The following is a 121,896-nucleotide window of genomic DNA, read 5'->3' on the forward strand; positions in this document are numbered from 1 at the left end:
GAGCGATGTAAAATGAATGTCATGATTCATGAAATACTATATAGTTGTACAAGTACTTTAAGTAACATGTATTTGTGACTAATAGGTAACCTGCCAATGCCAACAATCGCTGCAATTGATGGAGCTGCATTAGGAGGAGGTTTGGAAATGGCCCTGGCTTGTGACATCAGAGTTGCGTGTAAGACTCATCAATCATCGATGTTCCTCATCAATCACTCTGTCAAATGTGCACCAATAAATGTGGGATCTTTTGTGAGGGCTCTTAAAAGCTATTGTTGTGGGATCACTGTGTTCCTTTTTGTACATTTGTTAGGCATGCAAATGCATCATTTGTGGTGGCAATGACGCAATGCTAAAATTTTTTCACTTGAATGTAAACATAAAGGTAGTCTTGAACCCATTTAGTTAAAGTAGCATGGTTCCCAACATGGCTCATAATTGTACTCTAAGAACCTGAAGTGTGACCAGGACAACTGATTGTGATACTCTCTTATCTCTCCAGCCGATTCTGCCAAAATGGGACTCGTCGAGACCAAACTTGCTATTATTCCTGGAGCAGGTAAGATTTGTGCTAAAGTCTTCTACACACACCTGAGAACCTCAGTGTTTACAAAGCTGACCTCCCAAGTAGAGACCACTAGAAGCAGGCAATTGACTAACTGAGTGGTTCTCAAATAGGGCTAGTACTCCGAGGGTACTTAAAGGCACTCCAGGATCCTCTTGAGCCAAACATTGTACAGTAAAAACTGGAGTTAATAGAATCTAGAAGAACAATAGGCCCTACCTCCCAATAGTAAAAAAAAAAAGTTCTGAACCTAGACGGTAATCCGGATCAGGCCAAAAATATAATAACTTGTTTCTTACCCATTTCTGACATTTCCTGAAAGTTGAATCGAATTCTGCTCATAACCATACTTGCCAACCTTGAGACCTCCGAATTCGGGAGATTGGGGGTGAGGGAGGGTAGGTGGGGCCGGGGTTTGGTGGTAGCGGGTGTTTATATTGTAGCCCGGAAGAGTTAGGGCTGCAAAGGATTCTGGGTATTTGTTCTGTTGTGTTTATGTTGTGTTACGGTGCGGATGTTCTCCCGAAATGTGTTTGTCATACTTGTTTGGTGTGGGTCCACAGTGTGGCGCATATTTGTAATAGTGTTAAAGTTGTTTTATACGGTCACCCTTAGTGTGACCTGTATGACTGTTGATCAAGTACGTCTTGCAGTCACTTACTTGTGTCTGCTGAAGCCGCATACAACATGTGACTGGGCCGGCTAGCTGTTTGTATGGAGAAAAAGCGGACGCGACGACAGGTTGTAGGACGTTAAAGGCAGTGCCATCACGGCACGCCTTTAATATTGTTGTCCGGGTGAAAATCGGGAGAAATTCGGGAGAATGGTTGCCCCGGGAGATTTTCGGGAGGGGCACTGAAATTCGGGAGTCTCCCGGAAAAATCGGGAGGGTTGGCAAGTATGCTCATAACTTTTTGAGCTATCTATAGCGGATTCAAAGAATCTGATTGAAGCCTTTTGTTAGACTACGTTTACACTGCAGGCCAAAGTGGCCCAAATCAAATTTTTTTAGATTAGATTTTTTCCAGCTGACTGTTAACACTGCAAGTAAAATGTGATTTTTATCAGACTCCAGTGTAAACGCTCACAGGCCCCAATGTGACCTCGACGCCACTTGCATGAGCACTTCAATAAGGAAAAACAAAGGAAGTTGACCGGGAGGAAGTTGCTACTACTGCAAAATAAAATATATGTTGCAAAACCTTAAAAATTAGTGTTTTTTTACATGAAAGTAAACTAAAGTAATATAATGGAAGAATGGATGTATATAGTGTAATATATGTGGGAGGGTTGTAATCTTTTTATGGCTGTTAAGTAGAGGAGACACAGACATCAGCGTGGATCTACGGGAGCTTTATTTTTCAACTCACATGTAAGCGAATGCGCCTCAGCGTCAATTCTGGTCTTTCAACAATCGCTATTTTTTCGGCATCTAAACATATGTTTATATATTACATATAGCCTATTATTTGCGCTATATTGACGAATAAAGCACCAAAAATTTGGTCGTTCTAAATAGAAACTGAAACCTGATGTTGTGATGAAATATCCATTTCCGCTGCCGACTGTGTCTTTCTGGCGCACATGAATGACGTGGCTTGCCTAAAGCAGACAAAAAAGTCATATTTGGGTCACATTCAGGTCCCATTGCGTTTAGACTGAAATCACATTTGAAATCGGTTTCAGGACTACCTCCTGATGTGGCCTGAATCTGATGCCAAAAAATTAGATGTGAAGCATTTTGGAGCGTTTAGACCGGTAAAAAAAAATCAGATCCGTGTCACTTGAGGGCAAAAAGATCAGATTTGGTTTGCATTGTAAACGGGTCTTTTTCTCTGTGGGTGGAGGTGAGCTGCAAGCATACATACACACACAGAAGTTGAAGCTTGTAAGGTAACGTAGTAAAAATGATCTGCATCAGCCCCGATATATATTCAGTTGTTCCTTGTCCCATTTCTGACATTTCCTGAAAATTAGATTAAAAAAATTCCTGTGTAACCTTTTTCGATATCTATAAAGGAATTAAATAAACAAAGTGAACCCACTTTTCACTAATCCACTGTCTTTGTCCTGTTGGGTCGGCAGCATACACACACAAAGAAGCGTAAACGTAAGGTACATAGTAGAAATGATCCGGATCAGGCCCAAAATCTAATCACTTGTTCCCTTTTCCGTTTTAAACATTTTCTGAAAGTTTTATAAAAATCCACCTAAAACCTTTTGAGTTGTGTTGTTAACTAACTGACGAACCAACAGCAACAATATCATAACATCCTGGTGGAGGTACTTTCTAATTTATTTGTTTTTACATTTAAGAACACATCTTTTTTATAATCACAAAAGAGGGCACTCAATATTCATAGTTATTTTGTGTTTTATTCGTATTTAAATCCATTAGTTCTTTGGGGGTGTCCATTTGCGGGTCACAGCTCGAGTTTTGCTGGCCCACAGGCACAGCACATTGTCAAAATAAAATCTAACAAAAAATCCACAATGAAAATGTAGGAAAGAATACATTACTAATGTAATGAGAAAAAGCTTAAATGTTGGTAGTAATAACGAATAATAACAATATGCTTTATAACCCACAAAACTGAACTTACACAAATGATTTTGCTCATATGTTGATCAATATGCATTGTCCTAATAAAATAAAGTTATTCAATTTAATTAAAACTTAAATAGCAAAATGGCCACATAAAACTTTTCTTGGTGGGAAAAGTTTGGACACTGTAGTTTACGATGAAAGGTATATTATATGTTTTTATCTGTCAAATGTTTCCAACTAGAACACTACAGATGAGCACTGTTAAGAGGACCGTATTGAATCAGATAGTGATACTACAGTGCTGTTTTACAGGTTTTTCCCCCCCCCCAACAGCACAGCCTTTCCCTGTTTAGAAGGTATTTCGCTGAAAAAATATTTCTCAGGTTGTACATCAAAAAAAAGATGACAAGTCTGAGTTCTATAAATGTGCTATTGATTGTTGTGGTCCATTTTAATATAAAGAAAAAACGTTTTCCTGTTTTGTCCTGCGCAGGTGGTACTCAGCGCCTCCCTAGGGTGATTGGCGTGTCTCTTGCTAAGGAGCTCATCTACACAGCCCGGGTGGTAGATGGAGTTGAGGCCTGTCGCCTTGGTCTCGTCAGTCACTCTGTGGAGCAAAATAAAGTTGGAGATGCTGCTTATCTGCGAGCTTTGGCGCTTGCTCGTGAGATTAACCCTCAGGTGAGATGATCTAGCTGGTTAAGAGCAAACAAAACATGTTTGTAAAAGCAAGCGCCTTCAGAAGAGTTGGAAGGGTGATAGTTTAGTATACTTGGATCATGCCTAACAAAGTGGCACTAAAGTAACATAATTCAACATGTCCCAAAAGCAGTATGTAGAATAAGTGCTTATTTTATCTTAATCCTTCATGTCTGATCGTTAAACTTCCTGTGTTTAACATGTACAAACCCCGTTTCCATTTGAGTTGGGAAATTGTGTTAGATGTAAATATAAACGGAATACAATGATTTGCAAATCCTTTTCAACCCATATTCAATTGAATGCACTACAAAGACAAGATATTTGATGTTCAAACTCATACACTTTATTTTTTTTTGCAAATAATAATTAACTTGGAATTTCATGGCTGCAACATGTGCCAAAGTAGTTGGGAAAGGGCATGTTCACCACTGTGTCACATGGCCTTTCCTTTTAACAACACTCAGTAAACGTTTGGGAACTGAGGAGACACATTTTTTAAGCTTCTCAGGTGGAATTCTTTCCCATTCTTGCTTGATGTACAGCTTAAGTTGTTCAACAGTCCGGGGGTCTCCGTTGTGGTATTTTAGGCTTCATAATGCACCACACATTTTCAATGGGAGACCGGTCTGGACTACAGGCAGGCCAGTCTAGTACCCCCACTCTTTTACTATGAAGCCACGTTGATGTAACACGTGGCTTGGCATTGTCTTGCTGAAATAAGCAGGGGCGTCCATGGTAACGTTGCTTGGATGGCAACATATGTTGCTCCAAAACCTGTATGTACCTTTCAGCATTAATGGCGCCTTCACAGATGTGTAAGTTACCCATGTCTTGGGCACTAATACACCCCCATACCATAACAGATGCTGGCTTTTCAACTTTGCGCCTATAACAATCCGGATGGTTCTTTTCCTCTTTGGTCCGGAGGACACGACGTCCACAGTTTCCAAAAACAATTTGAAATGTGGACTCGTCAGACCACAGAACACCTTTCCACCTTGTATCAGTCCATCTTAGATGAGCTCAGGCCCAGCGAAGCCGACGGCGTTTCTGGGTGTTGTTGATAAACGGTTTTCGCCTTGCATAGGAGAGTTTTAACTTCAATCAATCAATCAATGTTTATTTATATAGCCCTAAATCACAAGTGTCTCAAAGGGCTGTACAAGCCACAACGACATCCTCGGTACAGAGCCCACATACTTGCACTTACAGATGTAGCGACCAACTGTAGTTACTGACAGTGGGTTTCTGACGTGTTCCTGAGCCCATGTGGTGATATCCTTTACACACTGATGTCGCTTGTTGATGCAGTACAGCCTGAGGGATCAAAGGTCACGGGCTTAGCTGCTTACGTGCAGCGATTTCTCCAGATTCTCTGAACCCTTTGATGATATTACGGACCGTAGATGGTGAAATCCCTAAATTCCTTGCAATAGCTGGTCGAGAAAGGTTTTTCTTAAACTGTTCAACAATTTGCTCACGCATTTGTTGACAAAGTGGTGACCCTCGCCCCATCCTTGTTTGTGAATGACTGAGCATTTCATGGAATCTACTTTTATACCCAATCATGGCACCCACCTGTTCCCAATTTGCCTGTTCACCTGTTTGATGAGCATTCCTCAACTTTATCAGTATTTATTGCCACTTTTCCCAACTTCTTTGTCACGTGTTGTTGGCATCGAATTCTAAAGTTAATGATTATTTGCAAAAAAAAAAATGTTTATCAGTTTGAACATCAAATATGTTGTCTTTGTAGCATATTCAACTGAATATGGGTTGAAAATGATTTGCAAATCATTGTATTCCGTTTATATTTACATCTAACACAATTTCCCAACTCATATGGAAACGGGGTTTGTACTCAGTTACCATTTCCTTATTAAGGGAAAAAGGACGCAAATGTGTGGTGGTAGTCAAGTTAACAGAGTTTGTAGATAGCTTATTCATTCATAAAGAATAAATACATGAAGGACTAAAAGTTGACTAAAACACTATGTTAATAAATAAGTTCAGGATATATGGTAAACAATCTCCTAATCAAAACATTTAAAGAATTACACCAGGGTGAACTGACATTATGTGATGAATACAGTATAATGTAGAAGTCTTGAAGTATAGCGTATGCATTATGGAGTGATTTTTGGTCTAGCACGTGTTTATATTAAGTAGCCATATGTTGTTTATTTTGATTTGAGATTTACAGCTCTTGTACAACTATTTATGTATCTTATTTATCCATCAGCTTTAAATTCAGCTTGAGACATTATTAGGCATGTTCAAACTAACAATAAAGATGGCTATTTAATTTATGAATATTTATTTATGAACTGTGCTGCTCATCAGGTTGCTAGTATCTGAACTTAAAAGATTAATTGATTTTGTGACAGCGCTCTTATCTCAAAACACTTCTTTCTCAAATCGTTTCCTATTGAAATAAACTGAAATCAATAAAAAAAATCTAATAATAATAATTAATGAAATCAAATAAAAAACAATTTTAACATGTAACATGCCTCCTTGTGGTTAGTGTCCGCCCTGAGATCGGTAGGTTGTGAGTTCAAGCCCCGACCGAGTCATACCAAAATACTATAAAAATGGGACCCATTACCTCTCTGCTTGGCACTCAACATCAAGGGTTGGAAATGGGGGTTAAATCACCAAAAATTATTCCCGGGTGTGGCCACCGCTGCTGCTCACTGCTCCCCTCACGTCCCAGGGGGTGATCAAGGGTCATGGGTCAAATGCAGAGAATAATTTCACTACACCTAGTGTGTGTGTGTGTGTGTGTGTGACAATCATTGGTACTTTTAAAAAGAAAAACTTAACTTTTAGATAATAAATATTAAAAATACACTACAGTCTAGTTCAAACAACTACAGTAATTTTTATAAGTTATGTAATAATTATGTAGACCATAATTGGTCAGTGTTGGACTTCTACTGTATCTCATTTCAACTGCCTCTCCATCAAACACAATCAGCATATTTTCCATATTTTTAAAGATAAATGTCCATCGTTTAGATATTTTATTATTCTTGGCTGGCGTTAGACTGATTTAGCTTCAGTATGGTGAAGACTAGCGGTGCTACACTCGAATTGCTTCACTAAGTTGGTGAAACTCTCTGTTATGTTTTGGATGATTCCGTTCTTTAAATCAATTATTACAATCCACTTTTTCTCAGCACTGTCGGTTGGGAAACAACGTTATGTTGTTCTGTAGTTATAAGCTAAATCTAGCAAGTAATACCAGATGTTTTGGGCGGATCTTACGGTGTTCATTGTGACATTGGCGGGATGCTTGTAACTAAAATGTTTGTTTGCAAAAATCACTTATGTACATGTGATTTTTTTTTTAATTAAAAAAAAAAAAAAAAAACTTTTTTCATTGTCGTTAGGGGGTGTTGTCTGTAGAATTCTGAACAATGTGGAATAAAAATATTCCACAATGTGGCCGCAGCTGTTTCCCGCTTTCTGTTGCTTGCTGGCCACTCATCGGTTGTGCTGGATTGAGCATGTTTGTTTACATCTGGAAAGACAGGAGCGATGATGACATCACGACTATTAACAACTAAAGAATTGGCGGCGACAGATTTTATCGATTTTTGACAACATCAACTAATTGTGGCACCCCTACTTGGGTTTAAAATAAATCTTTTTTTTAATTTAATTTTTTATAATAAATCCTTTCTTCCAGTAGTCTTGTCTCAAACGCACCATTGACGGTGGACTTTTTTAATAGAAATGAATAGAGATGTCCGATAATGGCTTTTTTGCCAATATTCCGATATTGTCCAACTTTTAATTACCGATTCCGATATCAACCGATACCGATATATATAGTCGTGGAATTAACACATTATTATGCCTAATTTTGTTGTGATGCCCCGCTGGATGCATTAAACAATGTAACAAGGTTTTCCAAAAATAAATCAACTAAAGTTATGGAAAAAAAATGCCAACATGGCACTGCCATATTTATTATTGAAGTCACAAAGTGCATTATTTTTTTTAACATGCCTCAAAACAGCAGCTTGGAATTTGGGACATGCTCTCCCTGAGAGAGCATGAGGAGGTCGGGGTTTAGGTGAGGGGGTAAGGGGTTGCGGGGGGTGTATATAGTAGCGTCCCGGAAGAATTAGTGCTGCAAGGGGTTCTGGGTATTTGTTCTGTTGTGTTTATGTTGTGTTACGGTGCGGATGTTCTCCCGAAATGTGTTTGTCATTCTTGTTTGGTGTGGGTTCACAGTGTGGCGCATATTTGTAACAGTGTTAAAGTTGTTTATACGGGCACCCTCAGTGTGACCTGTATGGCTGTTGACCAAGTATGCCTTGCATTGTGAAAAGCCGTAGATGTAATGTGACTTGGCCGGCACGCAAAGGCAGTACCTTCGAGGTTTATTGGCGCTCTGTACTTCTTCCTACGTCCGTGTACACAGCGGCGTTTTAAAAAGTCATAAATATTACTTTTTGAAACCGATACCGATAATTTTGAAACAGATAATTTCCGATATCACATTTTAAAGCATTTATCGGCCGATAATATCGGCAGTCCGATATTATTGGACATCTCTAGAAATGAATAGAAAGACAACAAATTATCAATCTTAAAAAACATGGCAAGCTTGCTCACACTACAGTACATTATATGTACGTAATAAAAAAAGTGAATTAATGCTATCGCTTCTCCCGCAAAGTGATGAATGATATAGCCTTGCTGATGGCATCGGCCGTCTGCAGGTAAAACCCAGGCAGTAGAACCAACTCGTCTTGGCCTGCCAGGCTTACTGGAGGACAGGAAGCATGAGCAGGAAGTGCCAGCCATCATGCCAAGTAGTGCAGGCCGAGTCCTTGAGTAAAATGGCAGCTTTTCAATCAAAGAAATAGTTGGCATTTAGGCACATGAATGGATCTAAATGTAAATCAAGATCACTATAACAAAAATATTGCGCAGCTGTATAAAGGATGTAGTTTATGCTTCTTTCTGACCTTGGATTTTTGTTTTCACAGGGTCCAATTGCAGTCCGGATGGCAAAACTAGCCATCAATCAGGGTATAGAGGTAAGACCACAGTGAAGAAGTGCTTTATTTCCATTAGAATTTTACTGTACATAAAACTATTTGTTCTGTCAATTGATGTAAGTCGGGGATGTCCAAACTTTTTGCACAAAGGCCGTGTACTGAAAAATCAAACACTGGGCCCATTTTGATATTTTTCACTTTCAAAACCAGTACAATATATAAAGATTATCTTTAAAGAAAAAAACAGACAGTAATGTTGTTTTGTTAGCGTCAAAGTTTCAACTTTTTTTTGTTACATTACACCTGTTTGCTCTTTTATTCCACTTTTTATGTTTTTTTTACTAATCATTTTTTGAAAGTGTGCCACAGGCCATCAAAAAATGTGTCCCGGGACGCACTTTGGACATCCCTGGTAGGGTTGCGCGACGTGGTCGATTTACGATATACCTGTAAATTATATACATTTGGACGGCAATACAGCTTTCATAACTATTGTCATATTGTGATGACACATTCTAGCTGTGTCCTGGGTCCTCGCTAGCAAGCAGGAGCCAAAGTCCCTTCACAGTGTGAAGATGCCTCTACTGTACTACTGTACTTGGTACCCAAATTTGCAGTACACCCAAAACGAATGTAAATTATCCAAACAGAAGAATGAGTACGTATTATGTTTGAACAGAAGTGTAGCTAGAACCAAGTTACAACATAAAGTAACTACCGGTAGTAGTATAATAGAGTTGAGAAAATAATACAACTGGAAAAGACGCAAAATAGGTGTTAAATTAGGAGCCTTGGTAACCCATTTTAAAATGTTTCTACTAGTATTATTTATATGCCAAATAATATGTGTATATCATTATCGCAGGAGGCTGTAACATATGTATATCGAGATATAGATTTTAGGCCTTATTGTCCTATCCTTGTGTGTGTGTAGACTGTTCAAAAAGAAGGGGAACACATAATCACATTCTCCTGTCCTGGTCTGTCTTTGGTACTGTTACAGTCAGACTAATGTGTTTACATGCATCACAAAAGTCTGTCTTCAGTTGGACTAAATCAATTACATTTGATCTAACACCATGCGCTGTAAATGTATTGTGAATAAACTTAGCGGCTCACAAAAAGTATAAACCTTTTTAGCTGCGTAGGTCTCATGATTTTTCCCCATAATGTCATTTTCAGGTGGATCTGTCTACTGGCTTGGCAATTGAAGAGGCTTGTTATGCCCAGGTTAGTACGTCATAATCATTGCATTTGCATTCATTAACCCATCAGCACCAAGGTCATATTTATTTAGGATTTTTAATGATTGATATTAACAGGTTCTCTTTCCAGGGTGGCATTGTTACAAAACATTTATCTTCAATTCAATTTTCAAATTCATTGATTGGCCACACTTGTTTGAATGTATTATTTTCTTTATTCCACAAAGCTCATAATTTAACGAGAACTGTGGGAAAAAAAATATTTTGTAAGTTTACCCTTTCGAACATATAAACAGTACGTCATTTTTATGGTATTTATTTTAACACAGACAAAGAATGTTAAATAAAAAGCATGAAATAAAGTTTATAAATTAATTTGTTGTAAATGAGTTTGATGACCTGAATTTGATTACAATACAAAAGGTGATTTAGTATTTCATGTAGAAAGGACTGAGATTACATTGTTCTTGTGGTGGTAGTAGTAGTACTTGTAGTTGTTTATTTATAGTTTTTGTATTTGTAGTATTTGTAGTAGTGTATTTGTTGTTTCTTGTACATGTAGATGTACATCAGGGGTCCCCAAACTACGGCCCGCGGGCCGGATCCGGACCCCCAGTATCCAAAATCCGGCCCACAGGAAGTCCCAAGTTAAAAAAAAAAGTTTATTTTTATTTTATTTTTAATTTATTTTTTTAAATCTTTCCTTTCTAATCCATTTTCTACCGCTTGTTACTCTTGGTGTCTCCTAGCTGCTCAGGCAAATCATATTGTCTAAAAATGAATTTTCCCATCGATAACGTGACAATGTTAAATGTTGATGAACATAAATGTTAATTGATGTTAAATGACAAAACGGATTATAAAGACAATGTATATATGTATATATATATACATATACACTACCGTTCAAAAGTTTGGGGTCACATTGAAATGTCCTTATTTTTGAAGGAAAAGCACTGTACTTTTCAATGAAGATAACTTTAAACTAGTCTTGACTTTAAAGAAATACACTCTATACGTTGCTAATGTGGTAAATGACTATTCTAGCTGCAAATGTCCGGTTTTTGGTGCAATATCTACATAGGTGTATAGAGGCCCATTTCCAGCAACTATCACTCTAATGGTACAATGTGTTTGCTCATTGGCTCAGAAGGCTAATTGACGATTAGAAAACCCTTGTGCAATCATGTTCACACATCTGAAAACAGTTTAGCTTGTTACAGAAGCTACAAAACTGACCTTCCTTTGAGCAGATTGAGTTTCTGGAGCATCACATTTGTGGGGTCAATTAAACGCTCAAAATGGCCAGAAAAAGAGAACTTTCATCTGAAACTCGATAGTCTATTCTTGTTCTTAGAAATGAAGGCTATTCCACAAAATTGTTTGGGTGACCCCAAACTTTTGAACGGTAGTGTGTGTGCATATATATATATATATATATATATATATATATATATATATATATATATATATATATATATATATATATATATATATATATATATATATATATATATATATATATATATATATATATAGACACAGCCTGGCCCCCGGCCAAATTTTTTTAACCCAATGCGGCCCCCGGGTCAAAAAGTTTGGGGACCGCTGATGTACATGGTTGCAGATATTAACAGTAAATGAACAAGTAGATTAATAATCAATTTTTACCGCTTGTCCCTCAAATTTGACAAAATAATAGAATAGGGAATGACACAATATGTTACTGCATATGTCAGCAGCCAAATTAGGAGCCTTTGTTTGCTTACTTACTAATAAAAGACAAGTTGTGTTGTATGTTCACTCTTTTATTTAAGTACAAAATTGTTCTTCGATTGCAATAAGAAACGTATGTTTATTGTACCGTAAGATTATTTTGTTAAAGTACAGCCAATACTGCCCTTTTTTGGTCCCCTTTATTTAAGAAAGTATTCGTATCGAAATACATTTTGGTACCGATACCAAAATATTGGTATGGGGGACAACCCTTGTACATTCACATGTCACTCCCTGTTAAAATAAAGCTGTCATAAAAATGACGTACTGTTCATACGTAAACTTACAAAATCAGTAGAGAGTAAAATATATATTTTTTACTCTGCCTGGCTAAAAAAAAAAAGAAACTCACACATTGTAGTATTTGGTTGGCACGCCTTTAGTGTTAACACATATTTGCAATGTCATTGTTTCCACCAGCTTGTGCAATGTGACATTTATTTATTTCCTGATTTGCATTACATTTTGGTTAAAGTTGTCTTGTACAAACCCCGTTTCCATATGAGTTGGGAAATTGTGTTAGATGTAAATACAAACGAATACAACAATGATTTGCAAATCCTTATCAACCCATATTCAATTGAATGCACAACAAAGACAAGATATTTGATGTTCAAACTCATAAACTTTTTTTTTTTGTGCAAATATTAATTAACTTAGAATTTCATGGCTGCAACACGTGCCAAAGTAGTTGGGAAAGGGCATGTTCACCACTGTGTTACATGGCCTTTCCTTTTAACAACACTCAGTAAACGTTTGGGAACTGAGGAGACACATTTTTGAAGCTTCTCAGGTGGAATTCTTTGCCATTCTTGCTTGATGTACAGCTTAAGTTGTTCAACAGTCCGGGGGTCTCCGTTGTGGTATTTTAGGCTTCATAATGCGCCACACATTTTCAATGGGAGACAGGTCTGGACTACAGGCAGGCCAGTCTAGTACCCGCACTCTTTTACTATGAAGCCACTTTGATGTAACACGTGGCTTGGCATTGTCTTGCTGAAATAAGCAGGGGCGTCCATTGTAACGTTGCTTGGATGGCAACATATGTTGCTCCAAAACCTATATGTACCTTTCAGCATTAATGGCACCTTCACAGATGTGTAAGTTACCCATGTCTTGGGCACTAATACACCCCCATACCATCACAGATGCTGGCTTTTCAACTTTGCGCCTGTAACAATCCGGATGGTTCTTTTACCCTTTGGTCCGGAGGACACGACGTCCACAGTTTCCAAAAACAATTTGAAATGTGGACTCGTCAGACCACAGAACACTTTTCCACTTTGTATCAGTCCATCTTAGATGAGCTCAGGCCCAGCGAAGCCGACGGCGTTTCTGTGTGTTGTTGATAAACGGTTTTCGCCTTGCATAGGAGAGTTTTAACTTGCACTTACAGATGTAGCGACCAACTGTAGTTACTGACAGTGGGTTTCTGAAGTGTTCCTGAGCCCATGTGGTGATATCCTTTACACACTGATGTCGCTTGTTGATGCAGTACAGCCTGAGGGATCGAAGGTCACGGGCTTAGCTGCTTGCGTGCAGTGATTTCTCCAGATTCTCTGAACCCTTTGATGATATTACGGACCGTAGATGGTGAAATCCCTAAATTCCTTGCAATAGCTGGTTGAGAAAGGTTTTTCTTAACCTGTTCAACAATTTGCTCACGCATTTGTTGACAAAGTGGTGACCCTCGCCCCATCCTTGTTTGTGAATGACTGAGCATTTCATGGAATCTACTTTTATACCCAATCATGGCACCCACCTGTTCCCAATTTGCCTGCTCACCTGTGGGATGTTCCAAATAAGTGTTTGATGAGCATTCCTCAACTTTATCAGTATTTATTGGCACCTTTCCCAACTTCTTTGTCACGTGTTGTTGGAGTCAAATTCAAAAGTCAATGATTATTTGCAAAAAAAAAAAAAGTTGATCAGTTTGAACATCAAATATGTTGTCTATGTAGCATATTCAATTGAATATGGGATGAAAATGATTTGCAAATCATTGTATTCCGTTTATATTTACATCTAACACAATTTCCCAACTCATATGGAAACGGGGTTTGTACTTTATTGTATTGATTTGGACCACTCTGCCAACTTTGACAATACCGCCCTAATATTGTCAGTGGGGTTTAAGTCTGAACATTGGTGGCCAATCAATCTGTGTGTGAAAATGATGTGTCACTGAAAAATTCACTCACTTGAGTGACAGCTGCTGTTAGTCACGAATAGGCGGCTGCCTATAGGGGGCTAGCGTTCCAATGAGATGCAAGCATAACAGAACAGAGCCTTAGTCAGCAACATGCGGCATTCTTGTTCTGACACTCCATTCTTCAGGCAAATTTACAAACTTGTTTCATAAAATGAAAATATGATTCTGTGTCTCCTCAGGTGATCCCAACTAAAGATCGATTGGAGGGTTTGACTGCCTTCAAGGAGAAGAGAATTCCTAACTTCAAAGGAGAGTAAAAAGCTCCTGTAAACTCTCCAGAGTTCTGCCTTAAGATCTTCTGTACGACTGCTTCAACATGTGGAAGTGTACACTTCAGCGCATTAACTTGAACTGGAACTGAAGGGGATCCACTAGCCTGGCGAGTGACAGGTTAGATCCTGGTAGGTCAGAATGCTAATAATGTCCTTAAACACACCACTAACAATTTATCAGTCATATTTACAGTCTGATTCTCAGTACCACACGTCCAAAAGCCATTAAAGTAGTATGAAGTTATTGTTTTCAATTTGTGGAAATATTTCTGTCTACTATTAAAAACACACTGTGATTTCAGTCCACCTTTGCATACCTTATTTTTCAACAAAACCATTTTTTCTCAGGATGATTTGAAGACTTGAATCTCATTTCTTCATCAAAACATATCTTGAAGCTGCCTTTTGTTTTCTTTAATGTGATACAGTAACTAACATATTCTGCACCCCGTGTACATTTTGCATGGTTTTTGTTTTTTGTAAACGGCGTGGCTCGGTTGGGAGAGCGGCCGTGACAGCAACCTGAGGGTTCCTGGTTCGATCCTCAGTCACGTCCGTTGTGTCCTTGCTCCTGATGGGTCGTGGTTAGGGCCTTGCATGGCAGCTCCCGCCATCAATGTGTGAATGTGGCAGCCCTTTGAGACACTAGTGATTTAGGGCTATATAAATAAGCTTTCATTGATTGATTGATTGAAATAGTGTCAAAGCGCTATGAGTACCTTGAAGGTAGAAAAGCATTATACAAGTATAACCCATTTAACCCATCTACATCTATCTTATTTTATTTCATTTTACTTAGTTCTTGCTATCTTGGCCTTATTTCTTATGTTAGCTGTTTTTGCACCAACACACCAAGACAAATTCCTTGTATGTGTGAATATACTTGACAATAAAAGCGATTCTGATTCTTATATCATAAGAGCATACCTGCCAACAACTTAGTTTTCCCGTAATGAGTACAGTTTTTGATAATCCATTCAAGTTTACGGCTGCAGTGGTAACTACGGTTTTCCATTTAAATTGATTAACTTGAAAAACTAAATTTCCCAGTAGCTTTGCTACTTTTTAAATAGTAGCGATTTCCGTAGCTCAGCTATTTTTAGACCCATGTAGTGGTTAGCTATGCTACATGCTACAAAAGAAGGGAGAGGGAGAAGAGAAGGAGAGAAATGGATGAGTGCAACTCCACGGGCAGGGGACAAAGTAAACGGGAATAATCAATGATGAGTGGTTGGTTTACGTATAAGAAAATCCATGATTGGTTGGCTGGTTTACTATGCTGAGTCACGATTGGTTAAGATTAGGGAAAAACTTTAGGGACAGGCCAATCAAATGCAAGATAGGGCGGGTCATTGAACGAGGAAGGGAAATCACAACAGACATCCTAAAAGACCACGAGAGAGTCGTAGAAGAGAAGAGGGAATTTTCAAACGGGCGATTCATATATATTAAAAAACTAGTGGAAGATGGCAGAGGGATTCTCTACCTTAGATTTTTCTTTTAGCAATGCAGACAACGTCCAGGAAACCCACAATGCGTCTACTTGGCCACATTTGCACAAATGTATGCGTCTGGATAAAACGCCTTAGCCTGCAACCTGCGCGGCGCCGGCACTGGACGCTCGGCCGCCTCCACGACCCTCTCCCCCTTCCGCGTCTCGCGGTGCACCGCCAGGTGCTCCTCCGCCAACACCACCGCTGCTGCCAGGTCTGGAGGGCGGTGGTAGCGGACCCAGGCCGATGTCCACGCCGGGATCGTCTCCAGGAACTGCTCGAGGGCCAACAGATCCACCACTCGGCCGTCGGCTGCAGCCAGTGCGTAGCCGCGTCCCGTAGCTGTTGCCCCAGAGCGAATGGCCGATCCTCCGGGCCCAGACGCAGCGCCCGGAATCGGCACCTGTGGTCCTCGCTAAAGCACCCCGTCCGGTCCAGCACCGCCCGCCTCAGGTCCTGGAAGCACACGCGGGAAGCCGGCGGCAGGCTGAGCGCCGCTCGCTGCGCCTCTCCTGCCGGCAGCAGTCGCACTCCGCACTCCTTCTCCGGCCAGGCGCATGCCACCGCCGTGGTCTCGAAAATGTCCAGAAATGCCTGGGGGTCCTCTGTCTCGGTCATCCGGTGGATGGCCACGGCCGCTGATGTTGGCGCCGCTGCTCTGACCCGGTCCACCAGTGACTGCAGGATCTGGGTCTGCTGGGCCAGCTGGAGTCGGAGCGCCTCCCCTTGCTGCTGGCTGGCCGCCGTCAACTCCGCCAGAACCTGCCCCAACGCTGCCAGGGGGTCGGACACTGTCATCTTTGGTGGTCAGGTACGTTGGGCACCAGATGTGGAGGTTTCCCTCTTGTGGATTCTCCTGACCACTATAGATCCTCACGGGAGCCCGGTAGTCTGGTTTCAACAATGTTTTTATTAAGTGCATACGCGCCAGGACAGCACTCTGCTCAGCAACTTTTCAGTCCTTTTCTGCGGTGTCCTACGCTCCGTCTCTCCCTCTCTCTCGTGGCGTGGTCTCGGGCGCGTGTGGAGCATCTGGCTCGAACTCAAACTCCACTCTTGTGTCACGGCCCCGGCTGCTACTGATAAGCATGGCAGGTGATTGGATGATCAACCCCAGCTGGGTAATCCAATCACCTGCCAGCTGTGCTTCGAGGCCGGTCCTTACACACCCCACTCCTGCAGCAGGCGCGCCGACCACGCCCCCCCTCCGCAGACACTTTTTGACAAACTAAGTTCTCTGGTCTGTTAAGACAAAGGTTGAGTCTTCGGTGTGAAAGTCAGCCGTCCTGTTTGGAGGAAACATTCATCACCTGGCCACTAAGCATCCCTACACTGAAGCATCAGGTTTTGAATATGTTCTTCAGCAACAGGAACTGGGAGACTAGTCAGGATAGACGGAAAGATGAATACATGAAAACCTGCTCCAGAACCTTCTTGACCTCTGACTGAGATGACACTTCATCTTTCAGAAGGACAACCAATCTGAACACAACTAAGATCATACATGAGTGTCCATTTAATGTCTTTGGAGAACCGGGGAAATGTACACAATATATACGCATCTCAAAGATTATGTATCATTATTCAAAAAGACTTGAAGATGGAATCGCTGACCGAGGTGCAGTAATTTGGTCGCTGTAACGGACCATTGTGGTGAAAAAACAGCTTAACTTGAAAGCAAAGTTCTCGATTTACTGATCAATCAAAGTTCACTTATGGTCACAAGCTTTTGAGTTCCGAAGACAGAGTAAGATGGCGGGTACAAGCGGCTAAAATGAGTTTTCTTTATAGGATGTCTGGACTCACTTAAGTGAGGATGAGGTAGTCTTGATTTTCACATGGAGAGAGTTGAACTCTCATGTGAGCAACTGTACAAACACATTTTGTTATGAATTAGAAAAAAACATTTTACATTTGGGTAATCAATCACTGCTTGGATTTGTGCATGCGAACACTTAAATACATCTGAATTTTTACTTGCATACGTCGTTTTCTGGATTTGATCATATGTCCATTTTTAGTAGGAAAGCCACGAAACTCTTTACATGAGGCTCCAGACCACGGCCACCAGGATACTGACAGAAAGTACCCCCGCAGCCATGGCCGATAAGTTCCCATATTCAGAGGACCAATGCTGAAAAACGCTGGAAATTAAGAATAGAAAATGCATACAAATAGTAAGCCCAGACTCCCCTCTCCCTTTGTCCAGCTCCTCCCGGGGGATCCCGAGGCGTTCCCAGGCCAGCCGTTAGACATAGTCTTCCCAATGTGTCCTGGGTCTTACCCGTGGTCTCCTACCGGTCGGACGTGCCCTAAACACCTCCCTAGGGAGGCGTTCGGGTGGCATCCTGACCAGATGCCCGAACCACCTCATCTGGCTCCTCTCCATGTGGAGGAGCAGCGGCTTTACTTTGAGCTCCTCCCGGATGGCAGAGCTTCTCACCTCATTTTGGCCGCTTGTACCCGTGATCTTGTCCTTTCGGTCTTAACCCAAAGCTCACGGCCATAGGTTTTGATCGATTGAAGCTTTTATTGGTAGATTGCACAGTACAGTACACATTCCGTACAATTGACCACTAAATGGTGAGGATGGGAGCATAGATCGACCAGTAAATTTAGAGCTTTGCCTTCCAGCTCAGCTCCTTCTTTACAACCGATCCGCCTGTCGATCTCTCGATCCACTCATCCCTCACTCGTGAACAAGACTCAGGTACTTGAACTCCTTCACATGGGGCAAAATCTCCCTAACCCGGACATGGCACTCCACCCTTTTCCGGGTGAGAACCATGGTTTTAGTATTTGACTCCAAAGCTTAAAAACATGATTGTTTTCTGCAGCCCTGAGGCTCTATAAACAGTGGGGGCCATAAAGTTAAGTTAAAGTTAAAGTACCAATGATTGTCACACACACACACTAGCTGTGGTGAAATGTGTCCTCTGCATTTGTTCACCCCCTGGGAGTTGAGGGGAGCAGTGGGCAGCCCGGGAATCATTTTTGGTGATTTAACCCCCAATTCCAACTCTTGATGCTGAGTGCCAAGCAGGGAGGTAATGGGTCCCATTTTTATAGTCTTTGGTATGACTCGGCCGGGGTTTGAACTCACAACCTACCGATCTCAGGGCGGACACTCTAACCACTAGGCCACTGAGTAGTCAAGTCAAGTCAACTTTATTTATATAGCACGTTTACGACAACTTTTAAATTGAACCAAAGTGCTTTACAGGTTAAAAAAAGCATAGAGCAAAAAAAATAAAAAGTAGGTTAATAATGGCAAGATGCCATCCTGTGAGTTTGTGTCCTGACTTTGAGAATAATTAGGAGACGAGTGCCGGAGTATCTAAGGGTCTGCAAGGATTTGTAAGGTAAAAGCAAATCTGAAAGATAAGAAGGCCCAATACCACACAAAAATAATTTATAAACAACTTTCTGCAACACATGGGGAACCAATGCAGTGATTTTAAAACTGGTGTAATGTGGGCCTGCCTTCTGGTCTTCGTCAGGATACATGCAGCATAATTTTGAGGTAGTTCGTGTTTCCCTGAGAGAGAATAGGGCGACCTCTGGCTATATTTTTAAAATGATAAAACACCATTTTTGTTATATTTTTAATGTTTTATAGACTATTCATTTCTGATGAGTCTGATTTGTCTATCTACCTTGCAGTTGATGATAAAACACCATTTTTGTTATATTTTTAATGTTTTATAGACTATTCATTTCTGAGGAGTCTGATTTGTCTATCTACCTTGCAGTTGATGATAAAACACCATTTTTGTTATATTTTTAATGTTTTATATACTATTCATTTCTGAGGAGTCTGATTTGTCTATCTACCTTGCAGTTGAATCATTGGATATTAAACCCTGTGAAAGGGAGGCAGGTTGAGTACCTGGGGTGTGAGGCCACCGGCATACGGTGGGTGTGTTGGGAGGATGCTCCAAGGTGGGGGACGCACAGCCGTCAAATCGCCCCGGTGGGACTCGCCAGAAGTTGGACACGGCGCGTGCCACCTCAGCATGGGGCAGTTCACTCGGGCATGAAGCCTTTCTCACTGCTCCCCTCTGGCAACGGTCATGATTTTCTGCAAGTTCACCTACCTAAGCCTTATTATAACGTTGTTTAAAGGCCTACTGAAACCCACTACTACCGACCCCGCAGTCTGATAGTTTATATATCAATGATGAAATCTTAACATTGCAACACATGCCAATACGGCCGGGTTAGATTAGTAAAGTGCAATTTTGAATTTCCCGCGAAATATTCTGCTGAAAACGTCTCGGTATGATGACACGGATTGTAGCGGACATATTGGGACACCATTGTGGCCAGCTATTAAGTCGTCTGTTTTCATCGCAAAATTCCACAGTATTCTGGACATCTGTGTTGGTGAATCTTTTGCAATTTGTTTAATGAACAATGAAGACAGCAAAGAAGAAAGCTGTAGGTGGGAAGCGGTGTATTAGCGGCCGGCTGCAGCAACACAACCAGGAGGACTTTGAGTTGGATAGCAGACGCGCTACCGTGAGTATGCTGCTTTGGCTTCCAAACATTTGATCGCTTGCCCATACGTGTGTGCCGCTACGTGCATGTCACATACGTAACTTTGGGGAAATATATGTGCTGTATGAACTTTACGGAAGTGAACGGTACTTTGGGCTGTGGGATTGAGTGTGTTGTGCGGGTGTTTGAGTTGTATTGGTGGGTTATATGGACGGGAGGGGGGAGGTGTTTGTTATGCGGATTCATTTGTGGCATATTAAATATAAGCCTGGTTGTGTTGTGGCTAATAAGAGTATATATATGTCTTGTGTTTATTTACTGTTTTAGTCATTCCCAGCTGAATATCAGGTCCCACCCGCCTCTCACAGCATCTTCCCTATCTGAATCGCTTCCACTGCCCTCATCCACAAATCTTTCATCCTCGCTCAAATTAATGGGGTAATCGTCGCTTTCTCGGTCCGAATCGCTCTCGCTGCTGGTGGGAATGATTGTAAACAATGTGCAGATGTGAGGAGCTCCACAACCTGTGACGTCACGCTACTTCCGGTACAGGCAAGGCTTTTTTATCAGCGACCAAAAGTTGCGAACTTTATCGTCGATGTGCTCTACTAAATCCTTTCAGCAAAAATAAGGCAATATCGCGAAATGATCAAGTATGACACATAGAATGGACCTGCTATCCCCGTTTAAATAAGAAAATTTCATTTCAGTAGGCCTTTAAATTCCTTTAGTCCAGGGGTGCCCAAATTTGACCCTTTTGAGTTGTTTTTTTTGACCCACCAAAGAGTGGCTTCCAAAATGAAATACATGTTTACACTGACCTGTTTCAAGCTCACACAATCATTGATGGAATGTCCGGTCACGTTTGTTCGTCTTCTCTGCGCTCTGCTAGAGCTGAAGGGGAGAATGGGAGGACTTCATCACTTCATCCAATCTTTACCGTGTTTGCTTATCTGAGTGTTTTTTCTTTTGAGGTGGACAATGTTGGAAATACAATTAATGTATTTTGTATGTTTCTTGTATTTTTGGAAGAGTCACTTTATCATCGAGTTACTAGTCATCCTTTTGTCTACTTCAGGAGTGTCGAAAGTTTTTCCACTGAGGGCCGCACACAGAAAATATAAAGCATGTAGGGCCCATTTTGATATTTTTCCTTTTTAAACCATAACAAAATATATGGATTTTTAAATTTATTTTACCTTTAGGGCAGTGGTCCCCAACCTTTTTGTAGCTGCGGACCGGTCAACGCTTGAAAATTTGTCCCACGGACCCGGTGGTTGGGGACCACTGCTTTAGGGGTCCCGGGGACCATAAAATGTTAAAAATAAGTCTAATTATTATTTTTTATTTTTTATTTAACGCTTACAGTAAATCTCTATATCAACTTCAAGTTGATATAAAGTAATAAAAAAAAAAAGTTTTATGGCTTTTATGTCAAAAACAACTTTGTTTTTTTATAGTAAAACAGAAATATGCAGTATTTAGTAATTAGAGCCCTAAAAGATCAATAATGCATTGATTTTAATTATTTATTATTTTTGAGTAATCACAGTGAAAAGATAAATAAAATACCACTAAATATATTTGGGATCCAAAAGGTGCCCCACTCATAAAGTGATACGTTTTTATTAGGTTTTTCATTTACTTTCAACACTTAAGTTAGGAGATCAACTTCAGATATATCTGTCGATTTTACGTTTGAACTATTATTTTGTTTGTGTTATGCTCTTTTGTCAAATAAAATGTTGATGTTTTTATATGGCTGCTACACAATATATGCAATATTTACCACATAAAACATTTTAAAGTGAAATATTAGAAGTAATTGGAGCCTTGAAAATAATTCATTATAACATGGATTTTTTGGCATTATTTTTTTTTTGGAGCAATGGCAAAAAAATAAAAATAAAGAAAAAAAACAGCCTGCATGGCAGCTTTTGTGTCAACATTGCAACTTTTTCTCGTTAGATTTCACCTCATTCATTTTTATTTTTGCAATAGCATTTCCAGAATGAGTGGCGGGCCGGTAAACAATTAGCTGGGGGCCGCACTTTGGACACCCCTGGTCTACTTCCTGTAGCAGCTACATCAATGTGTCATCACTGACACCTAGTGGCCAGTATATATTAATTCACATCATCAAAATCTGTTTATTTGTGGGGATTCTCATAAAATGTGCTCTTTAAAAAAAAAACGTCATTGATTTGATTAATCATCAACTACGGCAAAAGTCTAGCCAATCAGGTTCGACTACGGAAATCCTTAGTTGATGACAGCACTACTGCACTGTTTGATTTTTAAGTTAATCAATTTTGATGGAAATGTTCAGTTTATTTTGTTCAACAGCCTCTGAGCATATACAATTTGAGGGAATTTCTAGTGGAATATTATTGAACAGTGATTCTAAAACTGGTACTACTACTACTACTAGTGGTACGCCAAAGAATCACTTAATTAAATATTCAAACACAGTGTTACTGTTCAAACTGTGTATTGTTACAGTGGCCAAACATATTAAATCCATCCATCCATCCACTTTCTACTGCTTGTCCCTTTCGGGGTCGCGGGGGATGCTGGAGCCTACCTCAGCTGCATTCGGGCAGTAAATATACTTGTTAAATAAAACTTCTGCCTTGTTTTTAATGAATACTTGGGCCTACTATGATGCTGTATTTTAATGTTGGTCATTATGGCGGTACTGGAGAGCCAAGTGTTTTCTGAGGTGGTACTTGGTGGAAAAAGTTTGAGAACCACTGCTCTAGAACAATAAAGTATTATCATTAGAGATGTCTGATAATGTTTTTTTAGCCGATATCCGATATTGTCCAACTCTTAATTACCGATTCCGATATCAACCGATACCGATATATACAGTCGTGGAATTAACACATTATTATGCCTAATCTTGTTATGATGCCCCGCTGGATGCATTAAACAATGTAACAAGGTTTTCCAAAATAAATCAACTCAAGTTATGGAAAAAAATGCCAACATGGCACTGCCATATTTATTATTGAAGTCACAAAGTGCATTATTTTTTTTAACATGCCTCAAAACAGCAGCTTGGAATTTGGGACATGCTCTCCCTGAGAGAGCATGAGGACGTTGAGGTGGACGTGTTTGGGGGTGGGGGAGGGTAGCGGGGGGTGTATATTGTAGCGTCCCGGAAGAGTTAGTGCTGCAAGGGGTTCTGGGTATTTGTTCTGTTGTGTTTATGTTGTGTTACGGTGTGGATGTTCTCCCGAAATGTGTTTGTCATTCTTGTTTGGTGTGGGTTCACAGTGTGGCGCATATTTGTAACAGTGTTAAAGTTGTTTATACGGCTACCCTCAGTGCGACCTGTATGGCTGTTGACCAAGTATGCTTGGCATTCAATTGTGTGTGTGAAAAGCCGTAGATATCATGTGACTGGGCCGGCACGCAAAGGCAGTGCCTTTAAGGCACGCCCCCAATATTGTTGTCTAGGTGGAAATCAAGAGAAATTCGAGAGAATGGTTGCCCCGGGAGATTTTCGGGAGGGGCACTGAAATTCGGGAGCCTCCCGGGAAAATCGGGAGGGTTGGCAAGTATGACTGGGAGACACAACTGCTCTGCACTTCTCCCTACGTCCGTGTACCACTCCGTACAGTGGCGTTTTAAAAAGTCATAAATTTTACTTTTTGAAACAGATACCGATAATTTCCGCTATTACATTTTCAAGCTTTTATCGGCCGATAAAAGAGACCCTTCAAGTATTTGCGGTTTTGTTAACAGGAGCAAAAATCAGCTTTTTGTCAATTTTGTTCAATTCGCCACAAAATCTTCAATGTTTTAAAGGGAACATTTTTTATTGCATAAACTTATTAAGTCTGAAAGTGACAATATTCCACCCGAAACCGATCATGTTTTTACTGTGCAATGTCATAATAATATTGTCGCAGTCGTGGCTCAATGACAGCAAAGGCAGGTCGTTTTTCAAAGCTGAAAAACATAAAAAAAAGACACAATTGAGATATGAAGACATGAAGTTATAAGTTTCATTCATTATCTATCTGGATAAATCCACGTGGTGACATGAGCAGAGCTTACTCGTAAATCCAGCAGTTCTTCATGAGGCTGTAGATTTCTTCAGGACATTTTGGTGGCGCGTCCATCCGCAGTCCACTCTCAATCATTTGCAGAACATTGTTGCCTTTCATCCCCTGTTCAAAAATACATCACTGCACATTAAAATAACCTTAGGGCAGATTTTTATCTAAAAGGTAAGAGTGGTTCAAATAGGACCAAAAAAGGTTGCGAGTGCCAGCACTTTGTTAAAGAAGGTGAAAAACACCATTCAATTCAAAGAAGAACTCCTTCTAAAAGAACGGAGGAACCTTTCTCCTCATCGTCATCTCCGCCAAAACTTTTTTAAATAAAGGTAAAAGTGATGTTAAATGTTTATTCATCATGTATATACAAAACTTAAAACCAATGAAGTTGGCACATTGTGTAAATCGTAAATAAAAACAGAATACAATGATTTGCTAATTATTTTCAACTTATATTCAATTGAATAGACTGCAAAGACAAGATATTTAATGTTCAAACTGAGAAACGTAATTTTTTTTTGCAAATAATCATTAACTTAGAATTTAATGGCAGCAACACATTGCAAAAACGTTTGCACAGGGGCATTTTTACCACTGTGTTACATGGCCTTTCCTTTTAACAACACTCAGTAAACATTTGGGAACTGAGGAGACCAATTTTTGAAGCTTTTCAGGTGGAATTCTTTCCCGTTTTTGCTTGATGTACAGCTTAAGTTGTTCAACAGTCCGGGGTCTCCGTTGTGGTATTTTAGGCTTCATAATGTGCCACACATTTTTAATGGAAGACAGGTCTGGACTACAGGCAGGCCAGTCTAGTACCCGCACTCTTTTACTATGATGCCACGCTGTTGTGAAACGTGGCTTGGCATTATCTTGCTGAAATAAGCAGGGGCGTCCATGATAATGTTGCTTGGATGGCTTTGCGCCTAGAACAATCCGGATGGTTATAGACCACTTTCCTCTTTGTTCCGGAGGACACGACGTCCACAGTTTCCAAAAACAATTTGAAATGTGGACTCGTCAGACCACAGAACACTTTTCCACTTTGCATCAGTCCATCTTAGATGAGCTCAGGCCCAGCGAAGCCGGCTGCGTTTCTGGGTGTTGTTGATAAACGGCTTTGGCTTTGCATAGTACAGTTTTAACTTGCACTTCCAGATGTAGCAACCAACTGTAGTTACTGACAGTGGTTTTCTGAAGTATTCCTGAGCCCATGTGGTGATATCCTTTACATACTGATGTTGGTTTTTGATGCAGTACCGCCTGAGGGATCGAAGGTCACGGGCATTCAATGTTACGTGCAGTGATTTCTCCAGATTCTCTGAACCTTTTGATGATATTACGGACCGTAGATGGTGAAATCCCTAAATTCCTTGCAATGGCTCGTTGAGAAATGTTGTTCTTAAACAATTTGCTCACGCATTTGTTCACAAAGTGGTGACCCTCGCCCCATCCTTGTTTGTGAATGATTGAGCATTTCATGGAAGCTGCTTTTATACCCAATCATGGCACCCACCTGTTCCCAATTAGCCTGTTCACCTGTGGGATGTTCCAAATAAGTGTTTGATGAGCATTCCTCAACTTTCTCAGTCTTTTTTGCCACTTGTGCCAGCTTTTTTGAAACATGTTGCAGGCATCAAATTCCAATTGAGGAAATATTTGCAAAAAATAACAAAGCTTTCCAGTTCGAATGTTAAATATCTTGTCTTTGCAGTCTATTCAATTAAATATAGGTTGAAAAGGATTTGCAAATCATTATATTCTGTTTTTATTTACGATTTACACAACGTGCCAACTTCACTGGTTTTGGGTGTGTGGCTGTGCCATATGTACGTTGGCAAACATCACTTCCTCACACCGAGCTTGAGCCGGACATCAAGTTTGACAGTTTGGGCTTTTAGCTCAATGCCTGACATGCTCAATTGGTATTTAGGGGACCAAGGTTCCACATGCAGGTTACACATAGGGACGGAATTATTCTTTACTGTACTTGTTGCCCCGACAGTTTTTGAGAAGAAGTTTCATACCTTGTATGGCTTCTCTCCATACGAGTACGCCTCCCACATAAACACTCCAAAGCTCCACACGTCACTTTTGGTGGAGAATTTGAAGTAATTGATGCACTCGGGCGCGTACCACTTTACTGGCCACTTGCCGTGTCTCTTGGCCTGAACAAAGACATACGTCGTGCATCATCAGGAGGAACAATTATTCCACACAGCCTCCAAAAGGCGAAGTCATCCATCACATTTCAGCAGTACAACACAATATATCTTCTAATTTGGAAAAAGGGTCGTAAAAGTTTTGGTTGAGCAGACTTTGTTTTAATGTTGTTTTGCTTTGTTTTAGATTCCACACACCATTTTGCCACAAATGTCATCAAATGCCATCAAATACAGAATTTCAGTAATTCAACACACCATAATGAACAAACAACACTCTTTCAAGCAGGTCAACTTTGAGTCAGAGAACAATTGTAGGTATGAAAAAAACTAATCTACTTTCTATTAACCATTTGGAGCGACCTTATAGTGTCTTTAAGTTGAAGAGGCGTGGTAATTGTTCTAGAGGCCATAATATTTACGCATATATGTAATACAGTATATGCTATTATTCTGCATTCTGACTTTTATATCTTCTTTCTGACTCAGGTTTATTCTGCATTCTGACTTTTATATCTCAGCTTTATTCTTCATTCTGACTTTTATATCTCAGGTTTCTTCTGCATTCTGACTTTTATGTCTCAGGTTTATTCTGCATTCTGACTTTTATATCTCAGGTTTATTCTGCATTCAGGTTTATTCTGCATTCTGACTTTTATATCTCAGCTTTATTCTGCATTCAGGTTTATTCTGCATTCTGACTTTTATATCTCAGCTTTATTCTTCATTCTGACTTTTATATCTCAGGTTTCTTCTGCATTCTGACTTTTATGTCTCAGGTTTATTCTGCATTCTGACTTTTATATCTCAGGTTTCTTCTGCATTCTGACTTTTATATCTCAGGTTTATTCTGCATTCAGGTTTATTCTGCATTCTGACTTTTATATCTCAGGTTTATTCTGCATTCTGACTTTTATATCTCAGGTTTATTCTGCATTCAGGTTTATTCTGCATTCTGACTTTTATATCTCAGCTTTATTCTTCATTCTGACTTTTATATCTCAGGTTTATTCTGCATTCAGGTTTATTCTGCATTCTGACTTTTATATCTCAGCTTTATTCTTCATTCTGACTTTTATATCTCAGGTTTATTCTGCATTCAGGTTTATTCTGCATTCTGACTTTTATATCTCAGGTTTATTCTTCATTCTGACTTTTATATCTCAGGTTTTTTCTGCTTTCAGGTTTATTCTGCATTCTGACTTTTATATCTCAGGTTTATTCTGAATTCAGATGTATTCTGCATTCTGACTTTTATATCTCAGGTTTATTCTTCATTCAGGTTTATTCTGCATTCTGACTTTTATATCTCAGGTTTATTTTTCATTCAGGTTTATTCTGCATTCTGACTTTTATATCTCAGGTTTTTTCTTCATTCTGACTTTTATATCTCAGGTTTATTCTGAATTCAGGTTTATTCTGCATTCTGACTTTTATATCTCAGGTTTATTCTTCATTCTGACTTTTATATCTCAGGTTTATTCTGCATTCAAGTTTATTCTGCATTCTGACTTTTATATCTCAGGTTTATTCTGAATTCAGATGTATTCTGCATTCTGACTTTTATATCTCAGGTTTATTCTTCATTCAGGTTTATTCTGCATTCTGACTTTTATATCTCAGGTTTATTTTTCATTCAGGTTTATTCTGCATTCTGACTTTTATATCTCAGGTTTTTTCTTCATTCTGACTTTTATATCTCAGGTTTATTCTGAATTCAGGTTTATTCTGCATTCTGACTTTTATATCTCAGGTTTATTCTTCATTCTGACTTTTATATCTCAGGTTTATTCTGCATTCAAGTTTATTCTGCATTCTGACTTTTATACCTCAGGTTTATTCTGCATTCTGACATTTATACCTCAGGTTTATTCTTCATTCTGACTTTTATATCTTCTTTCTGACTCAGGTTTATTCTTCATCTACATTACACTGTGATTTTTATATCTTCTTTCTGGCCCTGCGATGAGGTGGCGACTTGTCCAGGGTGTACCCCGCCTTCCGCCCGAATGCAGCTGAGATAGGCTCCAGCACCCCCCGCGACCCCAAAAGGGACAAGCAGTAGAAAATGGATGGATAGATAGTAATATACAACTATAAATATTAGATACTTGTTTATATGACAAATGTGCTATAGACTGCAGTATTGTTCAATGAAGAACGCTTGTGTGCTATTGTCTGCTTGGCTGTTGTGTAGCTGCCAGCTCATAGCAGCGTATTTCCTACAATGTTTTCCTTTTGTAAATGACTTGACTTGTGCGCTTATTGGAGGACATTCAGATGTTGCACAATTAAACTGACTGTGTTTCATGGATTTTAGATGCAAGCCGATGTTAAAGTTATTTTTTAGATGATATCAGAACTTTATCTGATATCAATATCCAGTAGGGACACCCCTAAAAATTACTAATTGGTTGCACTTAGAAACTTTAAAAAATAGTTGCTTTTAAATAAAAATAAAAAGTCTTGGGAAGGAGTTACCTTGTAGTAGTTCTCGTCATCAGCAACTACTTTGGAGAGACCAAAGTCGCTGATTTTGGCGTAGTGCCGCGTGACCAACAGCACATTCCTGGCAGCAAGATCTCTGTGGACAAAGTTATGCTCCTCAAGGTACTTCATGCCCATGGACACTTGGTGGACCAGCTCAGTGATGTTTATGATGCTTATTTGTCTGCAAAGCATCAATCAACAGTTATGTATCTTTAACTTGCAAAACCCAAAAACAGTGAAGTTGGCACGTTGTGTAAATGGTAAATAAAAACAGAATACAATGATTTGCAAATCCTTTTCAACCTATATTCAACTGAATAGACTGCAAAGACAAGATACTTAATGTTCCAACTGAGAAACTAACTTTTATTTTGCAAATAATCATTAAGTTAGAATTTAATGGCAGCAACACATTGCAAAAAAGTTGGCACAGGGGCATTTTTACCACTGTGTTACATGGCCTTTCCTTTTAACAACACTCAGTAAACCTTTGGGAACTGAGGAGACCAATTTTTTCCCATGCCTTGGGCACTAATACACCCCCAGTTGTTGAACAGTCCGGGTTCACCACCATACCATCACAGATGCTGGCTTTTCAACTTTGCGCCTATAACAATCCAGATGGTTCTTTTCCTCTTTGGTCCGGAGGACACAAAGTCCACAGTTTCCAAAAACAATTTGAAATGTGGACTCGTCAGACCACAGAACACTTTTCCACTTCGCATCAGTCCATCTTAGATGAGCTCAGGCCCAACGAAGCCGGCGGCGTTTCTGGGTGTTGTTGATAAATAACTTTCGCTTTGCATAGTCGAGTTTTAACTTGCACTTACAGATGTAGCGATGAACTGTAGTTACTGACAGTGGTTTTTTGAAGTGTTCCTGAGCCCATGTGGTGATATCCTTTACACACTGATGTCGCTTTTTGATGCAGGACCGCCTAAGGGATCGAAGGTCTGTAATATCATCGCTTACGTGCAGTGATTTCTCCAGATTCTCTGAACCTTTTGATGATATTACGGACCGTAGATGGTGAAATCCCTAAATTCCTTGCAATAGCTCGTTGAGAAATGTTGTTCTTAAACTGTTGGACAATTTGCTCACGCATTTGTTCACAAAGTGGTGACCCTCGCCCCATCCTTGTTTGTGAATGACTGAGCATTTCATGGAAGCTGCTTTTATACCCAATCATGGCACCCACCTGTTCCCAGTTGGCCTGTTCACCTGTGGGACGTTCCAATTAAGTGTTTGATGAGCATTCCTCAACTTTGTCAGTCTTTTTTGCCACTTGTGCCAGCTTTTTTGAAACATGTTGCAGGCATCAAATTCCAAATGAGCTAATATTTGCAAAAAATAACAAAGTTTATCAGTTTGAACGTTAAATATCTTGTCTTTGCAGTCTATTCAATTGAATATAGGTTCACTGGGCCCGAGCTCATCTAAGATGGACTGATGCAAAGTGGAAAAGTGTTCTGTGGTCTGACGAGTCCACATTTCAAATTGTTATTGGAAACTGTGGACGTCGTGTCCTCCGGACCAAAGAGGAAAAGAACCATCCAGATTGTTATAGGTGCAAAGTTCAAAAGCCAGCATCTGTGATGGTATGGTGGTGAACCCGGACTGTTCAACAACTTAAGCTGTACATCAAGCAAGAATGGGAAAGAATTCCACCTGAAAAGCTTCAAAAATGTGTCTCCTCAGTTCCCAAATGTTTACTGAGTGTTGTTAAAAGGAAAGGCCATGTAACACAGTGGTAAAAATGCCCCTGTGCCAACTTTTTTGCAATGTGTTGCTGCCATTAAACTCTTAAGTTCATGATTATTTGCAAAAAAAAAATATGTTTCTCAGTTCGAACATTAAGTATCTTGTCTTTGCAGTCTATTTAATTCAATATAAGTTGAAAAGGATTTGCAAATCACTGTATTCTGTTTTTATTTTCGAATTACACAACGTGCCAACTTCACTGGTTTTGGGTTTTGTAAATGTGTGCTGCTGGTTCAACACATGGCACACAGGTGCCATGTGTTGTTATGATAACATAACTGTGCAGAAAAGGATTGTCTCCGTGGTAAAAGCCCCGTATGCACGAAAAATACTCATTTAAATAAGGCGGTCTGCACCACTTTTCAATTTCACACGCAGTGTTCGTGAAACACACACAACACGCCCACTAATAATACATGCAATTATTTTTTGCACACACTTATTAGCGTGTGGTATTTGGATTTGACTAAATCAGGCCCTTAGTGTTTTAGTTGTATTATAGCGAGTAGAGTAGAAACACATACTTGTTTTTCTGCAGAAACTTGTGAAGTGGACCTAGCTCGGCCAGCTCCATCACCAGCATGAGGTTCTCTGCCTCACAAATACCGATCATCCGCACGATGTACGGATTGTCCAGCTGCTTCATGACGCTTGCTTCACGCAGCATCTCCTCACGGACGAGCGGGCTGTCGTCGTCATTTTTTAGGATTTTGACCGCGACCGGCTGTGCTGTCCTAGCACACAAGGTGGAATAGTGTTAGCGTGATTGTGCTGCAGCTTGTGTTGATGCTATTCCTTTGATGAAGCACAAACGTAAACATGTGTACATATATTTGCTTTATTGTCACGCTCGTTATATCTCGCCAGCAGTGGGTGCTGTCTCTCAAATTGTGGGATGGAAAGTAACACAACCAGGATCAGAGCTCACCTACAGAGTCTTCTCTGGAGTAAGACAGTTGAACTTGAAGTGAGAGGATTTGTTGTGTTTTTCATGTCAAATAGTAAATAGTCAGCCTCTCAATATTTGTATTCTGGGATTTTACAAAAAGGTGTTTAGAACCACGAGGGTTACCCTTAAAGGGGAACTGCACATTTTTGGGAATTTTGCCTATTGTTCACAATCCTGAGAACACATGACTTTTAAAAAAAAAAGCATTGTAACTTGTAAATAAAAGTCTAAAACTGAGCCATTGCATCTATTTAAACCATAAAACCCAATAAATAACCATCCAAAAAGTCTACAATGGAACCATTGCATCTATTTCGACCATAAAACCCAATAAATAACCATCCAAAAAGTCTACAATGGAACCATTGCATCTATTTCGACCATAAAACCCAATAAATAACCATCCAAAAAGTCTACAATGGAACCATTGCATCTATTTTGACCATAAAACCCAATAAATAACCATCCAAAAAGTCTACAATGGAACCATTGCATCTATTTCGACCATAAAACCCAATAAATAACCATCCAAAAAGTCTACAATGGAACCATTGCATCTATTTCGACCATAAAACCCAATAAATAACCTTCCAAAAAGTCTACAATGGAACCATTGCATCTATTTCGACCATAAAACCCAATAAATAACCATTCAAAAAGTCTGCAATGGAACCATTGCATCTATTTCGTCCATAAAACCCAATAAATAACCATCCAAAAAGTCTACAGTGGAACCATTGCATCTATTTCGACCATAAAACCCAATAAATAACCATCCAAAGAGTCTACAATGGAACCATTGCATCTATTTCGACCATAAAACCCAATAAATAACCTTCCAAAAAGTCTACAATGGAACCATTGCATCTATTTCGACCATAAAACCCAATAAATAACCATCCAAAGAGTCTACAATGGAACCATTGCATCTATTTCGACCATAAAACCCAATAAATAACCATCCAAAGAGTCTACAATGGAACCATTGCATCTATTTCGACCATAAAACCCAATAAATAACCATCCAAAGAGTCTACAATGGAACCATTGCATCAATTTCGACCATAAAACCCAATAAATAACCTTCCAAAAAGTCTACAATGGAACCATTGCATCTATTTCGACCATAAAACCCAATAAATAACCATCCAAAAAGTCTACAATGGAACCATTGCATCTATTTCGACCATAAAACCCAATAAATAACCATCCAAAAAGTCTGCAATGGAACCATTGCATCTATTTCGACCATAAAACCCAATAAATAACCATCCAAAAAGTCTACAGTGGAACCATTGCATCTATTTCGACCATAAAACCCAATAAATAACCATCCAAAAAGTCTACAGTGGAACCATTGCATCTATTTCGACCATCCAAAGAGTCTACAATGGAACCATTGCATCTATTTCGACCATAAAACCCAATAAATAACCATCCAAAAAGTCTACAATGGAACCATTGCATCTATTTCGACCATAAAACCCAATAAATAACCATCCAAAAAGTCTACAATGGAACCATTGCATCTATTTCCACCATAAAACCCAATAAATAACCATCCAAAAAGTCTACAATGGAACCATTGCATCTATTTCAACCATAAAACCCAATAAATAACCATCCAAAGAGTCTACAATGGAACCATTGCATCTATTTCGACCATAAAACCCAATAAATAACCATCCAAAGAGTCTACAATGGAACCATTGCATCTATTTCGACCATAAAACCCAATAAATAACCATCCAAAAAGTCTACAATGGAACCATTGCATCTATTTCGACCATAAAACCCAATAAATAACCATCCAAAAAGTCTACAATGGAACCATTGCATCTATTTTGACCATAAAACCCAATAAATAACCATCCAAAAAGTCTACAATGGAACCATTGCATCTATTTCGACCATAAAACCCAATAAATAACCATCCAAAAAGTCTACAATGGAACCATTGCATCTATTTCGACCATAAAACCCAATAAATAACCTTCCAAAAAGTCTACAATGGAACCATTGCATCTATTTCGACCATAAAACCCAATAAATAACCATTCAAAAAGTCTGCAATGGAACCATTGCATCTATTTCGTCCATAAAACCCAATAAATAACCATCCAAAAAGTCTACAGTGGAACCATTGCATCTATTTCGACCATAAAACCCAATAAATAACCATCCAAAGAGTCTACAATGGAACCATTGCATCTATTTCGACCATAAAACCCAATAAATAACCTTCCAAAAAGTCTACAATGGAACCATTGCATCTATTTCGACCATAAAACCCAATAAATAACCATCCAAAGAGTCTACAATGGAACCATTGCATCTATTTCGACCATAAAACCCAATAAATAACCATCCAAAGAGTCTACAATGGAACCATTGCATCTATTTCGACCATAAAACCCAATAAATAACCATCCAAAGAGTCTACAATGGAACCATTGCATCAATTTCGACCATAAAACCCAATAAATAACCTTCCAAAAAGTCTACAATGGAACCATTGCATCTATTTCGACCATAAAACCCAATAAATAACCATCCAAAAAGTCTACAATGGAACCATTGCATCTATTTCGACCATAAAACCCAATAAATAACCATCCAAAAAGTCTGCAATGGAACCATTGCATCTATTTCGACCATAAAACCCAATAAATAACCATCCAAAAAGTCTACAGTGGAACCATTGCATCTATTTCGACCATAAAACCCAATAAATAACCATCCAAAAAGTCTACAGTGGAACCATTGCATCTATTTCGACCATCCAAAGAGTCTACAATGGAACCATTGCATCTATTTCGACCATAAAACCCAATAAATAACCATCCAAAAAGTCTACAATGGAACCATTGCATCTATTTCGACCATAAAACCCAATAAATAACCATCCAAAAAGTCTACAATGGAACCATTGCATCTATTTCCACCATAAAACCCAATAAATAACCATCCAAAAAGTCTACAATGGAACCATTGCATCTATTTCAACCATAAAACCCAATAAATAACCATCCAAAGAGTCTACAATGGAACCATTGCATCTATTTCGACCATAAAACCCAATAAATAACCATCCAAAGAGTCTACAATGGAACCATTGCATCTATTTCGACCATAAAACCCAATAAATAACCATCCAAAAAGTCTACAATGGAACCATTGCATCTATTTCGACCATAAAACCCAATAAATAACCATCCAAAAAGTCTACAATGGAACCATTGCATCTATTTCGACCATAAAACCCAATAAATAACCATCCAAAAAGTCTACAATGGAACCATTGCATCTATTTCGACCATAAAACCCAATAAATAACCATCCAAAGAGTCTACAATGGAACCATTGCATCTATTTCGACCATAAAACCCAATAAATAACCTTCCAAAAAGTCTACAATGGAACCATTGCATCTATTTCGACCATAAAACCCAATAAATAACCATCCAAAAAGTCTACAATGGAACCATTGCATCTATTTCGACCATAAAACCCAATAAATAACCATCCAAAAAGTCTACAATGGAACCATTGCATCTATTTCGACCATAAAACCCAATAAAAAAACATCCAAAAAGTGCTAACAAAACTCCATTTACATTTCGCGACCTGAGTATTAACCAAGTATTAGCAATAATGTTATTTTAAGTGCTAATGTTAAGGATCTACATTTGACAACTTCCTTATTAAGTTAAAGTTAAAGTACCAATGATTGTCACACGCACACTATGTGTGGCGAAGTTATTCTCTGCATTTGACCCATCACCCTTGAGCACCCCCTGGGAGGTGAGGGGAGCAGTGAGCAGTAGCAGTGGCCGCGGCCGGTAATCATTTTTGGTGATTTAACCCCCAATTCCAACCCTTGATGCTGAGTGCCAAGCAGGGAGGTAATGGGTCCCATTTTTATAGTCTTTGGTATGACTCGGCTGGGGTTTGAACTCACAACCTACCGATCTCAGGGCGGACACTCTATGTTGCTGTATTAACATCCTCAGCTGGTGAGCTGCTTTCTCGCCTCTGAGCTCGTGAAAGTTTATTCTGGATTATAAATCATGTCTTTATCCTTTAATAGTGAAATGATGTGGACATAATCTGAGAGGTTGATAAACTTCGACAGCCAATTTAAACCCGGAGATGGCGAAAAGACACACGAAAGACTGGTTTGAACCCACCTTTTTTTTTTTTTTTTTACCTTCCACGAGTATTATGAACAGGAATGGATTAACGTCCTAACAGTTGGCATCCAAGTGAGAGCAGACATTGTACAGTAAGTGATGTTTTTTTATGGTTGATGTTTCTCACGATGTCTGCAGTATGTTGTCGAAAGAAAAAGCGAACATTGTGATGCGTCTGTGAAATTAATGCGCCGCCGTATGCTTAAAATGATCAAGATATGTAAATACTACATCTTATTATTAATGTGTCTGTTACGACATTAGGTATATACTTACAGCATCTTGATGGAAGTGTTTGGATGTTTTATAAATGCTTTATATGCATTGTAAGCAGACTTTTGTTCACATTTATTTACTAGTTAGAATGCATGGTTAGAGCGTCCGCCCTGAGATCGGTAGGTTGTGAGTTCAAACCCCGGCCGAGTCATACCAAAGACTAAAAAAATCGGGCCCATTACCTCCCTGCTTGACACTCAGCATCAAGGGTTGGAATTGGGGGTTAAATCACCAAAATGATTCCCGGGCGCGGCCACCGCTGCTGCTCACTGCTTCCCTCGCCTCCCAGGGGGTGGAACAAGGGGATGGGTCAAATGCAGAGGACAAATTTCACCACACCTAGTGTGTGTGTGTGACTATCATTGGTACTTTATGTCAGAATAATTGTATCTAAGTTATCACAAAACTTTGTGTTGAAATGAGTTCCCGGCGAGCAGACAAAAGCTGTCTTTAATCCTACCAAGCAGAAGGCTTGTAAAACTCCACTGTGTAGGATGGGAAGCAACATGAAGGTGTTCTGTTTCTTTCATGTATTGCAATCAACAGAAAGGTATTGTCTTGACCCAAGAACTACAAAAGCGAAGAGGAAGCAGGACCAGACTCCCCTCCGGGCACCGCTTCTTTGAACTGTTTTACGACCTTTTCTGTGAACTGTTTATGACCTTTTCTTTGAACTGTTCTGTAACCAAAGGTGATGGCTGTTTACGACCCCCTCCCTTAGAAACAGCTGTTGCCATGTAATCAGGGAAAGTCCAAATAAAAGAGGAGACGTACAATCTTATGTCAGAGCGTGTTGAGACACAGTACAAGGGTACAGTGTCTACGCGTTTTTCCTCATTGAGCTAAATTTAATTCTGTCTCTGTTTAATTCCTTGTTTCTTGTCTTGTTTAATAGATGTCATCAGTGTTTGAACCTGACACTGTAACTTGAACTTTAACTTAAAAAAAGACAAACATATGTGTTCTCGTCTTATATAAGGATTGTGACTGATAGGCACAATTCCCGAAAAAAGCGTACTTTAAAATTAGTAATGGTAAAACTATAGTTGACATTGTTATTAGCTTGCAAACTAGTTGTTCCACAGTTATTAGCCTTGATGCTAGCAAGAAATTCCATTTGTGGTTGTGGTGGACGGGTACTTTTCAGAGGCGGTATAGTACCGATTATGATTCATTAGTATCGCGGTACTATACTAATACCGGTATACCGTACAACCCTAGTGTGTAGCATTGGAAGGGCTAAGCTTTATCTTCCAAACGCTGCTAAGTTTGTTACATGAGTGTTTTTTACATATACTGCTCTCTGACTTGTTTTCGACGTTTGTAAGTGTTTGTGCTTTGAAATGTCTACTGTGTTCCTAAAATTTATCCTCGGGGATTAATAAAGTGTAAAGTATTTCTGAGTCTGAAATTGGTTTGGTGGAGCTTTTATCTCATGTTCTTTTGGTTAAGTACATGTATCGCATGAAATTGGTTTGGTGGAGCTTTTATCTCATGTTCTTTTGGTTAAGTACGTGTATCGCATGTCTAAATTGATGCAAGTGTTGTGTAGCAGTTAGCAACACAAATGCAACCTTAGACGTCAACGCTTTTAAAAGTAATAATCACGACACACAATGAGAGATGAATCCAGTCCTATACTTTTGTTTTAGCAACATTGGAGCAGAGTGGATACAGCTACAGCATTTCTTGGTTCAAGACTATAATTCTGCTCTTTGAGTTTGAAAGATTGTATGCAGATTGCGCAGAGAGGTGTGAAAGCAGAAGTCTTACGTTCTGGTCTTGTAAATGCCCTTGCTGACTGTACCGAAATTTCCAGAACCCAATTCTTCGTCCTCCAAAAAGAGCTGTTCCCGGTCCACTGTGGAGTTCCTGATCTCGTCTGGATCTGCATAGGTCCTGTCATATACTGAAGTGTCCATCGGTAGGGACTCTGATGGAAAAATCAGCATGAAATATTACCGTCCAACACTATTAGTCTGGCAAGAGAATATAGTGTACAATACACAGGCACACTGACTTCACACGATACACATTAGAAGTGAGTGACTGGGAGTGTGGACTGCACTGACTAGCAGGAGTCATAGCTAGTAATATTGCTGAGAAGAATCCAGAGCTTTAAGACAGTTTGAATACAACAACTGGTGCTAATTGGACATGTGTCAATGAGGAAGTCAGGGTCAAACTGTGTTTCCAGTCTTCAACCTTCTTAGATCTTGGATCTGAGTCATCTTCTTTCTCACCAAGTTCCGCAGTTGATGAACAATTCACACTAGACCAGTCCTTATCAGATAGTGGGGCGGATCCCCCCTTTATTAAAAGGCCCCTCTAATGCTGACTACATTGGCACTTATTTCATAGTTCTGGACATAAAAACGATGTCTACATGTAAAATTTCCTTCAAAATAGACAAAGTAGTGATTTTAGTCTTGTTTTCTAATGAGTTTCAACAGACTTTGAACTGCCTACTTTTAAGCTCCCAAATGTGGGTCAGAATAATAGCTTTATATTCCTTTATCCACAAAGTCTATGCGGGGAATTTAGCTCCAGTTCTGTAGATCAGTGTTTTTCAACCTTTTCTGAGCCAAGGCACATTTTTTTCATTGAAAAAATCCAGAGGCCCACCACCAGCAGAAAACATAAAAAAATTTAACTCAGCAACCGATATTGACAGTAAAAAGTAGTTCTTGCAATTGTTGGATATGAATTCAAAACATAACCAACCATGGATCGATATAGCTCTTGTCTAAAAGTAGGTGTACTGTCACGGCCTGTCACATCACCCTTGACTTATTTAGATTTTTTGGGTGTTTTCCTGTGTTTACTGTTTTAGTTCTTGTCTTGCGCTCCTATTTTGGTGTTGATTGTCATGGCATGTACGGATGTACTTTGTGAACGCCATCTGCTCCACACGCTGTAAGTCTTTGCTGTCGTCCAGCATTCTGTTTTTGTTTACTTTACAGCCAGTTCATTTTCAGCTTTGTTTTGCTTCAATGCCTTTTCTTACCGGCACTCGCCTTTTGTTTATTTTTGGTTTAAGCGTTAGATACCTTTTTACCTGCAACAAAGACTTGAACTTTCAGCGACTTCGTCAGGGGGGGAAGAAGTGTCAAGATTGTTGCATTTATTGACCTCGGGGCAGACGATTGCTTCATGGACTCGGACTTTGTGGACTTTGCAAAAAATTGCTCAAATTAAATTTGCTCCCCTAAGGAGGTCCGGTCTTTAGATGGTCATTTATTGGCGAGGGTGACGCACCAAACTGATACTTTAGCTTTGCAGTTATCGGGTAATCACCATGAAGCGATACGCTCTTTTATCCTTCCATGTCAGTCGACACCCATTGTATTAGGTCTCCCTTTGCTGAAACTGCATAATCCCAGTATTGATTGGGGTACAACCACCATTTTGAACTAAAGCACCAACCCGGCTCCCGAACACAAAGCCTGATGCTCTCTCCAGAGTTTTCGGACCTACCACTCTGGACACCATCATACCTGTGGCCCGTGTGTGTGGCTCTTCCAATGGGAGGTGGAGAAAAGGGTGTCTGTTGCCGCTTCTAAGACCAAGGTCCCTGACAACGTTCCTGCAAGCAAGCTATTTGTACAGACTGTACTGAGATACTGTCATGATATGCCGCCTGTCTTCTTTTTGTTGCAGTGCCTGGTTTCTGGGCAACCTGCGTGCATACCTGACACGCATTTCCTCCTAACTACTTAAACTCTCCAGTCGCTTCACTCAACGCCAGTAGATTCTTGATGAGTCACCTTTTAAGTAGTGTTCATCTCCTCTGCTTTGGCTCCACTCATGCTTCTTCTTCCCTATGGCTCAGCCGTGTATTGTTAACAGTTACCTTTCCACACATTTTGTGTGCAATTTCTGGTTTCTCCACATCCTATGTGTGCATCTTTAGTTATTTTCCCTCACTCCTTTTGGAGTGCGCTTTTTGTTATTATTCTTATTTATGTTTTGCTCTGTGTTGGGGTTTTACTCCAGCTAAGCCGATTATGACAACTTGGTGGATCTCCTTATCACTCAGCTTGTAAAACTTGCATCTCATCCTCCTTATTTTCCGGTTCAAGAATATAAGGTTCTGGATCATTATTTGTCCGAAAGTAGTCTTTGTTGGTGATGATTAGCAGTTTTTATTTAAGGGAATAGCAAACATTGTGTTGCGTCTGTGAAATAATAAGCAAAATACATAAATATTACATGTTCAATATACTTTAGGTTTTTGGATGTTTTTTAGAGGGCTTTATAGGCAGAATAGAGTGAATCCCACTACCTCCATTGTTGGCTGACTTTTGCTAGAGTTTATTTACATGTTAGAATGCATGAAAAAAAGAAAAACATGTGTGCTTGTCTCACAAAACAATTGTTAATGATAGACAACCTTTTTTTTTTAAATGAAATAATAAAATATTGAAATAACTAAATATTGAAATTTTAAAAAGTATTTAAATTAAAATATAATTTCACATACAATTAATGAAAAATTAAATACCACATTAATTAATTCATGACTGATTTAAGAAATTATTTCAGGATAAATTTAATTATTTCATTCTGTTCTCTTTGTTTCTCTATTTAGGTCAGGGGTGGCCAACCAGTCAGAGACTAAGAGCCACTTTTTTTTTTACTGTGTTACTGCAAAGAGCCACATCCTACACACACACACACACACACACACACACACACACACACACACACACACACACACACACACACACACACACACACACACACACACACACACACACACACACACACACACACACACACACACACACACACACACACACACAGACCTCTGCTCAGCCAGATTTACTGTAAATGTCACACACCAACATGACTCCTACAGTACTAAGACCACAGGCCAGTTATTTTCAACAATTAACATTGTGTGCACTGTCTCACACACACAAACTCTCAGGTCAACCAAGTCCACAAACAAAAATATATTTTTTTTTTTACCTACCGCCCGGTTTGCTTGATTTTTTTATTGTCTCGATTATCGCTTTCCGTCAGTGTTTTCTTTTGTTTGTATTTGCCGGGTCAAATTTCCGTCCCCGTTTATTGCGTTTTTATTGGTCATAATAAAGACTTCATAGTAAACACTAAGGCACGAAATAGAGTTGTTACACCTTTCCTGCTTCCGGCTCCCAGACCGTAGTCGAGGAGCGCAGGGGAGACGTTCCTCCAGGGCCGATGTACTTTGGGGGTAACACCCTTCACTTTACCCGGCAGTGGGTCTTTACAGCTCCGGACTCGAGGGTGAATGACGAGGCCGGCGGTTTGTCGCAACTTTGTGACTTTATTGGTGTCTTGCACGCAGCCATCCACCAAGCTACTAGCACCTGCAAGCACTCACTGTTACCGCTCCCTCACCTCTCTCGCCCACCCACTCACTGACGTCACTCACCTCACATGCTGCCATATCTTAAAGGGCCACACACACACATACGCTACTCTCATAACAGAGTTAAGAGCCGCATGAAACCAGCCGAAGAGCCGCATGAGGCTCGCGAGCCGCGGATTGGCCAGGTCTGATTTAGGGAATGGAGATTGCTATGACAACTATAACGATTTCCACTGAAATACATTCAGCATTGTCTAAAAATGGGGTACAAAAAGTCATATTTTAATTAAATTATTTTTAAAAGCAAATGATGCAGATATTGCTGATACACTTCCATACAATATCAATAGAGTTGACATACCTCTGGCTACTACTCCATCATTGGTCATTTCATAGGGGTGGGTATTTGGGGTATCGTGTTGGGATCCTCGGCTCTGAGGGAAATTTTTACCACAGTTAAAACAATAATAACAATATAAAAACAATATGAACAAAAATCAACAACGCAGTTACTAAAGAAAGCATTTCTTTACTCAGTATCACATATAAAGTATGGGGTTACTCACTAGGTGTTAGAAAATACACTTTGCAAATAAAAAATGCATGTCATCCTTAACATAATCTAATAAAATATGGACAAATTAATTATAACAAAAATGACTTATTTCTACGAAGGAAAAGTTATTTTGTGATATGGTTTTATCGGCAAGCCCTACTTGTCCAAAACAACAAGTTTCCCATTGAAAGACAAAAAACGCATCCAAGCACTAGTTGAAAGAAAAAGCACTTATCCACTAATTACTCTACTGACGCTTGCTTTTAGGCAGAGGCTGGAGGAGTGTTAGTTTACCTTTTTTCGTCTAGGTAATGGACCAATTTTGATTTTTGAAAAGAATCCACCAGCTGCATTTTTCTGAAACACAGACACAATGTGCTCGGCAACGCAATCATCACAGCGCAACAGAAAAACCGTTAATATGTTCATACTTCAAATGTCTCACTTCATCTTTAAAATACCAGGTACAGGCAGACATGTTGTAATTTATGTCATTACTTTATCTAATTTAATTTGTCTTTGGCAAGTAGTGTACTAGTACAAGTACTGTATACACAATGATATATAATGTATTTCTGATGTATTGGCTGCCCCACAATGGCAGTGTGTCAGATAAGCTAACTCAGGGCCGCCCCAGACAAATATGAAGCCCTAAATACGATTTTATTTGGAGGCCCTATGCCCCATTGTAAACATTTTTCACACTTGTATATTTACGTATGTCAAGCATTTTTTAATACATTTTCAATCAAACTTTTATTTAAGTTTTGTACAAAAAAAACATTGGAAATAACTTGTAACAATGTATTTAATATTTTAATATATATTTAATATAATTATTATTTTTTGTGCAAAATAACGATTTTAACGTTATTAAAATTCCCAACCCAACTCAAATCTGGATTCAAACATTGTACCACTGCCTTTCTAGACAGGCACTAACCCTGTATGCCTTGGGAGCTGGTGGAATGACAGGGGGAAATCTGTCATTATATTCCTATCAGTGACACAGCAGGAAATAGCTAGGAATACAATTGCGGTAAAAATTTCATAAGAAGCCTCCTGTCATTCATTCATTGACATTGTACATGAGCTTCATCACGCAAAACGGGGCACCTCACGGATTGCGGGGTCCTGCGCACAGTGCGTGACCTGCTTAGAAAGAGGGGCACCTCTGTGCTAGCTCATTTCCAAACATTTAATTTGACCCACTTAAGGTAGTTTTAAATCTAAATACAGGTTAAACAAAAAAAATGTAAAGGTTTCTTCATTCCAACAATTAGATTTACAAGGTAAAATAATTTATGACAGGGGCTCATTACATAACTCAAGATATTTCAAGCCTATATGATATACTTTTGATGATTCAGGTTTACAGCTTATGAAAACCTCCAACTGAAAATGTCCGAAAATTTGGGGTTTTCAAAAACTAAGCCATGATCATCAAAATTATAACAACGGCTTGGCATATCTCACTTTACATGTAATGACTTTATATCACATATTAGTTTCACATTTGATGTTGAATTGCTGACATGAAGAAACTTGTGCATGATATTACACTTTTTTGAGTTTGTAAATTTGCAGACGTTATTCACACAGAAAACCTGTGGAGGGAGCTGAGTTTGTCAGTTTTTGAATCTTGCTGAGATTCTAGTTTTGTACAAATGATTACAAAGCAAGGTAATGTCAAACAAGCATGCCTTGAAATAGAAAAGAAATTCCGTATTTTCCGGACTAAAAGCCTGTACGATAAGCTGCACCCGCTAAATTTTAGGGGAAAAAAATATGTTTTCATTTATTAGCCGGACCGAACGATAACACGCAAATATATACCGAAACGTTGTAAAATGAGATATTTACATAGAAATATTTCGTACATTTGTAAATCTCCTTTCTGAGCTGCCACCTTATTGTGGTAGAGGAGTTTGCGTGTCCCAATGATCCTAGGAGCTATGTTGTCCGGGGGCTTCTATGCCCCCTGGTAGGGTCTCCCAAGACAAACAGGTCCTAGGTGAGGGATCAGACAAAGAGCAGCTCGAAGACCTTTATGGAAACCAAAAAACAAGGACTCAGATTTCCCTCTGGAGCAGGGCCCGGAGGTAGGGTATGATGGCAAGCATCTGGTGGCACAACAAGAGCTCTGGAACCAGTTCTCTCTAGAGGGGTTGGACTCTCTTCCACTCTGGCGTTGCACGCAGTGAGAGGCGATGGGCTGGGGTGGCAATTCTTGTTGCCCCGCGACTCAAAGCCTGCACGTTGGAGTTTAACCCAGTGGACGAGAGGGTAGCTTCCCTCTGCCTTCGGGTGGGGAGACGGGTCTTGACTGTTGTTTGTGCTTAAGCACCAAACAGTAGCTCAGAGTACCCACCCTTTTTGGATTCCCTCGAGGGAGTACTGGTGAGTGCTCCCTCAGGTGATTCTCTTGTCCTGCTGGGTGACTTCAACGCTCATGTTGGCAATGACAGTGAAACCTGGAGAGGCGTGATTGTTAAGAATGGCCGCCCGGAACTAAACCCAAGAGGTGTTTTGTTATTGTTATTGTGCTCGTCACAGATTGTCCATAACGAACACAATGTTCAAACATAAGGGTGTCCATATGTGCACTTGGCACCAGGACACCTTAGGCCGCAGTTCCATGATCGACTTTGTAGTTGTGTCATCGGATTTGCGGCCTCATGTTTTGGACACTCGGGTGAAGAGAGGGGCAGAGCTTTCACCACCTGGTGGTGAGTTGGCTCTGATGGTGGGGGAGGATGCCGGACAGACCTGGCAGGCCCAAACGCATTGAGAGGGTGTGCTGGGAACTTCTAGCAGAGTCTCCTGTCAGGGAGAGTTTCAATTCCCACCTCCGGAAGAACTTTGAACGTGTCACAAGGGCGCTGGATATTGAGTATGAGTGGACCATGTTCTATGCCTCTATTGTCGATTGGAGCTGTGGCCGCAAGGTGGTTGGTGCCTGTCGTGGCGGTAAACCGAGAACCCGCTGGTGAGGGATGCCGTCAAGCTGAAGAATCGTGTCTTTTTGGCTCATGAGACTCCGGAGGCAGCGGACAAGTACCGACAGGCCAAGCATTGTGCGGCTTCGGTGGTCGCGGAGGCAAAAACTCGGACATGGGAGGAGTTCGGGGAAGCCATGGAAAACGACTTCCGGACGGCTTCGAATTGATTCTGGACCAGCATCCGCCGCCTTAGGAAGGGGAAGCAGTGCACTGTCAACACCGTGTATGGTGAGGATGGTGTGCTGCTGACCTGGACTGCGATGTTGTGGATCGGTGGAAGGAATATTTCGAAGACCTCTTCAATCCAAATAACACGTCTTCCTATGAGGTGCCTGGGGAATCTGTAGTGGGCTCTCCTATTTCTGGCTGAGGCTGAGGTTGCCGAGGTAGTTAAAAAGCTCCTCGGTGGCAAGGCCCCGGGGATGGATGGGATCTGCCCGGAGTTCCTTAAGGCTCTGGATGCTGTGGGGCTGCCTTGGTTGACAAGACTCTGCAACATTGCATGGACATTGGGGGCGGTACCTCTGAATTGGCTGACCGGGGTGGTGGTTCCTCTCTTTAAGAAGGGGAACCGGAGGGTGTGTTCCAACTATCGTGGGATCACACTCCTCAGCAAGGTCTATTCAGGTGTACTGGAGAGGAGGCTACGCCGGATAGTCGAACCTTGGATTCAGGAGGAATGTGTGGTTTTCGTCCTGGTTGTGGAACTATGGACCAGCTCTATACTCTCGACAAGGTCCTTGAGGGTGCATGGGAGTTTCCTCAAACAGTCTACATGTGCTTTGTGAACTTGGAGAAGGCATTCGACCGTGTCCCTCGGGAAGTCCTGTGTGGTGTGCTCAGAGAGTATGGCGTATCGGACTGTCTGATTGTGGCGGTCCGCTCCATGTATGATCAGTGTCAGAGCTTAGTCCGCATTGCCGGCAGTAAGTTGGACCCGTTTCCAGTGAGGGTTGGTCTCCGCCAGGGCTGCCCTTTGTTACTAATTCTGTTAATAACTTTTATGAACAGAATTTCTAGGCGCAGTCAGGGCGTTGAGGGGATCCAATTTGGTGGCTGCAGGATTAGGTCTCTGCTTTTTGCAGATGATGTGGTCCTGATGGCTTCATCTGGCCAGGATCTTCAGCTCTCACTGAATCGGTTCGCAGCAGAGTGTGAAGCGACTGGGATGAGAATCAGCACCTCCAAGTCCGAGTCCATGGTTCTTGCCCGGAAAAGGTGGCATGCCTTCTCCGGGTTGGGGAAGAGATCTTGCCCCAAGTGGAGGAGTACCTCGGCGTCTTGTTCACGAGTGAGGGAAGTGTGGATCGTGAGATCGACAAGCGGATCGGTGCGGCGTCTTCAGTAATGCCAACACTGTATCGATCCGTTGCGGTGAAGAAAGAGCTGAGCCGGAAGGCAAAGCTCTCAATTTACCGGTCGATTTATGTTCCAATCCTCACCTATGGTCATGAGCTTTGGGTTATGACCGAAAGGACAAGATCACGAGTACAAGCGGCCGAAATGAGTTTCCTCCGTCGGGTGGCGGGGCTCTCCCTTAGAGATAGGGTGAGAAGCTCTGTCATCCAGGAGGAGCTCAAGGTAAAGCCCCTGCTCCTCCACATTGAGAAGAGCCAGATGAGGTGGTTCGAGCATCTGGTCAGGATTTGTTGACACTTTGAGTTTAGACAATTTCTTAAAGTGGATAATTTTAGTACATTATTAGAGTTCTTTGCTTAATCCCTTCTATAATTAAGCCATTAGCGAAGAAAAATCAATCACTTAGCCAGACTTTTGTCTAAACCGCAGGGTTCAAAGCTTTGGAAAAACGTAGCGGTTTATAATCCGGAAAATACGGTATATATTTATACTGCAGAACCACAAGCATCACAGAACACACATAAACTTACAATTAAAGAACCGAATCCGGAGGGGTCATGAGGCAGCAGCGATTGTCCAAACACATCTGTGAACAAAAAACATGCAGAAGTACTAGTACTTGTATACTGTGTGTATTGGCTGACATGTATGTTAGTACCTGTGTCTCCATCAGGCCGTGGACAGGAGTCAGTCAGCACCTGAAGAAGGCCGTCTGGTTTGTATGAGTAGTGCTCCACCAGCTAGTATAAAAACAGGCAAACAACAAACTCATGCTATGCTCTCTTGTACTTTGTACTGCAAAATGTAGGCCTATCTGATCAAATACTAAAAAACATTTTAATGTTCTCATGGGAAATATTTTTTCATCAGTTTGTTAACAGGAGGAACAAACTGGGAGAAAATTAATATCAGTGTCCTACAATGGGTGTTCTTATGTTTCTGAAAGCAGTTTTTCAACAAGGAATCCTTATAATGTACCAGTACATGTACAGTGCCACCTCGGTTTTCGATGATATTTTGCTCTGGTTTTCTGTTAGCAAACTACCATAGTCCGATTTGCCCACATATGGAATGGCGTGTCAAAACTACAAAATAATCCACCATAGGGACCAAAGATGCCATGATCTGTTTGGCGAGTTATGCATCTAACATACAGGTTACACTGAGAACGGTAAATAATAATGGACTATTGTCTATACAAGCCCTTCTGATGAGTGATAATTGATTATTTCCATGTTCATGTAAAATCATAATTATTCTCTATCAATATTGTGGGTGTCAGCAACAAATTTATTGGATTTACATTAATACTAATAGGAAAAATTGTTTCAGTTTTTGTTGGACTTTTTGGAACGGATTAGGGATTAGTAATGAAAACCCAGGTACTAATCAGGCTTGAAGACAGAGCCTCAGTCAGAAACTGAAGATGATTCATGAATGATTTTATCTGGCATGATAAGAACTACAATCATACTGCCAAAGCAACAAAAGAGCCTTTGGCAACAAAAGAGCAGCTCAAAAAAGCGCATTAAAATGCTGGAGTGGTCTCTAAATCTCTAAAATCTAATCTCATAAAACATAGAAAATCCATGGCTGTCGCTGAAACTATGAGTTAACAAGGGACAACCTCAAAATGCCTCCAGAGATGTTTGCAACCCTGCTGACCAACTACAAAAAACTACAAGTACACTATGACAAGTACTCCAATGACAAGTAACTACAAGTACTACAAATACACTACAACAAGAACTACAACTAACACAAGTACACTACTTCAAGCTTCAATTAATACACGTACAACAAACTATAAGTATACTAGTACAAGTGCTAAAGGAAACTACAAGTAAACGACTACAACTACAAGAAACTACAAGTACACTACTACAAGAACAACTACGAAAAATTACAAAACTATAAGTTTACAAGCGACAACCTTAAAATGCCTCCAGATATGTTTACAACCCAGCTGACCAGTAACAAGAAACTACAAGTACACTACTACACGTACTAAAACTACAAGAATCTACAAGTCTGCTACAACAAGTACACTATTACAGGTACTACAACTACAAGAAACTATAAGTACAAAAAAAAAAAAAAAAATGAAGCTCATTTGCTCACGTGACATCATACACAACACAATATGATTAAAAAATGACTGACCAATCACCAAGTACTGTGTTTTCTGTCGAGGTTGCTGATTGGCTCAGCCGCATCGAGCCTCCTGTTTGCTTCAGCTAAGTTCAATGTACTGAAGCTCTGCTTGTGTGTTTTTGTGGGAACATTTGAATTTATTTAAAGCCCTACCATGTCGTCACATTGTTCTGCGCCTTCTAAGGAATCTGGCTCAGAACCTAATCCCCAGAAAAATATGTTCCATCAGAGAAAAGGTGGACCTCCTCATTGCTATGCTAAAAGAAAGCAGCTCAGCTACAAGCTACTAAGGTTGTCTCGATACCAATATTTTGTTACCGGTACCAAAATGTATTTCGATACTTTTCGAAATAAAGGAGACCACAAAAAAATTGCATTATTGGCTTTATTTTAACAAAAAATCTTAGGGTACATTAAACATCTGTTTTTTATTGCAATCGAAGAACAATTTTGTACATAGATAAAACAGTGAACATACGAGACAACTTGTCTTTTAGTAGTAAGTAAGCAAACAAAGGCTCCTAATTTGTCTGCTGACGTATGCAGTAACATATTGTGTCATTCCACATTCTATTATATTGTCAAAATTATAAAGGACAAGCTGTAAAAATGCATTATTAATTTACTTGTTCATTTGCTATTAATATCTGGTTATTTTCTGTTTCAACATGTTGCAGCTACACTTTTGTTAAAATGTAATAATCACTTCTTCTGTTGTTTAGATGTTTTACATTAGTTTTGGATGATACCACAAATTTAAGTATCGAGCCGATACCAAGTAGGTCATAATTTAAGTTCTCATGTGTCCAGGGACGTATTTCCTGATTTTATGAATATAATATGAATAAAAAAGAAAAAGAAGAAAAACGGTTTCTGACTATAAAATATATTGATGTAATCATAGTAGTATCGACTAGATACGCTCTTGTACTTGGTATCATTACAGTGGATGCCAGGTGTAGATTCACCCATGGCATTTGTTTACATTCAGGTGCGCTAGCTTTTGTTAGCGGTGACGCCGGTGAGCTGTTGTATCCTCCTACGGTGTGTAGTAAAGCATGTTTAGCTATTCCTCGTCCTGCAGGGATGATACTTGTAAGAAACTTACTTTATTCGTCACCATGGAGGCGAGGATTAGTGATTTAGAAGTAGCTAAAACACTGCCGACTGCGGATGGACGTTCGTTGCTATGTTCGCCTTGTCTTAAAGCACCTCTTCCTGAGGGTGTTTCAGTGTTATAGCTTCACCTTTATCATCAGTGTTTTCTGTCTACACACCTTGTCTGCTTGTAAGTACTCTGTGATTGTGCGCTGCCGAAAATGCTCCTCTGCTCGTAAAACCAGCAATGTCACGACATGAAGTCATGCCCGGGAACCGGTACTTTTCAAACAGAGTATAGTACCGTTTTTGATTCATTAGTACTGCAATACAATACTAGTATACCGTACAACCCTACAAGCTACTATCCACTAGCTGCCATTACAGGATCAATGAATATTTGGATATACACGAGTGACGCCAGAACATAACTCCCATGATAGACGTAGGCACAATCACATCCTTTCCTCTAACATCTAAAGTAGGAGTGTGCAAACATATTGCAGTGAGCGCTGCATACAGAAATATTTTATGTTTGAAACCACGTTTATGTGTAGTTTTTCATATAGCTCTGGATCAATAACAAAATACCGAGACAAGCCTTACCAAAGGACAGAAATTTAAGTGGACCAGAGATGAGTAGAACATGATGCAGAGTAAACCCAAACCAAATGCTGAGGTACACCAAGATGAATAATAGACAAGGGGAAAGAAGAAAGGATGTTTTACCTGCCAAAGTGTGTCAAACATCTTTCCATCTGGAATACAGAACTTGTCAGCCACGTCCTTGTCGATGCGGTAATGCATGACTTGTCCTTGGTGTAATAAACAAAGAGCATAGGATCCATTCGCATCTCTCTGTCGGATACTACACACACAAAAAGAAGATTTGATGTTAGAAAGTGGTAGTGTCAGAGTAATTTTATGTATGTTATCACAAAAGTTTCCGTTTTCGGAATGTTTGTCTTCCTACAGTAACCATATTAAAACAAAAAATATATTTTTTTCCCCTCATCTTTTTCCATTTTTCATACATTTTTGAAAAAGCTCCAGAGAGCCACTAGGGCGGCGCTAAAGAGCCGCATGCGGGTTGCCAACCCCTGCTCTAACTCATCAACATGTGTTGTGGATGTTGAAGGATTGTGTTGAATGACACTTTTCTTCAACATTGCAGGAAAGTTGGTAAAAGTATAAGTGGATTGGCAGCCTGGGGTGAAGGTCCCCCTTTTTAAAGAAGGTTGACCAACGATAGGAGGAGCACACTCCTCAGCTTCTATGATTAAGTCTATTCCGGTGTGCTGGAAAGAAAAGTACTGTAAGTCCAACAAGCTATAGAAGGGGCAGTATGTTTTTTGTCCTGGAACAGCTCTACCCGCCTTGGGGTGTAGAGCTACAGCAGTGAAGTGGGCCAACTGGCCCAGTGGTGTAAGGACAACAAACTCTTTTTCCATGTGGGGAAGACCAAAGAGATCATTGTGGACTTTCAGAAAAGCATGCTGTGGAGAATGTGGGCAGCATCAGGTCCCTGGGGGATGCACATTTCCTAAGACCTGTCCTGGTCTAATATCACAACATCACTGGCCATGGAGACCCAAAAACACCTCTACTCTCGCCCACAATCTGAAGAGATCACAAAAGCCCCACAACCCATCCTGTGTTCCTTCTATCGCTGCACCACCAAGAGCATCATCTGTGCAATAGATTGATAATTTTGCTGGCAGTGTTCACAATGTCCCTCTCTCGCCCCTATTGCTGACATTTTTAGTATTCGACGCAGTCACAAAGCCGTCAGCAGTGCTGGTGACAACCCCCACTCCTCCCACTTCCACGGGGGATCGGAGCCTCCCAGCACGCATTACAAGACTAACAAACAGCAATCTTTATACTAAACATCAAGCTATCAGAAAGCTGAACACTGATTGCTACATCCCCCCCAATCCCATCCCTCTGGACATAACCCATTGAGTAAATTAAGGTGCGTCTTTGTTGTTTTTTGCGCTCAGACTGTCTTTTTGCAATGTGTAATTTTTTTGTTTGTTTTTAACGTTTTAAGACTTTTCCTAAACTTCTACTTATTTATGACTCTAGAATGCCGCTTGAGAGAGAAACGGTAATTAGATACTTCTGTATGTCTTGCATATATGGAAAAATTTACAATACCGCTCACGACTGGATTCAACTTTATTGTTATTGCACATGCATTATAGATATATACAGGACAGGCCAAAAGTTTGGACACACCTTCTCATTCAATGTGTTTTCTTTATTTTCATGACTATTTACATTGTAGATTGTCACTGAAGACATCAAAACTATGATGAACACATGTGGAGTTATGTACTTTACAAAAAATGTGCAATAACTGAAAACATGTTTTATATTCTAGTTTCTTCAAACTAGCCACCCTTTGCTCTGATTACTGTTTTGCACACTCTTGGCATTCTCTTGATGAGCTTCAAGAGGTAGTCACCTGAAAGGGTTTTCACTTCACAGGTGTCATAGTTTTGATGCCTTCAGAGACAATCTACAATGTAAATAGTCATGAAAATAAAGAAAACACATTGAAATGAGAAAGTGTGTCCAAACTTTTGGCCTGTACTGTGTATATATATATATATATGTATATGTAAATGTACTATATACGTATATGTATATACATATGTACTGTTTTTACATTAGAGCTTTCATCCAATCAGAATTCCGCTGGCCGAGGCCTTCTGAATTAACAAAGCGGCAGTCCGTGCAGTGTAGGTGAACGGACCACATACAGTTGATAGACAGTTGCGAAAGCCAATCAGATCACAAGATGTTGACAGTAGCCCTTCTGGCTTCACGTGGTACCGGTGAATGTGACTTTTACGCCTCCTGTGAATGGATATCCACTCGTGACCCACAAATGAGTATCCGATCACAAGTTGTGAGTTGCGAGAGCAGGAAGTGCCACACCGAGCAATACCCGGCTCGCAGAGAAAACTGATATATACTCGCTTTTTTAATCCACAAGGAAGGAGAGCTAAACGTTGACTAGGTTGCAGATATATTTGCGAGAAGGACATATCAAGAGAAGCTAGATCTCGTGAAACGAGCTCGGCCGACCCACAAGCTAGCTAACCTGCCCCAGCCAGGTTGATTTTTTCCCGTTTAATATGTTTTTTAAATGTTTAATATTTTTGACAGTACCACGTGGAGATATGTTTTAATTGCTGACACAAGTTTATTTTGCCAGAAAATACCCCGTTTTGTACACTGTTGAGGTGATTTAATGGCCAGTAGTGCACAAATGTGTTTCTGTATAGTATTGACTTAATCGTTTTAAATTATTTTTGACCGGTTGTGGTATGACGGCTGTTGTTCTGTTGTATTGTCTTGTTGCAATTATTATTGTAACTCCGTTTGTGCCGCCCTCTTTGTCAGGTCGCTCTTGAAAAAGAGTTTTAATCTCGATGAGTCTTTACCTGGTTAAATAAAGGAAATTGATTGATTTCTCCAGCCGTGGTCATGTGGCGACATAAATTATGGTATTAGTATTTATTAAAGTCGGACGAAGTAGGACATCACTTAAGGCCTAGGTGTGAAATGTGCAGCCCGCCACTTATTTATATATATGAGGTAGATCACCTCGATTTGTTCATTTAAGAAAATATAGTTATTTGTCAAGTGTGCGCACCACTGTACTACAGTCATTATCTACACCTCAGTTGCTTATCATAATATACTTACAGTTATAGTTGCTATTGATGTAGCTATTGCTTCTCTCTCATGACATCCATGTAGTATGTTAATAACCTGTCTCCCATCTGTCGTTAGTGTTCCTTGCTCATATTTTTAATAATGGTGAAACCAGTAAAAGTAACGTTGGGAACCGATCTCCACCATACCATTGTACTGGTGCTGATATAGATATGATTATTGTTATGTATCTTTTTTTTTTCTTATCTTCCCATCAAATCAATGCTTCTATCCTCAGTTCGTCTACTCTGTCTTTACCCAGACAACCACCTCACAAAGCCTTTGAGGTTGATGAAACCTGCTCAATGAGAATACTACTCTGAATTGATGAATTATTAATAATTGGACTTGATTTGATGAAGCCATACAGATTATTTTAAAATATACATGGACACTGATGAGTTTTTTAAGATTGTTCATGTATTACAGCACCACCATTTTTTTAAATAAAACAACTAACATAAGTGTATATATGATGTCAAGCACCGTCATGGTCACTGCAATTGTCGTCCTACCACAGTCGACCACAGATGGCGACACCATCTGCCACATAATTGTATGCCAGCTATCATTAGTGTAAGGCAGTGGTCCCCAACGCTTCAAAATTTGTCCCACGGACCGGGGGGAAGGTGGGGTGGTGGTGGGGGGGGGGGGGGGGGGGGATTTCATAAAGAAATACAATCATGTGTGCTTACGGACTGTATCACTGCAGACTGTATTGATCTATATTGATATATAATGTATAATGTTTTTTATGTTGATTTAATAAAAAAATAATTTTAAAAAAAACATTTATTTTTTATTTTTTTATTTCTTGCGCGGCCCGGTACCAATCGGTCCGCGGACCGGTACCGGGCCACGGCCCGGTGGTTGGGGACCACTGGTGTAAGGTACAAATAGGTTTTACTCCTCTTCATCCTATGCAATTTGGTTTCTGCCACCATCATTCCACAACTGTGTGTTTTTAAAAAAGATGAAATGTATGATGGACAAGAACTCTTATATGCCTGCTGTGTTCCTGTGTTCGAAACAGTCAACTATCGTGTCCTCCTGACAAAATTTTAATTTTTCTGATGACGCAATACTGCGATGAGGTGGCAACTTGTCCAGTGTGTACCCTGCCTTCCGCCCGAATGCAGCTGAGATAGGCTCCAGCACCCCCGCGACCACGAACGGGACAAGCGGTAGAAAATGGATGGATGGATGGATGGATGCAATACTGATAAATAGTGTCAAATCATATTAAAAACTGGTGTTTTACAAGGATCAATCTTTGAGCCTTTACTCTTTTCCCTGTATATATTAATGATCAACCTGATGTATGTCCAGAGTTATTATACAATTGTACGCTGTAGATGCCGTCATTTTCATTTATGGTAACGATACTAAGGAAATGTCATCAACGTGCACTACATGATATTCATGACGAGCTAAATAACACATGCATACCGTCAAATGCACACAAAAAAAACCACAGTATACGTGATGTTCAGCAAGCGACGAGTAGGTCCACTTGAACTAGTTTCTCAATTTAAATATCTTGGAGTTATTTTGGACTACGGTTGTCCCGATACCAATAATTTGGTATCGAGACAACCGTAGTGTATATTGATGTATATTGTATATTGATACTTTTCGATACTATTCAAAATAAAGGGAACTACAAAAAATGTCAACATTGGCTTTATCTTAACAGAAAATCTTACAATACAATAAACATATGTTTTCTATTGCACTCAAACAACAATTTAAGAAGGTTAAAATACAAATTAAAAGCCATTAAACACATTGGGCTTTTCTTGTTGCACTGTAAGAACAATTTAAAATGTTTCCTTTTTACATATAGTCTGCCATAATTAAGTATTAGGTTAGAATATAATAAAAAGCTTTATTTACATTCTATTAAATGTTTCATGATTTATGGTTGCCACTCCTGGTCTGTGCTTTAAGAAAAATACAATTATTAGTAAGTACTACAAACAAAACTATGGATAAATGTACACAGATAAGCCATATAGCAAATAAAACACAAATTGTAGCAATTTGTTACAAAATTCAGTCATTTCACTTGCATTAGCTGACTGTTAATTGGGCAGTTTTAACTCGGCTAATATTTGGCATCAATCCAAGCAGCTGTGTGCGTGTCTACGTATCACATGTTACGTATCTACATGTTACGTATCTACATGTGCACAGCAGAGGAGCTGGTTAACTCATGAGAGTAGCGTATGTGTGTTTGTGAGAATGGCACGTTAACGTGTTGGCTGAGTGACGTCAGTGAGTGAGTGGGTGAGCAAAGAGAGAGAGAGCGGTAGTGCCGCACTGCGCAGTAGAGTGATGAACGGGTCTGGTTGTATCCTGCAAAACTAACAATAAATCAACCAGATTGTCACGAATCGGCGGCCTCGTCATTCTGACCTGAAAGCAGAGCTTAGCAGACCCATTGACGGGTAAAGTGAAGTGTGTTAACACAATGAAAACATCGACCCTGAAGGGAACGTCTGCCCTGTGCTCCTCTACTTCGGTCTGCACCGGAGCCGAACAGCAGGACAGGTGTAAGAACTACATTATTACCTGTCACTTTTTATAACTCCTTGTGCAGATCTGAATGTTTATTGTTTAAATGTTTACCTACGTTTGAAGCAAAGGTGGTAATACTAATCGCCACATTTGACGAGGCGTGTTTTAAAGCAACACTTGAAGCGCGGCACTTCCTTGTTCAAAGCGCCACCTTTACCATAAGTTCTAAAGCCCAAATACCTCTTGCCCTTCACACAGTCTTTATTAACCAGTAGAATTGTCGTGTTTTGCCATTTTTCCTCTCTAAGATGTTATTGCTTGTATGCACTTTGTGTGCGCGTTTTGACACAGTCCACATCATGCGCCTCGGCTCTGTAGTCACCGCCGCACAGCGGAGATTCACATGAAAGAACGGTACCGGTACTTTTCAAAGGCAGTATAGTACCGATTTCAATCAATTAGTATCGCGGTACTTTATTAGTACCGGTATACCGAACAACCCTATTCTGGACTCAAGTTTGCCCTTTGAGAAACACATAAAAAATCTTCTCACTGTATTTTGATACAGTGATTTGAGAGTATGGTCTACTCTCATATTGAATATTGCTTCACAAATTGGGTGTTTGCAAGCACCACCTTTTTAAAAGCGATTGAACATGCACCTGGGGAGAGGTTGATTGGCAACACTAAATTGACCCTAGTGTGTGAACGTTGTCTATCTGTGTTGGCCCTGCGATGAGGTGGAAACTTGTCCATGGTGTACGCCGCCTTCCGCCTGAATGCAGCTGGGATAGGCTCCAGCCACGCCTGCGACCCCGAAAGGGACAAGCGGTAGCACATGGATGGGTGGATGAACAGCTTTATAATAGAGCAATTCAGATATTTGACAAAAAACCTTGAGTTATTATCTTTGTAAAGTTTTAGACGAATGTACGTTTTTACACTGTGAAGACCTGAAACTATTCAATATGTTACATCGTGGTCGCATTTAACTGCATGGATCGTTCTCCCAAGATGCAGACGGGAACTCCAGAGGCAAAGTGCAGATAAGACAATGATTTATTCTCATAACTCAGGAAGGAAATCCAGATAAACAAAACAAACGTGCCGATAGCACGGGAAGCAAAGCTAAGGAAAAGGCTAGCACGAAAGTTTAGCATATAAACAGGCATAGGAATCAAAAGATAGACGTCGTAACTGATAGACAGCCAGACTGATTGTGGTACAAAAAACAGGAATAAGTAGCTCTCTGATCAGTGCCCAGGAGCAGTTGAGCGTCCCGAACACTAATCAGAGGCAGGTGAAACTAATCAGCACCCATGGTAACCAGAACACAAACCCAGGGGTGCTGAAAACAGAACTAAGGGAGTCAAACTAACTGAACAAAACATGATCCGGGTAACGGATCATAACACAAAAGTGCTATTTTCTTTAATAAATGCATATAAGAACAAGCTCTCACCCCTGTTATGGAATACAGTCATTAAAAAAAGAGCCACAGGACTTAACACCAAGTCAGGAACTAAAGGTGATTGCAAGATACAACACAAAATACATTTTAAACTGCTTTTCAGTCCCAATCAGGAAGAGCAGCACATGTGTTACTTTCAAGGTAAAACTAAAACCATGGTCACATGCAAACCAAACATGCAAATATTTTTTTTTACCAATTTCAAAACATTTGCTGTATGCTTGTGTTTTTATCTATTGTTAATCCGGCATATTTAAGCAACATCTTATGTTGTGTCATTAACGTACATTGTCCTTTTGAAAAAATAAATACACAAACAAAACCAAAACTCATTCCTGTTAAGTTCAGTCCAGTTACTCTAATGAGTCATCTTCATCTTAGGGCAGTGGTCCCCAACCTTTTTGTAACGCTTCAAAATGTGTTTTTGTCATAAAAAAATACAATAATGTGTGCTCACGGACTGTATCCCAGCAGACTGTATTGATATATAATGTAGGAACCAGAAATATTAATAACAGAAAGAAACAAACCTTTTGTGCGAATGAGTGTGAATGAGGAGGGAGGTTTTTTGGGTTGGTGCACAAATTGTAAGTGTATCTTGTGTTTTTTATGTTGATTTAAAAAATAAAATAAAATAAAAATATTTTTTAAAAAAAAATAAAAATGTTTTATTTATTTTTATTTTGTATTTCTTGTGCGGCCCGGTACCAATCGATCCACGGACCGGTACCGGGCCACGGCCCGGTGGTTGGGGACAGGGGCGCCGCTAGGGATTTTGGGCCCCATGAAAAGAATCTTTACAGGGCCCCCAACACAGCGGCAACATTTTTTTATGCTATTTTACATACAGTTATGCATTTTAATGGTATTTTTGACTATCATTACCATATTTTTGAAAGAAGAACAGCATCACAGTTGACATTATTTTTTCTGTATTATAATTTCATCATCATTAGGGGCCTCTCTGGGCCCCCCTCCATCATGGGCCCCTAGAATCCGTCTCCTTTACCCCCCCTTTTCGGCGCCCCTGGTTGGGGACCACTGTCTTAGGGAACCTTGTACAAAAATGACAAAGTTGGTTGAGATAACCAGTTTAAGTCCAATATTTAAAGTTGGAAAAATGCAAAAATGTACGTTTATTTTGAGTTAATTACAATAAGGAATAATACCCTTATACAACTTATACTGTATACGTGTCCTCTTTTAAGACAATTATACTCTTTTGGTATTAGTCACTGTATGACTCTCTAAAGCCAGTGTCAACATTGTATAAATAATACAGTCATGAATAAGAACAGCATACATATTTTATGATATGATGTTTTGTTCAACTGAAACATTCTTGGGAGAAACAGACGACACCTAAATGTCAAATCTTGATTCGATGTCATTCTTCCTCTTTTATGGCTATTTCAGGAAGTGTTTTGCAAGCCATCTGAGCGGAAACCAGTCGACCTGTATGCGTGTGTGCGTGTATGTACTGTAAAATGTGTGTGATGTGTGTGTGTGTGTGGTCTTTGTTTCTTCAGCCAACCGCGACCACTTCTCAACTGCAGAATGAGCAGACAGGAGGCCTCATTTTGTCCAGAAGCAGTACCTGTACTGTACATTATACAGTAAGTATACTATGTGCTGTACTGTCACGTTTAGAAATGAATCCATTTTACATTAATAAAATAAAAGTCCTGGAGGAATAGGCTTCTGTCAAACATACTGAAACATTTTTTTACGTCTGCAAAACCTGACCTGCAAAACAGTATTTACCACCATGAACCATCATCCTAATTAGTCATTTGAGTGTCTAAGAATCTGTTACATTTGGAATGCATGGCAGCGTTGGTTGTGTTCCCTCCAACGCAGATAAACATTTGACTTTGTAGCCAGTTCAGTTTTACTTTTGTTTTACATAGCCATCCCTATGCTTCAGTGCCTTTTCCTCGCGGGACTTGCCTTTTGTTGATTTTTGGTTTAAGCCAGGGGTGTACAAAGTGTGGCCCGAGGGCCATTTGCGACCCACAGGTAATTTTTTAACGGCCCCACGGCACATTCTAAAAATACGATGAAAAAAAATTTAAAAACATCAAAAGTGGTATAAAAGAGCAAACAGGTGAAATGTAACAAGAAAATGTTGCATTATTTACTCTAATAACACAAAGCTACCATGCAGGCTGTTTCTTTCTTTAAAAAATAATAATGAATCAAAATCAGTGTCATTATGAATTATTGACCTATTCAAGGCTCCATTTACTTCACATTAAATATTCCACTTTGAGATATTTTGGGGGGAAAATGTTGCATATTTTTTGGTTGCCATTTAAAAAACAAAGTTTTTAAAGAAGGGCCTAAAACGAACAAACAAAAAACATAAACAACAATAAAACTTATAATTGACGGATAGATCTGAAGTTGCTCTTGAGACTATTGTGGTAAAAGTTTAAAAAAATGGTGGATTTATTTTTTCAAACTTTACTGAGCAGTACCCTTTTGGATCCCCAATCATTTTAGTGGGACTTTATTTTTTTTAAGTGTCTTTGCTCGAAAAAATAATGAATTAAAATCCATGTTGTTATGAGTTATTGACCTTTTTAAGACTCCAATTATTATATAATCTCAAATATTCCACTTTAAAATTTTATTGGGGGAAAATATTGCATATTTTGTGTTTTTTTTCCATAAAAAAACACGGTTTTCCTTGACAAAAATGGCATACAACTTAAATCGTTAAAAGTGTTTTATTGACAGATAGACCTAATGTTGATCTAGAGATTTAAACCTTGAATAATAATAATAATAATAATAATAATAATAATAATACTAAATAATGACACATTTGTCTTTTTTTTTTTGGCCAAAACCTTTTGGGGTCAAGTCTGAGTGGAGGCCTAAATGTATCTTTTTTATACATATATTGTATTGGTTTTTAAAATAAAAAATATCAAAATGGTCCCCGCTTGCTTGGATTTTTCAGTGTGCGGCCCTCAGTGGAAAAAGTTTGGACACCCCTGGTTTAAGCGTTACATACCTTTTTACCTGCATGCTGTCTCCCGCTGTGCTCTGCATATTGGGATCACGACAAACCATCCTCGATGCGTTCCGACTTCTACAAAGCAATGAACTACCTGCTGCCACCTACTGATATGGAGTATTACATGGTTACCCTGCCAAGCGCTACACAGCACAGGCATGAGACAACGGCACATTATAATGATTATTGATTTTCAAAAAATATTTTTTGGACCAAATAGGTGAAGTTGCATAATTTCCCACCGCACACCAGACAATATCTCACGGCACACTAGTGTGCCGCGGCACAGTGGTTGAAAATCACTGTTTTATTTGTTGAGGCAAGCCAAAAGATACAAAAACTCAAGCCGCTAAACAAACGTGGAGCCAAAAAACCAAATAGTCACTAAAGGTGAACAGCGAGGCGGTCTATAATGAGGGAAAACACTTAAGCGTGGTGACAAAGCATAGGACAATGTTGACCCAGCAACTTGAGCTGGGTGACTGAAAACTATAAAGGGGAGTGATTAACCAAAACAGCTGGTGGGAACACTAATTACTAAACAAGGGCAGGTGTGGAGAATTGGTGCCCATGGAAACCAACAGCAGACGAAAGGAAAGAGGGTACAGCCAGCAAACAGACTAAAACAGAAGAAAAAAAAGCTAGTAAACAAATCACGCCATGACCTGGGTAACGGATCATGACAAGAATCATTCATAGTAAATACTCACACACACCAAAACACCATCCATTTTCTACCGCTTGTCCCTTTTGGCACATTTTTTTACATTGTATAGTATGTAAAACACACAATAACTGAAATGAGGCGTCGTAATGCAGTTACAAAATAAGTATTTGATATTCTGCTGACTTTGTAAGTTCACGCTTACAAAGATATGAACAATACATCTTTTTATGCTAGATTTATGACTTTTTATGTATTTTTCATTTATATTTATCATTCATTGTATTAGTAGTATTTTATCTTACACTAAATCGGCCCTAGTGTGTGAATGTGAGTGTGAATGTTGTCTGTCTATCTGTGTTGGCCCTGCGATGAGGTTGCGACTTGTCCAGGGTGTACCCCGCCTTCCGCCCGATTGTAGCTGAGATAGGCTCCAGCGCCCCCCGCGTCCCCAAAAGGGAATAAGCGGTAGAAAATGGATGGATGGATAGATTAGCTTCTTTTTTGTTCCTTCTAATCAATTTTATCCCGTGTGTGCTTTGTATTATCTTATTTATCTTATTCTATTTAGGGCTATAATTTCCCTTGTTTTACGAACCAACGCTAGCAATGGTTATAGTGGTGAAAATAAGAAAACATGCTTAGCAGCCTAATGTACGCCCAAAACTAAAGAGGAGACATTTTACCAAGGTATAATAGGCTACACGAATGAGGAATTATTTTATCATGTGATTTGACTGTCTCCATACGTTTTACATTGCCATGATGATGTGTTGAACCAGCAGCACACATTTATAATCTGTAACACTGACACTTAATTCTGTGTGCAAGGCTGCAGATCACTTCACCAGCACATTTGTGAGTCTGGAATGACTAAAACATGAAAAATTGCATAACAAAAGCCGTCTTTTGATGTTGGAAGTATGTTATAGTTATATACTAACACGTGTACAAGGATATTTCACATGTCTTTACTGTGTATATAATTGAACAGTGTTTATGTTGTGTACAAGGTGTCTTTATAATATGTTGTGCAAAGGAAATTTCATATTTTTAGGAAGCTCATCTTGTATTTGACATTGTTTATAGGGTTAGGCGCAATAAGTAAACCCTTTCGGTCTGCAACATTTTCCATTTATAAATGTACAACTGTTTGTTTATGTAAAACCGTTTGTTTATTTTGTTGACCACTGACCGAAGAAATAATAAACTAAAGTACTTCTTAAAAAAAACATTTTAAAAAAATGGCCAGCAGACACCAAAATTAATTAATTCAATTAATTTGAATCAGCCCCTTAAGTCATCCAGCAGAAAAATTATAAAATTAAATTGCTGAATAGATGATATGGCTAATATTTTTTATTTCTGACAGTCCACCAAAATGTTGACAAACACAAACGTATGGCGGAGTATTCTCGTCTGTCCATTGTGTGTGGAACTGTCAGTTTGCACGTCCTTTTGACACTAAATAGTGCTCGCAAAACTGTGATGAGTGTAAATCACATTGCAAGTGATAAATAATTATATTTGCATTTTTTCCTCCCAGTATTGTGGCCCTTTTGATGATCAGCTTATATTTTGCATATCAATGAAGACAGAGACACAAAATGGATTGCACTCCTTATTCTGCTCACTCAACAGACGCAATCCACTTTGCACACGTTTAGTATATCAGCTTTTCGTGGGCTATCAGGTTTGCACGTGTTTTGGTACACGCAAACCTTCAGTAAATCCGACCCTTGGTGAGAAAGAGCACTATTGTTTGCAATAATAAATAATAAATGTAAAGATAAAAGTCAATCAACCTCACTCTGGAGAAAGGTTAGGGAGCAGCACAGCACACATCATCAGCACGTAGACAGTAAAACCTGCATTAGAAACGTATTAGCAAAGTACTCACAGGAATTTTCCATTTGTTGGAGAGCCGTTTTGTAGCCTGGACTCTGAGCCTTCTCGAGTGATTTTACCATGGAACCAGGGCATTCTTTCATGAGCAGTGGTTGCAATATGCTTCTCCAAATGCGGCCTCTGGCTGATGATGGCTTGTTCCAGAGCTGTACCCTGCACACATCACCATCAACACACTCTTTATTCAAACTTACTCAAACACACTAAATGTTCCATACCAACTGTCTAATACAATTGTACTTTTTATTTTATATTTACTGCTTTGAAGGTACAGGGTTTGACTTTTCACTGTTCAGCTTTTATAAAACCCAAAACCAGTGAAGTTGGCATGTTGTGTAAATCGTAAATAAAAACAGAATATAATGATTTGCAAATCCTTTTCAACTTATATTCAATTGAATAGACTGCAAAGACAAGATACTTGAAGTTCAAACTGGTAAACATTGTTATTTTTTGCAAATATTAGCTTATTGGGAATTTGATGCCTGCAACATGTTTCAAAAAAGCTGGCACAAGTGCCAAAAAAGACTGAGAAAGTTGAGGAATGCTCATCAAACACTTATTTGGAACATCCCACAGGTGAACAGGCTAATTGGGAACAGGTGGGTGCCATGATTGGGTATAAAAGCAGCTTCCATGTACCATGAATTGATTTACGTGGACCCCGACTTAAACAAGTTGAAAAACTTATTCGGGTGTTACCATTTAGTGGTCAATTGTATGGAATATGTACTGTACTGTGAAATCTACTAATAAAAGCTTCAATCAATCAATCAATCCATGAAATGCTCAGTCATTCACAAACAAGGATGGGGCGAGGGTCACCACTTTGTCAACAAATGCGTGACCAAATTGTCGAACAGATTAAGAACAACATTTCTCAACAAGCTATTGCAAGGAATTTAGGGATTTCACCATCTACGGTCCGTAATATCATCAAAAGGTTCAGAGAATCTGGAAACCAACATTGAATGCCTGTGACCTTCGATCCCTCCCAGTACTGCATCAAAAAGCGACATCAGTGTGTAAAGGATATCACCACATGGGCTCAGGAACACTTCAGAAAACCACTGTCAGTAACTACAGTTTGTCGCTACATCTGTAAGTGCAAGTTAAAACTCTACTATGCAAAGCGAAAGCCATTTATCAACAACACCCAGAAACGCCGCCGGCTTCGCTGTGCCTAAGCTCATCTAAGATGGACTGATGCAAAGTGGGGAAGTGTTCTGTGGTCTGACGAGTCCACATTTCAAATTGTTTTTGGAAACTGTGGACGTTGTGTCCTCCGGACAAAGAGGAAACGAACCGTCTGGACTGTTATAGTCGCAAAGTTCAAAAGCCAGCATCTGTGATGGTATGGGGGTGTATTAGTGCCCAAGGCATGGGTAACTTACACATCTGTGAAGGCACCGTTAATGCTGAAAGGTACATACAGGTTTTGGAGCAACATATGTTGCCATCCAAGCAACGTCTTTTACATGGACGCCCCTGCTTATTTCAGCAAGACAATGCCAAGCCACATTCTGCATGTGTTACAACAGCGTGGCTTTGTAATAAAAGAGTGCGGGTACTAGACTGGCCTGCCTGTAGTCCAGACCTGTCTCCCATTGAAAATGTGTGGCACATTATGAAGCGTAAAATACGACAACGGAGACCCCGGACTGTTGAACAACTTAAACTGTACATCAAGCAAGAATGGGAAAGAATTCCACCTAAAGAGCTTCAAAAATTGGTCTCCTCAGTTCCCAAACGTTACTGAGTGTTGTTAAAAGGAAAGGCCATGTAACAAAGTGGTAAAAATGCCCCTGTGCCAACTTTTTTGCAATGTGTTGCTGCCATTAAATTCTAAGTTAATGATTATTTGCAAAACAAAATTAAGTTTCTCAGTTCGAACATTAAGTATCTTGTCTTTGCAGTCTATTCAATTGAATGCAAGTTTAAAAGGACTTTTAAATCATTGTATTCTGTTTTTATTTACCATTTACACAAAGTGCCAACTTCACTGGTTTTGAGTTTTGTAGTAGTAAACGTATCAGCATCATTGTGCGGTATTGTGTACAGTCAATAGGCCCTTTTCTACCGCAGGAACTTTTACAGGAACTTTCTCATTTATAAAGTTCCCCATGTGTTTCTACCAAAAACTACCCGTTTTTAGTTCTTCAGGAACCTTTCTCCTAGCTCGGTAGGATTTTCAAAGCTACCCGGAACCTTTTCGGGGGCAGGCTGTGCTGTCCAATGCAAAAACATATTTTTCAAACAAACCAGCGCCATTGCGCAGTATGCGAGGACGACTTGTTTGTTTCTTACTTCTTGTGTATTTCTATTACAACTAACTTGACAACAAAGAAAAAGCGGAACGAAAGGAACTTTCGAAATGCAGCAATTTTTGTGGGGCATCTGTGTGCTGAAGAACGCTGATAAGTGGAACTATCATGCAGTGTTTTTACTCAACCATACTCTTTACATTTTATGCAGGTTATTGTTGGTTATTATTTTTTACAAACTTCATTTCGATACACAAAGCTACGAGAAGTGGACGGACTCTTTTAAACATATTTACAAAGGAGTATGAAGCTGCACTCAAAGCGGCGACCTCAGCTGGTTACTACTCTGACTTTGTTGGATAAATTTGAAATAAAGGAGGCGGCACACGAGTGGAACAAAAGTAAATGACATCAAATAATAATAATTTACTTTGTTACATGTTGTAAAAGTAGTCAGTGACACTTCATTTCCACAGTGCGGCGACGACACAACAAACTCCCTTCTTGTTTGTCTAATCTTAAACTGGTTTGTGCTGAAAACAAAGTTTCGTTGTTCTTGTGCAATGACAATAAATACCTACCTACCTACTTACCTACCTACCATTTGTGTAGTTATTAGCCTCAACCGAGAGAACAGAATGCTAATGCTAACAGCAAAGCTGCATACAGGAAGGGCATGAGCAGACTCTTTTTCCTGAGGAAGCTTAGGTCCTTTAATGTGTGCAGCAAGCTGTTGGAGATATTTTTTCAGTCTGTTGTGACCAGTGCCCTGTACTTTGCAGTGGTTTGTTGGGGGAGCAGCACCAGCAAAAAGGACTTCAACCGCATTGACAAACTGATCCGGAAAGCTGGCCAAACTATTGGCACGCAGTTGGAGGCGTTTGTGTCAGTGAGGGACAGGAGGACACTGGACAAACTGCTCGCCATCATGGACAATCCTGCCCACTCACTCCACCTGACAATTGAGGGACAATTGGAGCTCATACTCCAACAGGGCCCTTCAGATTCGTTCCCACAGTGTTCGATCCAAGAACTCCTTCATTCCGCACTCCATCCTGCTGTATAATCACTCGCCATACAGCAATAGATGATATCTGTCTATTACCTGACCGCTTCAATGTTAGCTACCTCTCTTTGTTTATAATGTAATTTTCTGCTGGATCTACTCTCTATTTTATACTGCCCTTGTTTTTGTTGCAGCTGTTACATATGCTGTAATATTGTACATGCTAATTGGGATTTGTTATATATTGTATATATTATATAAAAAATATAATATGATATAATATATCTGTATATATTATATACTGTATATATAATATGTAAATATTACATACCGTATTTTTCGGACTATAAGTCGCAGTTTTTTTCATAGTTTGTGCGAATTATGTGTGAAATTATTAACACATTACCGTAAAATATCAAATAATATTATTTAGCTCATTCACGTAAGAGACTAGACGTATAAGATTTCATGGGATTTAGCGATTAGGAGTGACAGATTGTTTGGTAAACGTATAGCATGTTCTATATGTTATAGCTATTTGAATGACTCTTACCATAATATGTTACGTTAACATACCAGGCACGTTCTCAGTTGGTTATTTATGCGTCATATAACGTACACTTATTCAGCCTGTTGTTCACTATTCTTCATTTATTTTAAATTGCCTTTCAAATGTCTATTCTTGCTGTTATGATAAATGATAAATGGGTTATACTTGTATAGCGCTTTTCTACCTTCAAGGTACTCAAAGCGCTTTTGACAGTATTTCCACATTCACCCATTCACACACACATTCACACACTGATGGAGGGAGCTGCCATGCAAGGCGCTAACCAGCACCCATCAGGAGCAAGGGTGAAGTGTCTTGCCCAAGGACACAACGGACGTGACTAGGATGGTAGAAGGTGGGGATTGAACCCCAGTAGCCAGCAACCCTCCGATTGCTGGCACAGCCACTCTACCAACTTCGCCACGCCGTCCCTGTTGGGTTTTATCAAATAAATTTCCCCAAAAAATGCGACTTATACTCCAATGCGACATATATGTTTTTTTTCTTCTTTATTATGCATTTTCGGCCGGTGCGACTTATACTCCGAAAAATACGGTATATATTATATAAAAATATAATATAACATAATATATCAGTATATATTATATACTGTATATATAATATGTAAATATTACATATATGTTATATTTTATATTGCTACTATGGTACATTTTTAGTCTACTTTATACCTGCATTACCCTTTCCATCCTTTGTAACTGTGCTACTGTGTGGAACAATTTCCCTTGTGGATCATTAAAGTTTGTCTAAGTCTAAGTCTAACAAGCTAACGCTCAAGCCATTGTGTTTGTGTTGTCAAACCCTGACATTTATTATTTATATTGTTTTATTTACAGCTGAAATGGACCAAAAGGAATCGACTGACCCCCATGAATTCATCATTTACTGAGAGGACGACTTTTTGACTGTTGGACATTGCTGACAAAAGCCTGATTTTTTTTTTTTAATGAACAATTCGGTACACTTTATCTTTTAAATCGTATCGTTTTGTATATGATGGCTTTGTACCGGTATTTCATTTACTTACTTTTTAGTTAAAAAAAACTGTGACCTAACATTGTCCATTTATTTACATGGTATCAGGGTAGAAATATAGTAAACCACTCTTCCATACGTCATCAGCCTGATTTGTATAAACTACCCTGAGCTTTGAAATGCGGTGGAAACACAAACCACACACTTCTACAGGAACCTATAGACCCAGGAACCAGAGGTTCCAGGAACCAAAAGGGCCTAATACATGTCCTTTAAACCTAAAAAAGACATTAAGAGACGTTAAATGTCACTCACCCACACTTTAAGGTTTGAAATATTATCTCACCAAAGCACAACACTTTTGCTTCATCACTATGTTTGTGCCCTTTTTTCTTGCTTTTCATTTGGCCACGTTATCAGCACCCAACACTTGCTATTCACCACATACAGTACTGTATTTTTGTCTTACAGTTTGTTTTTCATTGGCATATTGTCCAAAACATGAGTTGATTGTTGATGACATACAGTATATTAATAGGGCTTTTTATAAATGAACACATTAAAACAACATCATTATTATTCTGAATAAATATGTTAACACAATTAAGCCATCTTGGAGCTAGGAATGACTCAAGATCCCTGAAAGGTTTTTGGCAAGGTATTAGTGTTTATACAAGTAGTTTCAGTGTGGTATATGTACAAATGTACAGTTTATACAAGTAGTATTAGTGTGGTGCATGTACAAATGTACAGTTTTATTATAAGTTTTAGTGTGGTACATGTACAAATATACAGTTTTAAAAGTAGTGACATTGTGGTACATGTACAACTGTACAGTTTATACAAGTAGTATTGGTATGGTACATGTACAAATGTACAGTTTAAACAAGTAGTATTAGTGTTGTACATGTACAAATGTACAGTTTTATGAAAGTTGTGTTAGTGTGGTACATGTACAAATATACAGTTTTATAATGAGTATTAGTGTGGTTCATGTACAAATGTACAGTTTTACAAGTAGAGTTAGTGTGGTACATGTACAAATGTACAGTTTTATAAAAAGTGTTAGTGTGGTACATGTACAAATGTACAGTTTTATAAAAAGTGTTAGTGTGGTACATGTACAAATGTACAGTTTTACAAGTAGTATTAGTGTGGTACATGTAAAAAATGTACAGTTTATACAAGTTGTGTTAGTGTGGTTCATGTACAAATATACAGTTTTACAAGTAGTATTAGTGTGGTTCATGTACAAATGTACAGTTTTAAAAGTAGTGATATTGTGGTACATGTACAAATGTACTGTTTATTCAAGTAGTATTAATGTGGTACATGTACAAATGTACAGTTTTACAAGTAGTGTTAGTGTGGTACATGTACAAATGTACAGTTTTACAAGTAGTGTTAGTGTGGTACATGTACATACAAATGTACTGTTTATTCAAGTAGTATTAATGTGGTACATGTACAAATGTACAGTTTATACAAGTAGTGATATTGTGGTACATGTACAAATGTACAGTTTTATAAGAACTGTTAGTATGGTACATGTATAAATGTACAGTTTTAAGTAGTATTAGTGTGGTGCATGTAAAAAATGTACAGTTTTACAAGTAGTATTAGTGTGGTACATGTAAAAAATGTACAGTTTATACAAGTTGTGTTAGTGTGGTTCATGTACAAATATACAGTTTTATAAGTAGTATTAGTGTGGTTCATGTACAAATGTACAGTTTTAAAAGTAGTGATATTGTGGTACATGTACAAATGTACTGTTTATTCAAGTAGTATTAGTGTGGTTCATGTACAAATGTACAGTTTTACAAGTAGTGATATTGTGGTACATGTACAAATGTACAGTTTTATAAGAACTGTTAGTGTGGTACATGTATAAATGTACAGTTTTAAGTAGTATTAGTATGGTGCATGTAAAAAATGTACAGTTTTATAGGAGTGTTAGTGTGGTACATGTACAAATGTACAGTTTTATAAGAACTGTTAGTGTGGTACATGTATAATTGTACAGTTTTAAGTAGTATTAGTGTGGTACATGTATAAATGTACAGTTTTACAAGTAGTGTAAGTGTGGTACATGTACAAATGTACAGTTTTATAAGAAGTGTTAGTGTGGTACATTTATAAATGTACAGTTTTACGAGTAGTATTAGTGTGGTACATGTACAAATGTACAGTTTTACAGGAGTGTTAGTGTGGTACATGTACAAATGTACAGTTTATACAAATAGTGATATTGTGGTACATGTACAAATGTACAGTTTTACAAGAAGTGTTAGTGTGGTAAATGTAAAAAATGTACAGTTTATACAAGTAGTGTTAGTGCGGTACATGTACAGTTTTACAAGAAGTGTTAGTGTTGTACATGTACAAATGTACAGTTTTATACAAGTTGTGTTAGTGTGGTTCATGTACAAATATACAGTTTTATAAGAAGTATTAGTGTGGTTCATGTACAAATGTACAGTTTTACAAGTAGTGTAAGTGTGGTTCATGTACAAATGTACAGTTTTACATGTAGTGTTAGTGTGGTACAAGTACAAATGTACAGTTTATAAGAAGTGTTAGTGTGGTACAAGTACAAATTTACAGTTTATACAAGTAGTGATATTGTGGTACATGTACAAATGTACAGTTTTACAAGAAGTGTTAGTGTGGTACATGTAAAAAAATGTACAGTTTATACAAGTAGTGTTAGTGCGGTACATGTACAGTTTTATAAGTAGTGTTAGTGTGGTACATGTACAAATGTACAGTTTTACAAGTAGTGTTATTGTGGTACATGTACAAATATACCTTTACAGTTCTATAAGAAGTGTTAGTGTGGTTCATGTATAAATGTACAGTTTTACAAGTACTGCTAATGTGGTACATGTACAAATATACAGTTTTACAAGTAGTGTTAATGTGGTACATGTACAAATATACAGTTTTACAAGTAGTGTTAGTGTGGTACATGTACAAATATACAGTTTTACAAGTAGTGTTAGTGTGGTACATGTACAAATATACAGTTTTACAAGTAGTGTTAGTGTGGTACATGTACAAATATACAGTTTTACAAGTAGTGTTAGTGTGGTACATGTACAAATATACAGTTTTACAACTAGTATTGTACATGTACATCTACGTACAATAAACTTAGACTTGCCTAAGTCGAAGTCTATTGTACATGTACAATGATGTCATACCTGTAATGTACATTGTACCGCATGTGTTGTTAAGGTCAAGTGTTTATACAGTAGACTGGAAACCCACCTGTAGGTTCCAAGTCTGCTTGACGTACTCCTGGATCAGTTTTTCCTTCAGGTCCTCAAAGGGCCCCACCTTGGGCTGCATGTTCTTGGGCCGGTTGCAGGGCGTCTTTAAGCGACACACAAGGCCGTCCAACTCTTGGGTGTGGTAGTCGATCAGGTCTATGGGGCTGCTGTGGCTCTTCCCACCATCGATAGCATACGTTTCATCCGTTTCTCTCTCAATGTTGTAGTGGTAACAGCGACTGGAATGCAACACGGACAGGGCAAAGCCTCCCAGGTGGTTCCGACTTTGCCGTAGCAAATACACGCCACTTGCCACACCTGCCTGCTGCAGGTAACCCTCCGCCTCTTCTCTGGTAATGTTGCCGTAGAAGAAGGGCAGCTTGTTCACGCTGTCAGCCATCTTGGCCTGAGGATGGCGGCTGCCGTCAAACAGTCCACTCGCAAGGTGTGGTGGTTACCACAATACCTAAAAAAAAAAAACACACACATTTGTACAGTAATCAACATTGACAAGCCTTTAAATGTGTTGCTGAAAGAGGGAACCATGACACAGCAGTAGGGGTCACATGAACCAAAGTCCAATCGAAGAGGAACTATCTACAAACAAGCTACATTCTGCTTATTCTTTGTTAAATAGGAGAATTAGACTATGCATGTTGTTTTTTTGTCCGTGGAGATTGTTTTGTTTTTTAAATAATATTAATCATACTTTTGAATTTTGTTCAATCACGATTAATCACAATATATTACTTGCTTGGAGGATTTCAGTTCAGTTCAGTTTCAGTTTCAGTTTATTTTGAACATGCATACGATACAAAGGAATGCATCACATATTTCCAGTTGTTTCATTACAGCACGTCCGAAAAGGAGTAGGAAGAAGCTGAGCTTATTTAATCCTACCCCTTTTCATATCATAGCAATTTTTTCCTATTTCCTTGTTATCTGTAACATAACAATGAACAAATAAATAATAAACAAATAATATACCATAGTAAGCAAACAAATATTATATACATAAATGATCTTTGTCTCAATAAAAATTTTAAAAATGTAAAACAAAACAAAACAAAAAAAGGGTTCAAGATATTCATCATAATTCTTGTTCTGTGTACTTTGTGAACACTTGTAGTTTGAACTCTTAGACTGAATCATATTGGTGCTTTGTTTGATTTCTTTGGTTGATTTAAATTAACTTTATAAAATACGCCAACATTTTGATACAAATTTTTATTTTATTGTTAGAATGTCATGCAGGAATATTTTTAAGTCCTTTAATTGTTGATAAAACTGCGAAATATGCCAGTGAACACACCACTTGGAGTCTCCTCACTCATCTTTGCATTGACCGCGGCAGCCTTTCAGGTAACCATTCGCAGTTAAGGTTCAAAGGCATGTCCAGTCAAAATAAAGATTAACCTGCATTTACACATGATTCATGTGATATATATATATATATATATATATATATATATATATATATATATATATATATATATATATATATATATATATATATATATATATATATATATATATATATATTAGGGCTGCAACTAACAACTAATTTGATAATCGATTAATCTGTTGATTATTACTTCGATTAATCGATTAATAATCGGATAAAAGAGACAAACTACATTTCTATCGTTTTCAGTATTTTATTGAAAAAAAACAGCATACTGGCACCATACTTATTTTGATAATTGTTTCTCAGCTGTTTGAAATGTTGCAGTTTATAAATAAAGGTTTATTTAAAAAAATAGATAAATAAATAAATAAATTTTTTAAAAAGTTGCCTCTGCGAATGGGCATAGCATAGATCCAACGAATCGATGACTAAATTAATCGCCAACTATTTTTATAATCGATTTTAATCGATTTAATCGATTAGTTGTTGCAGCCCTAATATATATATATATATATATATATATATATATATATATATATATATATATATATATATATATATATATATATATATATATATATATATATATATATATATACATACACCGGTGTATATATATAAATATATATATATTTACGTTAGGTCAGGGAAAAACACAGAGGCTGTTTCATCCCTACAAGCCTGTTTCACAGCTTTCACTGCTCTTCAGGGGATTTTATTGAAATGTCTGTGGTTGTTACATATATTGTATATAGGGTACAATACATGGGGGTGTGGCCATTGTTACACAGTAGCGCCTTGTTTCTGTGCCGGCATGAAGAGACCAGTTTGTTGCGTTTGTTTAAAGTGGACATGCTGGGGTGGTATATAACAAACATTTTTTCTTTCTCATCATGCCGGCACAGAAACAAGGCACTACTGTGTAACAATGGCCACACCCCCATATATATGTAACAACGACAGACACTTCAATAAAATCCCCTGAAGAGCAGTAAAACCTGCCAAACAGGCTTGTAGGGATGAAATAGCCTCTGTATTTTTTCCTGGACAGGCACAGAAACAAGGCAGTACTGTGTAACAATGGCCACACCCCCATGTAATGTACCCTATGTATATGTAACAACCACAGACACTTCAATAAAATCCCCTGAAGAACAGTGAAACCTGCGAAACAGGCTTGTAGGGATGAAATAGCCTCTGTGTTTTTTCCTGACCTAACGTATATTCCGCTCTACCCCGGTGTTGAGCTCTGTATAACGGATAAACCACAGAAACCTCGACTATATATATATATATACAGTATATAAATTACTTTAAAAAGAAAAAATTAATGTATTAATTAATGTATTAATTTTGCCAAATTAATTTAAAAAAAAATAAAATAAAAAAAATTAAGTTGGCAAAATTAATACATTAATGCATGTGTGTGATATACATATATATATATATATATATATATATATATATATATATATATATATATATATATATATATATATATATATATATATATATATATATATATATATATATATATATATATATATATATATATGTATATATATATATATATATATATATATATATATATATATATATATATATACTTAATTTTTTTTTTTTTTAAAGTAATTTAAAACCCTACGGATCCCAGTACAGGATGTAGTGTAGTTACATTTATGTTACTTTGGTAACTGTGACGTGACGCTTGTATTATTTATACAGACACTATACAAAACCAAAATAAATTCAACTTCAAGTTCAACCAAATCAATCATACAGAAGACAATTCAAACCACAAACACTTATAAAGCAAGCAGCATACATCATGAATAAATCCATAGAACACAACACTAATGTAACAAACTTAGCAGTGTTTGAAAGTCAACAATAATACAATTATCATTCCTCTTAAGCAAAAATTCACTGAAAAACATTTTTATTTACCTTTTTCTGATAAGTAGTAAATATACAGTATGTACATTTTAACATCTGCACAAACCATGAAAGTACGACATGTATTTTCATGAATCCATGTGCATTCATTAATCAATTCCGGCTGAGAACAATGGCATCAGATTTGGAGGTGCCGAGTCTCATCCCAGAAGCTCTACACTCAGCTGTGAACCACCCCAGTAAACACTGAAGGTCACAAGCCTGATGAGGCCATCGGGACCACATGCATCTGCAAACGGCAGAGATGACATGCTTAGACCCCCAAACGGGCAGTAGTGTGCCATCAGGGCCAGCAAGGCCTTCTCTTCTGGCTTAACATAACCAGAAATCATGATCATAATTAGAGGTAAAATCTTTTTTTTTACTTACTTTCCCTAAATATCTAAAACTATTCATATTCTCTTCATGTCATATTATGTTGTTTTTAGTTTTATTTTGTATCCAATCAGAATTCAGCTAGCTTATGTTGCCATGCTGTACCAAATCTGTCAGAGGCCTTCAGAATCAACAATGCGGGCGTCCGTGCACTGTAAATGAACGGGAACATACAGGTGATAGACAGTTGTGATAGCCAATCAGATCACGAGTTGTCGTCAGTAAGGCCTTCTAGCTGGCCTAAGGTTGAACGTGATATTGACGCATCCTGTGATTGGATACTCTGCGGGACTGTTAGCGGATGAATTTGAGAACACATAGAGTTGATAGACAGTTGTGATAGCCAATTAGATCACAAGTTGTTGACAGTAGCCTATCCAAGTAGCCTGATGTTAACGAGACTGTGATTGGATACTCACTTGTCATTCCAAAGTGAGTTTGCATTCACAAGTTTCAATTTAGGAAGCGGGATAGCAGAGAAGGAGAACAAAACGTTGATTAGGTGGCAGATATATATTTGCAAGGCCATTTTCAAGAAGGATATTTAAAGAGAAACTACATCTTGTGAGACGATGTCGGCCAACCCCGGAAGCTAGCTCAGCTGTTCTGGCGATGAAATGCTCGCCATTTCCACTTGAAAAAAGCAGACAACGAGGGGTACCACTGGCTTATACTGCGTCGAATAGATCCTACTAATTGTGAGGTTCAAATATTTTATTTTTTCACTTTTAATGTTTTTTACAATTTTAATTTTGACAGTACCACATAAGATATGTTTTAATCGCTGATGCGTTCTAATAGATTTTTAAATGCGCCAGAAAAAAAAAAAGTTTTGTACACTGTTGATGCGATTTAATGGCCCGTTGGGACGTAAATGTGTTTTTGTATAGTATTTCTCCAACAATGGTCATGTGGTGACATAAATTATGGTATTTTGAGAGGTAATCTTTGAAGTCGGACATCACTGAAGGCCTAGGTGGGAAATGCACGGCCCGCCACTGCAAACTGGACACCCTCAACCCCTTGGAAGCCTATGAATGCAGTTCATGAAAATGTTTAACCAAACCCGGAACAGGCTAATATTTACACCGAATAGGCTGCACTTACTGCTAGCAATGCGAACCAGACTCCTGCTCTGTTTAGGACAAAATGGAATTCAGCCGCATGCCACAAATCCTGTACTCCCAGAGCAATGCACTCAGGTCAAATGCCTTTCCAAGTCCACAAAATGCAGGTGGATCAGTTGGGGAAACTCCAATGTACCTTCCATTACCCCTAATTTGGTGGAGAGCTGGTCCAGTATTCCATGCCCAGGATGAAAACCACATTGTTCCTTCTGCAGCTGAGGTTGGGCAGTCATACTTTTCTCTTAGCACTCTGGAATACACTTTCTCAAGGAGCCCGGGGAGTGTGATACCCCTGTAGTTGGAACACACCCTACGGTCACCCTTATTTAAAAGGGGGACCACCTTACCGGTCTACTAATCCAGAGGGACTTTTTTCAGCCTCCACGCAATGCTGAAGACATGCGTCAACTAGGACGGTCGTACAACGGCAGCCCAGAAACCAACACACAATGAACAGTACTCACTCTGGACACAGTACACAAATCAACAGGTGTCAGAAGACTTTACAAACCTACCAACATAACAAAAGAAGAGGAAAGACTAGAGAAAAAACACATTTTATACGCACTCAAAAGCTGCCAGTATCTAAGACTACAATCAATAGTTTTTATTATTACTCAAAAGCTGCCAGTATCTAAGACTACAATAAGTAGTTTTTATTATTAAGTCAATTTTAGCAACAAGTGTACAGCTCATATTTTTGTTAATATTTTTAGTAATGAGAGTATATAGTGTATAATTTGTTAAGTTGTTTTTAGTAATAAGGGTACAGTAAATTGCAAAAGACCAGCAAGGCCGAGCACCTGTTTTCTGGAAGTTAAAGATCATTTGTAAGTGGATAAGATTTGATTGACGAATTTACATTCTTAATACTACTAAATACTGATAATTATATTCATCTCGTTTTATTCATCCAGGATTAATTTGCATAAACTTCTACTGTAGCTTCCAGCAAGTATTTGTAGTTTTAAATTTGCCTTGTTACTGCAGTTGAATACAACGTAATTATTTTGAGTCAAAATATTGCACTTATAGCTCAACTCCCACAGTTTGCTAAGGAAAATAAAAATATATATTTTTGAAGAGATTAACACAAAGAAGAGATTCAGCATTTAGAAAAAACAAATTGTGTTAAAAACCTGAACAAAAATAGTTTAACTAATTTAAAATACAATAAAAAAAATCACTTCTCTGTAATTTTCTTGGTGTTTTCTTGACCATTTGAAAATGACTGTCATAGTATTTATAGCTCCAAAGGAAGAAGTTGAAGCAGATCTCAACTGAATATAGCTGAAAGGTTTGGACGTAAATAAAAACTGCTGATTTAGTGTGTGGAAAAGAAAGGACACTTACTGTATGTTTTGTAGTAAGGATGGACATGAGAAAAGATGTGTGGGTCATGTCAGCCACTTTAGTAATGTGGCCAGCGGGTCACGTTCAGCCACTAACTGACATTTCAATGCATGAAAGCAGTTCTAGCTTCCTGATTTCAGACGCCTTTGACAGTTGGATGCTTTTACTTCCCCTTCTTTTGATAAGAACACTGAACAACGCCGACGCACCGCTCAAAATATGCAATTATACAACATAAACTACTTTGTGTATAGACCGACAGTAAATACACTGCTTTGTTTAGTAGTACTTTAGTGGCGTCAGCCTCATGCACCGAGGCAAATTCCTTGTTTTGTTGCACATATTCTAATTATTTTTAAGGACAGTAAATGTAAAACACAAAAATAATATAAGAAAAAAATGGTAGAAGAATTTAAATTGTAATATTTTATGGAATAACCTTCTAAAATGTGAATAGTAAAAGTGATAAGTTAAATACAGGTGAATGCTTGAATTATACAATAAGACCATGCAGCAATATTGTACTATTAATGTACATAATACAGTGTTAATGTTATTATTCATTCATGCACAACAGCTTACATATATCTTACATTGTTCACGCTACATGTACTAATAATTAGTAAATGTAAACTTTAAAATAAGGCGACTTCATTTTGTTTCTGTACCAGGCTGCCAAACTCAAGATTACTCATTTGAATAAGAGGACTGAAAGGAACAGAACTGAGTTTTTATTATAGAATTAGCAAATACATTAAATATGGCCATTTATGCTAAATGCATGTTGACAAAAAGCACATGACAATGATTAAAAAAATTAAAAATGTGTTAAAAAAATAAACAAAATAAATATAGGTAACATGACTGTGTCTCAGTCTGTGGGGTGAAAATATGGAACAGCCTGAGTGATGAGCTGAAACACTGTTTAAACATTGAGCATTTTAAGATATTGTACAAATCTAACATTTTGGTTCGGTATAGTGAGGTCTAGACTTATTTTGAATAAGAGTATGAATGACTTATATGACTTACTTATGATGATATATTGAGAATTGTAAGCACATTGAGGTATGTGGATCCAGATTAATGTGATAAAATGTGGTTCAGAGGAAACTGGATATTAGTTTAAGTAACTATGTAAAAAAAAGGGGAGGGGGTTAAAAAAGTTTATACTTCTTCCCATTACCCTTTTGGGATATGTTTAATGAAATTGTATTTTATTTGTTTTTTTAATTCAATTTTGTTTTCTTTTTTGTGAAATAATAATATTGCCATTGAGCACAAGACTGTTCAATGGAGATATGTATGTATATTATGTACTACATGTATGATGTGGAGCTGACTATGACATACTCAATAAACAACTAAAATAAATAAATAAATAAATAGAATTATTTTAACCCCAAATCAAAGTGGAAATATTATTGAATATACAGAAAAATATCGATCCATCTATGCATTTTCTACCGCTTGTCCCTTTTGGGGTCGCGGGGGGGGGCGGGGGGGGGGGGGGGGGGGGGCGGCGGGGGGGGCTGTAGCCTAGCTCAGCTGCACATGGGCGGAAGGCGGGGTACACCCTGGACAAGTCGCCACCTCATCACAGGGCCAACACAGATAGACAGACAACATTCACACTCACATTCACACACTAGGGCCAATTAACCTATACAGAAAAATAAATGAGCTGTTTTTCCCATGGCCAACATATTGTGCACAAGTTGAGGGGTGGAAGGGTCAGCCATCCCTGATGTGGCCTAATTGGTTAAAAAAAAGCGCAAAATTGCCCTCTTAGCAACAAAAACACCTGTTAAAGTGCCCTCATTTGAGGCAAAACGCCTGCTTGAGTTCACTCATAGGAGCCAAAACGTGTTAAAGCTGGGGTACCTAAGTTATATTTTTTAACTAAACAACATAACTGAACAATCATATTAGCATCATAAAGTGTATCGTAACAGTAATCATTTCTGAAAAAAATTGTACATCTGCGTGCTGTCTGTGCCCTTATAATTAAGTATTTTAGTAAATAAAACCCTGTGAGACAAACTAATTTGTCTATCTTACGAACCACAGGATTTAGAGAAAAGAGGGGTGAGCAGGGCCCACGTAGGAGCCTCCTCTTCGGCTGAAAAGATACATAGTGAGTGTAAAATATGTTTTCAGTAAAGCATGGCTGCCGAACACACACCTGGAAAGATTGCAATACCTGCGCTTGCTGTTACAGCATATATTGCTAAAAAACCCAAAAAGAGGAAATCTGTTATGTACGTGAGGGTTGGAAGGAGACGACACCACGAAGAGCTTAAGGTTACCAGGTTTATTGTAACCTTTGATGATTGTGTGGGATGTGTATGCTACTCTAAATGTTGGTTGCAGGATTAAGTGTAGAATTAACCATGTAAATAATTCAAGAGGATGTTGTACATGCGTGATGGATGAAAAGTTCGTCTGACCAAGAGGGTAGGCACAAGGGAGATCCAGGGACAGGCAGGTGGTCGAAGGCAGGCGGCAAGCAACAATGTCCAAGTCCAAAACGAGTGATCGAGGATTGAGGGAGGCAACTGCAAGGAGAACAAGGGACATCAGTCAACAAGACAAAAAGGGGCAAAAGACAAAAGCAAGGCGAGGACAACGAGAGGGAAGCCAGAGACGTAATGCTTACTACAAGAGTTAACGACGTTCCGGCGTAGGATCAAAGGACTGACTGGATCTTATGCTGTCCTCTTGATTGCTGCCAGGTGCGCAGATGAAAGACAGCCTGCAGCTGCGGCGAAGCGTGGGCGTGGTGCGCACGGCGCGTGCAGGGGCGTGTACTGGCATGCTGCCAGATAGAGTGTGGGAACCTGCTGCGGAAGAATCTTGGGTTCGCATCCGCGCCGTGACAGTACCCCCCTCCTTAGGCGAGGCACCCGACGAGCGTCTGAGGGCCCCCGGGTTGGCGCGGTAGAGGTCCTCCAGAAGAGAGGGGTCGGCAAGGTAGGAGGCCGGCACCCATGATCTGTCCTCCGGTCCGTATCCCTCCCAGTCGACCAGGTATACCAGCCCCCTACCCTGTCGACGGACCCTGAGGATCTTCTTTACCGTCCAAACCGGGTCACCGTCATCCAGGAACCTAGGGGGGGGTGGGGTAGGAGTAGGGGGAGATAGAACGCTCTCCGCCACCGGTTTTATTTGGGACACGTGGACCACAGGGTGTCGCTTGACCGAGGGTGGGAGAGCCAATTTAACAGATGCCGGGTTGATTATGGAAATGATGGGATAGGGACCCACAAAACGGGGAGCTAATTTCTTTGACGGTACCTGAAGGCTGAGGTCCTTGGCGAGCAACATGACAAGTTGTCCCGGCTGATAGGACGGGGCCGGGATGCGATGTTTATTGGCGCTGCGGCACATCCTTTCAGATGCCTTAACCAGTGCCGTACGGGCAGCTCTCCACACCCTCTTACACCTCCGGATGTGAGCCCTGGTTGAAGGTACTGCGATCTCGAGCTCCTGCTGGGGAAACATGGGGGGTTGATAGCCCAAAGAGCATTCAAATGGAGACATACCGGTGGCGGAGCTCTTCATGGCGTTGTAGGAGTACTCAACCCAAAGAATAAACTTGCTCCAGGATGTAGGTTGACGTTGTGCGACACATCGGAGCATGGTCTCCAGACTGTGGTTGGCCCTCTCGGCCTGCCCGTTGCTCTGGGGGTGATATCCGGACGTGAGGCTGACCGGGGCCCCGATCCCTTTGCAAAACGCCTTCCATACCTTCGAGGTAAACTGGGGCCCACGGTCAGACACAATGTCCATCGGAATTCCGTGTTGTCTGACGACGTGCAGGGTGAGGAGGTCCGCCGTCTCGGAGGAAGAAGGCAGCTTGCGGAGTGGAACGAAGTGGGCTGCTTTGGAGAAACGGTCGACGATGGTGAGTATGGTGTTGTTACCTCTTGAGACGGGAAACCCCGTAACGAAGTCCAAAGCGATATGTGACCACGGACGAGCAGGGATCGGCAGAGGATGAAGGAGGCCAGCTGGAGGTCGATGTGACGGCTTACTGCGAACACAAGCGGTACAGGCGGCGATGAACTCACGTGTGTCGGCGGCCATGGATGGCCACCAAAACCGTCTTCGAATGAAGGACAGGGTCCTTTGGAACCCTGGATGGCAGGAAAACAAACTGGAATGCGCCCAATCCAGAACCTGGGATCGAAGTTCGCGATGAACAAACAATTTTCCGGGTGGTCCGCCCCTAGGTCCTGGACGAGAGTGAAGGGCGCCCTTAACCAAATCCTCCACCTTCCAGGATATCATCCCCACTATACGAGTCGGAGGAAGGATGGTCTCGGGGGTTGATGGGTGGATGATCTCTGCCATGTGCACCCTAGAAAGTGCGTCCGCTTTCTGATTCTTGGAACCGGGTCTGTAAGATAGAATGTAGTCGAAACGGGAGAAAAATTGCTGCCATCTAGCCTGACGGTTGTTGATCCTCCGAGCTGACCGGATGGCGAGAAGGTTACTGTGATCTGTCAGGATCTGGAACTGGTGCTTTGCCCCCTCAAGCCAGTGTCTCCACTCGGATAAGGCCTCATGGACAGCCAGTAGCTCTCTGTTGCCAGCGTCGTAGTTAAGTTCTGCTTTAGAGAGTCGTCTGGAGAAAAATGCACATGGGTGGAGATGGTTATCGAACTTAGAACGCTGCGAAAGTATGGCCCCTATCCCATAGTCCGAAGCGTCCACCTCGACCAAAAAAGGACAGTCCCAATCAGGGTGGACGAGGACGGGAGCAGAGACAAAACTGGTCTTGAGGCCTCTAAAAGCACTGTCGGCCTCAAGGGACCACACAAAGTTAATCTTGGACGAGGTGAGAGCGTTTAAGGGTGCAGCAATTTGACTAAAGTTTCGAATGAATCTCCTGTAGAAGCCTGCGAATCCCAAGAATCTTCTGAGTTCCATCCTAGATGCAGGCTGTGGCCAATCCAACACGGCCTTGACCTTCTCGGGATCGGCCTTGACATGGCCCCTTTCGACGATAAAGCCAAGAAAATCCACTGAAGAAGCGGTGAAAACGACACTTCTCTGCCTTGACGAAAAGCCTGTTCTCAAGGAGCCGCTGGAGGACGAGACGAACATGCTGCTGGTGCTCCTGTGGATTGCGAGAAAAAATTAGGATGTCGTCTAAGTAGACCACAACGAACTGGTCCAACATGTCTCGGAGGATGTCATTGACCAACATCTGAAACACAGCAGGAGCATTGGTAAGGCCGAAGGGCAGGACCTTGTACTCAAAGTGGCCAAGGTGTGTATTGAAGGCCGTCTTCCATTCATCACCCTTCTTGATCCGGACCAGGTGGTAAGCATTTCGGAGGTCCAGCTTGGTGAAGATGGTTGCTGGGGCCAGAGGTTCGAAAGAGGAGTTGAGCAAAGGTAGCGGGTATTTGTTCTTTATGGTTATGTTATTGAGATGTCGGTAGTCGATGCATGGTCTCAACGATCCGTCCTTCTTGGTCACGAAGAAGAATCCAGCTGCCACAGGAGATCGAGACGGGGTGATGATTCCGGATGCCAGTGATTCCGTGATATATTCCTTCATGGCCTCCTTTTCAGGAAGGGACAGGTTGTACAGGCGGCTGGAAGGTAGGGAAGCACCGGGGAGCAGCTCGATGGCGCAGTCATATGGTCTGTGAGGAGGAAGAGATTGAGCTCGTTCCTTACTGAAGACCTCCGCTAGGTCGTGGTAGCATTCCGGGATGGGAGCTAAGTCAGCCTGGTGCTTGTTGGTCCTAAAGGGTCTGCTGGGGCCGGAGGCTGCTTTAAGGCAGTTTGCATGGCAGAGGGTGCTCCATGCCATGATCCTTCCGGAAGTCCAGGAGACATGTGGGTCGTGCTGTCTCAGCCATGCTCTTCCCAGAACCACCGGAGCGACGGGGGCCTCCAATACCCAGAAGCGAATAGTTTCGATATGGTTCCCCGATAAGGTGAGTAGTAGAGGCTCCGTGCGGTATTTAATGGGACCCAACGGACGTCCATCCAAGGCTTGGGCTGGAAGGTCCTTGTCAAGAGACACCAAGGGAATCCCGTTCTGTTGGGCGAACCCATAGTCCATCAGGCTATCGTCAGCCCCAGAGTCCAAGTATGCCTTTACTGCCACCCTTCTATTGTTCCATGTTAAAGAGGCGGAAAATAGGATGGTTCCCTTGTTCCAGGGGGAATGTCGTGTGGCTTACCAGGATCCCCCCTTGCTGTTGCACCCGGTCTCTAGGTTGGGAGGGGCAGTTGCGGATAATGTGTCCCGCCTCACCGCAGTAGAGGCAGAGATGCTGCCTCAGTCTTCTTTCCCTCTCCCCTGTCTCCAAACGGGTTCTTCCCACTTGCATGGCCTCGGGTGCTGACATCGCTCCCTGACAAGGAGGAGATCCTTCTCCGTAAGACTGGAAAACAGGGGTCGCTCGCGCTGCAGGAGGTCTCCTAGCGACTGCACGGGCTCTCTCGGTTGATCGCTCCAAAAGTCTCTGGTCGTATTGCAGTGCCAAGTCAATGAGGGCTCCACAGGAGGTTGGTCTGTCCCTCAACAAACCGTCCTTGATCTCCTCGGAGAGTCCTCGACGAAACGCACTCTGGAGGACCCTGTCGTTCCAGCCGTTGTCTGCCGCAGTGGTCTGGAACTCCAGGGTGTAAGCTGCCACCGAGCGAGTTCCTTGCTGGATGGTGTGCAAGCGTCCTGCGGCATGCCCCCCATCCTTGGGGTGGTCGAATACGGCCAAAAATTCGGACCGGAAGACTGAGTAGTCGGTGCCGAGACCTAGTGACTTGTCCAAAGCTGCAGTAGCCCATTTGAGAGCAGGTCCGGCAAGCAGCGAAAAAACAAATGCAATTTTGGCCCCATCGGTAGTGTAGCGCGAGGGTTGGTGCAAAAAATTAACTCACATTGCACCAAAAACCCCCTACAGAGCTCAAAATCACCCTCAAAAAACCTAGGGCTAGCAATCTTGGGCTCCCGGCTAAGGGAAGTGCTACCAGAGCTAGTAGCTGGTGTAGCATGCTGTCCTGTTACCAAGTCTTGCACTGGACTGGGGCCTAGCTGGTCCAACTTAGTATATAACTTGGTGAAAGTTTTCTCAAGATTGTCCTCTAATGCCTCAAAACGAGTCTGGTGCGTCTTAAGGACTGAGCACATTACCTCCAAGTCCAGACTTCGAGGGATCTGAGCCTGGGGAGCGAGACTAGGCTGGGGGGTGTCGTCTGGTTCCGACATGGTTGGCCGGAACGTACTGTTATGTACGTGAGGGTTGGAAGGAGACGACACCACGAAGAGCTTAAGGTTACCAGGTTTATTGTAACCTTTGATGATTGTGTGGGATGTGTATGCTACTCTAAATGTCGGTTGCAGGATTAAGTGTAGAATTAACCATGTAAATAATTCAAGAGGATGTTGTACATGCGTGATGGATGAAAAGTTCGTCTGACCAAGAGGGTAGGCACAAGGGAGATCCAGGGACAGGCAGGTGGTCGAAGGCAGGCGGCAAGCAACAATGTTCAAGTCCAAAACGAGTGATCGAGGATTGAGGGAGGCAACTGCAAGGAGAACAAGGGACATCAGTCAACAAGACAAAAAGGGGCAAAAGACAAAAGCAAGGCGAGGACAACGAGAGGGAAGCCAGAGACGTAATGCTCTACTACAAGAGTTAACGACGTTCCGGCGTAGGATCAAAGGACTGACTGGATCTTATGCTGTCCTCTTGATTGCTGCCAGGTGCGCAGATGAAAGACAGCCTGCAGCTGCGGCGAAGCGTGGGCGTGGTGCGCACGGCGCGTGCAGGGGCGTGTACTGGCAGGAAGAATCTTGGGTTCGCATCCGCGCCGTGACAAAATCAGAAGAAAAAGTGGCGGCTTTCCTTCCAGACAGGTATCTAACGTTCTATTTTCCTATTATTTGTATGTATCTTTTTGCGTGACGACATGTGTAACCGATAGTCTGTAACAAAATACGAACTAGGAGATCCTTCGATGCAACTTCAGACCGTCAACAACCTACTGGATGTGTGTCGACATACAGCTCTCCTGTGAGATATTGTGCACTTCCAGAGAGGAGGAGAGGTGTGCAGAGTAGGGGGCGGGACTTACAGTTTGTTTTATGCCATGGTGACACAAGATTCAAGTACCACAGCTTTAAAGTACCCTAATATAAGCAAAATGTGTACTAAAGTGCCTTCTAAGAGACAAAATGTGTGGTAAAGTGCCTTCTTAGCAAACAAAATGTGTTTTTAAGTGCCCTCTTAAATAATGCATGTTAAAGGGGAACTGCACCTTTTTTGGAATTTTGTTTTGTTCAGAATCATTATGAGGGACATAACGATGGAAGGTTTTTTTGCATTGTAGATGTTAAATAAACACAATCAAAAGTTTGCTTACAATGGAGCCTATGAGAGACGCAAAATTCCGCTTATAGCCCTGAAAAAACATCCAAACACCTCCATTAGAGATGTCCGATAATATCGGCCGGCCGATAGTATCGGGCGATAAAAGCTTTAAAATGTAATATCGGAAATTATTGGTATCGGTTTCAAAAGTAAAATTAATGACTTTTTAAAACGCCGCTGTACGGAGCGGTACATATCCGGTAAAACACAGACGTAGGGAACAGTACAGAGCAGTTGCGTCTTCTAGTCAGCAGCCCCTCTCCTCTCCCCTCCCCCACACACAACACAGGAGTTGACGACTGCAGCATGAGAGGTTTACTGGCGACGCTTGATGACCTCATCAAACCGCCGCGAGCGGAGCATAAGAACAACAAGAGTGTGTTGTTGCTGGTGCTGTAGCCGTGGCTAACAAGCGAGCTCGCTCTGTGACTAACTATCGACACCATGTCTATGGTTTGTGATTATTTCAAACCATAGGATAAAAAACTGGCCATTTGCAATGACTGCAAAAAGTTGGTTATGCGAGGAGGAACAAAGACGTCTTCCTTTAATACAAGCAATTTGATCTCCCACCTTTCAAGAATCATAAGGAGATGCACGATGAATACAAGCGGAAGATGGATTAAAAGCAAACACCGAAAGTAGCTTGCAGTGAACGGAGGTGCCCTGTCTCAACGCAGCATTTCAGAAGCTCTGGATGACTGCTAGGCCACTTCAAGCACTCACCACTAGCTTGCAGCACATTTGTGTTACTCATACAAATACGTTAGAGCAGGCAGAGTGAGCCCAGTTTATAATTTCCTGTTATACAGTATGCCAGGCAGTCTACTAAAGGGAGGACTATGTTATTGTTTACTTTATTACTCTAGCATACTCTGGACTGAAGCTGTGTGCTTTCATTGTTTTTGTAGCTGTTGTTTTGAGGCATGTTTAAAAAAAATAAAAAATAATGCACTTTGTGAAAGTCAAAGTATAGTATTTCCCATAGTTGTAGTGGGTATCAGGATTATCTCAGGGAGAGCATGTCCCAAATTCCAAGCTGCTGTTTTGAGGCTTGTTAAAAAGAATAATGCACTTTGTGACTTCAATAATAAATATGGCAGTGCCATGTTGGCACTTTTTTCCATAACTTGAGTTGAAGTTGTTCTCTTATTTTGGAAAACCTTGTTACATTGTTTAATGCATCCAGCGGGGCATCACAACAAAATTAGGCATAATAATGTGTTAATTCCACAACTGTATATATCGGTATCGGTTGATATCGGAATCGGTAATTAAGAGTTGGACAATATCGGAATATCGGATATCGGAAAAAAAGCCATTATCAGACATCTCTAACCTCCATTGATGTTTTATATACATGATGTCATTATATATGTAATGTAGTAACAGGCACATTTATAATAACATTTAATATTTGCGAATTTTGATCATTTTAAGCATACGCGGCGCATTAATTTTAAAACGCATCACAACGTTTGCATTTTTTGTTTCTCATCACTGATTGTTACTCATTGCAGACTTTATGAGAGCTAACAAACATAATAAAACCTCAATTAACGTACAAGGTCCGCTGTCATTAGGATGCCGACTTCTAGGATGTTCATATATTCCCATTTAGGTGAAGAATGTCTCATAATCCTCACAAAGAAAAGGGGGGGCCAGGCGTCTTTTCGTGTCATTTACCGGTCCTAAATAGCTGTCAAAGTGTACCAACTTGTCAGAATACCTCCTCAGACTTCTTCTGGCCAGGTGAGAGACATGATTTATGATCTACAATAAACTACCAGTGCAGGGAAGCAAGGAAGCAGCAGACCACTCGATAATGTAAACATAGGGACACACGGAGGGATCTGGTCGCCGTTATAAATAGTTTGTCTGCATTAGCGCTTATAATAACAAAATCACTAATACTTGGTTAATATTCAAGTCACGAAATGTAAATGGAGTATTGTTGGCGGTTTTTTGAATGGTTATTTATTGGATTTTATGGGTGGAATAGTGGAGCTCCCATTGGCTCCACTGTAAGCAGACTTTTATTTAGGTTTATTTACAAGTTAGAATGCATGTTTGTTTTTTTTATCCCTCCATCGTCATGTCTTTCATAAAGATTTTGAACGATACAAAATTTCAAAAAAATTGCAGTTCCTCTTTAAGTACCCTCTTAGAAGGCAAAATGAGTGTTCCTACTTAGGAGACCTAATGCATACTAAAGTGCCCACTTGCTGTATTCATCCAGTTAATTGTCATCTCAGGGCATTAAATCGATCACAACTGGACTGTTTGTTTTGTCTTAAAAGACGTTTTGTCTCTCATCCGAGCAGGCTTCATCAGTTCATGCTCATAGACTTAGATTGGTCTGATCTAGTCGACAGCCTTAACTCGCTTAAGTGTCCTCTTGGGAGTCAAAATGTGCGTTAAAGTGCTCTCCTGGCTGGCACAACCCACTAAATTGCCCTCTTGTGTGACAAAAACACACCAGATTGCTGCTATTCAATTGAAAATATTGATTCCAATGAAAGCATGCAGCTTTCCCCAGAGTGTTTATTTTTTTGTGGGGCGGTATAGCTCGGTTGGTAGAGTGGCCGTGCCATCAACCTGAGGGTTGCAGGTTCGATTCCCGCTTCCGCCATCCTAGTCACTGCCGTGTGTCCTTGGGCAAGACACTTTACCCACCTGCTCTCAGTGCCACCCACACTGGTTTAAATGTAACTTAGATATTGGGTTTTCACTATGTAAAGCGCTTTGAGTCACTAGAGAAAAGCGCTATATAAATATAATTCACTTCACTTCACTTCAATTATTTAATGAACTTGAGTGGCACCACTGACTTTGATGGCTGAATTTGACATATAAAATAAATTCATGAAGCGCTGACACACAGTTTAATTAAATAAATCATGAAATCATGAAATAATCAATTACATTTTTAAATTAAAAATTAAAACAACCATCCATCCATCTGTTTTCTACCGCTTGTTCCTCTGAGGGTCGCGGGGGTGCTGGAGCCTATCCCAACTGCACTTGGCGGAAGAGAGGGTACACCCTGGACAAGTCGCCACCTCATCACAGGGCCAACACAGATAGACAGACAACATTCACACTCACATCCACACACTAGCGCCAATTTAGTGTTGCCAGTCAACCTATCCCCAGGTGCATGTCTTTGGAGGTGGGAGGAAGCCGGAGTACCCGGAGGGAACCCACGCAGTCACGGGGAGAACATGTAAACTCCACAAAGAAAGACCACGAGCCTGGGGATCGAACCCAGGACCTTCTTATTGTGAGGGACGAGTACTAACCACTGTTTCACTGTGCTGCCTCAGGAAATAATTAAATCAATAATTAGGTAAATGATTAAATATTTAAATGTAATGTTACATTGAAAACATTAATAATACACAACCCAAGGCCAGTGTAGTTGGCACATTGTGTAAATCGTAAATAAAAACAGAATACAATGATTTGCAAATCCTTTTCAACTTATATTCAATTGAATAGACTGCAAAGACAAGATATTTAATGTTCGAACTGAGAAACTTAATTTTTTTGCAAATAATCATTAACTTAGAATTTAATGGCAGCAACACATTGCAAAAAAGTTGGCACAGGGGCATTTTTACCACTGTGTTACATGGCCTTTCCTTTTAACAACACTCAGAAAACGTTTGGGAACTGAGGAGACCAATTTTTGAAGCTTTTCAGGTGGAATTATTTCCCATTCTTGCTTGATGTACAGCTTAAAGGCCTACTGAAACCCACTACTACCGACCACGCAGTCTGATAGTTTATATATCAATGATGAAATCTTAACATTATAACACATGCCAATACGGCCGGGTTAACTTATAAAGTGACATTTTAAATTTGCCACTAAACTTCCGGTTCGAAACGCCTCTGAGGATGACGTATGCGCGTGACGTAGCCCGGGGAACACGGGTATGCCTTCCACATTGAAGCCAATACGAAAAAGCTCTGTTTTCATTTCATAATTCCACAGTATTCTGGACATCTGTGTTCGTGAATCTGTTGCAATCATGTTCATTGCATTATGGAGAAAGAAGCTGAGCAAGCAAAGAAGAAAGTTGTCGGTGCGAAATGGACGTATTTTTCGAACGTAGTCAGCAACAACAGTACACAGCCGGCGCTTCTTTGTTTACATTCCCGAAAGATGCAGTCAAGATGGAAGAACTCGGATAACAGAGACTCTAACCAGGAGGACTTTTGACTTCGATACACAGACGCCTGTAGAGAACTGGGACAACACAGACTCTTACCAGGATTACTTTGATTTGGATGACAAAGACGCAGACGTGCTACTGTGAGTATGCAGCTTTGGCTTCTAAACATTTGATCGCTTGACCGTATGTGCGCAACTTTTTTTTGCGTATGTACGTAACTTTTTTTAAATATATAAGCTTTATGAACCTTGGGTTAGGTGAACGGTCTTTTGGGCTGAGTGATTGTGTGTGTTGATCAGGTGTTTGAATTGTATTGGCGTGTTCTATGGAGCTAGGAGCTAGCATAGGAGCTAGCATAACAAACACGTAGGTGTTTTTATGCAGGATTAATTTGTGGCATATTAAATATAAGCCTGGTTGTGTTGTGGCTAATAGAGTATATATATGTCTTGTGTTTATTTACTGTTGTAGTCATTCCCAGCTGAATATCAGGTCACCCCCGGCTCTCACAGCATCTTCCCTATCTGAATAGCTTCAACTCCCCACTAGTCCTTCACTTGCACTTTACTCATCCACAAATCTTTCATCCTCGCTCAAATTAATGGGGAAATTGTCGCTTTCTCGGTCCGAATCTCTCTCACTTCATGCGGCCATCATTGTAAACAATAGGGAACTTTGCGTATATGTTTAACTGACTACGTCACGCTACTTCCGGTAGGGGCAAGCCTTTTTTTTATCAGATACCAAAAGTTGCAATCTTTATCGTCGTTGTTCTATACTAAATCCTTTCAGCAAAAATATGGCAATATCGCGAAATGATCAAGTATGACACATAGAATAGATCTGCTATCCCCGTTTAAATAAAAAAAATTCATTTCAGTAGGCCTTTAAGTTGTTCAACAGTCCGGGGTCTCCATTGTGGTATTTTAGGCTTCATAATGCGCCACACACTTTCAATGAGAGACAGGTCTGGACTACAGGCAGGCCAGTCTAGTACCCGCACTCTTCTACTATGAAGCCACGCTGTTGTAACATGTGGCTTGGCATTGTCTTGCTGAAATAAGCAGGGGCGTCCATGATAACGTTGCTTGGATGGCAACATATGTTGCTCCAAACCCTGTAAATACATTTCAGCATTAATGGTGCCTTCACAGATGTGTAAGTTACCCATGCCTTGGGCACTAATACACCCCCATACCATCACAGATGCTGGCTTTTGAACTTTGCGCCTATAACAATCCAGATGGTTCTTTTCCTTTTTGTTCCGAAGGACACGACGTCCACAGTTTCCAAAAACAATTTGAAATGTGGACTCGTCAGACCACTGAACACTTTTCCACTTTCCATCAGTCCATCTTAGATGAGCTCGGGCCCAGCGAAGCCAGCAGTGTTTCTGGGTGTTGTTGATACATGGCTTTGGCTTTGCATAGTACAGTTTTAACTTGCACTTACAGATGTAGCAACCAACTGTAGTTACTGACAGTGGTTTTCTGAAGTGTTCCTGAGCCCATGTGGTGATATTCTTTACACACAGATGTCGGTTTTTGATGCAGTACCGCCTGAGGGATCGAAGGTCCGTAATATCATTGCTTACGTGCAGTGTTTTCTTCAGATTCTCTGAACCTTTTGATGATATTACGGACCGTAGATGGTGATATCCCTAAATTCCTTGCAATAGCTTTTTGAGAAATGTTGTTTTCAAACTGTTCGAAAATTTGTTCACGCAATTGTTCACAAAGTGGTGACCCTCGCCCCATCCTTGTTTGTGAATGAGTGAGCATTTCATGGAAGCTGCTTTTATACCCAATCATGGCACCCACCTGTTCCCAATTAGCCTGTTCACCTGTGGGATTTTCCAAATAAGTGTTTGATGAGCATTCCTAAACTTTCTCAGTCTTTTTTGCCACTTGTGCCAGCTTTTTTGAAACATGTAGCAGGCATCAAATTCCAAATGAGATAATATTTGCAAAAAATAACAAAGTTTTCCAGTTCAAACGTTAAGTATCTTGTCTTTGCAGTCTATTCAATTGAATATAAGTTGAAAAGGATTTGCAAATCATTGTATTCTGTTTTTATTTACGATTTACACAAGGTGCCAATTTCACTGGTTTTACGTTTTGTAAATGTAAAAATGTACAGTTAATACATGTGATCAGTTTCAGTATTGATATCGGCCAATCTCACTCATAGATGATCGGTGTCGGAATTGGCAGCATAAAACTCTGACTGTAACATCCCTAAAAAATATATAACATTTCTATAGATTTAAATGATTATACTGTAATTCATGGTAAGCAGTAGGGACAGGCAACAAATCCTATATGTCCAGTGCTCAAGGTACACATTAAAAAAATATATATGCACAATTTACGGTAAAATACCGGCAGCTGTAGTTGGCAGGGATTCACTGTACAAAATACAGCCATGGTGTAGACGACATTACGGTATGTTGATGTTGAATCCTTTAATTTTACAGTTGATAACTGTTTTAAATATGTCAGTAAATATTGTTAACCTGTTTACAAAAAAACTATAGAATTTATGGTAAAATACTGGCAGCTGTGGTGGCCAGGAATTCACCGTAAAACATATTAGGGACAATTTTAGTGTTGCCAATCAACCTAGCCCCAGATGCATGTCTTTGGAGGTGGGTGGAAACCGGAGTACGCAGAGAGAACCCACGCAGTCACGGGGAGAACATGCAAACTCCACACAGAAAGACCCCTAGCCCAAGAATCGAACCCAGGAGCTTCTCACTTTAAGACAGGAGCGCTAACCCCTGTACCACCATGCTGCCCTGTCACCGATACTAGTGTCTGAAAAATGTCTGTGTTTCTGAGACATGTGAGTGGTACGTGAGGATTTAAACTTGAAAGTATTTGTACAACCTTCCAATGGACAACTACACAACATGGCCTTGCGCAACATGTTACTTCAAGTGAGCTATTAGAAATGAGTTTTATATGCTTATATGCTCCGTATCTGTGAAATAGCTGCTTGCAAGCAGTTCCTAGACACCTAAAATCACAGCGTGGTTCATTTCCATGCAGTTTACAATGAAGCACATAGACATAACCCCTCAATGTCTGAAACAACTTGCCACCAAAATACAAGAAAACACATTCTTAGCCAAAAGTTAACCAGGATAATCTACATCAACAATAATATTTGCCTGAGTGGCTGAACAGGACAAAAAAAAAAGGTAAACTGTACATTTAAATGTACAATGTGCAAAATGTTTAATTTAATCAAAATAATAACGTACATTTTAGAGTATTTGCATGTGTGTGACGTTACAGTATTTGCAAATGCATTGTACTTGTTTTCATTGTTTTCAACAGTAAAGTCATGTGTTTTCTACATATTACAACCATAGTAATCTACTATTTCTTGGTTTGCAAGAATCAACTGCATTTACTACTGTGATAAACTAATTTAAATTTTACTGCGTTTTACTGTTGCTATTTAACAATTGCTTGTCGTAGATTTTACAGTCATTTTTTACAGTGTAGTTTCAATATACATTTCAAGTTGTATTTCTTAAATATGCAATCGGTTTAATGTGCAGGCACCTTTGCCTAATAATACAATGTATTTTACAGGTAATGTTATCCTAACAGAAGTATTTGCAAAAGCATAAAGTACTTGAAGTTAAGAAAGTATACATTTTATCCATCCATACTAATTATGTACTTTTGAAACAGGAAGTAAATAGTTTTATAAAAGAGATGATGTCATTCACTTCTGGCAAGCTAAATGAAAAAAATTTACAAATACAAAAAGTTACGGTGAAAAAAATGGAGCAGTCATGTGCAATGACCAAACACTGCTTACCACTCAGGAAGTGCCATCTGACTTTATTTGTTGTTACTTCTTGTAATTTTATTCAGAGGTTAGAATACATCTGCTTCAGAAATGCAACATTTACAGTCGTGCTCATAAGTTTACATACCCTGGGAGAATTTATTATTTCTTGGCCATTCTTCAGTGAATATGAATGATAACACAAAAACCTTTCTTCCACTCATGCTTAATGGTTGTGTGAAGCTATTTATTGGCAAACAACTGTGTTTACTCTTTTTAAATCAAAATGACAAAATTAAGTACCCAAATTACCCTGATCAAAAGTTTACATACCCCAGTGACTTTGATCTGATAACATGCACAAAAGTTGATACAAACAGGTTTGAATGGCTAATCAAGGTTCCAATCCTCACCTGTGACATGTTTGTTTGTAATTAATGTGTGTGTGTATAAAAGGTCAGTGAGTTTCTGGGCTTCTGACAGACCATTGCATCTTTCATGCAGTGCTGCACAGATGTTTCTGGATTCTGAGTCATGGGGAAGGCAAAAATAATTGTCAAAGGATCTGCGAGAAAAAATAATTGAACTGCATAAAACAGGAAAGGGGTATAAAAAGATATCCAAGGAATTGAGAATGCCAATCAGCAGTGTTCAAACGCTGATTAAGAAGAGGAAAATGAGGGATTCAGGTAGACCAGCAAAGATTTCAGCCACAACTGCCAGCAAAATTGTTCGAGGTGCAAAGAAAAATCCACAAATAACTTCAGCTGAAATACAGGACTCTCTGAAAAATTGTGGTGTGGCTGTTTCAAGATGCACAATAAGGAGGCACTTAAAGAAAAATGGGCTGCATGGTCGAGTCGCCAGAAGAAAGCCATTTCTGTGCAAATGTCACAAAGTATCCCGCTTACATTATGCCAAACAGCACAGAGACAAGCCTCAAAACTTCTGGAACAAAGTAATTTGGAGTGATGGCTTTCTTCTGGTGACTCGACCATGCAGCCCATTTGAAGAATGGCCAAGAAATCATAAATTATCCCAGGGTATGTAAACTTATGAGCACAACTGTAAATCACGCACACTGTGTAACAGACCACACACAACAATAACAAATATTATTTGTCAGACTTTGAAAATCCCTCATCTGCAGTACATGTTACTGCTTTTCTACCTTCAAGGTACTCAAAGCGCTTTGACGATTTCACCACATTTACCTGCTGATGACGCAGCCTCAGGAGCAACTGGGGGTTCAGTATCTTGCTCAAGGATACTTTGACATGGTCACAGGGGGATTGGGAGACAACCACTCTATCGCCTGAGCAACGCTGCCCCAATGATCGGGTCTCATCACGAAAAAGAAGAGAGCACTTTGAGATAAAGTTCAAGTGTTCAAATCATCAAATATAATTTTAAAATGTCAACATTTTAAGCGATACACTTGTTTAAAAATACTGAACACATGCACTTAATGACGTACGCAACAACTATCAGATTTCCACACTACTAAAGCTTTACACACTGCTGAAGCTTAATCTATTTTTACCATAACAGTGTAAAAGGTTAATATAGTCCGCTTATTAGTATAGTACCGCGATACTAATTAATCATATTCGGTACTATACCGAATATGACCAATATATGATCCTGTAACGACTTGGTATCGGATTGATACCCAAATTTGTGGTTTCATCCAAAACTAATGTAAAGTATCAAACAACAGAAGTGTAGATATAACATGTTAAAAGAGAAAGTAACCAGATATTAACAGTAAATGAACAAGTAGAATAATAATTCATTTTCTACCACTTGCCCTTAATAATTTGACAAAATAATAGAATGGAAAATGACAATATGTTACTGCTTACGTCAGCAGACTAAATTAGGAGCCTTTGTTTGTTTACTTACTAATAAAACACAAGTTGTCTTGTACGTTCACTATTTTATTTAAGTATAAAATTGCAATTAGAAACATATATTTAATGTACCGTAAGATTTTTTGTTAAAATAAAGCCAAAAATACTATTTTTTGTGGTCCCCTTTATTAAGAAAAGTACCGTAAGGAATCGAAATAATATTGGTACCGGTACCGTGTTTTTTCCTGACCTTACGTATATTCCACTCTACCCCATGGTATTGAGCACTATATAACGGATAAACCACAGTAACCTTGAATATATATATATATATATATATATATATATATATATATATATATATATATATATATATATATATATATATATATATATATATATATATATATATATATATATATATATATATATATATATACTGTATATATATATATATATATATGTATATATATTTGGGTTGTCCCGATGTCAATAATTTATATGTATATGTATATATGTGTATATATATATATTTTTTTTTTAAATTATTTTTCTTTTTCTTTTATTGATTTTTTAAAAATATTTTTCTTTTCTAAAAGCTTTTTCTGTTTTTAAGTTGATTCTTCAAAAATATAAATGGATTTAGTATCGGCTTAAATAAAAATCCCGATTTGGATGTGAATAATTTTTTTTCAGCACAAACATTTTTTACTTCAAAGCATTACATTTCTTAGTTCTACTGGCACACTTTTTTCTTCTTGTATTAACATAAAATTGATCAAATGTAATTGTACTTGATGACTAAATGAGCTGAAATGTGCAAGTCATTGCAAATCCAGGACGTGCTGATGGATATACAATATGCAGTATGCTGGACCAGTTTATAATTGCAAATTAATATTTATCATTATCTCTCGTTTGGTAGCTACTATAGGTACAGTAAAGTGTTAATAAACTTTTGTCAATATACATTATGTGGCAGCTGAACTATTATTAACCTGCTTTATTTCTTTCATAATTCCTGTACTTGGAAGTCTGGAAAAACACTATAATCAATATACATTATACACAAAATGTTCAATTGAAGTAATAATTCATAAATATGTAAAACAAAAAAATTACTATTTGAAAATAATTGCAATCAACTAATAAAAGTATAGAGATAAAATATGTTATGATAAATAAAATGAAAAATAAAATGTACTTATGTAGTATTAATAAATGATATGTTTGGATATGATGTATGTATTTATGGTTGTGTCAAAAATACCAGCACTCTGCTTGTTGAGGAATTAGCCTGCCAAGCTGCGCCACCATTAAAGTGGTAAATACTGCCATCTGTTGGAAGCAATTATCAAACATCAAAAGCAATAGCAGTCATACTCACGCCATGGAATGTGGAACACGGTCATCTTACGCTCCATTTTTTTCCTCTCACTGTGTGAAATTCATTTTAGCATTCCGGTAGCATCCCATCGTCGTCATCCTTCTGTCCCACAGACGCCAGATTCCTCAGCCACTTCCGATTGGTCGACAGGCGCTAATACGTCATCGTTTAGGCGACCAATGGGAATGGAGATGCCAAACGTGTCCGGCACATGGGACCCCGACTTAAACACGTTGAAAAACTTATTCGGGTGTTACCATATAGTGGTCAATTGTACAGAATATTTACTGTACTGTGCAATCTACTAATAAAAGTTTCAATCAATCAATCAATCAATGCTTGTCTATCCTCGTCCCTCATTTCCGCAACTGACGAACGCTTCCGCCCTTTTCGCGTGGTACGTTCAAGACAATGGGAACTCTGACTATCACTTACTCAGGAACACAACATCAACCCAGCAGGTCGTTCCAATACTTTATAGAGTAGTAAAATGAACTGAATTGAACAAAGAACATATGATTTAAAAAAATCATTAAAACAGTGTCATTTAGTGTCTTATTAGCATAAATAGCGATAGTAATATAGTTTTGCGCCTGGGTATGTTGATTGGCAACACTAAATTGGCCCTAGTGTTACGTACGGCGGGGGAAGGAGACGACACAACGGCAGACATCAGTTCAAAAGGTCGGACGTTATAGGCCCTTAAAGGAAACAATCTCCCTTTTCTCATGGACACTACTGTATACCATCAATGACCTGACCCCAACTAGATGAGCCCGTCCACCAATTCACAGAGGCTTCACTACACATCTTAAAGGGGAACTGCACTTTTTGGCGGAATTTTGCTTATCATTCACAATCCTTATGTACGACAAGAGCATGTTTTTCTTTTAATATGCATTCTAAAATGAAATCAAAAGTCAGCTTATATTGTAGCCTATGACAGTCGCTCTATAAAGCCCTTTAAAAACATCCCAACATCTTCATTAAGGTTTTATATACATGATGTAAGTATATACTGTATGTTTTTTGGATGGTTATTTATCTGATTTTATGGGCGGAATAGAGGACTTCACATTGGCATTATTGTAAGCAGACTTTTATTTACGTTTATTTTCGAGTTAGAATGCATTACAAAATATACCTCCGTGGTCATCCATCCATCCATTTTCTACCGCTTGTCATGTCTTTCATAATGATTGTGAAAAAGTGCATGTGGAGGCAGATGTCAGCGCTGCCTGCAGGAGCAAAGGTCACCGCCTCTGTCCATGGTGCTGAGGACAGAGCACCATCAGACGGGGGCGTGGCAGTGCTGACGGCGAGACACAGCTGGCAGGTGATTAGATTTCACAGGTGATACGTGTTAATCTAATCATCTGTGGTCTTTAACAGTAAGCGGCCAGGAGCAGAGTGAGAGAGAGGATACGGACGTGACTGGAAAGTCTCGTCCTGCTGAGAGAGAACTTTGTTGAAACCATTGATTATTATAACTTTTGTTAAAACCTGCACGCTGGGCTCCTGTGCCGTGTCTGACAGTGGGACCCTAGGAAGCGACTTCCACAGTGCAGTACTCCTTTAAAACAAAGCTCAGTCAGCTCAGACTTGTATGTTTCAAAATTTTCTTTGTCTTCAGGAAGAGGCTAACGTAGCATGCTCTTAAAATGTGAGCGTAATATTAGCACTTTAGGTCTCATAGCAGAAATTATACAGAAATTCCAAGCACTAGTATTTTTCCACAGCGTGTATGTACTTCTTTTTGTACACTAATAATGATTTACTGGAGAGCACTCTAAGCTTAAAATGCCGTAGCATGAAATGTAACACTGTTAAATAAAACAATGTCGTAAAAAGGAGGGCCGATTAGTGGGGACAGTAAGTATTTGTTTTAACAAGTTTGTCCTTAAAAAGATATGGCCAATATATATGCTTTAACACAGAGATATAGAAGGTTTAAAAAATCAAAAACTTTGTCTTGCCAAGCAACAGCCTCAAAACTAGGATTTGGATAACACTGGAAAAGGGAGGGAAATTAAAAACCAAAGTTACTGTTCATATCTTTGTATGGGTGCAAACCTATTAAATCACCAGAGGATAAAATATTTATTTTCCATTCTATATGTGTCCTGTGATAAGACTGGTGACCACTCCAGGGTGTCCCCCAACTCTCACCCAGTCAGCCAGAATAGGTTCCAGCTCACCTATAATAAGGACAAGTGCAATGAAAGACACAGATGGATGGATTGTCATTTATCTATAAAAGTACAAAAGTGGGTATAACTAAGCGTAATTACTGTGTCCATAGTAAAAAATATTACATTTTTATTGCATTATTATTTTAACATGTATGACTGTAGTAATGTAATACATGCTACCATAACAATAATTGCATTACCTATTATTATAATATTAATGATTACTATCAACATCAATTATCTTAATACTTTCATGAATAAAATCAATTCATTGTACATTAGTGGACAAGATCTTCTGGTATTTGCCAATGAAGTGGTAGCTACTTTGTTCTATCTAATCATCCATGGTGTGTGAAGAGAAAGAAGCACACATTTCATCAATCGTCATTTCCCTTTCACAAAGGAACATTGAACTCGAGGCTCTCGGTGTTGTGAAAAGTTTGACACAACAGGTGCAGTGAGGCCTGACTGCAATTTAAACTTCATGGAAAGGTGGTGAGGAGGAAAAAGTGGGGTGTTGTGAGAGAACACACTGCAGTAACGGTAGAACGTCAGAAGTCAAAACATCTCATGATGGCATCTTTGTCAAATTTAAAATGAAGGAACGTGTTGGACGACAGCAGGTGATCCAAGTCTTTTAGGTGGGCTGTTTGCGGACCACTACGAGAATTGCATGGACTCCCGTCTGTAGAAAGGCAACAGTGGAAAAAAACGTATTTATTCATACTCAGAACAACGTAAAGGTAGTCGCTTCATCTCAGCTTGTAGTATTGGTTACTGGTAGAGATGTCAAAAATATCGATACTTCTACAAAGTTGATGCCAAAGAACGTTTGCTGTCTTAAAAAATGTTTACAATGTTTTCTTATACATGTATTTACTTACTCGCGGAAGCCTGTCACAAAGCCTGCTAGTGGTTCACCTTCGCTAATAAACAAAGGATAATGGAAGTGTAGCGTAACTGTAGGTGTGGTGTAACTCCGGTTCACAACACACCTCATACGCACATGGTTTGCCAGAGAATAAGACATAGCAGAAATGATGTGTGATGCACTTTTGCCACTTTGAATGTAGCGACATTCTGCGAGTAGAGGTGCAGTACATATTAAAAGTAAAAGAAAGGTTTATCTAGCGTCATGCATTTTATTCAGTAATAAGCCCAGTGAGTGTGCATTACCACAGTGTGCAGAAAATCTCCAGCAACATGCAACCCAACCTTTATCACTTCTTTAAGTGTTATAAAACACACACACACACAAAGCTTAGAGACACTCTTCTGTAGTTTGGTAACAGTTTGTACAGCACGGCTTTACTTATTTCATCAGGAAGGCAAAGGTTGTTTTTATTATTATTATTTACTGCTACTCTTTTTTAAGTATATTTTATATAAGTGTACAGTTACCTCTTGGCAGCTGATACTGCAATTAGAATTTTGTGCAAAAAGATGTAGAAGCACAGTGATCTTAAATACCGGTACTCAACACGTTAAAATACCTCTCAGGAATAAAAAAAATTCATGGGTTCAGTTTTTTTCTATCCTGGTATCGAGTAAGAAGAATTGTGGAAATTCATAGGTATCGTTATTGACATCTGAAATGTTGGTATAACCCTAGTACTCCTGCACTACGTTGTTACTGTTTTGTTGGTTTCATGCAAACAACAACAAGGTGATCCACTTTGTAAAGAAGTATAAGTAAAACTTTCAGTAAGTGTGAATCATTTTAAGTGCAACTGTATGTTCACAACATATCATAACGTGATATTCATAGCCATGATGAATGTCCTAAGCACAGGTTTATTTGTGCCTTTATTACGAAGGCTTTTTTTTTACACTGAATTCATGTGACTGAATTTTCTGTGTTTGAATTTTGTGAACTGATTTTTTGTTTTACATCAAATTATGCTGTCGGCAGCAGGGTGGAACAGGGCTTAGTGTGTGTGCCTCATAATACGAAGGTTCTGGGTTCGATCCCGGTGTGTGGAGTTTGCATGTTCTCCCCGTGACTGCGTGGGTTCCCTCCGGGTACTCCGGCTTCCTCCCACCCCCAAAGACATGCACCTGGGGATAGGTTGATTGGCAACACTAAATTGGCCCTAGTGTGTGAATGTGAGTGTGAATGTTGTCTATCTGTGTTGGCCCTGCGATGAGGTGGCGACTTGTCCAGGGTGTACCCCGCCCTCCGTCCGAATGCAGCTGAGCTAAGCTCCAGCACCCCCCGCAACCCCAAGAGGGACAAGCTGTAGAAAATGGATGGATGGATATGCTGACAATTTCATTGAAAATAAATTCAGTGTAGAAAAAGCAGTTAACTGGGCTACCTTGGCATAATACAACATAATTAACATTTCAATGTGGCCCGCTGGATATTTTAAAACTATAGAAATGGTTAAGATCTGCACTTTTTAGTGACATACAAAGGTTTCTATGTCACAATATTCAGCTAAACTGACTGTGATACACAATGTGACCAGCAGGTGGTGCTGAATAATGATGTTCAGGTAAAGCCTGGTGAAGGGAGAGCTGCCACCTGTGTTAAGAGTGCCTCGACAGAGTGGCCCCACGACTCAACTCCCACCCCACCTTCAAGCAGTCAGTGATCGTGCTGAGGCTAAAAAAATTTGGAATTGGACTTCAATGTGCATTCAAAAGGAGCTGAGCAGCATTTGATGGTAATTTTCAAATTGTTTACATTTTCTCATCACTACTGCTAAAATGATTAAAAGGCACAACAATTCTTTGTTAGGATTATTCTCAGAAATAGTAACACACACCACCACACTAGCTAGCCTTTTTCTGGCATTAGGATATGCATGTATTTAATTCAACTGCCATTTATAGTCAGAATTTCAGGGAGCTCCTGCCACACAAAACACTAAATTATTCAATTCCCAACCCTTTTTCTTAGAGTATACTTGGTTGCAAGCCATCCAAGTGGTCAGCAATGAAGCAGATCCCTGTTTGCATTGACAGGAAGAAGAACAGAAGACCCTCTTCACCGCAACTCCATCAACAGTGGAATACACTGGTGATGTGGTATTAATTTGCGAAGTTCTTTTTTCAGAGGTGAGCATAACCGTGTAAGTGCTACAGAATTGTCAACGCCAAAATAAATGGTGTGTTAATTGTTAAATAATTTTAGTTGCTTAAAATTCTCTCTGTCTTTTTATATGGCATTTCTGCAGTGAATGGAATTTCGTGATAGGAGACAAAACAGGGTTTCCTAACAAGGCCTGTTGTCCATCAAAAGTAAGAGGAGAAAAGTAGGAACACTTGTAGCTCTTCTATTCCAATAGTTATCATTGTCTATTTTCAGTGAAGTGGACGAGTTCTGTAGGAGGCTGGAAAGGCAGTTGAGGAAGGAAGGAGCGCTGCCATTAAGGCTGTTTTGTGAAAAGTTCAGCTTGTGCAATAAAACATTTAAAACCATTTCATATAATCTATTTCATTGTAGGCTATTTAAGGCTGTTTTGTCAATATAGCATTTAAAATCATTTCATTTCATTGCAGGCAATTTAGTACAAAGGCTTTAAAAATGTGTTCCAAGCATAACAAACCATTACATCTTGATATGTTATTTGGATTTTGCTTTGTGGAGTGTTATTGTGCAGTTGCAATTTCACAGTCAAACAGTAAGTGGCACTGTCGAAAAACCATAAGGGGTCTTAACTGCAGCCTCCAGGTCTGCAGAAACATACTATTGCAAAGTTTGGTCATTAATACATGAACAACACACTACGGTGACCATAGGAACAGTGATTTAAGTGGATGTTTTTTGTAACGCCTTTATTGTTCGCCATGTTTGTTGCATATGTGTTGCTCTTGCTTGATTATAAAATATGTCAATCAAGGAGGTGGTCTGCAGTAGAGGAGCATATCTTTTTAAATATACAGTGTTTTATTGTTCATAGCTAATATTGTATATCCCACATTCTGTATTTGTATGTACATTTGAGTGTCGTTTTCAGTAAAAAACTAAACAGACCATCTCAAAAACAGATTGCTCTTTAGTTAATTTACTGAATTATATGACAGAATGTACATCAAAATATAGAATGTGGGATTTACAATATAAATTATTAACAATAAAACACTGGATAGTGAGAATATGTGTTGCGCTCCTGCAGACCAGATCCTTGATTGACATGTTTTATAATCGGGAAAGAGCAACAAACACAGCGAAACATTAACGCAAAGGGTAAAAAAACATCCACATATTCGATATATCACTGTTATGCAGAACTTTGCTGTAGAATTCTGCCTCCGTCTTGACACTCGCTACGGATTTTTTGCTCTGAAAACAAGCCCTGCACACTCTGTTCGTTCCCAGAGGTTCGTAGGTCACTCAAAAGTGCAGATTGTAACCATTGGAATCATTTCTACAGTTTGAAAATATCCAGCATTCAAATGTTGATTATGTTGTATTATGCCAAGATAGCCCAGTTAACGGCTTTTTTATGCTGTTTAGTTGAGACCCGTGTCACGTGACTTCAAACTTGACACCTCACTGGCTGGTTCTGAGACAGGATCGATTGCTTCCGTCTTAATTGACCGGAAGTTAGTCTTGCATTTTGAAGCAGCACATTTTTCGACACTGATTTTATCATACACACAATTTTTTACACCGAATTTTAAAACACTGAATTTATTTTAAATGAAATTGTCAGCAATAATTTGATGTACCGGTAAATTAGAATCAGTTCACAAAATTAACATGCAAAAAATTATGTTACATCAATTCAGTGTCAAAAAGAGCTTTTTCATTGACAGAAATTAACATCCAAACACAACTTTGAACCTTTTATAGGGAGGTATGTGTTGTTGTATTTGTTGCTATGGTAACTGTTTACATGATGTTTGTATCAATACACATGCTATACATCCACCTTACCGCAATAACTTAAGCAATGTTATAAAAACTCACCAAAACTGTGGTAATCTAGTAAATACATGTACATTTTCAACACTAACCATTGAAGTCTTTACTTGTATTCATCCATGCACACCTTATTATTAATGGGATTAATTTGAGGGGTTTTTCTAGCAATCCTGTCAAGTCCAGGGCATAAGCGGTTAAGAAGTGCTGACAGATATTTTTAGTCTTGTTTACATGATGTTTGTATCAATACACATGCTATACATCCACCTTACCGCAATAACTTAAGCAATGTTATAAAAACTCACCAAAACTGTGGTAATCTAGTAAATACATGTACATTTTCAACACTAACCATTGAAGTCTTTACTTGTATTCATCCATGCACACCTTATTATTAATGGGATTAATTTGAGGGGTTTTTCTAGCAATCCTGTCAAGTCCAGGGCATAAGCGGTTAAGAAGTGCTGACAGATATTTTTATATCATTATTATCATAGTTTTTTTACAAGAGTGCATTGAAGAGAGCAAACATTACAGTAGCAATAAAAAGCATACCTTTCTCAAAACTGTCTTGCAGTCTTCTGGGATGAAGCCGTTTTTCTTCCTTCTACGGTACATAAAAATAAATTATTATGTAATATATCATATATACCCAGAGTAAATAATGACTTTTGGTGAAGTACTTACTGCAAATAGTTTGACGTGCTGGTTGTTAAATCCACTTTCATCGTTTCCTTTCTTTGGATAAGATGAATTCTTCCCAATGCCTTTTAAGTATTGATTCTACAAACACACAACAAAAATATTTTCACCACGACACATTTTCATGTTTCTAACATGTTCCTTTTATCCAAACAGAAGCCTGGAAAATCAACCACCGCTGACTTATTATATGACCCCTGTCATATATTACATGTACAATGTAAGTTATATTTAACATATTTTACATGCAGTACAGAAAGCAACACGCATGTACTTTTTGTGTACAATTTTTTTTTTTTTCCGCATTTCATACGCAAAGCAGCTCAATGTGCTTTTGGTAATACAAACAGAAAAAAAGAAAAATTAACAGTAAAATAATTTAAAATGATCAATAAACACACTACATCAACATGACCGAAAGTCTCCCTCTCAATTATGTGCAGTAGAGAAAAAAAAATTATTTAGCTATGATTTAAAAATGTAAACATTGGATGCGGATTTCAGCTCTGGTGGCAGTTTGTTCAACTTCTTTGCAGCATAACAACTAGAAGCTTTGTTCTGGTTAAGCTGAAGCGTTCTCAACCAGTCGTAGCTGTTTGATACTCTTTTCGGGGATTCCTGTTAGAAAACCATAACAATAGTCCAGTCTGCTGGAGATAAAGTGAAGTGAATTATATTTATATAGCGCTTTTCTCTAGTGACTCAAAGCGCTTTTACATAGTGAAACCCAATATCTAAGTTACATTTAAACCAGTGTGGGTGGCACTGGGAGAAGGTGGGTAAAGTGTCTTGCCCAAGGACCCAACGGCAGTGACTAGGATGGCGGAAGCGGGGATCGGACCTGGAACCCTCAAGTTGCTGGCACGGCCACTCTACCAACCGAGCTATACCGCCCCTAAAAAAAGCATGGACTAGTTTATCTTGACCTCTCTGTACTGTATGTTACGAATCTGTATGTAACACTGTATGCAATAATATCTCATGTAAATCAATAACTTCATTACTTGTGTTACATAAAATTTAAATACATAAATGTCACAGAGTATCTCTTAAGACACAAGATGAAAAGATCACAAACGAAGAAGTACTTTTTGAAAACCTTCACCCTAGACTGAGTTTTTCAAAAGCTCCCTTTTTTAAAACAATAACCTAAGTTTGTGGAACAAACATACAAAACTATGTCTCTTTTTCATCATGTGCATCATTAAGCCTTTTTTAGGAAGGCTAAAGGCCCCCCAAAATGTATTTGAACACCTACTATTTTATTTGGTGCCAGAATGTGGGTTTTAATAATCATGCAATCTATCATTATGCCCTTTGAGGCACATGTGATTAATGGCTCTATAGATAAAATTTAATTGATTATGTCAAGTTTCTTTTGGCTGATTCATGTAGAATTATCCTCGGTGGATAGTAATGATAATAATACATTATCATTATTATTGTTTGTGGATCTACTGGGAGTTGAGCATCCCCCATCTTCAAAAACGATATCTTTAAAAACTACCTGTTTTGAATTTGAATCAGGTTTCTTTGAAAACACCACAAATATGTGCTCTGAGATGCAAAAATGAAACCTAAACATAACTTTAGATAGATGTATCATATTTGTACCTTTATTCTATCACCTCACACTGGTTCCCAAATGTTAGCGCTGTGTGTGAAGGCATGAAGGTGAGCTTTGCTGACATTAGGACATCTGTGTTGGATGAACCGTGAAGTGTTTGATGTTGTATTTGCTGCTGCCAGAAGGAATTAACATTTTGCATTTTTGCAAGGGGATTTAGGTTGTTACACATTCCTAATTTGATTCAAACTTATTATTGAATTTTTACAGCAAAATGTATTTTATCTTAACTTTTATGTCATATTTTATAACTGACGGATTTAAATGAAAGAAAAAAAATATCAAACTCTTTCTTTGTTGTGTTTGTTGTGGCCCGAAACAATCGCAAAGAGTGTTTATGTGACTGGCGGTGTCAACATCTACCGCAGTTTATGTACAAGCAGAAGCAACTACATCTACCATCACAAAAGTTAATCATGGACACCAAGACACACTTTGACAATGCTGGCTGCAATGAGACTTATTAATTTTACATAACTTTCATCATTTGTAGTATTAGTCTAACTTTGTGGGATTTACAGTTAAAAGCTCATGCTTATATATGAGTCACTAGAAACAAACACTATATAAGTATATTCCATTATTATTATTATTATTATTATCATGCATTCAAAGTCATAATACATCTTGAAATGCACCTGCATTGTTTTGTGACTGACTTAAATAAAAAGTCTGTTTGTCCACTTTTACATTTAGTAGCTGCAGTTTTCTTGAAAATAATCTCGAAATATCATCTTGTCTCGTTCTCGTGAACCCAATATCGAGTATCGCTTGCTATCGCACACTCCTAGAATTCAATTGTCCTCCTCATCTACTTTATCAAAAGGCTGGTACTCGCAACTTTCTTTGGCCCCAATATTACTCAATATAAAAAAACAGAGACTGAGTCACCCAACACATCGGACTAGTCTGTTACGTGCAATGTTTGGCCATACAATACTTGAGAGAGTATACGAAAACCAAGGCAAACGTTCGGCAAACATTTCGGGGAAAAGCAAAGTGTATTTATGGTCCAAATTCTAGAGCCAAATAGTTTTTTTTAAATGTTTTTAAATAAATTCTGCACTATTTTGTAAATACACAACTTTTATAAGTGAGCCCAAATCCCTGCCAATGCAAGTGCAATGAGATTCCACACTCATTTGTGTTTTGATGAGACTTTAGCAGCTTTGTGAAGAAAATGAACATGAAAGGCATGCAAACATGCAGAAATAACAGTTGAGTTGGTAAAGATTGTGAAGTCATCTTGTATTTTCCAACCTGGTTCAGTTCATAGTGGATCAGCTGATTTGGGTTCTTCTGCTGCTTCTGTTTGCAGCAGCTGTCTCCAGTAAATACTTCAACAGTGAGGTGCCCAAATTTTGATCTGAGAGAAACAAGGAAGGTAAAGTGGAAGTTTTACATTTTAGTCAGCGACCATGATGCCTGCCTCCATGCCTGTTCACAGTCTGGTCACACATCGATTAGGTAACTCTTTCCTCCCCAACTAAGTAATACAAATATCACATGTGCACCAACCGGATTACACCGAGTCAGTTCCACTTTCTGAAAACCTCACAAAATTAGCCATGAATCAAAGGAAACGTAGCAACATTTTGATTGACTTTTCTGGTTGATTGTTTAGTTAAGTAGTCTAGTTTATGTGTACAAGCACAAGGTAGGAGATGACAGTTTTGTATTCACTTCATTTATATATTGTGCAAATTTTGGTTTATTTTTTATACACAAATTACTATAGACGTTCTATTTGTAGTTTTTCCCCTGTATTGTTAAAATGCTCATTTGGAAAAAGTTCCTGTAAAGTTGATTTTTCTGTAGCTGTGTGGTTTTTATTGCGGGCCTTCCATTTTTTTAGGTGAGAGACAATTCAAATTAATGGATCTCACTGTCAAAACATTTGGAGAACCTACTACCTTAAACAGGAACTGCAGTTTTTGGGGAGAATTTTGCCTATCTTTAACAACCATTATGAGCGACAAAAAGACAAAAGATTTTTGGGTTTTTTCTTGCTTTCTATCATATAAAAATCGGCTAGTTCTCGGAGGGGGTAATGCAGCTAATGGGAGCAATCAATTCTACCTCTAAATCACTTTAAAAATGCATAAAAAAACCGTCAACAATACTTCATTTACGTTCCGTAATCAGTATAATAACCAAGCTGTAGCGACATTGTTATTGTAAGAGCGAACATGGAGGAACTCTTTTTCTATTGTAGTAACACATAGATGTAAAAGATAACTACTACGGCAAGTGATAGGCTAGCTTCTACAAACAACACCAAATGCGTTTGGGTTTGTAATGCACAACACTGCGATACGACACCAATTTTTACTGACTGAAAAACATGAACAATCATATTACAGTATCTGTAAAGTGAAGTATTAGCCCACATTTTATGTTTTGTGCTGCGTGTATGATGATCGATATTAAAGTGACTCAATCGATGGACAGCTGTTCGTCCGGTCCAGCTGGCCGGGGACGTTTCCTGTTGATTTTTGGTAAGCAATTAATTTATGTCTAAATAGCTTGGCTCCAAGTTCCATATTTATAGCATCAAAATCGCTTTCATCCCCCTCTCCTGGCTTCCTTCTACTCCAACATCTCACTCTTCCTTCGTGCTTGCTTCTATAAACAGCAGTATATTTAGCTTCAAAAGTATATGGTTGTAAATCCTCATTTGTCAAAAAATATTCGTCTTTGTTGTCTGTTACCAAGTCTGCCATGATAATAAACACACTCGTGTTTGATTCCAGAAGTAAGAACACACATGTTGCCAGAAGTTAGTCGTGCACTGCTATGGAAACAGAAATCAATGCGCACAAAAAATTACAAAAATTCTCAAAATACGGTAAATATTGAACATATTGTTATGAACGTCTCTGTTACTATATTATATATAAACTTGCACTGTATATATAAAACGTTGCTGGAGGGTTTTGAAGTTGTTTTAGAGGCTTTGAAGGCTACAACTGTGACTCTCATTAGCCGCATCTTTTAAGCGTTTTTTTAAAAGACATGTCTTCTTGTCTCTCATAATGATTGTGAATGATAGGCAAAATTCCAAATATCGGAATTATTCACATCTTATCTTATAATTTCTGCCAGTGATTATTCCTTTCGTAAAAACGAGTAATCTCTGAAAAAATGTATAAAAGAAATATAACAACAAGCTCGTCTTTTGAACAGCTCTTTGAACAGAACCGCTCTTCAAAATCCGTGTCCTTTCAGAGAGCCATAAATCCCATCTCTATTAGATACCTAACATTGTACACCACCTCTAGACATTTATCATAGACTAAAATAAATAAGTGTGGGTCTTTAGCAGCCTGCTGGGATGTAGACGGAATTTCAGAGCCACTGAGACACTACTACCGTGGCTCTAGAAAGTATTGCAGCAGCTGTTGTTTAGGTTTAGCATAAGCATTTAACACTCTTTTGGCAGGTCATTGACATAGAGACTAAATAAAATTGGGCCTAGGATTGAGCCTGTGGGAATATGTACAGTTTGATGTCTGCTAGGTAAGATTGTATCCAGCAGGTGAACTTCTGGATAGATAGGTGCTTTTAAATGTAACGTGTTTCTATTTTTATTTTTCCACAAGGAGTGACTGAAGAGATGAGCTTTAGATGAAAGCAAGATGTCGAAAAGTGATGAGCTAATTTACCCCACATTGTCTGATGGCTTTCCTGGAGTGCTGCCATTTGTTGCCAAGTCTTCTTCACTGTCTGGACTCTCACCTTTCAACCTAGCAATCCATTCCTTTAATGGCCTGTGTCCGGAGAAAGCAAATTTGCCGTTGAGTGTCAAACATTATTTGTGAAGAACTGATTGACGTTAAAAGTTTGAGCTTTAAGTTAAATAAATAGGAGATGACAATGGAACTTTGCGAAGAAGTTTACCTGAACAATGTAAGTAAATGTCTTTTACTTAAATATAAGTAAAAGACATTTACTTATATTTACATTCCACCTTAACACTCATTAGTAGTGCAATGCATTCTCAAAATGATGTATGACCCTGTAATTAAACAATGTGAACATTTTAATAATCATAATGCCTTATTCAGTGTACTTTTAGTTAGGGAATACTACAATCAAATGTTAGTTATGTGACATGCATAAAAATTAAAGGATGGAAACTACTATCATATAATTTGTACATTACAGATGGTTACATTGTAGATCAATCAACGCTAAACTACCTGAAAATTTTGTATATCTAAGTGACAAAGCTAATCAGTATTTGATGAAATACCCTAATAATCAATGTCATATTTTTGTTATAATATGCCTTGCTAAAGATAGGTACAAGGATGCAGACAAATACAAAAATAAGAGTTTGTAGAGTGTGAATGAATATTCCTTATTTTTGGTAAAGTTTATTATTAGTTGAATGCAGTATCAATAGTTCCAGTTTGTAGTCCTGTTTTAAGTCCTGTTCTCCATCTCTACTAAACAATGGCGGCTCACCTTCGTCTTATGCACTTGTCTTTGTGTACGTATTTCACCTGGAAGGCCAAATGTTCTCAAGACTTAACCACAGAAGAGGTTTTCTGGCTTCAACTTGGCACTATCGCTAGCCATAACTCTTGGGAAACTAAAAACAAGACGAGACTTATCGAGCAGCAGAAGGCATAATCACTTCCTGTTTGGAGATGGGTGTACCTTTCACAATTGAACCAATACCGTACCAATTTGCAGGACGTAAGTATTTATGTGGTAATAATTATTTCTTTATTTTTAATAAACATTTAATACTGATCTGATCATTATAACTGCTCTGTCCAGTTGCTATATATTTTCTTACACTTCTAAATCTCAAGTTTGTCCTTGCTGAGTTGCCATAATCAGGAAGTAGTGTTTGCTATTAAGTTAAATGTGCCAGTATTATTTTTTGTTGAGTCCTACAAAGTGTATATACTGTAAGTATTGTACTTATTTCATACCATCTGTTTGATAGTAACGTGCATCTTTGTTGTAGTCTATTAAATTTGGAGGGGTTAAAATCGCCATGTAAAATTGCTAATTCTAATCAGTAGCATGTATATGGCATATCTAATATAAATTAAGATTGAGCTAGCAACTTTTAAAAGTGGTGCCTTACTTTTGAGCGATTTCTATCAGGCATCCTGGTTTTGTTAGCATGGAAATTTGCAACATCACCTAAAGGCAGTCCAGCTGAGTCCACTACGAATACACCTGTTTGTCCGCCAAGTGACTGAGCCGGTGCAGAGTCTGCAACTGGCCATGGCTACTCAGTGGCCTAGTGGTTAGAGTGTCCGCCCTGAGATCGGTAGGTTGTGAGTTCAAACCCCCGCCGAGTCATACCAAAGACTATAAAAATGGGACCCATTACCTCCCTGCTTGGCACTCAGCTGGGTTGGGGGTTAAATCACCAAAAATGATTCCCGGGCGCGGCCACCGCTGCTGCCCACTGCTCCCCTCACCTCCCAGGGGTTGAACAAGGGGACGGTTCAAATGCAGAGGACAAATTTCACCACACTTAGTGTGTGTGTGACAATCATTGGTACTTTAACTTTAACTTTAATGATGTCACATGCAACAAAGGTATAGAAAGTACCAACATAATTTGGCCAGTACATTTAAAAGTACTCAACTCGGTACACATCCCAATCCCTGTCCCTCACTTAATGTGTACCCTGTAGGAACTCAGGGCACTTCTGTACCAAATCAAATGTTCTGTACCAGAAAATGTGATTACGAATACATAGCCGTTAGAAATATTTTAAAGATTCTGGATCAATATATACCAAAGCAGAACAATAATGTTCTTTCTTCACCTTATGAATGGAATGGCCATAAAAAATCTATTGGGGGCAAGTCCAAGTTTGGACTTTGGGGTCATGTCGTTCCTGTGACATGGCAGCTTCTCAATCGGGAACCATTCAATGTTCTACAAGACAGGCAGAAGAAGAAAAAAAAGATTTTTTGTGATCAATGAAAAAGCCACTTGATTGAAATAATAGATCTTGTACCCGAATTTCCTTTCTAGTTTTAGGGTTGAACTTTGTATCCTTGGATACTCCTGGGATGATGTAGAGCCGCACCACCTGGTCAGTAATTTTCTGCTCAATGTACATATCTTTGCAAATACGATTCTTGATGTCAAAGCTTGTCTCCTCCAACACCTGGAAAAAACACAGTACAATATATAAATTATGAAGTCAAGATATTGCCATGAGCTGTCAGTTGCTCAGAGGTAACGGTCAGTAAAGATGGGACTCACTTCACGAACAGCACAATCATGTGGTGCTTCGTCTTCGTTCACTTTCCCTTTGGGAAACCCCCAGCCTGACTTTGCAAGGTATCCCTGAACAAGGAGTGCCTTAAAAATACACAAATACATGAAAAAGGTTTTCACACAGAGATACATTACTGTCCGCTTAGACTGCTGCCTCCGTGACCCAGACTCGGATAAGCGGCGGAAAAATGGATGGATTGACATATGAATTAAAAATTGTATTAATTCCAATTCTAAATCAATGTAAATCTTCAAAAATCGATTAAAAATATATTACAATTTTATTTTTCTAAGAATACATTTCAAAAAGACGTTTTAGGCCATTTTCGTGCTTACTCGCTGAACGTGTACGTCATACGTCAGCAGCCAATATAAACTTTTGTAACCTGTTTTAAAGGTTTTTTTTTAATACCAAATAATATATGAATCAGAAATCGGTTTGAATCGAATATCAATTCTTGAATCAAATTGCCACCCTAAGAATCAGAATCGAATCGAGAGTTGTTGTAAGAGTCCAATCCCAAAAGAGACATTGACGTATTTCCCCATATCAAACAATATACCCCAATCCAAACCTGTATAAATACATTGCTGTCTGAGCAACTAAGATATTCAACATTGAACCTACAGGCTCTACTCTCTTACTACACAGTAATCTATGTCTCCAAACGGACAAGACCCCAAATGTCTGCTAACTTTTTTTTCTACACTATTGCTTACCCTAAAAAGTGGAAATACAAACAATATAACTTGGTTGTTTGGCCACCTAATAATTGTGCACACTCATACTATATGTACAGTGATTGATTCTAGTGAAATTTGCAAAGCCATTAGTAATATTGCTGAGAGCAAGAGAGAAAAAAACTCACATTTTCTAATGACTCATCAAGAATGATTGCTCCGTAAGTAGGAACACCCATCTTGTACTCCTTCCACTGTTCCAGGACTTTCTGCACGTCCTCTCCGTGGGGCAACAGGAATGGACAATGCTGGAAAAGTTTGTTGCCGTCAAGAAAAAAATAAGCTTTTTTAAAAGCAACTTAAAGAAACAAGCGATAACTAAAGTAGATGCTTTTATAACAAAACAAGGTTTCAATAATAAGGAAGGCTTAAATTAGAGCTGGGTGGATCGATTCAGATATCAATAGTATCAAAGGTAGTAATAGTGTCGGATCGATACTAGCTATTTATAATTTCCAGTTGTCTTTTTTATGTTTATTATTACAAATATACAATTTTTGTTGTTGTATTGTTAGAAAGTCGATAAGTTAGGTAATAAACTGTCGGACATAGAAGCAGGGCTGTACGCTTAGCTTTTTCACTTGACTTGTAGCACCGGTGCTACTAAGTGAAAAAAATGTGTAGCACATAACATGTTTTGTAGCACAGAACATTTTTTTATTGCAATATGAAATGTCTTCAGTATCACAATTTCATTATTAACACCCACTACAAGGTACACGTGCACTCATACATATAAACACAATGCCATCACAAGGCCTACTGTACTGCTCAGTTAAACACAGAGAACATCCCTAAACTGTGCTCCAGCACTGTCGCTAACACGAGTGTAGGGCTGGGTGATATGGTCCTAATCTCATATCCCGATATAGTTTGGCCCATAAACTAATCCATGCATGGAAATATCAGTTGACGTAACTCAATATCTCCACCATGCCTTGATTTTAAATGTTCAGGTCTGATGGGGATCCCAAATACACAAAAACAAGTACCAACAAGTAAGTAAAGTAGGTTGTGCATAATAGGGTCCCATAACATAGGTGTTTTGAGATAAGAAAAAATAAAACACCTTGAAAACAATATTAGAAAAGTCTAATATAGTCTCCAATATTCTTAAAAAACATTGATCTTTGCTCAATTATTCAGCTAACAAAAAAACAAAGAACAAAATGTGAACTAAAGTGCCCTGGTTTTAGAGGAAACGTGAAAACAACGCGAAAATAATTTACTTTTAACAATGGTGTTTTTATTGGTAAATATTATAAGACATACACACAAATATTTTAGCCAGGAACACCAACCTGCCAACTACTTCATGAGGCTGTGTGACAGGCTGTGTTCTGAAAATTACTTTTAAAAAGTCAGTCATTATACCGGTAGTTACTTTACCAAAAAAGTGATTGATTGACAGAATTACTCTTTAATAAATGTCATTAATTACCAGGGAAAGTAATTATTGTGTTACTTAAATATATTGCAGTTAGGTGTCTTATGTGTGTGTGTGCCTTTTAAAAGGTGTTGCCTGTTGCCTAGTGACGTGTGACATCATCGAATCCAGCTTGAGATGTTTTTGTTAGCTTAGCATGCTAGCAGTTTGTCAGCTCCGACAGCAGTTCTTTAAAATCTTTCACTGGTCTCTTTTCTAATAAATAGATTGAATGTGCTTCCATGGCTGTATGTTCTTGTCAACAAACAGGGGATTATTTGGATGGCAAATTTGTCACTTCAATCATTGATTTGTTGTTCAACATTCCTTTGACCTATGTAGTTACTAGCGCGGAGTGCTGTTTGTTTGTGTCAAGTTTTAAAGTGGTGAAAAAAAGTTTTTTTACTGACCAGTTCCGAAAACTAAGACCTTCTTTCTTCCGTGTTGGGAAGGCTGAGTCATCCTGAGTGTATGAACTAGGAGGAGCGGGGCACCCCTCTGTGCATGGTGCAGGAGGAAGGAACACACACACAGCTCTCAGCGCGCATCGAGTGATCAGTACTTCCGCGTCAACCACTTATCCATTTGGTTATGGTTATGAGTTTTTTCAAAAACATGCTATACAGGTGGGCGAACATTTTACTCTTGTTTGATCAAATTTGGATGGATTTCTTTTAAGAGCAAAATGCGGTGAAAGGGTTGACATACCTATTTGCACATGAGCGACAGTTTGTTTCTTTTGTTTATTACCCCCGTCGCAAGGTCTATTTTTAGTCGCATTTGCGGGTAAATTTGTCGCTCCGTACAGCCCTTTACACTATTGACTCAATTTAGTTCAAACAACTGTATGTAATCCAAATAAATGTTTTTGTATCAAATATCAAATAATCAAATATTGTTGTATCAAATCATCTTGTTTGCTTAAAATATTTGTCCTATGTTTTATTGTGATTATAATGTTGATCAACACATTTAAGAAAAAATCTCCTATTAATCTTAAAAAATTTCTAAGTAAAATGCATCGGTATCCGTATCTCTATATCTACCTGGTATCAGATCCAGTGTTTTCCACACGACTGACAAATGTATGAAAAGCGAGACATATTTTTGCCAATAATCTTCTTGGAAAGCCGAGGTACCAGTGTACTTTAATTAAGTAACTTAGTTCTCTAGTAAACATTTTAAAGGTGACACAGAAACACAAAGATTGATGCCTCAAAGCATTGATTTTTGGGCGACAAGAACCATCTTTCTGCATCAGGAACACCACACTGATGACATGACTACTAACAGGAAAGGATATCAGCTTTGGCGAAGTCTCTGATGCCACAGTGAGGAGCGTTTGGTGTGTTGGGCAAGCAGAAGTCCAGGTAAAACCAGTGTGCCAGCTCAATCTGGAAGCAAACCCTGATAGCGTTGTCCCTTTCCTCGCTGGGAATGTGCAGGATGAACCGACTATACAAAGGACAGATTATTTGTAGACAAAACAAAAACGTAACCATTTTAGTTGACGCTCCTAATTGCCGATAAATGATATTATTGACATTATTTTTATGAGACCAAAATAACCATTGATTTAATGATAATAAATAATAATATGCAAGCATATCCTTTCAAATGCCATAAACTTGTATTTCTCGTGTATTCTAAAGTTGTAATTGAAATGAAAATGTTTAAATCTCCAAGTTAAATAAAACAAACAAAAAATACAATTTACTTTGTCTGTTTTCAAAATGTTGCACTTATATAATAAAATTAATTAATCAAATATCTTAAGGAGGGGATGGGGGCTCAAATATACACAATCATAACAATAAATAAAATAGCTAAATAAAGTATTGACAAACAAAGTTGCACTTCAATATTGAACATGTAGGTAGAGGTTGTACATTACTTCACTGACAATCAAGTTAGACCATTTTTAAACAAAAGCGCAAAGTAACAATATAAACACTACAGTTTAAACAGATAGATGTACTATCCATCTATCTAACAGGTCATATGCAAATCAAAATAAAGTTTGGTAGATTCCAAGTGAGGAACACCGACATGACATGACAACATGACAGCACTGTAATAAAAAAGGCTGTTTTATAACAGTATTAAATGGCAGCATTTATTTGGCGATGTATGTATGTATGTATGTATGTGAGCGCACACTATTTTGCACAGTTTTGTTTACACTGACTGCAAAGTGAGTTTGGACTGTGGAGTGGTTGAATTTCATGTGGGCGTTGTTGCAATCGCGGACTTTCAGAAAACTTGGTGTTGATAGGCTCATATTGTTCCAAAGGTTTGAACTGAAATATTGCCAGACTGGTGCTATAGTATTTGGTTATGCGTTTATACTGTCCATTTTAGCTGCTACATGCTAACTAGTTGCACTGTGTGATGCTAGCGGGCTAGACAAGATAATTCACCCCCATCTTTTCATTCCGCTATGGTACAAACGCACATAGCCGCTAAAAGCGACGGAAACCGTGAATGCTCTTGAAGCATGCATTTGGCGATTTATTGACCTGAAAAACTTAGACTTTGATTTTCATTCATCGTTATTTAATTGACCTATTGAATATCGGCTTATGCCTAGACGCTCCTCTGGTTGGTTGACTCATGTCAACATAGGTGTTTGTTGACATAACCAATACTAGCCATGCCTGCGCATTTACTTGTGACTTTTGCCAGAGACATATAGAAAGTGAGTGAGAATAAAGGATGCCTACACAAATATTTCTTCTTGTGGCTAACATTTTAAAAACATGTAAATAGCAGTTTGTTAAGAAGTTAGTAGTTACTGCACAAGAAGAAAGGCCTTTTGATTTGGTTACGCCATCTAGGGCAAGGCAAGGCAAGGCAACTTTATTTGTATAGCGCTTTTCATACACAAGGCAGACTCAAAGTGCTTCACAGACAACAAAGTGAAATGAAAGAAAATAAAAGCAAAATTAAAATGCAGACAATAAAAATAAAAACAGTGCAGACGTTAAAAGTTAAAAGATTAAAAGATTTAGCTGAAAGCTAAGGTGAACATAAAAGTCTTCAGTCTAGTTTTAGAAGTAGTGAGAGTTGGGGAGAGTCTGACATCTTCAGGAAGTTTATTCCAGCTATTTGTTGCATAGTGACTGAATGATGCTCTCCCTTGATTTGAGTTTACTCTTGGAACCGCTAACAGATTGGTCTCAGAAGATCTTAGTGATCTAGAGGGCTTATATAGTGGGAGCATATCAGTGATATACTTGGGCCCTAGACCATGTAGTGATTTATATGTGAGCAGGAGGATTTTGAAATCAATTCTCTGATGTACAGGGAGCCAATGTAAGGATTTAAGAATTGGTGTAATGTGCTCACATTTTTTGGTCTTTGTTAGAACTCTAGCAGCAGCGTTCTGAACAAGCTGTAGCTGCCTGACAGTTTTTTTGGGAAGACCTGCAAGTAGACCATTACAATAGTCTAGCCTACTGGTAATAAAGGCATGTACAAGTTTTTCAAAGTCTTGAGCTGACATGAGCCCTCTAAGTCTTTTTACATTTTTGAGGTGATAGTAGGCCGATTTTGTTACTGATTTGATGTGACTGTCGAAATGTAAATCAGAATCTAAAATAACCCCAAGATTTCTGGCTTTATTTGAGGTTTTCAGGGACAGTGATTGAAGGTGTTGGATGACTTTAAACCTTTCTTTTTTAGCACCAAAAACAATTATCTCAGTTTTATCTTCATTTAGTTGTAGGAAATTTTGGCACATCCAGTATTTGACTTGCTCAATGCACTGGCACAGAAGATCTATGGGGCGATAGTCATTTGGTGATAGCGCTACATAGATTTGGGTGTCATCGGCATAGCAATGATGGTCAATGTTATTATTTTGCATGATTTGTCCTAGTGGGAGCATATAGATGTTAAATAAAGTCGGCCCCAAGATTGAACCTTGGGGGACTCCACACGTTACGTTGGTTGGTTCTGATACAAAGTCACCAATGGAAACAAAATAGTTCCTATCTTGTAGATATGACTTGAACCAGCTTAAAACTGTGCCTGAGATCCCCACCCAGTTTTCCAACCTGTCCAAAAGTATTGAGTGGTCGACAGTGTCAAATGCAGCACTGAGGTCCAAAAGCATTAATACTGAAGTTTTGCCAGAGTCTGTGTTTAGACGGATGTCATTTATAACTTTAAGAAGGGCCGTCTCTGTGCTATGAAGAGGTCGAAATCCTGACGAAGTTGTTGTGGCAGCCAGTAGAAGCCAAGAAGTGATTTAGTTGTTGGAGGACAACTTTCTCAATTATTTTACTTATGAATGGTAGATTTGAAATTGGTCTGTAGTTGTTGATAACAGAGGCATCTAGGCTCTGCTTTTTTAGAAGAGGTTTAATGACTGCAGTTTTGAAAGCCTTCGGGAAATTGCCCGATTTAATAGAATTATTAAATATTTGCAAGACGTCTGTTGATAGGCAGTCAAAAACATTCTTAAAGAAGTTGGTAGGTAAAACATCAAGGCAGCAGGTGGATGACTTTAGAGCTGTCACCGTTTCCACTAGAGTTTTAGAGTCTATGGCATTAAAGCTTGCCATCATTGCTGTGTTACTTTTGCCTAAATGGGGTGGTGATCCAACTTTTTTACTTGAGATATTGATGGTGCGTCTGATGCCTTCAATTTTATCAGTATAAAAGAATGCAAACTCATTGCATTTCTGCGTGGAATGGAGTTCGGCTGGTATTTGTGTTGGGGGTTTAGTCAGTCTGTCAACGATTGTGAATAGGGTTTTGGCCTTATTTGTGTTGCTGTTTATGATATTGGAGAAGAATGTTTCTCTAGCACTTTTTAAGACTAAATTGTAGGCCTGGAGGCTCTCTTTATAGATGTCATGGTGAATATGAAGTTTTGTATTCCGCCAGATTCGTTCAGCCTTCCTGCACTCTCTTCTCTGGGCTGTTACAGCAGCGGTTCTCAATTTATTTTTACTTTTTTATTTGGGGAATGTGTGCACTGTGCAATATTTCTGACTGTACTGTTACAGTTAATGCAATGTCAACTACCATTCACTTCTTATCAGTTACTATTTAATATCATAATTTGCACACAAATGATCAGTCTCATGCCAATCCAAGCTATTGGATGTTTCTTTAGGTGGTTGTATTTCCATCCATCCATCCATTTTCTACCGCTTGTCCCTTTTGCCCCAGATCCAAAACATGAAAGTAATACTTAATTATATCAATGTGTGTCTCTTAAAGGGGACCTCTTATGCAAAACCAACCGTTCTTATCTATTGGTACCTGTTTTGTGTATTTGGGATCTGCATAAGTCCTGAAAATTTAAAATTAAATCATGGAGGCATTGCGGAGATATTTATAAAATAATCCCATCTTTCTTCATACTTTACGAAGAGGCGTTTGGAATTTGCCACGTTTGTGACGTTTTTCCCAAGTGTGACAACAGCGGATATCTCCATATATGGTAGAGATCTCCCCTGACGGATTGACTATACAGTCATACCATACCACATTTCACTTGAAATATTGCGGATTACTACGAAGCATATTTATTAAAAATGGAGCATATTTTACATATTTTTGCATCCTCGCTCATCCATGCGGACTGGACACTGGCCGAGAGTTCGTGGGCGGCCAAGGGTGGAGTCGGCTCTCTTGGTTGCTTTGTTGGGTCTGCTCCTGTCTCTGGCAATGCTCCCCCAACCCCAGCAGACGATGGCGTGGAACACAGCAGAGGCCACCACAGTGTATATGTTGGGTTTTTTTGTTTTTACTTTTGTAGCTGTATGTAGAAATGGCTGGTTGCATCAGCTCTGCTCTTTTAATGTCTTTAATGTCCTTTGGGTTCGTTGATGTTTCCCTCTTACACACATGCTCATGTGTGCTATGGCTATGAGGTTTTTTCCCCTTGGCCTTTTTTGTAAGGGGCGCCGGAAGTTGGCAGACCCGTCAGCGATCCTGTTCTGTCTCCTTGTAATGTTTGTCTGATCTTGAATGGGATTGTGATGAAAATCTTAATTTCCCCTCGGGGATTAATAAAGTAATTTTGATTCTGTTGAACGCATGCATTAAAAATACATAAAAATGAAAGGACAAAGGCCACTTTGATACAATTCCTACATTAAAGTCTAAAGGCAGTCCATTGTATGTCAATAGATGCTAAATTATTTGAGCAAAAAGTCCACATTTTAGCTTTGTGTTAATAGCTGAAGAAGCGAATTTGTGTACTATAGAATAAAATAACTTAATAATGAATTAATTTGACTTTTAGAATATTAAGCAACATTCTACTTTTTTGGTTTAGTTTGTTTGCATATTCTTAATATTGAGGTTAGTACATGTATACACCGACACTCGCAGTAACGAATAACAACAAACGTGTCGATATTTTCGAGGTAAACAACTTGAGCGTATTAGTCTAAGATTACGTTTGAAGAAAATAAAAGACAAAATAAAGAACAATAAGCATGTAGTCACCTGCAGAGGTCGTCCAGTAAACCAGTCGGGATATCAGCTCTTTTTGTTTCCATGTTTACAAACATTGAGTCGAAGTGGAAGAAAAGCACGGGAGCTTCAACCTTCCTCCTCCTTTATTTTCACATATTTCTTCCCGAATAAGCCCACATTCGGCTCCAAGGTAGATTAAAAAATGGATAAAAGTAGGAATTATCGGCTACAAAAAATACATCATGGGCTAGCAACTGCGGGGATTACGACCCGGAAGTTAACCGTCCAATGAGGAAGTAACGTGAGGGAATTTTAAGAAATATCATTGGTTTGTTGAAATGCCTGTCAATGACCAGCAAGCGATCATGTTTACAAGCTATTTTGTGCTGCAAAATCGACTTTTAACTGGAAATAAAATTAATTACATTCCCGCTACTATTGTTTAAGCATCAAAGTAATTTATCTTTATATCTTCTTATTTTTGGCTGTTTGCAAACAAGCTTAGAGTCGCATTCCCGCCAGTAGCTGTTTATTAGAGATGGGATAAATGTATTTTTTATTTTTATTTTTATTTTTATTGAACAACAAACATACATTTATAAAGCACACAAAAGTCAAGGCACTTTCAACATCAGCGAAACATGTGAAGGAAAGAAAACAAAAG

General features: G+C 39.1%; 3 protein-coding genes and 1 long non-coding RNA gene across 7 annotated transcripts in view; 2 read left to right on the top strand and 2 right to left on the bottom strand.

The window, feature by feature from the left end:
• Positions 1–14,599, top strand: part of auh (AU RNA binding protein/enoyl-CoA hydratase) — a 28,202-nt gene extending 13,603 nt beyond the window's left edge. For both annotated transcript variants that reach the window (XM_062032032.1, XM_062032030.1), the window contains 6 exons: positions 86–178; positions 503–559; positions 3,607–3,794; positions 8,822–8,872; positions 10,016–10,063; positions 14,206–14,599. In XM_062032032.1, coding sequence (XP_061888016.1) covers positions 86–178; positions 503–559; positions 3,607–3,794; positions 8,822–8,872; positions 10,016–10,063; positions 14,206–14,283 — 515 coding nt within the window. In that variant the 3' untranslated portion in view covers positions 14,284–14,599. The remainder of the gene's footprint in view (positions 1–85; positions 179–502; positions 560–3,606; positions 3,795–8,821; positions 8,873–10,015; positions 10,064–14,205) is intronic.
• Positions 14,600–23,457: 8,858 nt separating this feature from the next.
• Positions 23,458–97,113, bottom strand: syk (spleen tyrosine kinase). 3 transcript variants are annotated; one of them, XM_062031477.1, is made up of 14 exons: positions 94,943–95,063; positions 71,124–71,591; positions 63,030–63,190; positions 50,450–50,588; positions 47,127–47,208; positions 46,999–47,054; positions 42,402–42,464; positions 41,913–41,985; positions 37,966–38,125; positions 31,299–31,508; positions 29,005–29,194; positions 26,389–26,529; positions 24,360–24,472; positions 23,458–24,251 (listed from the first exon to the last, which is right to left on the bottom strand). In XM_062031477.1, exons 2-14 carry the CDS (start codon positions 71,523–71,525, stop codon positions 24,179–24,181), a joined length of 1,863 nt encoding a protein of 620 aa, XP_061887461.1. In that variant the 5' UTR covers positions 71,526–71,591; positions 94,943–95,063; the 3' UTR covers positions 23,458–24,178. The 3 variants fall into 3 exon arrangements, with proteins under 3 accessions (XP_061887461.1, XP_061887459.1, XP_061887460.1); XM_062031475.1 differs by lacking the exon at positions 94,943–95,063 and adding an exon at positions 96,969–97,113 and having other exon boundaries at positions 23,459–24,251; XM_062031476.1 differs by lacking the exon at positions 94,943–95,063 and adding an exon at positions 77,345–77,487 and having other exon boundaries at positions 23,459–24,251.
• Positions 85,159–102,492, top strand: LOC133638656 (uncharacterized). The gene is made up of 4 exons (XR_009823662.1): positions 85,159–85,229; positions 101,632–101,829; positions 102,066–102,223; positions 102,343–102,492. It is a non-coding gene; the product is annotated as an uncharacterized LOC133638656 (long non-coding RNA).
• dcp2 (decapping mRNA 2) lies at positions 98,095–121,527 on the bottom strand. Its single transcript, XM_062031478.1, has 11 exons — positions 121,263–121,527; positions 116,098–116,249; positions 113,497–113,624; positions 112,613–112,711; positions 112,362–112,514; positions 112,167–112,279; positions 110,031–110,135; positions 107,626–107,731; positions 104,724–104,819; positions 104,592–104,643; positions 98,095–99,845 (listed from the first exon to the last, which is right to left on the bottom strand). Exons 1-11 carry the CDS (start codon positions 121,325–121,327, stop codon positions 99,712–99,714), a joined length of 1,203 nt encoding a protein of 400 aa, XP_061887462.1. The 5' UTR covers positions 121,328–121,527; the 3' UTR covers positions 98,095–99,711.
• Between the last annotated feature and the right edge of the window lie 369 nt (positions 121,528–121,896).

Source organism: Entelurus aequoreus, linkage group LG21 (assembly GCF_033978785.1).
Source record: "Entelurus aequoreus isolate RoL-2023_Sb linkage group LG21, RoL_Eaeq_v1.1, whole genome shotgun sequence".
Classification (NCBI taxonomy): Eukaryota; Metazoa; Chordata; class Actinopteri; order Syngnathiformes; family Syngnathidae; genus Entelurus; species Entelurus aequoreus.

What these genes read in the sequence shown, in the direction of transcription:
- dcp2 (XM_062031478.1), bottom strand. Translation starts at nt 121,327, where the DNA reads ATGTTTGTAAACATGGAAACAAAAAGAGCTGATATCCCGACTGGTTTA. An exon ending in TTGATGAGTCATTAGAAAAT is followed by an intron (nt 112,712 to 113,496) that starts GTGAGTTTTTTT and finishes TGTATTTTTAAG; the next exon opens with GCACTCCTTGTTCAGGGATA. An exon ending in AAGCCATCAGACAATGTGGG is followed by an intron (nt 107,732 to 110,030) that starts GTAAATTAGCTC and finishes TGTTTCTCTCAG; the next exon opens with ATCAAAATTTGGGCACCTCA.
- syk (XM_062031477.1), bottom strand. Translation starts at nt 71,525, where the DNA reads ATGGCTGACAGCGTGAACAAGCTGCCCTTCTTCTACGGCAACATTACC. An exon ending in AGCAGACTTGGAACCTACAG is followed by an intron (nt 63,191 to 71,123) that starts GTGGGTTTCCAG and finishes TGATGTGTGCAG; the next exon opens with GGTACAGCTCTGGAACAAGC. An exon ending in CATTACCTAGACGAAAAAAG is followed by an intron (nt 41,986 to 42,401) that starts GTAAACTAACAC and finishes AATTTCCCTCAG; the next exon opens with AGCCGAGGATCCCAACACGA.